Source organism: Solea solea, chromosome 2 (assembly GCF_958295425.1).
Source record: "Solea solea chromosome 2, fSolSol10.1, whole genome shotgun sequence".
Taxonomy (NCBI): Eukaryota; Metazoa; Chordata; class Actinopteri; order Pleuronectiformes; family Soleidae; genus Solea; species Solea solea.
In genome coordinates this window covers 23,268,016-23,412,194 of record NC_081135.1, presented here as the reverse complement: position 1 = coordinate 23,412,194, position 144,179 = coordinate 23,268,016, and the positions used below count along the sequence as shown (strand labels likewise).

The 144,179-nt window shown below is 39.5% G+C and overlaps 8 protein-coding genes and 1 long non-coding RNA gene across 9 annotated transcripts in view; 3 read left to right on the top strand and 6 right to left on the bottom strand.

The window, feature by feature from the left end:
- hoxd3a (homeobox D3a) overlaps nucleotides 1-13,010 on the bottom strand; it is a 19,359-nt gene extending 6,349 nt beyond the window's left edge. Inside the window, exon 1 of the mRNA XM_058616418.1 lies at nucleotides 12,607-13,010. The gene's annotated coding sequence lies outside the window, so the exon portion shown is untranslated. The remainder of the gene's footprint in view (nucleotides 1-12,606) is intronic.
- Nucleotides 3,724-7,217, bottom strand: hoxd4a (homeobox D4a). Its single transcript, XM_058616419.1, has 2 exons — nucleotides 5,205-7,217; nucleotides 3,724-4,763 (listed from the first exon to the last, which is right to left on the bottom strand). Exons 1-2 carry the CDS (start codon nucleotides 5,671-5,673, stop codon nucleotides 4,465-4,467), a joined length of 768 nt encoding a protein of 255 aa, XP_058472402.1. The 5' UTR covers nucleotides 5,674-7,217; the 3' UTR covers nucleotides 3,724-4,464.
- Nucleotides 13,011-19,173: 6,163 nt separating the features above from the next.
- Nucleotides 19,174-20,940, bottom strand: hoxd9a (homeobox D9a). Its single transcript, XM_058623053.1, has 2 exons — nucleotides 20,236-20,940; nucleotides 19,174-19,746 (listed from the first exon to the last, which is right to left on the bottom strand). The coding sequence occupies exons 1-2, from the start codon at nucleotides 20,807-20,809 to the stop codon at nucleotides 19,499-19,501; spliced, it is 822 nt and encodes a 273-aa protein (XP_058479036.1). The 5' UTR covers nucleotides 20,810-20,940; the 3' UTR covers nucleotides 19,174-19,498.
- Nucleotides 20,941-22,423: 1,483 nt separating this feature from the next.
- hoxd10a (homeobox D10a) lies at nucleotides 22,424-25,653 on the bottom strand. Its single transcript, XM_058617522.1, is given in 3 exon segments — nucleotides 22,424-23,247; nucleotides 24,115-24,889; nucleotides 24,891-25,653. Coding segments are annotated over 3 exon segments (1,146 nt in total). The 5' UTR covers nucleotides 24,987-25,653; the 3' UTR covers nucleotides 22,424-22,972.
- Nucleotides 25,654-26,049: 396 nt separating this feature from the next.
- Nucleotides 26,050-30,806, bottom strand: hoxd11a (homeobox D11a). Its single transcript, XM_058617547.1, has 2 exons — nucleotides 29,998-30,806; nucleotides 26,050-29,340 (listed from the first exon to the last, which is right to left on the bottom strand). Exons 1-2 carry the CDS (start codon nucleotides 30,632-30,634, stop codon nucleotides 29,105-29,107), a joined length of 873 nt encoding a protein of 290 aa, XP_058473530.1. The 5' UTR covers nucleotides 30,635-30,806; the 3' UTR covers nucleotides 26,050-29,104.
- A 3,863-nt stretch (nucleotides 30,807-34,669) lies between these two features.
- On the bottom strand, nucleotides 34,670-37,284 carry hoxd12a (homeobox D12a). The gene is made up of 2 exons (XM_058617535.1): nucleotides 36,665-37,284; nucleotides 34,670-36,091 (listed from the first exon to the last, which is right to left on the bottom strand). Exons 1-2 carry the CDS (start codon nucleotides 37,233-37,235, stop codon nucleotides 35,853-35,855), a joined length of 810 nt encoding a protein of 269 aa, XP_058473518.1. The 5' UTR covers nucleotides 37,236-37,284; the 3' UTR covers nucleotides 34,670-35,852.
- A 10,206-nt stretch (nucleotides 37,285-47,490) lies between these two features.
- Nucleotides 47,491-51,881, top strand: evx2 (even-skipped homeobox 2). Its single transcript, XM_058622375.1, has 3 exons — nucleotides 47,491-48,497; nucleotides 48,833-49,074; nucleotides 49,590-51,881. Exons 1-3 carry the CDS (start codon nucleotides 48,101-48,103, stop codon nucleotides 50,202-50,204), a joined length of 1,254 nt encoding a protein of 417 aa, XP_058478358.1. The 5' UTR covers nucleotides 47,491-48,100; the 3' UTR covers nucleotides 50,205-51,881.
- Nucleotides 51,882-60,862: 8,981 nt separating this feature from the next.
- lnpa (limb and neural patterns a) lies at nucleotides 60,863-70,726 on the top strand. The gene is made up of 13 exons (XM_058622982.1): nucleotides 60,863-61,002; nucleotides 62,211-62,296; nucleotides 62,633-62,674; nucleotides 64,267-64,454; nucleotides 64,542-64,600; nucleotides 64,687-64,727; nucleotides 66,438-66,521; nucleotides 66,615-66,666; nucleotides 66,754-66,975; nucleotides 68,036-68,141; nucleotides 68,362-68,432; nucleotides 69,508-69,669; nucleotides 69,774-70,726. The coding sequence occupies exons 2-13, from the start codon at nucleotides 62,270-62,272 to the stop codon at nucleotides 69,944-69,946; spliced, it is 1,227 nt and encodes a 408-aa protein (XP_058478965.1). The 5' UTR covers nucleotides 60,863-61,002; nucleotides 62,211-62,269; the 3' UTR covers nucleotides 69,947-70,726.
- Nucleotides 70,727-75,377: 4,651 nt separating this feature from the next.
- On the top strand, nucleotides 75,378-138,820 carry LOC131455386 (uncharacterized). Its single transcript, XR_009239799.1, has 4 exons — nucleotides 75,378-75,706; nucleotides 75,788-75,866; nucleotides 94,939-95,012; nucleotides 138,687-138,820. It is a non-coding gene; the product is annotated as an uncharacterized LOC131455386 (long non-coding RNA).
- The last annotated feature ends 5,359 nt before the right edge of the window (nucleotides 138,821-144,179 follow it).

Sequence of the window (144,179 nt, the reverse complement as noted above, 5' to 3'; positions counted from 1 at the left end):
TAAAAGTGAAAGATTTACAGTTTTCGCCCGGCCCCCCAACAGCCTCGCACCCTTTCAGGAATTACTGAGAATGATTTACAAGGAGGGAGAAACTGTCAGGCTGCCTAAACCTCCACTGCCTCCAAGAAATCAGAATCAGATCATTCCATCTAACAATAAAAACAAGCAGAAACAGACTGTCCCACAAAGCTTTAAAGGGAAGATAAATAAGCAGTTATTTGTCCGATATGAGAGGGGGAAAATCCACTATTCACCCAAGGTATGTTCACATATATTCAGCCAACAAGACAAGAGCGTGTTTAATTCAAACAGCTTCTGGTTATTGTAAAAAATACAATAATACAATATTATTTAGCTCCTTCTGTAAAAAAAATAAAAATAAAAAAAGTAGTTTAAATTGTCTCAAACCTGAATTAAATAATAGGTGAATAAAAAAATAACGATCACTGAGTCCGAGGTAGCATTTATACAGAGTGAGCCTCCATAAATACACGTCAGTGTCTCTTCATTTGCACGATATATCACATCAATCCCTTTGGAGACAAATGCGCAAAGAGCAAACTCAAAAAAATAAAAAAATAAAAAAAATAATCAGCTTTAAAAATATCACAAAATGAATGTTTGTTTGTTTGTTTTTTTTCCCCCCAAAGAAAACAAAGACAGAGATGCATGCACACACAACGACGAGAACCACAGGCTGCACAATTCTGCTCAGAGCGCACACATCAAAGGGAGCAATCTATCAAATATCACGACATTTGATATCGTCATTTAGCAGCTCGGGCAACATGAAAAATGCTGAAATATTTACCTACCCAAGCATCCATCGGTTCGGGCGTGTTGCTAAAGTGCGGGGCTACGGTGGCGCCGGGAATCGGATATTATTTTCTTGGGGGATCTCTTCAGTTTTCAAGTCTGATAGAGTCCTTGCGATTAATGACGACGCCGTGTTTCTAGGGGGACGTGCTGCATTAATTATTTAGACAATCACGTGGTCGCGAATGGAGAGCGGAGTGGTATAGTCTCTGGATTATATCTGTGAATGCAGACAGCGCACTTTCATATATCTTAGGGGGTTGGAGTCTGTCTGGCTCAGAGAAGCTTCTGCGAAACCAGCTGGAAATCAAATATGGCCGGATGGAGAGCAACGACGTTGTATTCCTGCACTGGGTGCAGTGTCATTGAAAATGGCACTGCCTTTGGCTCCCATTTATTGCTGTTCACACATGTAGGTCAGTGTGGCTACACACTGCACAGTGTAATAGGCTATTCTGACCTGAGATCAGCTGAGGGGGGAGAAACTGCGTTATGATATATTTATTTCTCAGTTAATGATGTTATCAAGAGTTCAAAGCAGGATGCTTTTAGATATATATACAGTAGATATATATAAAATGGCTTTTAAATAATAAATGGTAAACAAAGCTGAGTGCTTATGTTCAAAGACTGTGCAGCAAATGTATATAAGGTATAGGTTAGTTGTCCAAATGTCAGCACCCCCCCCCCCCCCCCCCCCCTCCTCTCCCTCTCCTCCCCCTCTCATCCTCTCTTCAGCATCTATGCACAGATCATTGATGGCAGCGTGGTGGATTGGTGGCATCACTTTGTCTCAGCTTCTCTCTGACTCTATGTGACACACGCTCGAGACATGTGAGCGCCTATAGTGTCCGCAAATGGTCAGTGGGGATCAGACAGTGGTCACTGGGGATGAAAACACTGGGAGAGTGCATGTGTCTGTTTATGGTCGTTTTTTGTTTGGATCAGAAGTGATCCTGCTCTGTGGAGGGTGGGAGGTCAGTGTTGCTGTGGGTCATCTCCAATAAAGATGAGACAATATCAGGGCCAGTGCGTGGACTATATCATGTGTGGCTGTGTGTTGATCGGGTCGATAAAAGTGTTGAAATCTGGTTTTGGAGTGAGATAAATATCCCTAAAAAGTGTTTTTTGTCACTTTGAGAGTCAGGGAGTCAATGAACTGTTGGGTTATGTGTGCTTGTTCCATACATGTTGTGTTTGTGTGGAAATAAACTTTTAACTACAGAATTGTGTCAAAGTATTTTGTGCAATTCGTCAACGTGGTTTTCATAGTAACACAATCTCATTGGAAAAATCCAATGAGCGTTTTCATATTAACGAGGATGTTTTTACGCACAGCATGTGCTGCCTTTCATAAGAAACGACGGGTGGAAATTAGGGCAGAGCTCCAGAAAAACTAAAAGTTTATAGTTTTGAAAGTTCTATTTCTCCGATTCTTTAATTGAGGCACATTTGTGTTTTTACTTTTCCTACTTGATGCTGGGACGAGGCCGGACTTTGCCCGGGCAGCGCACATTTGGTGCGTTTAGGGAGCGAGAGCTCCATATGGCTCCACATTCATGTGGCGATTTCACACCAAGAGTTCCAAAAGGCGCAAAGCAAATACAACTCGATAATAATTTATGGTAAAATGATTCTAAAATCCTTTTTTGGGGCAGGTTGATTAAATATTTAATCCAGTTGGTTGGATAAATAATATAAAATAATTGAATTTAAATAATTTCGCAGAGTTAAAGAACGATCACGATCACGACAAACTGCGTTTCGCAAACAATTAAATGCATAATCAGTAGAAATCTTTATTTCTTTCCAATATACTTCTCACATCTCAAAATGCACAATACAAAGTAGAAAGCATGTACAAAAATAAAACCAAGAACATGAGCAGACAAATGCACAAATGCAGAACCTTTTTGGGGGGTCGTGTTTGATATAAATACTGTTTTTACAAAAACAACGCGTGTTTCCACGCACGGACTCTTACTTTGCGTTTTTGCGAGATTTTTAAAGTGTAGGAAGAAGAAGAAGAAGAAGAAGAAGAAGAATTCTCCAAAAAAAAGAAGAAGAAAAGGCGCCTGGGAGAGAAAATGCTGCCTGTCCGGCGGGTCAGGGGGTGCTGGGGTCAGTCCTTGCGGCTGAAACGTGTCCTCTGCATGAACCTGCCACTGCTGCTTTGTCGACCTTCGGTTGAAATACCTTTTCAACTGTCTCATGGTGAAGACTTAACAGAGAAGACCTCCTCGTATCTGGGAGAGCTTCTGGGCCTTTTTTTTGTTTTGTGTCCGAAGACAATAACAGTGTAAAACAAGAAATATCTGTCTTGCAACGTGACGTGAAAGCACCCCCCACACTTTGCCTGGCGTTTAATGAAAAACTATATTATCCAGCCCCCCCCCCCCCCCCCCCTCCTCTTCCACACACATTAACTAAGACTAAAACTTTTGCATAAAGCCATGCTAATAATGCTCAAGAGTTCAAACATATTTGTAGATTAATTAAAGTTTAACGAATGCTCTTATAATTAAATTGCATGTCTGCTATATGAATTTTAAAAAATAATGTACACGTTCGTTTTTTAAATAAATAAATGGCGTGGAACTCATTTCAAGAAGTAAAAAAAAAATACAATTATAATCCTAAATATTCCGGATTTGATTATTTCCGAGGAGAAACATCCAAATATCAAGTAGATGCCATGCAGGAACAAAACGATCTTTCGTGAAAGAGTTTGAAATGGCACGAGAGAGAGAGAGAGAGAGGGAGAGAAAGAAAGAAAGAGAGAGAGAGCCTCTGAAAATGTACACTGTTTACAGAGATGTCAGGAGAGATTTATAAGGGCACTCAGAATAGTATGCACACAGGAATGTCTCGCTTTCGGGAATCATATTTAGGCTAAGAAAAAAATAATAATTTTCTTCAAGGCTTTATTGTACAAAATAAGTTAAAAACATATACAAGTCACAAAGACACGTAGGACTGAAATATTCAGCGGGAATTTTGCAGTTTACGAAAAAGTAGGTTGTGTTTGGCGTGCTTTTATGCAAATAATGCTTCAAGTATATATATTCACATATATATATATATATATATCGATCTATATATGTTTGTGTTTATTTATTGATTGTGCGTTTGATAATAAGTTTCACCAGGGTAAAGAAAAACAACTGAAACAATAGATGTGTGTGAGTGTGTGTGTGTGTGTGTGAGTGTGTGTAATTTGAAAGAAGGGCTTCCCTGTTCTGACTACAGATGTTCCAGTCTGTAAATCACCGTGAATCCACGTTGGAGGACTTTGTTTAAATCCATGAAATCAGCCGAGGTTGATGATTAAATGTCCTCAAAGGTGAAGCGTCCAGAGGACAAAGAAAAAATTAAAAAAATAAAAATGGAAGAAAAAAAAAGTTTGGATGTATTTGTGTCTCTGATGAAATAACAATAATAATAATAAAAAAATATCAAAGAAGAGGCTTGAAGACTGATTGATTTTTCTGACTCTTGAGTCACACTGCTGGGGTCTTTTTTTTTGTTAAATTAAAAAAATATATAAAGAGATGAAAAAAACCGACATCAGTCCATGCAAAAGTCAGGCAACCGTTGTCTTTTTTTTATGTACAGTTAATTTGTAAAGATGGGACACCCTCCCCTCTCTTATAATGCTGTGATATCAGTCTGGTTATCCTTCTGGATGCTTTGCAGATGGCTGGGAGCTGGTGCAGATCTGCCCTTGGTGTTGGGTAGCTTGTGATCTTTCTTCCATTTCATCCGTCTGTTCTGAAACCAGATTTTAATCTGCCTCTCGGAGAGACAGAGCGTGTGGGCAATCTCAATCCGCCGCCGCCTGGTTAGATACCTGTTAAAATGAAACTCCTTCTCCAGCTCCAAAACCTGCTGCCGGGTATAAGCTGTTCTGGACCGTTTGGGCTCCGACCCTGTGTAATCTGGGTTCACTGTGGAGAAAGAAAACAAACAAACAAACAAAACAAAACAAAAAAAGAAAGAAAGAAAGGAAGAAAGAAGGGTCACCAAATGTGGCCAGTGAAGCATGCAGGCAAAAACAAAAGTAGAGCAGTCCTCTTTTATTTATTATTTACCCGGGACGCTCAAACTTTTTAAAGACACATGGAAGCAGTGCCGCACATAATCACTGATTTGAAGTGCATTTTAACAGATTTAACTTCGCGATATTACAAGCGGTCAATAGGTGTTTCCAGGAGCTCTCAGGCGCTCACCTCGCGGCCTGTTTCCTCAGCTATAAAAATTTATGACTTGTGTAATTGGCGAGGCCTTTCAAAGACTCCCATAAATATTACACTGAATGATTTCTAAACTACTGCTCTCTGTTGCTCCATAAGAGGAGGAGTAGAAGAAGAAGAAGAAGAGGATCTTACTATTAGTTACGTGGACTTTCTTCATCCAGGGATAAACTACTGCAGGCTGCTTGGCTTGTATCCCATTTTGGCTCTTTGTGTTTTGCTGCTGTCCACAAGTCCGGGGTCCGGACACTGGGACCGGCGGACTCTGCTCAGTCTGTGCGCTAAAAGGACTCGCGTGGCCGGATCTCTCCTCCACATGACCCCGTGGCTGCACTGTGGAGTCCTGCACGGTGTTGCAGCTGAAGGGCTGCTCCGTGTAGTTTGGCCGTGGGTAGATCCCTGGATGCTGAAAGTCTGTGTCCTGCGAGGGACTGAAGTAGTCCGAGCCCTGCTCAGGTATGTAGCTATTTTGTGAATATTCCTCGCAGGGAGGAAATTTCGGGTCCACATACTTAGAGTTCACCATATACGAACTCATGGCCATTAATTTCTGAAGGTAGAAAATACTAATTTTTCTCGAGTTGTCTTTTTTTCCTCCCTCCATAAAGCCCTCCTACTTGGTGTCAACTGAATAAAGTTAGCGAACCATGTGACCAGATCGGCCAATGGAGGTGATGCTGGTCCATACGCGAGTAAACATACAACTAAGAGCAATATTATCTGACTTAAGATGCATCCAGGGATTAATGTCACGTTATATAATATTACAGTGAAATGCCAGTGTTTTAAGTTTGGAAAGAAAAACAAAACAAGCTGGAAAAACAAATATTACAACACAATTCAGTGTTTTATTTCAATTAAAAGGTGTACAAATGTATAGAATTAAAAATTAAAGTCCGTGGTCATGATGCTGTATTATGTAAACAGATTTAAACACATCTTCTTCTTTTTTAAAGTGTAACTTGAAGGCGCAGTGTTCAACAGAGAAACCAACAAAAGACAAAAAGCCCCTTGGCATAGAAGCAGCGAATAATGACTGAGGACAATTGATGGACACTGTCTTTGTCAAGAAGGGGTCATCCAAAAGTTACACCAATCTCATCACTTCATCTTCTCTCATCCCTTTGACCAAAAAAAACCGTCTCAGGAGCCTATTGGCCAAAAGCAGCAGCAGCAGCAGCAGCAGCAGCCTCTGGGAATCAATAATGTAGAGACAGAAACGAGCCACAGGAGAGAAAAGCTACAGCTGGAGTGGACTCAGGCTTAGTTTCTATTACCAAATCATTTCCTTTCCAACATATAAACACAACCGCAGCCTGTAATTCCTAATCACGGCCATTTCCACGTGAAACACTTTGTATCAGATTCCCGCAAAGACGATAGAGTTTCAACTGCGCCCTGAGCCTTTTCCTTATGAAGTATGTGCTGCTGTCAGATTGACTCTCCTTCACACAGCGGCGCTGTCACTGCAGCCTCCGACCGCACATCGCGCTCAAAAGGACCGATCAAAGTCAATAAACACATCGAAGTTTTTTCATCGACCATATACTCCCCTAGAATCGAATCTGTGACTGGGGTTTCATCACACAAATTCGGTTCTACAGGGTATATATAGACGACGGGTAACAACACAGCTCACTCTCAGTTCCTCCTCACCACCACCACCACCACCACCAAAAAAAAAACCACTGCACTTTATTTTTAGGCCTTTACACTTTCAGCCAAACATCACTAAACCTCACAGCCAACACAAACCATCACAGGAACATATTAGAAGAGGTGTCCATCACATCCAGACTGCACTGAAAACCACTTATTACAATGTAATTAGATACATTTTTTTCCTCATTAAAACAACTTTATCTTTCTTTTTCATGATTTTTCTTGAATTCATAAGCTTTTGGTTTCGCTTCACTTTTCAATCTTTTATTGTCAAACAGCAGCTTCAGACGTCACGTCAGCTGCAGCTTCTCAAAGTGTTTGACAGCCAGTCATTAAAGCAGCATCTTCTCTCCTTTTGGTGTCTTTTTAAAAAGTGACAATTTTTGTTGTCGGTGCAGAAATGGTCACACAGCAGCTTCTTGAGTCATGTCAGCTGCCTCTTCTCAAAGTGCATGGGCCCCCACATGATAGTGCTGCCTGGGGCATCCTTGTCAATTTGTCCCCTGGAGCCAGTGAACTCAGATCAACCCAGATCCAAGTTGAATTATTCTTAGAAAGAATATAAGTCAATGTTCAGCTCTAATATAAGAATGGGCGACAAACTGCAGGCCAGTTACTGCGAAGACTTAACCAACCAGAGGATGAGGCCAGAGGCCACACAGGTCAAACCAAATCATTTACAAACTTATCAAAAAAATTCCATTATTTTTGCTCTCGTTGACAGCTCAATGGGTGCAAAAGTTTACCAATTCCTCGTCTGCCATTAACTAAAGCAGCATGGCGAACACTGCAAATTCTTTCTGTCATTGGTTTTTTACAAATGGATCAAAGCTGAGAATATTTAAAATAAATAAATATATTGCATTCCTTTTTAAAATGACACAAAAATCTGTAGTTTAGTCATGGAAAACTCCCAACACATGCAGAGGCTTTATCAAATAAAACTAGAGATATTAGGACATAATTAGTGTTGTGTAATTTCCTATAAGGCTTTGAGTTACTAACAATTACATTCAAATAATTTGATTACGATGTCAGGATGAATTTGTCATGATGACAAAATATTGCACGTGGGCTAAAAATCACCATTTTATGGGGAAACGTTTGAATTTAATTTGGGCCAAACATACAAATACAGCTTTAAATAAGAAGAAATAAACGAAATGTGTATGTGTGATTGTTTTCAGGATGATGAGCAAAATGTGTTCAGTCTGACACAAGGTTTAAAAACCCAGGTTTGATATTTATTAACTTTAAAATCTAAACTATATGTCAAATTGAGAGTTATTAAAAGTGTTTAAGAGTGAAAAATAAAACAAACTTGACCTTTTTATGTTTCTTTTTGTTTTTTGCTGCATCTTTTACATTGGCATACACCAGGTTCAGCCTGCGATTATCAATTTGAGTGAGATTAAAAATAATTCGTTTCCAACACAGTTTTGTGACACAAAATACAAAGTTGTAATAAATTCGTTCTTGCCCTTCACATTTCAATATTAGTGAGACAGCCTGACCTGTCTTTCACCTTCCCCCGCGAGCCCTTCAGACGGGTCAAAGCCGAGATACGCAACAAAAGAAAGATAAAGTCAGCGTTTCCTGGCAGCTTGACTTCAACTAAAAGGCTAAATGCTTCGGCTGGACTGTTTTCCCATTTCAATTACGGGTTTCTTTTCTACTTATGGAATACCTTTCTCGTTGTGTTGGAGCGCCAGAAAAAACACGAGGCCTATTTGATCTAATTTTAGGAGCAAAGTGGCACTAATAATGGAGATGGTTTTCCTCTCACTGTCAACAATAATCACAATAATAACAAAAAATACATGTTAGACACTTTAAATAAGCTTGTTAAAATAAATAAATAACTAAATACATTAATGTAGTGAAACTCGAACAGGAAAAATGAATTTCAAGGCCTTTAAAGTAAAAGCACTGGGCCCATAAAAGTGACGTAGTGACCAAACCCTTTTATTGAGGCAAAGCATGGACTGATTTTCTATGTTGTTGTTTATTTACATTTAACAATGTGAAACTAACACACAAACTAATTGTACATCGATAAAATAATAATGCAATTGCATATTACGCATGGATGTAATTAATTCTTGGAGAGGCCTATAATTCAGCAACATATAGAAAAACAAAAAAAAAGCCACTTGTGATTTGATTCCAAGCAAACAAGTGAAGTGCAGCCCAGTAATATGAAGCGACTAAATCATACAGCGGTGCCAACAACAACATCCAAACAAAAACAAGCTCACAAACAAGCTCAAGCTCAGTGTGGCAAGAGAAAGACGAAGCAGCTTCCAAAGCCAGCAGCCAGCACTCGTCTTATCTCTGCGACTATCACGCACTGTTGCACCATTGACAGTATATAGCATCGAGCGCTATGCGTATGACATCACACGCCCATGCATACCACGAGCATAATGATAAAACTCAGCTTACCACAGAGACTGCAACACATGGCACCGCGCGCAACAAACACATCCATGCTGATGGGAGAAAAAAAGTCTCTGCCCGCCACTGCTGCCTGCCAAATGAAGCTCTATTCCAACCCATCTGGACGCTCTTACTAATACACAATGAGAATTATATTTTGGCTTGTCAAGTCTCAGGCCATAAAACAAACTTTAATGGCGTCACGTGTTTCCTCACAGCCATTCACAACGGCGCGCTGGCCCATAAATAACCCTCAAAGTTGCACTTACTCAATAACGCCTATTACGCTGATGTGCCCTGAGTAAAGTCGCAGGAAATAAGGAAGCTGGGGGGCTGCAACTGCATGGCACACATGGGAAACAGCATTACACAGATAACATACTCTACTTTTTTTTTGTAGTTTTAGTAATAGTTTAACGTGTAGTAATCAGCTCATATGAATAAAAGTGTGCACTGGCTCTGATAAATATAAATGAACCCATTTCATTTGAGTTTAAACTTCTTCAAATAAAAATACTTTCAATGTATTTTCCTTCTCACAGCACAAGCATGATTGTGAGCGTTTACTGGAGCAATTCCACCTCCAAAGTGTGAGCATAAACATCGACCATGCGTCACTGAATGCTGCTAAAATTCATTTCTCTCCCCAGTGAACCTGCCACAATAAGACTGATGTCATTCAGGCTTCCGGGCCAATCCCAGGGAGCAGAGAGACAGTTCGCCCCTCCCCTCTCTTCCTGCCCAAACTGAAGAGAGAGAGAAAGAGAAAAAAAGAGGGAGAGCTGATGATGGTTGTGTGTGTGTTCATGTTTGGATGGCTGCCTCTGTGGAGCAGGTATATAGTGTGATAAATGATGAGGGGGTAAAATGAAATCAGAGGCTTGTCAATTTGCAAATGCACGTGCTCATGAAAACGTATTTCCCTGATGTTTCCAGAGTTAAAAAAAAGCCTTCTGGGTATATTTTACAAACATCTGCACTCACACAAACAGCCCCTGCTATTAATAGATGATGTTTATGTAGTTTGTCTGAGATTTAATGTGTTTTTTTGGGTTGTTTTCTTTGCAATGTAATGGTAAAATGTAATTACTTTAACATCATTGTCACAATATCATCCTCTTTGAATGTCAGACTCACAGTGAATGTGTCACAGTGTATATGAATTGTATATATAATATATAATAAACAGTTGCTGTCACTGTGTGCAACAGTGCACCACTGATAACAGTTACAGTTAAACTGATAATAAACTGTCTAGGGATCTGTCTGCATAAATATTAATGTATAGGCATCGATTAAACAATAACTAGCTGTTTAATTCCCCTTTCCACTGGAGCAGTGGGCCCTTTTTCCCCCCACATCAGCCATTTTGACATGTCACAGGAGGAAAGGCACATGTATGATGGCTGCGTTCCATTTAGCTTCCTCACAATCATACTGCATGCTTGTTGTTTCCTGACCTACATAAACACAACAGAGCCATAGGTAATGTGACAAATAACCACTTGTTCTCCCCTGGTGAAACATAAATAGGCCATTGTGATCCAACATGCATGTTCTTAAACAGCACAGATATGCAACTGCGACAGTTTATCATCATCACCATGCCTGAGGTTCATCACACAGCTGCTGCAGTCTGAAGCAAATTCACACAAACTCCACAAAACCCACCTAATAACATAAAAGCCGTCACGTGACCCGGTGCGTCAGCCAATCACTGCGCCCAGGAAGCTGCCGCTCAAAGCGTGTTGACTGGAGGCAGAGAGGCCGAGTGTTGGGCAACAGCGCCTTCTGCTGGAATTTTAACGACTTCCCGACTATTGTCCACTGTAAAAAATATCAGTCTAAGCAAAACAAGCTTCCTCAAAGAATCTTACATTTCATTAGATTATCGACGCACGTGAGCAAAGAGGAAGAAGACGTTGCGTTTTAAAATGGGAAATAGTTGAGTCCAATATTTGATCATTTAAGTTCAGGTCTCTAAAACCCCAGTGTCTTCTTAATACTTGATTTAAATGTTGTTTAAATTACTTATTGCAGCGAATTAAAGTGTAGCTGATACTAAATAATCGTCTCCTATCATTTTTTGGAAAGACCTTCGTGATTTCTGAAACTGAAGTAAATTGAATACATCATTGTTTCCCAAGATAAAGGTGAGTATAATTGAAAATACGGATGCTCATAAAAACCAGCAAATTCAGCAGATACAGAAAATGGAAAAGTTGGCCATGAAAGAGGGCGATAATGTGAGAAAAAAACACTTGACTGGGAAAATGAAGAAAAATAAAATAAATACAATGCGAAAAGCTATTTAATCTACAAGGTTTCCAATGTCTGTGTATATGTATTTTAAAAAAGTGACGTTTGCAAAACCTCTCTGTCACACAATAATCCAAAAGAGACTAAAACATGACCAGAGGAAATAAGGGGATTTAATAAGGGTGGGGATGAAACCACATCCTCTTAAGAAAACTCATATCTGTATAAAATGCGTTCATGGCCTGTGGCCAGACATTTGCTCTTCTTCTTAAACACTAACAATGTCACACAGGAGAGGAAATATAAAATCTACGTGCACTGACAAATTAAACAAAACAGCCTCCTCCAGAGTGCTGTCTTATTTCCTCAGGTTTTCAGTGTTGCCTCTTTTCCAGGGTCCATTTTGTCGCATTGCAGTGAGGCTGTAAATACTTTCGCAGCTGCCTGTCAGCCAGCAGTGAAATACTGTCTTTGTTCACTTGGCCCCATCTCCAGGCAGCTGAACACTGCTATGAAAACTGAGCCTGTTTTGCCATGCAGACGTGCATGTGTGGGAATACAGCAACGCGGATTTGTTCTGTGTCGATGGATAGTGCAGCATTTTTCTTTTCTTTTTTTGGCAAGTGTGCGCAGATATGGCGGGGGCTCAGCGTGCAGATGTTCTAGTGCAGCTGCACAAAAAAACCCGCATAAAATCACACAAGTCTGAGCTGAATGTCAGCCGTGAGAAGGCGAGGGGAAACGAAAAAGTCAATTCAAATCGAAATCTCTAACGGGAAACGTTGGATAAAAAACGAGAAGCTTGAAAAACACTGCACTCAAAACCTCACACATCACCGAGCCACAATAAGTGCAAATATCAACATTCAAAAACAACTCCATATAATTATTTTAAAAACATTTGTCGTTTATTCTTGGAGCATAATTCTCTGTCAGACATGTTTAATCATCACTAAAATAACCACCAGCATTTAAATGGCATGCGTAAAAACAATAAAAACAAATAACAAAAATAACAAACACTGTTCCGTTGCAGCTTGAAACGCGTAATTTCTCCAAAAATTACCTGAGAGCTGCGAGGCTTCAGCTCATTTACATGCCTAATGAAACAGGAAGCTGTCAAACTTCACATGCAGACGTGAATAAAGGCTGCGAACATCAGAGTGAAAGTGCATACCTGTAGCCGGGATGTAATCCATGTTCATTTTCTGAGGTTTACCTAGGCGCCGCATCTAGATGAGTGCTTGTGCTGCGGTGTGCATGTCGAGGTCAGACACTGACAAAGTTGAAACGCACCCCTCTTGTCATCCAGGAGAGCGAGAGCAGAGCTGTTCCGCCAAAAAAAAAAAGATACGCACAGTTTCGCACGTTTATGGAACGACTGACAGAATTCAGAATTTTTTTTTTTTTTTAAGAAAGCGGACCGTGGCGCATCGGTTTGAGCAGCATAGACGCAGAATGCAGTGGGAAAAAAATCGCCTGGGAAATCAGGAAAAGAGCCATGAAGACGTTTGCCTCTCACACATGACCAGTGGCATCCAATGACAGGCGATGGAGGCACATAAAAAGGTCTATTACCAAGTTGTAAATTTTCCTCTCACAAAAAGAAATTTCGACTGCAGCAATTCTCCCCATCTTTGCGCATAATAGCAGAAGCCCCTCCGTGTCCTTTAGGAGAGAGAGAGCGAGAAAGAGAGAAGAAAAACACTCTTGTCCTCCCTCTTTGCCATTTTCCGTTGCGGTTGCTCGACCACCAAATATTTTTAAGGAACACATTCTAGTCTTAAATGTTTTCATTTGCAACAAAAATGTTTGTAAAGAAATAACGTCCGATTTTATTTTACTTTTTTTGTGTTTATCTCCTTTTGTTGGCTGCATCGTGAAAATGAGGTGTGTGTTAAAGGCCAAACTATTTATATGTTAACATTTGAATTACAAAAACTATATCACAATTCTTAAGATATTACTTTTCACATCGAATATAAGTATTTTTGGATAAACGGGAAACGACCAGATTGGGCGTTTTTCTTTTTTGTTTTTTTTTTCCCCCTAGAAACAGGCCTATGCAGGAAAAAGTCACGTGATGAAAACCAGTGGTAAAATGAACATATAGTTATAGCTGATTTTGAGTTCGTGTGTTTAACAACAGGGAAATAATCAAATCAAAACAGTTTGTTTTCGAAATCTGTCTCATATTGTGACACTGGCCTCCTCTGTACTGATGCACAGTAAATATACTATTATTACTCTATTAACGGCCCACCATCGTCCTCGAGGCAGAACTTGATTAGATTATTAGTATTTGCTTATTTTTCACCGGCAAAACATTGACGTGCAGAAGAAAATGGAGGGATTGTTACATTTTGTGCAGTAAAGAGAAATTAGTTTCATTCCAGTCTCGTTTATCTGGTTACACACATGCCAGAGTCAGCGTGTGCGATTTATAGTCCTGTCTCTGGTTTCCTGTGTGTGTGTGTGTGTGTGTGTGTGTGTGTGCGCGCGCGTGTGTGTGTGTAGGCTGTGAGCAAAAGGTTTGACTCAAACCTATCTTTGTGAGGACATTGTCACTGGTCCTCACAACAAAGGACTCGTTTAGGGTTGAGACTTGGTTTTAGGACTAGAGTTAGAACTGGGTTTAGTTTGGGATTAGAGTTAGGGTTAAATTTATCTGCGGTGGTTAACATTACATTATGGTTAGGGTTTAGCATCTATGAGTGTCTATGAGCGAATGCTGTTCAAGGATGTGCGTGTGTGTGTGTTGTAAGACATCAGCATGTATTGCATTACATCACTATGGCAGTATTGTAAATCTATACTCCGGTGTAATCTGGTGGGATTACGTGGCTCTATTGTGGTTGGGAAAGAAATCCGGATTGTCGTCCCCTTAGACTTGCAAAGATTCGTCTGTTCGTCCTTCTGTGTGTTTGTTTGTAAGGCTTCCGCCTTTTATTTGGGATCACTGATGGAGGGGTGACGGAGAGAAGGAGGGAGAGGGAGAGAGACAGACAGACAGACAGACAGAGAGAGAGACAGAGAGAGAGAGAGAGAGAGGCGCCACGTTGCACTAGAAGATCAACATTAACTCTCGTGTGATGTGATGCTGCTGGGCAAGTCCACATTAAATTAATGATAGGGAGGCAAAGACTATTGGGAAATAAATAAATAATATCACAAATTAATTGTGTGTGTGTGTGTGTGTGTGTGTGTGTGTGTTTCTTTCAGAATTCACAATGGGCCTAATGCCATTTAAAAATAACTAACTAACTAAATAAATAAGTTGATCCTTCATATGATATGAATGCATTTGTGTGCGTGTGTGTGTTGGGGTGTGTGGGGTGTTGCTTTGTCTCCTCAGTAGTGATACTGCGCACAGCTGCAACTGTGTTAGTCCACTAATAAAATGTGTGCGTGCTGACAAACAGCAGCTCTGCACGTCTCACTGCGGAGGCTCCAAGTTCTCCTTTAAATTCATGACTTCTGTTTTTTTTTTCCCCTCCTGTTATTAAAGGTTTAACATAACAGGCCAAATTATGTTCATTTAGCCTAACACCCAAAGTTTGTTTTGAGTTTTAAACACTCCTCAAATTCAAGTTTTAATTTAGTTTTAATAAATGTAAAGCCAAATGTAACTAACACGTGCTAAAAGGTGGGAGTCAAACAGTCCTACAGGAAATAATAGGTTGTGGTCATGTGTAAAAATGTACTCGTGGCTCACATGTTCTGGTTTGACTCTCATCACAAAGATCCTACTGTACGTAGTGCGGCCTGATTCCTCTGAAGTTTACACAGAGAACATGTATCGATAATGATTACGCGTTTTCCTTTTCCACGTCACGTTAGTTGCAGTGAGGCAGAACATGTCATTTTACTGTGTGTGTGAGTGAGTGAGTGAGTGAGTGAATGTGCTGGTTTGATGTCAGAGTCTCCCGAAATAAAAACACCATTGTTGTGTTTTAAAAAGAAAGAGTGTAAACGAATCATCTGAAGTTAATTGTGAGAATTTCACAGGATTTAAACGACAATAAAGCCGAACTGATGGATGTTTCCCCCTCTCTCTCTCTCTCTCGCTCTCTCTCCCTCTCGCCTGCATGTGGAAAAAATGAAACATCAGCAGAGTCGCACAATCTTTCATTGTTTTCTATCACTTCTCACATCTCGCGCTTTCTTTTGATGCTTCATCCACAAAACCACAACATTAGACGCGCGTCTTTATCCCAACAGGTCGCTCCTGTAACCACACAGCAGCTACATTACAGTATATACTGAGGAATATAGAGTCGAATAATACATTAGAATATTGCATATTGGCTTGTTAAAGGTCGAGTGTGTGTAATTTCGGCGAAATTGTTTTTATTTGGCAGAAATTTCAAATAAAACATTTCTATTTATTTTTGTGATGGGTTGCGGGGACTGTTTTTCATGATCTTCATGATATTTATATTAGGACCTGAGGCTGCCACCATGTTTTACAATAGCGCACAATGGACAAACTTAATATCTTATGAGTTTTAACGCAAACTGAAGGCGACATAGTCTCCCAAACACACTTGGAAGGGACATGAGAGCTATTCAGCTGCAACATGCTACTTCTCTGAGAAATACACGAAATTAACAACCAACAAGGCCGAGCTATCATCACAAACATGCACGATCATGGCACGTTCTTTGCATTTCCATATGTAATATAACATGTAATACTGTTTTAATGGGGGAGTATTTTGGGATTGAGCCCCTGTCCGTGACGCTCAGCTCATCACACCATGGCCTACATGCAGCCTTGACAGAAATAACACTGGGGAAGGAGGGGAGAGAAAAAAGGCCAGTGGACGTGCGTGGATCACCAAACAGAGTGTAACACGAACACAGCTGATGGTGAGAGTGAAATAGCTGACCCCATTCGTGCGAACCTGCAATGGTAGACACATGACGGAGCGCGAAGGCGCGGCGACGATGACGCACGGACATCTGCACATGCTTATATGCGCGCCGGTTACGTGCATTTCCCTCATTATCAATCAAAGAATTGATGCCGTTATTGTGCGCGCGTGAACTGTGCGTGTAATCGTGTCGGTGACGCAGAACGTCGTCGCTGCGAGGTCAAGTTTCCAACAGTATGTCAGTGACGTCATATAGCCTACTGGATGTATACTCATCACACATGTGTCGTCTTCACATATGTCAGAACAATGTGGAAACAATCAATTAAGCGTCTTCTCCAAATCTCTTTAATATTGTTGTTCGTCTTTCTCACTTTTAGGACACTTTTAACCACATGGCGACGACTTAAATATAAACAGTGTGTGTGCGTGTGTGTGTGTGTGTGTGTGTGTGTGTGTGTGTAGAGAGAGAGAGAGAGAGATATGGGGATCCAAATAAATAAACAATAAACAATATGGAGCCGTGTGGTTTTTAATGTCTTTTTTAAAATCAGAAAATGTTCCTTTGCATTGATGATGACACGGGGCGGTTGTTTGAGTGTATATAGTCTATACATTTGTGTCTAAATCCTGTAAAAACGTAAATACTGGTGTCTCTATGTTTGACATATTTTACACGCACGACACAACAATAATAAAAAGCATCAATCAATGTATCCTCTTCTTATCCTTTTTCAGTAGTGTATATGTTGGGCCTCATTATGAAGTTTGACTCTGTCAGACACGACACATCAGGAGATTAAATTGGCCCTAAATGCGCTTGAGTTCATGAATTTTGGATTATCAGACACATTAAACCGAAACTATTGGATTGTTCTTTTTTAACGATTTCTCTTTCGCTTTTGTACGGTGCTTGTAAACTGGAGTAGGCAGCACCATTTGGAACACGGGACAAATCATAATAATACTAATAATACGGGTTCTTTCCTTCCCAAATGGCCAATAAAGCGCCACCTCTGTGCTCATCATTGCTTTATTTAAAATAAATAAATCCAGAGTGTTGTGCGGTCTTAAGAAAAAGCAGAGGCTGCAGAGAGTCGCTGTCCTAAGTTTACATGAAATATAAGCCTGTCATCAGGTATTTTCATTAGGGCCTGTGTAGAGTCTTTACTACATGGACAACAGCAGCCACTGTGCTGTGCAGACTTTTACATTTACATTAAATCTGTTGGATTAAGTTCACAAGAGGTTGAAGGGGAGATTAAAAGAATTAATCAGTGACAGGTTAATCTTCTTTTGTTAGTGATAAACTGGACTAATCCTGTACTTGTTCTTTTCTTTTTTTGTACAGGTTAAAATGGACTGCAATTTAACATATTAAAAATGAGACGTAGGGAAATTATCACAAAAAAATCCAATCTGCATTTTACAACATAACAACCTTTACTGCAAAAAGACAGAACAACAAATGAGAGGTTTGTAGGTTTTCTGTTGTCAAAGGTTCTAGTTTTTGTTTGCAGCCTCACCAAATGAACTCTGGTCTTTTTTTTGTTTTGTTTTTTGTTAAAGGGATCTACAATGTTCATACACTATATTTTTCTTAATAAAGATCAATGAAAGCACGAGTACATGACTCTGGTGGGATCCATGTGTTGTCTGCATGTTCCTCCAGCTGTGAATCAACTGCTGTGACCGAGACTAAAAGGACAACATCGCCCTCTAGCGCTCCCATTACTTTCCCCCCCACCAGTGCTGCAACAAGCAGATTGTATATAGGCTATATTTAAAACTGCAATTATTTATCCTCTAAGTTATGATCAAACTGCTGCATTTAAACATGTCCTCGCTGTAATTAATAGGTCCAATATTTGAGAAATGTAATTCCAGCCTGTGTGAGGGAAAAGTTGCTTTCAAATTGGCAAAGTTAAGACTGCATCAGTCAAAGTTAAGTTTTTTTTTTCTGTGTTTTCTTCCCATCGGTGGGAAATGGAGTTGATGAATAAACGTGACCATTATGGTGGTGGGGGTGATTTCCTCTGACACAATCCATTGAGCAGACACCCGGTGGAAAAAAAAAGTGTCCACATTCTGTTTGTCAGCAACAGACGCAAACGCCCAAAGAAAGAAGGGATTTCAAAGGAAAGTGTAATTGCTGGCCGGGCTCATAAACTCATTTAGCCCAGACGTCTAGCCATTTCTATAGCTTTATTGGCCCACGTTCCTTCCTGCTTTAAAGTAATTATTCGTACAAGTTGAACAATAAATTGGAAATCCGCAGCGACACCTCTCCCAGTCGTAAACACTTTATTACTTGTTTTTTTTATTCTACCTTTTCCAAAGTAATTTTTCAGAAGAGTGAAATTCAACAACAGTATTTAACTAACCTCTGATTGGATTAAAAATGAGAAATCTACCAGTGTGGGACTGACTTTTTTTTGTGTGTGTGTATTATTTTGCCTGCAGGACACAGTGCTGGAGTCAAGCAGTGTTTGTGTAAACAAGGCCTCGGGAAATAAATTTTGATGTGAGAATATCTAATAAAACAGCCGAAACATTAGAGCAGCAGCGCGCAGGGAGAGTGTAAATGGGGTTGTTTTGTGTGTTTTAAAGGGGAAATAATTAAATTACTTAAGTGTTGATGTTAAACAATCCATTCGCAATAACAGTCACATAATTATTTAACCTGATGGTCAAAAGTCTGCACTGACGCAGCATTTTTGCGCGCGCGTGTGTGTGTGTGTGGTGACACAACAGCGTTCAAAGTAGTTGTAGCTGTGAAGGTGTTTATATATTTATATATACACACACACACACACACACTCGCACACAAATCCCATTTCGTAACAACTGTAAAAGCAAAACACAACATTTTTTTTTTCCTTTTTTCTTTTTTTAACAAAGCTGGAACTCCGTGAACATCCCAGTTTGTGACGGTGTAAACTTGTAAAACAAAACAAAAAAGGAAAAATCCAACGTATCCTTTGTGCACCAGAGTCACTCCCTGCACAATGGCCATCAAAATTACGCAATGTTTACGTTTTTAAGACGCCTAAGAGATGGTTACTGGGGCTCCTGTAGGAAAAAATAATAATAATAATTATTGTGAAATGTTCACATCATGGCTTTGCTGGTAGAAACGTCAAGAATGTATGAAAATGGCAGAAGCAGCAGCAGCAGCAGCAGTCCGTGTGCTTATAGCTGCTCCCTGCCGCCGCTCCTCTCCCTGTTCATCTTCTTCATTTTCATCCTTCTGTTCTGGAACCAGATCTTCACTTGTCTCTCGGTCAGGCTGAGAATGCGGGCCACCTCGAAGCGTCGGTCTCTGGTCAGATACATGTTGAAGAGGAACTCCTTCTCCAGCTCGAGAGTCTGATATTTGGTGTACGGGCACCGCTTCTTCCTCGTGGAGCGCGCGTGAATCCAGTTCGCTGCTGGGTTGCCTGGGGGAAATAAATAACAGTAAATAAAATAAATAAACAAACAAACAAATAAATAAATTGCATGGGTATGGAGCCACTGGGAATTAAATTTAATGAGTGGTTTCTGGAGCATGAAAAGGACACTGTTGTGGTTGCAGGGAATCAAAAGCAAAAAAAACAGTCAGTGCGTAAAGATGACTTTTTACACATGTTCCCATTTTTTCCCGATAAAAACAAGAACGTGAATGTTCCCTAACTCCAGCCTGCAGGTAAAGATCGTATCAACATGGAGCATTGTGTATCTATTTGGAGTGTCCCGTGACATGAAAGAGTTTAGGATCCCCTGTAAAAACCCTAGTAGGGTTGGAGGAGTTTTTTTTCTCTCTCCCCTTCCCGAGCCGCGCTATAGCTCGAGACACTTTTATAGGTTAGTAAAACCTCCAGTTTTACACACCCAGCTCATACAGTTCTTAGGGTTGTAAATCATTACCGGCTATTTCGTTTACTTACTTGGGTCAAGTTGTTGTTGTTTCTCCTCTTTGGACTCGCTGTGGCTCGAATGCTCACTTCCACTGTGCTCTTTGCTCGCCTTCTCCGCGCACTCCGATGCTCCTCCGCACGTGAACTCCGGCCGAGCTTCTGCCTCCAATGCGTCGCATTCGGCGGCTTTCGGCGGCTGCAGCGCCTCGGGCTTTGTCCCATACGAGCTACGACTACTGGCGTGGAATCCGGCGAAGGAAACGTGGTTAGAGATGGGCTCCATCCAGGAGCGGACCCCGACATATCTGCCGTCCGAAGCGGGCAAATGTGACTGGTGGTGGTGGTGGTGGTGCACGTACGGATGATAGATCCCCTGCGGATGAACCGAGGACCATGACGACGAGAAAACGGTGGACTTTGGTGCAAAATTGCAAGAGGAGAAGTCTGCGTTGTCCCCGGCACCTGGCGGCCTCGGGGTCACCGTGTGCGGAGCCTGAAGGAAGCGAGCACCGTACACATCCTCCGGCTCTTGCCCCATGACCGCGTCCACATAGCAGTTGCTGAGAGTGCCACTGGAAGACATTTTTGATCTCTTCCTACTCATAAAATAAGGGTTGCACTGTTACGGGAAGCTTCCCTCTATGAACAATCATGGTATTTTTGCTGGCCTGCATCTACAGGGATTGGTTACATGGATCACGTGGTCATATTTACCAATACAGCAAGTAAATCAATCCTGCCCTTGCTCTCGCTCTCTCTCCCTCCCTCCCTCTCTCTTTTTTCATCCGCCAGGTTTAATTTCGCTTTTCATTTCACAAGTAATAATAATAATAATAAAAGTCTCACACATGTGACTGCAGGGCGAAAAGAATCGCTCAAATAAATGCAAATGATTTTTTTTTCTCTGCTTCTCGTGAGCCTGTGGCTGCAGGATGTTGCAACAAAAAAGGAATAGGACACCCCCTCCGCCTACACACACACACAGACACACACAGACACACACACACTGCAAGACGGATTTCCCTGCATCTTAATGTTTGAGAAAAGTCTTATAATACCGTCCTGATACCCTCCATGCCAGTAAAATGCTTTATAGACTGACGGAATCCTCGTAAAAATAGATGTAATAACATGCTGTAAAATAACAGACGCCATTTCCCTTCACAATGCGGCCAGTCCATTGTTAACATTCGTCGAGGAAACATATTTTCTGGCTCTGTTTAATTTTTAAAGTTGAACAGGAAGTGGCAGTTGTGAAAATGATTGTGTTAATTCAAAGAAGGGCCATCATGCCTTTATGCATCAATAAATGTTTTATGAGGTGCGTGTGATTATACACGCCGTCAATAAAAGAAGAGAAAGACTTGGAGAAGCAGAGTGCATCTGTCTGTTGCTGTATGAAAGATGGGATTCTAATGTAATAATGTCACTTTATTGTGTTACTTTTATTAGTTTAGTGAATGTCAGTGCATGAAAGGAACAAATGTATCAGGAAAAAAAGAAAAAGTCTGCAAATTATGGATCTACACTTGCTATGTCACTTTATCACACATACGGATTTCCAAAAAAATATATAAAATATTCTGCACAATGAAGAGAAAGAGTGTCTGCAGAGGCCTGTGCAGCTGAGAGAGGAAGAGTTGATTCCTGTCTGTGAATTTGTGCTTGTACAAAACAGCCCATTATTCTATAGTCTATATAGTCTATAGTCAATAATGAACAGGCCTGAAAACAAAAATTAAACAGCAGCATTTTTATTTTTTCGTCTTATTTGGACTATTTTTGACACTATTTTGCTCTTAATTCCAATATGTTGTTTTCATGTTACCTCTGTGAAAGAAAACATTAACGGCTTTATACTAAACATAAACAAACGCACTTGTACTGGCAGCCCACAGTAATAATAATATTATTATTATAATAATAATAATAATACATAAAGGAAATAAATAATAATGATGGACGATAGAAGACGTGAAGTTAAAGAGCACAGTTTCAAATGTTCACTGAAATTAGAAACACGTTAGGAAACAGTTTCGGATTGGACTAAACTTCCACAAGCTCGTTAAGGAAATGCTCCTTTCTTGATTAATTCCTTATGTTGCGCACACGAAAAGGCAAATAATACCACGGAATTCAACATTTGGCCACCAATTATAGACGAGGGAGACACGTGTACAACAACAACAGCAACAGCAACAAAAAAAAGCAAACAAACTTATTTGACAATCATATTTATTGCAAGATATACATGCCACAAACATGCAGTAAAATTCACAGATCAACACCGTTTTTCCGCCACTTTAAAAGGCCCACATAGAAACACTTCACCATAGAGCAAATGTCTGGCACTCACTGTAAAACAAACGCTGCACTATACGACAATAAATGTGCTTTCATGACTCAAATAAAGCAACATCTTTCAACAAAGCGAACTCACCACCCTGACACAATAGAATAGAATCCATGTCCACGGACAGAGGAGGAGGATGAGGAGGAGAAGGGGGGAGAGACGAAGTCTACTTCTCCAATAATTTAAGAACAAAACGTGTTACCCTGATGTGACAAAACCCAAAATCAAACATATATAGGCCACGAGACGCCACACAAAGTACTAAAATGGCATATATATATATATATATATATAGTCACAGTTTCGCTGAAATTAAAGATGAACGTCCAATGCCACCAAACGCATCAAACTGAATACAAGAGACATACAAATAAACAGAGGAAAAAAAGGAAAACAAAAGAAACAAATGCGAGCTCACGAAAAGGTGAGGTTTGAGGTCAGTTCACGGATGCGGTTCTCCCTGTTCATTTTCTTCAGTTTCATCCTGCGGTTCTGAAACCAGATCTTGACCTGCCTGTCGGTGAGGTTGACGCCCCTGCTGATCTCTAGGCGGCGCTCTCGGGTCAGATACATATTGAAGAGAAACTCCTTCTCCAACTCCAGGGTCTGGTGCTTGGTGTAGGGGCATCTTTTCTTTCTGCCACTCTTGGCTGTTAACCAGTTGCTCGTCGGCGTGTCACTCTTGCAGTCTGTGGAAGAAAGAAAAGCGAGAGAAAGAGAGAGAGAGAGAGAGACACGCACACACATGCGTGTATTTTTAGTCTGTTTGTCTCTGCAGTGGGATTTCAACTTCAAGCACATCTCACCTGCTGCTGCACATTTCACCTCTGGGAAATAACACACAATATAAACGCCTTCCCAGAATAATTAACATCCAGGGGATGGTATTAGTCACGAGCATGCCACCACTAATAAAAGAGAAATGAAATGAAAGCCCAGCTGATCAAACCGCACATGCACCGGGAATACACCTTCATACACAGCCTGAGACATGAGGACAAAAAAAAAACACAACCCCACTAATTTCATTAAATATTAAAAGCATCAACGTGTAATTAATGCCGTCTATGATTAAGCAGTTAGCAGCTCCAGATTCAATCTCAAATAGTGTGGTTTTAGTTGTATTTCTGCAGATGTGCACTGAACTGAGCAGCAGCACATCTGGAGCTGCAAGTGCACCATTTTTGCAGGCAGAATTTGGAATTTATAACAGCAAACATGTGAACTATTAGCAGTGCAGCTTACGAGTCTTTGTAGGTGCTGAAAACACGTGCCACACTTCTAAATATAAAGCTATCGAAAGTGGACTTAGTCTCCTTTTTTCTCCTTTTTTTTAAGCAAGAATACATTCTTTTTTTTTGTTTAGAAAAAATGCCTCATGCATGCAGCCTGGTTAAAAAAAAATCTCTGCTGCCTATGACTGCAACCTGAGAAAGACTCTCATTAAACATTACGACTTTCGGGGTTGTTTGTGTTTTATACTTGGTTTTATGATGCTACAGCCTTCTCAACACTGCAGCGCCACAAGATAAAAGCTTTCATTGAAGCCAACCCACCTTTCCCTTCCTGCTGCTGCTGCTGCAGCTCAGGGCTGGACACAGGCGCGTCCATGGTGCAGCTTTTCTCCTCACAGCCGGACTTTGGGTCCGGACTTTCCGCGGGGACCGGAGTCCTCGAGGTCTCGGAATCCTGCGGCTGGACGTCTTCACTTTTCTTTTCCACCTCTGCAAAATTAGAGGACGATGAAGAGGAGGAGGAAGCGGACTGCGGCTTCGGGGTGAGCCGACTGAGCTGCATCAATGTTGGGTTCGGACTCGGCGGCTGATGGCAGTAGTTTTCCTGATGCTTCCCATTCGCATAAGTTTGGCTCAGTCTGAAATATCCCGGTACCGGGATCTCCGGGCCGTCTGCGGGACAGGACTCGGGGACCACATTAGAGTAAGCGGGCACTTCTGTCACGCTGACTTTCTGCACTCTCTTGTCGGAGTACATGCAGCAGTTACTCTCTTCCTTTATGCTCTGTGAAAATGAACAGTTTGTCATCTGCGTGGACGGCTCTATTCTGCAGGCTCTGCTCGGGTCAGTCCAGTTATCTAGCTGAGGTATGTACGAGTGGACATTCATGCCCATATTTTGGTGGCTGACCTCCCCTCTTTTGCCGAAAGACGGCAGGAGTCCACAGGTTTGCATTCCGTAAGTTCCCATTTCTGAGCCGGACGGCATGTACATGTTGCTGCTGGAGTAAAAGCTGTCCGTCCTGCACGCGCCAATGAGCGAGTCCACTAGAAAGGTGTTTGCCGCAGGAGAGCTAGTGGGGAAGGACATTTTGGGGGGTAAAGTTCTTTGGAGGAGAGAGATGTCCTTTGTAGGCTGACATATCTATAGGAAAAACCATCTCCGTGTAAGTCAGGATGCCTCCCGACCACATGACAAGCCCACCAATGAGATTTGAAAATGGCCTTGAGACGCAGCCTCCTCTCCGCTGCACACGCTCTCGTGCACTGCGGATGCAGACGTGGTCAACAGCGACACCTACAACACGGACTTGAAATTGGTTTGCGGGCTCGTGCAGACTCACGGGGCCATCGCTGGACTTTTGCACATAGGCTGTTCAATAAAAAAAAAATAAATAAATAAATAAATGTATAAATAAACCGAGGCAATTATCGCAGTAGAAATAAACAAAATTGAATTTGAATCAGAAGCAGTGCGTGTTTTCAATTGGGTGTCTCCTGTTCAACGACCCCAGTGCTCTGTGACGTGTTTTCAAAAACGCCAAAAGGACATTTGTCTCTTTGTGTGAGAGACTGAAGATGTACGTGTGTGTGTGTGTGTGTGTGTATGTATGTGTATGTGTCTGTGTGTGTGTGTGTGTGTGTGTGGGTGAGCGAGTGCGCATGCTTCCTACATGGCGCATATAGGCAACAACTGCAGACTATGTCAATGAAACAAACCTCAACTGTATGTTTATATTTCATTCCACCAACGACAGTTTACATTACCTTAATTAACTTCACACACACACAGGCTATATATACACACACATGGTTATATGTGTTTAAGTTAATGAAGGTAACGTAAACTGTATATATATGTATATATATATATATATATATATATATATATATATATATATATATATATACACATTAATAAAATGTACACATACACAAATGTATATAATATATACTGTATTAATGTGGAAAAAGGAATAAAGTGAGCCATAATGATATGACGTAATATATTATCTTAATTAATCCAAAAGAGTGTGTTTATTTTGTTAACTTGTGCCAAATTCAATCGAAATGTCAAAAGAGAAATGTCCTCTTTGCTTTTTCTTTTCATTTTCTGCAAGATGTTAGAATTCCACTAAAGAGCCTGTGCAGGGAAATGTCAATCCACCATTTCCAAACTTAAATCAGCCATTTGAAGGTCTCGTCTGCATGAAGGTCAACATTAGAGCTTTACAGCCATGAAATAAATCCACTTAATCCAGATAGAAATGTGTCTTTTATTATTACACACATTATTAACGGCAATGTCGTTGTTTGCATTTTGTCACAAGTGTATTTTTTTTGACGTTAGAATACAAAGTTAAGGGTTTTTCAAAAAAAAAGAAAAAAAAAAGAATGTGGTGGTCACGTGAATATATTTGCTTAGGGTTCCATTGATTTTGTCTTCAAGGAGGACAAATGTGTACAAGATAAAGACTGAGGAAAATAAAAGTAAAATCAACTTGTGCTGGAAAAATAAACCGACCAACAATCTATTAGTCTTTATGTCCTAACAGTAATAATGAAAATAATAAAAACATGCAATGGGTTTTGAAATAAAATTATCTTTGGTATCGATGCGACAAGTTCAAACAAAACAAACGTCACAAAGTGTTAGAAATGTGTAAACACTGTTTTATGCAAACCAACAACATTGCGGGATTCACACAACAAAAACACAGGCCTGTTTATTATCCCCCCGTTTTATTACGAAATAACTTTGGAGATTCCATTAACCACAGCCCATCATATTTATTATTATTTTTAAACTGGTCAATAAAGAAAAGAACTGAGATCTTTGACTGAAACTGAGACAGTTAACCGAGACAATTGACAACACGAACATCCGTTTTGCTTTAATTATTATTATTATTTTTCTTTTTTCCTTCGACAGTCACTCAGAGATAACATTTTTTTTACATCAGGCGCACTAAAACTATTTAATATGGAAGTATATTATTCATGTATACGCAATATAATATTATTATAATAATTATAAAATGGCAATAGCCATATGGATGATTAAAATATAAGGATACAAAAAAATAAGATTGGAAGTTTAAAAAAAGGGGGGGACACGGACATTGAAAAGAGAAATTGGGAAACTAAAACAAGGCCTTTAGTGAGGGAGCTCAGCTCAAATATTTTACAGTAAGTAGAAAGAAATACAGAAGCGGACACACTGTAATAACAACGACTCCAAACTCAAATGATATTTAAAAAGAAAAACAAAGGGTATTTATATCTATAATCAGCACGATGCCTTATGTGGAGCCTATATCAGTGGCCTATAACTCTGTGTGGCCTTCAGGTACACATCGAGGTCTATAAAGTTCACAAGACAAAAAAGACACAGGAGGAATTATATTTTCTTTTGTTTTCCTTGCACTTTTAAAACCCTTGAACGTGACTTACGCGTGTAATTGCTGTGGGAACGACACCACGCAGCATTCGCTTCATGTAAACACAGCAACGAGTGAAATAAAAATGTAATTAAAAAAAATGATCATGTGTTACATTCAATAATACTTTCGCTAGACCTTCAGAGAAAATACAGCTTTTTAATTGTTTGGTTTCAAACCAGGCAGGAAATATTCCCTTTTATAAACCAATAATAACTTTGATGAAAACAGCACATTTATAGCGACTGAGTGCAGTTGAAATCAAAATAAAAACCTTTATATATATATAAAAAAACTGTATAGAACGGAGTTTCCTTTACTGGCTAATTTTCGTGCAGGGTGAAGCTGCATGGGTGTCAATTTGGCTGAACTCTGCATTTCCAACCTCGAGCCCAAGTAGCAAGTCTGCCCTCATGTGGATACACCGAGAAACAGAGTGAAACACTCAACACAGTTGGTCATGTAATTTCACTGTAGGACATGATGACAACCCAATTAAACGCTTAATGAAACCTCAGTTTTCTAACAGCCATTGTGGGGAAGTATACCGAATGAAATAAGCATTAATCCCGCTCTAATGTTTTCTTGAAGGTCGCTGAAAACAGGAGGAGCGAGGCCTAATTGTTGCTGCAGACACTTGAAGCGAAAAATGAAAACACACACACATATGTGTACATATGTATATATATATATATATATATACACACACACACACACACACACACACATATATATATATATATATATATATACACTTGTATCAAAGGGATTAGATGTGGAATTAATGCATGTATTTTGTTGAGCCATTACAAAAATAAGAATAATAGCCAAGTGCTGCTGTGATGTGTGAAGTGAAGGCTTTACTTCTTGCATATCCAACTCTCACCTGCAATAATTAAAGAGCAAAATCCGTTTTTTTCCACCTCTGCCTCCCTTGTTATATTTAGAAACCATCTTCCTCTGCAGCAGATCCAAAGCCACATTACGCCCATTATTAATTCTACGCGAGCACATAAACTTGAAAGATTACTTATCTTTTCAAACGGCGGTCCTCATCAAAATATATTCCATTGTTCCCCACGTTAACCCTGCAACAGTTCAGTTGCAGGGAGGCTAAATATAGACGAATTCTCTTGGATTCTCCTCACATTTGTAGCCTGACGTGAAACTATACTGTGAGTCAAGAAAATAAAAAGTCTTGTTGTCTTCTTGTGGTCTGGGGGGCTGGGACACCAAAGTCCAATAGCCCCCTATTTAGACATTTACAGCTACGTTTATTGTACTGTCTAGACGGTTCAAGGTTTAGTAAACACCACAGTGTTAGAAAGAAAAGGAAATAACGGGAGCATTAGGCCTGCAATCAGCAAACCCTCTGCAAACCCTCTGCACTCTGTGTAGAAAAATCCCCACATGAACGTTTTCACACCACTTGGTTCATGTGACACGTTTTGTGACTAAAATACTTATTGTTTTTTTTGTTTTGTTTTGTTTCGTGTCTACTTAATTTCACACCACAACGTACATTACATGCGTCTTTATAAATGCACATTACAGTACACAGTTAAGGAAGAAGGCTACACATAGTTAATATAAATAATTTGCAAAAACGCAGCACGCGCATTGGGGAAATATGTGTTGCCACTTACGCGGAAATATAGGAACACAGAATAAATAAATGCAAGAAAAGAGAGGGTGGCACCTTGTTTGTTTTTTAAAATGCCATATGTCTGTGAAATCAACAGTTTGGAGAGAATGGGACAAATATACAGAGTCTTTACGTGTGTGTATGTGTGTGTGTGTGTGTGTGTGTGTGTGTGTGTGTGTGTGTGTGTGTGTGTGTGTGTGTGTGTGTGTGTTGCCATGTCAGAATATCAGAATAAAGGATTCCCGGTGAAATACTGTAGGCGGTCGCGGTTCAGCTTTTTCTCCTTCATTCGTCTGTTCTGGAACCAAATCTTCACCTGGCGGTCAGACAGGTTTAACATCCTGGACAACTGCAGCCGCTTCTCTTTGTTAATGTACACGTTGAAGAAAAACTCTCGTTCAAGTTCTCGGATCTGGTATTTGGAGTAAGGACACCTCTTCTTCCTGGACTTGGTTGATGAACCTGCACCAGGAGCAGAAACACACGTGAACAAAAAATGAAGGCACGAGTGAAGAGAATTCCACAGAAGTCCAGTGAATGTGTTTACATATACATTATATGTATATTTATTCTTTCCAGCACAAAGGCCCCCCCCCCCCTCTCTCTTCTCACACACACACACACACACACACACACACACACCACGACCACCAAAGGAATTTGCATTAAAATGAACTTTACTGCACTGAATGTTAAGCACACTTCCAGTTACAAAATTCACACCGAAGCATATATAATATATATACATATATATATATATATATATATATATATATATAACGAACCTATACATATTTTGTTATCTGAACAACATGCAACATTAACTTCAATAAAAATGCGTAAATTTAATCAATTTCCTCTCATTGCAAATCAATTCCAGCTACGTTACTAGACGCCAGGTAACCTTTAAACTACGCTTACTTGACTCCTTCCATTGTAAATACCTTTACAAGCGTAAAGTAAATCTTATTGGGATATAAAAGCTTTTGCATGCTTATAAAGCGACACATAACCCGGGACAGCGACAGTGCTGGGGCACATGAGTGCAGTCTGCACTCTCCATTGTCTAAAAGGTAGCACATTATATCCAAGACAAAGGGGATAAAAAATGATACCCACTCTGTTGGTTGTTCTTGTCGCCGCAGTTGGAGGATGAGTCCTCGTCCACGCTCGCGCTCGGATCCGCTTTGTGCTGCTGCTGCTGCTGCTGCTGCTGCTCCTGCTGCTCCACTTTGGTTAAAGGCTCCTCGTTTTCTGTAGCATCTCCCGGAGCAGCACAGTCTGTCTTTTGTTTGAGGAGCTCCGCGCTGAGCTTGTCCGGGTTAGGGGGGTCAAAAAACTGGTCGAAGCCCTGGGGGAGAACCCCGTTTCGACCGACACCGGTGAAGAAATTGCACGGCGAGCTGGTACCTCCGTGGTGGCCGTACAAGGACTCGTTTTTGAAAATCACTTCCGCCCTGCTGCTGCTGGAGGACTGGATCAAGTCCCGGTGCATTATCTCGTCCGCCGAGTAGTAAGACGCGTAATTGCCCCTGTAGTGCCATTTGCTGGGGTGGTCCAGTCCATAATCCCTGAAAGCGACTTCTCGAACAGGTTGGACCTGGGCTAGGTTGGGAGAATAGGGGAAATTAACCTGGCACGAAGTGGTCTGCGGTAAAAACGAGGACACTGATGTGAAATCGGGCGTCGAAACGTAATAAGTACAGCTCGGTAAATACATATTTGACGCACAGCTGCGATCATCGTACTCCGTCATATCTCTTCTTCCCTTTCCCTCTTTGCATGGGAGGAGAGGAATTGGCAGCGCGACTGTGTTAAACTTTGTCCATCTGTAGCACCACGGGCGCGTGGAAAGACCCCGCCAGGGAGAAAAAATCGGAAACGTAGGCAGACCTGCAATACATCTTGATCGATTCTTGAGGTAATTGCGTCATGTGATCCAGCTAAGAAATTACCATACATAATATCAGTCATTAAAACCTGTCCGGAGAAACTCATGTGAGCGCGTGCAAGAGACTTCATTGGCTCCCCGAGTGCAGAGGAAACTCCTCTCCAGCCTTCTTACCCTATAGCTCACGCAAAAAAAAAAAAAGAAAGAGAAAAAAAAAAGAAATTTGTGAACCACCGATGGAATATTTGATTTAAAGCATTCCGGCAGCGCAAACCTCGTCGTGTAATGATATGTAATGACAACCGCAAAGGCTCATTCCTCAATCTGCACACGTTTGGAGGAGGAGGCTTGCATGTATGTAGCAGCAATAGGCTGGAAACGTTGGAGTTGACCTCCATAGGCTTATTCTGCAAAGCATGGGGAATAATGGCACCAAGGCCATGGAAGCGCAGTATCTGCACCACCGCTGCTGCTGCTGCTGCTTCATGGTGCAGACATGAAGGCTGCAGAATTGTCTGTGATTCACGAGCGACTCATTAACTGGGTTTTTTATGCAAATACATTTTAAGGTTCATTGCATATAACACACACAGAGCGCCATGACGGTTGGAGGACAGTTAAATACACACACAAACAGACACTAGCAGTGGGAAATGTTTAAAATTCAGAGTCAGAGTGCGTGCAAAAAAAGCGTATGCACCACAAAAGAACAACAAAACTGCTGTGGTGCCATAAATATCAAATATAAATAAATTCTATTGCAGAGCCCAGGTGTGCACCAGCTTTAAAACCTGTTTGCAGCAGATTGTTGAAACATTTGTTGCCTTGTTTTTCATTGTTGAGTTGAACGCATTTCCAAACAGCCAAATCAAACAGGCCACGACAGTTTAGATACTGCAAATACAAAAAAAGTTGATTTGGGGTCTGGAAAAAAACAGAAACAAACACCAACCAAGTCGACAGCAAACATGAATCACCGAATCACCGCATTGCCAAGTCCAAAAAATGTAGCTCTGACCGTCTGTGGTCTAGGTGATGTCCAACAAGAATTCACCAACAAGCCTCTGCACCCAATTCCTTTTATTGCACCAAAGCAGCCATAGCTGCAGTGTTTAGGCCTCCCTCCTTCTCTGTTGTGGGATAAACGGAGTTAAAACTCTGCTGAACGGATAACCCCCACATCTCCAAGCCTCGACCTAATATTTTCACTTATGTGAGTATCATTTTTATGCCATTTTTCTCTCGCCACAACTAGAACAGTTTATTACTAATGTGTATTAATTGAAATAATAATAATAAAAAAAAACGCTAGATATTTTTTTGGTTCCACACATCGACCCCAAAAGTTAAATGTAAATTAAGGGTCTCCAGTAGAAACACTGTTCTTTTGGTCAGACGAACAGATTCCTCACAGCTTTAAGTTTGAAGGTCACACACAATGTGGAAGAAGCTCAAAGGCGACTGGGTTTATTGTTATTGGGGGTAAAATCTGCTTTGTGGTCGGCTCCTCTCTCCTCAGTCCTTCACTATACTTCCCGTTAAAAGCCCTCGACTACGGCTAACGGTCAAAAATCCACACAAAAACACTATGTTCTACTAATCTACAAATTAAAAAGGCGATAATTTGAACCTTTCTACAATCGCATAAGAGCGAATTGTTTTCATTTAAGAGACAAAAAAGTGAATGCGACCTGTTGCTCGTCAGTTTGTCTAAAACTTTGTAAGTGTCGGCCTTTGTGTTTTATTTATTTTATTTTTGTATTTGACAAATTGTCATTTGTATTGTGTTTACCATATCACTATATTTATTGTACATTTTATTATAATTATTGTTTAAGATTATCACTTTCTCTTTTGGGCATGATATAAAAAAGTTACATACACAGGTTGCAGATATAGAACAGTTCAACAATACAAATAATATGGAATTATTCACTTGTTCACAATAATTTATATTTAAAATGGCACAAAACCCAGTGTTTTGGTGTTTATGTAAAGGCTTAAATATTTGTTGCTGCAGAGCCATGTTTTCTGTGCGTAAAACTGACACTCATTATAAAAATATGGAGAAGATATAAATATATATTTCACTTTACAGAAATTGCATGTGTATAGTATCACAGAAGTAACTTTGTGCTCATGTTATGGGAAGTATCAATGCGCATCCTACTAACTTGACCTTAACTTTGTTTTGGCGCCCCCACTATCTTTAGGAGCCTGCTACATGACGCAGTCTGTCTGCGTTTGGCTGTAAAGCAATAAAGCAACAAACACTAAAGGGTAAAGAACGTTGTATTGCTCACCGAGAAAAGTCTGTGTGGCTGTACAGAATAGTCTGAGCAATAAAGGCTGGAAGTAGGTGAAAGAAGGTGGTGTGGTGGAGGATTTTAAGAGTGACAGAGAAGCAGCAAGCTGGAAAACAACCGGCCTGTACGTGAAGCACTTGAGATGAGCGCTCACGACTTATAATATTCAAGACTCTGAAGATCAAAAGGGACAATTATCCTTTGAGGCTTTCACACACACACACACACACACACACATGCTATTGCAGATAAATGGATAAAACAGATCTATGAGAAGCATCGCTTCATGATTCGCTACAAATTTGAGTGACTTAAATGAAAATATAATAACACTGCAGTGTTACAGGACGACAGTAGCTGCTGTAATGATGTGATGATGACGAGATGATGATGATATAATGGGAGGAGCTTTTATTAGATTCAGTCTCCTGTAAGGTTCCATGGGTAGTATTCTGCTGGCGGTTGAATCTTAAATCATTAAGATTAAACATTGTCGCACCTCTAAAACAAGGTGGAAAATAAGCATTTTTCATAGACGCCACTGAAAAAAACAGCCAAATGTTTACTTGTTTATACTGCATATAGCGAGGCTATTGTCGTCTATCTCGTTTTGATTTGTTTCTTGCACATATTTAATAGTCTTTATTTTTTTTTCTTGTTGGCTAATGTGACACAAATTGCTCCATGTGGGACGAATAAAGGATTAACTTATCTTATAGTAAAAAAGAGGCAAATATAGACATACGTAGCACACGTCACCAAAATATCTTCCATTACGCACACAGAAAAAAAAGAAAAAACTGTTTTTTTTGCGCATAAGCCAGATTCAAAATACACGTAATGTGTAACACAGTGGAATCAGCATTTGTATGTTTTAATTGTGAGTAAAACCAGATCCATTTGGTCACACTGGCATGTGAAGGTCTTTGACTGTGACTGGAAGCTGCTGCTGCTGTGTAGTGTTTTTACTGTGATGAGGAATCAGACATCTGCCATGCGCTCAGGACGAAAGCTAAGAGCACATACAAAAACCTAAGAAAATACACACATATACATAGGAGTTGTAACAAAGAGTAGTTTGAAGCATTTGTATATTAAAATAGATTTAAGATTGTGGATTCATATGGCATCATGTTGCTAAAGCGGCCTGTTGTGTTGTGTCATATGTGACTATGCGTCTCCCCTGTCTGTTTGAATAGATGAGGACAGGTATTTTAAGAGCTGCAGACTGTTGAGCGTTTATTTTATTTTTATTTTTTTTAAATGGGAGATATCAGCGTTTATTTGTTTGATATGGATCAAACACTTTACGCTCGGGCACAAAAAACTGAATTTAAAAATGTATAATAGTATTCGGTTCATATCCAAGCACCAATGCGCATTAGTCCTTATCCACCGCCGCAGACTGTAACCATCGAGGTTTCCTGGATGAATCCTCCTCAATTTAAAAAATCATTCTAAACATTTGGGGGGATATGACTGCTGTGAGAGTTTAAAATTAACATACATATATATATGAATTTAACAGATACAAATGAGTAACTAGTGAGCGACTGACATAATCATGCTGAAACAATACCCGCTGTACAGTTGGCGCATAGATACAGATTTTATTTAAAAAATATAAAACGACTCACATAATGCACAATAACTTGTCCTTTATATCATTTAACATCCTCTTTATTTATAAATGTGTTCAGTCATAGATTGCGTCTACTTTACAATATCTCTAATCCGTGCGTAAAGACAACGCAGCATTGGCGCTTCCACGTATTTAGGTTTATCAATAACATGCTTTCTAGAATATTTTTTTTTTCCGAAAACAAAAGTCAAATGTTAAGATTAAATCCTTGTATTAAATATTAATCGAGTATAATTATAAAGGATAGAGTTTCATAGCAAGGGTGGTTTCAATGCAGATGAGTCTTAGGTATGACCGTACATTCATGTTTGTAGCAACACAAGACAAAGTGGGACAATAAAAGAAAAGAAATCCAAGCTTAATTCACTACAGTTACAACGTTACTTTACGTAACACAACAAACATTACACGTCCACAGTCTCACTTTGTTTCACAGACATTTGCAGTAAACACTTTCTACCAATAAATGCGCCACATTTTTTTTCTCCTCCACAGACCGACCTTGAATGTGGACGCGGCCACATGTAGAACAAAATGTGACATTATCTTTAACAGACTTACAATACATCGGGGGGAAATAAGACATGCAGATATAATATATTTGTAATATTTATTTTTTAAATGTATTCGTTTGTATTCGTCAGTAAACATGAACTTGACTGTTGCTTCCACATAAAGGGCCTACACTACATGCGCAGGCAATCATACAAAATACACAAAAACAGACACAACTATGATCCTGTTAAAAATGACCTGATATTTGTGTTGGAAGAGAAATAATTCATCTTTTGAGGTTTATTTTAACCGCGCCACGGCCCAACTGCAGTCAAGGCCTCTGTGCGCATTTGGACAACCTCAGAGGACAAAAATGACCAAATGCGTAAAATGTCTTTCTGTATTGTATAGTTATTAACATTACTAGAATCTATCTGAACTCGGTGTGCCTTGATACAACTGTAGCCTATTGCGTGACTGTAAAATAGCCATTTTGCACGTATTTGTAAAAACACGTCAATGCCACAAACCGAGATGACACGTGATGCGCTGCAGTAGCAGGAGCAGGAGCAGCAGGAGCATCCATACTACAACACAACATATTCTGTGCGCTGCTGGTCACGATCAAGTCCAAAGGTCATCAGTATGCGGAGAAAGCCTGGTCGCGCATCATGAGTCGTTTCTTCTTCATCCTCCGGTTCTGAAACCATATTTTCACCTGTTGGTCGCTGAGGTCCAGTCTGTCTGACAGCTCCTTTCGTTTCTGTCTGTTGATAAATTCATTCATCATAAATTCATTCTCAAGTTCAGCCAGCTGTGGCTTCGTGTAAGGCTTCCTCTTCTTTCTGATTCTCACTTGTGAGGAGCACCAGGGGCCACCTGGAGGGAGCAGAGGTGGAGACGAGCTTTTATACTTTTGAAATCAACACCAACATTTACTTTCTCTGAAGGGAAATCACTGCTCACACAATAGCACTGCCAATGCTACTGCTCATACCTTACGAACATATGGTTAGATGGAGTAAATATAACATGGTACACCTAATGTAGGGATGAGTATAGAATAGAACTATTATTTTTTCCCATGAACGGTACCATATGTCAGGGCAAAGTAGAAATAATAAAACAACATTTATATTAGAGGAGATAAACTAACTATTAACAGTCTAAGACAGTCATACGATATCACATATAAACTACTAGATCTTAATATCTCTATGTAACAATATCATACCAATAAGAATTCCTAAGGCTTTTAATAACGATATCGCCTTATAGGAGATATAAACAGTTTGCCTACTGACATAAAACAAGACATTAACCACTCGTGAGCATATACATCAAATACACAAGGTGCTGCTCTGATATTAGATCATTATTAAGCGCAGAAATACTTTGTGGTAAAATAAACAATAATAATAATAATCATTATCATCATAAGGGCTACTTAACCTTCTGCATAACTCGTTCTGGAGCATGTGTTACTCGGTGGTGGCTGAAGTGGATTGTGCTCCTGTTTGGTGCCGTTCACATGTAGCGGGCCTGCTGACTCCGGATCCGTCTGGGCCGCAGAACCGTGAGACCGGCTGTGTAGATTTGAGTATCCGCCGTCACTGATGCTCCCATGCTCCCCGGCGTAAACTTCATCTGGTCTGCCAGGCGCTTCCGCCTTGGTCTCCGCGTCCTGGAAGCACCGAGCAGGCTCCTCCACATGCGCCCTAATGTGGCCGCTGGAGGAGCTGCTGTTCACAGACACCGAGTTGGACAGAAACGGCGGACAGTAGCCTCCAAAGGCGCGGCTCTGTGGTGCTGGTGGTGCTGGTGTGGGTCTGGACGTGCACGAATTTGAGGAAGTCCACGGGAGCGTGCACACCTCTCTCCTGTTGTAGGGGATCTGGTGCAGCCCGGGTATGTGGGCTCCATTACCGCGCAAGTTGGAGAAATATAGCGAATCAGGTGGCGCAAAATTCAACAGAGAACCAACATAGCCGGGATTTAAAGGATTCCGCTCACACATTTCCATGGAGCTTCCCTCAAACGCTTCTTGCAAGCCTTTTAGCAACTCCTGAAGAATAAAGGGAAGGTAATTGTTGATTTGTTAATACGGCGTCACGTGATATGCAAAGTATGTTGTTCCGCTCCACCCTTGCTCCAAGTACTGCAAAGCCAAATACTCCATGAGGAAATATTTTGGTATTGGGTGGGTGGAGGATTCAGTTAAATTGTAACCACGCGTGCAGTGGTCTATATTTACACTGAAAAAGGTTTGAAATATGTGAACAAGATTTGGCTTGTGTCGCCCTCAGTGTCCTTATTTGAAAGCACGCGAGCGCTGATTTTATTTTGGTGCTGTGACATGAACAATAACAATGTGGCTGTATGTGGGCTGACCCACAAAGACAAGAAATAGTCCAGAGGCAATAATCGCCTCATCAGTAAACACCGAAATCATAATTCTTATGAAGATTCCAAATGAATCAAAAATAGTTTTCTTGAAACGAGAGAAACACTTCATCAAAACATTTCTATTATATATTTACTAACCACTTTACAAGGTATTACTCAGAGTCATAAAAATTCCCCTTTCTCACATTAGATTTTCACAGATTGAAGACCCATTACTTTATTACAAAGTACACTGTGGCCCTGGAGGTGTGCACTCTTCATGCACATCCTTCCTTGTAAACAATGCGCTCTTTATTCGACTTTGCCTCGAGGCGAACATTTCATCATCTGTGTTGTACAGTCCGTACAACACATATGATGAAATGTTCGAAATTCACACTGACTTTTTAAAAAGGAGGGAGAATAAAAAAAAACTCCCACAGTATGAAGCTCTCCAGGATAAACATCATTCAACTCGCTAACGAATACCTTGAGTCATTTTTGAAAATCATTTTTTCTTAACCACTTGTTTTACACAAGCCACATTCACTCGAATGTTATCCTCATATAATTTAATCCTCACCTCCTGACGCATTTAGGGCTGATTTATACAATGCAATAAGGGAAAATTGCTGTTTTCCAGAGAGAAGAAAAGGACAATTTCCCACAGTCCGACGAATACTAAACATACACAAACATTGAATCTCGAGTCAGACGAGCGTATAAATATAACCTGTAGGAATAGAGGTATAAGAATAACGTGCAAAACATGATTACACCACTTTATTAATTTAAATAAACTACAAATGCGCAGAGGACTCGTGCAGACTCATGCAGGCGCCATTTAACATTGTATAGCTTGTTAACAAATATATGCCACACACACACACACACACACACACACACACTACTCTTACTCCTACTACTATTGGGTTTTAACAAGGGACAAGGTCAAGTGTTTATTATCAGTCATAATCACAATAAATATTGACATTTTCATTTACATATACTGCGTCTGATAATCTACTCAAACATGTACGAATTGTTATTAGCCCCACAGTATTATAATTGTTACTAGGTATAAGTAAGAGATGTGTGTGTGTGTGTGTGTGTGTGTGTGTGTGTGTGTGTGTGTGTGTGTGTGTGTGTGTGTTTCATTGGGCCTTTAACCACATTGTTATTCAGATTACTGTTCTCATTTCACTGTCACCACAGACATTATGGCTCGACTGTCAAAGATGCTTTTAATACCGGCTCCATCGTGTTTGACCAGGTTTAAAAAGGTTTGTTGTATTTTTTTCTAAGACGAACAAACATCAGCTCTCACAGATAGACGACAGTCATTCAAATTAAACTAATAGTTCAGGTTTAAACCAGACAGAGAGACAACAACTAATAAATCAATACTATGCGACAATAAGCAGCCATTTGAGCTGTTGCGGCTGTTCTCCAATAGGTGGTAGTATACGTTCACCCTTGGCCTCCACTCTGCCATGTTGCCCTTGTTAGACATTGTTTATCAGAGGCTTAATTCTGAAATTAAACATCATCAGCGGTTTGAGCGACGACTCGATCAGTGGAGATTTACTGCGTAAACTAAACGTGTGTGCGTCAGAGTGAGGATCACTGTCCATGTGTGATACAACATCAACACACACAGACACACACAAGGTTAAGACAAGGAGCCTGCGTAGAACACACACACACACACACACACACACACACACACTAACACATTAACACACACACTCCACATTTGAGGCAAATTCTAGAATGTGTTAAAAATTAACAGCAGCTTCACATGTGACACTCATTTAAGCGATGGAAAGACGAAATGTTAACTCATAATCTAAATCTGAAATATTTGAAATGTATTTCTGCTGTAGAGAACTCGAAACTAACACCTGTATTTGATAAAAAACAAAGACAACGACGATTTTCTGTCGAATTAATGAGAGAAAAGAGGTGCGCCATAACAACGTTTGTCGTACGAATATTTGGATCTACTAATGTGGTGTTGTATAGACAGCAGGTTTGCTTAAAAAATCCCACAGTTAGTATTTCTATGTGTAATTATATATATATATATAAATATTTATACATATATATGTGTGTGTGTATTTATATTATTGTTCAAGCATTAATTCACATTTACATATAAAAACAAGTGCAAGTTTCAACATGTGCCATCACGCAACGTCCGCCGCCATCAAGTAACAAGCTCCAAAATTGCCTCACGTTTGTTATATCAATTTTAAACGTTCATGTTTATAAGAAACTATAAGACAAAATACCACTGATAAAGAGTGATGCGTTATCAACCAACTGTGCACGGCTCTTACAGCACCAATCCCGCCGAATATCTATAAAAACACTTTCTGTTTGAAAGAAAGGTCAATTGAATCAAATAAAATAGTGGAAATGTTTCCTTCTTCTTCTTCAGCCTCCAAGAGCAGACACAGACTCTCACAATTAGAAAATGACAAGTTTTAGTGTAGGCTTTTAGTGTCTTTTACTGCTCTTCGTCCTTCACGTTTAGTGCGTCATGCAGGAGCCAAATTGAGGAGCTCCTCCGTCTGACTGTTTTCCCAGGCCCTTTGAAGGAAGCTATCCGCCGTCTATTGTCCTTGGTAATAAACTTGCTGCTTCCCTCGTTCAAGTTCTTTGGGCTGAGAAGAAGAAAAAAAAATGTAGCGTCGAACCCTCCCAAGTGTTGAAATCTCCACAGATTATCGAGCCGATGGAAACCAAAGGTGTGTTTTTCACACAGGATAAAGGCTCACGACGGATTTCTGCTCTCCGAGGTGTTTAGTGCAGACAGTAGACAGGAGGCAAATCACACTCATATGTTTGAGTGGGAGATACATATCAGATGGGTTTCTGCCTTCATATTTATGTCCTCCATGCGCAAAAGGAACATCTGTGGTCCTGGATGTCTTTCACGCAGATCCATTCACAGGTAACAAGCTACACAACTGTTTCCATGACTGATTTTTTTATAAAGAACATACAGTTTGTTTCAACTGTATTGTTTGTTTATTCATTTCTCAGCGGAATTTTCATTTGAAACCGCGACATTGAAGCTGCGTTTGCTCTACGGAATCTGACCAGTTAACGACGGCATCGAAACTGTATGATTTTAAATTACAAAGATGAGGTTTAGACAAAAATGTTATGTTTTCAACCAGAGGGGAGAAAAATCAAAAACAGGCGAATGTGAAGCCTCAAACTTGCAAATTAAATGTCGAGGCGGAGGCCCATGGCTTTGATTAGGGTTTGTTTTTTTTCTCGAGTATGGAGACACAGTTTGGGGGGAAGAAACAGATTAAAGACGATATGTAGTTTTACAGATTAAACAGCAACGTGGTGATTTTCTATTCACTGTATGAGACATCACAGGTTTTTTGTAAAAAAAACAAACAAAAATTGTAAATACAATATAAACAAATCTAGGAACACTCTACTAACGCCACGTGGTTGCAAAGACGTATCCCATTTTTCATGATACAGTTATCATTATAAAACAAGCTCATGTTGAACAAAAACCATCCCAGTGCCACTTTATCGAAATAAAGCATTCATTATTCATTAGTAGAAGTGGAATTTGAATAGAGTGTGTTTGGAAAGAATAGGGTTTTGCTACGTAATCCTGTTGAACGCTGAAGCAGCTGCAGGAGAAACAAATATATTCAAAGAAACTGGACTTTAATCGCTTATCATATTCATTTTCATCCTTGATTAAAATGGAGTGAACAGAATACTTATAATGGAAATGATCCTTTCGTTTTCCTCTCAGTCTGTTTAATGTGCCTTTATTATATAAAGCACTCTGTGCTACCGTGTTTATGCGTGATTGAAAAATGCTATATAAATAAAGTCTGCTACCCTCATGTGGAGGATAAAGCTGTAGAAAATTGATGGATAATTGATTGATTGATTGAATGATTGGATAAAAAGCATCTTATAATTCCAAACTGCCATGCGACAGTGTTTTTCACTGCTAACATGTTATTACTTCTTCTTCTTCTTCTTCAGTGACAGATCAGAGTAAAAAAAAGTTTAACACAGTTAAAGGAACCCCAATATTGGCCGATTTGGCAGAAATGATTTTTTTTTTTTTAAAAACCAACAACTATAAACTGGACTATTCCATTTAACACTTTGATTGCGTGATCATAACGAGCAGCATGTAACCACAAGTTCCAACTATAACTAATGTCTCTGCGACTTGGAGCTATGTTTTAAGCCACTGACTTTTGGACATGAAATGTATTTTCTTTAACCAGCAGCATGTCAAACTAAACACTTCTGCATTCAACTGTTTGACTCAGTGTAGAGCAGCTGATATTTTTTTTCTTCTTCTCGTTTCAAACATGGTGACTGAAAGCAGATGTGCTGGTCCCTGTCCTGTGGTTCAATTGGTTGCATTTACAAAATGCTGCCACTAGATGGCTGTCTTAGTTAAGGAAACAAGTGTACAGCTGAAAAAGGCCTGACTGTGCACTGACAGGAGACAGAGACTGGTCTGAAGTAACAGCTAATATCACAACTCAACAGTTTGTTCGTCTCTTCTTGGATCAGAAGTGACGAAGAAGCAACTGGACTCACTAAATACAACTTCAGCAAATTGGATTTATTTCTTAGCAGGAAGCAGGAGGAGTGTAATTATTAATTGATCTGTTGATTATTTTCTCGATTGGTCGCTAAAAAATATCACAAAACTGGAGGAGAATCTCAGCTGTTTTTTTTCTTAACGAAAAATGTTGTCCTCAATTGACAACAAAGCCAGATAATGCCCACATTTAAAAAATAAATAAATAAATACTAAAACCGAATAGTTGATTATGCAAAGAGCTGTTGATTAATAACCATGAATGAATTGATAAAACTGATACAGATAACGATTCAGAAGAACATTCCTCAGAGTTACCACATGTTACATGTGCTGTGTGCTTTATTTCTCACTGTGCCACAAAAGGAACTGCTCCATCTAATTTATTTTAATTACTTTTCTTTTAAACATTTTTTTTAATAACCTGACTCCTAAGTTTTTAGGAGGGTGGAGTGAGTCAAGAGATCAAAGTGTTTGAGCACAAAGCACTGATGCAGTTGGACAGAGGTGAAAGCAGATGGTCATTGTGACTGGTTTATGCAACCTAGACGGTTCAACAATGGCATCTCAGACGGACCTTATGATCACATGTCATGTGTGTATGCATGGTTTACTAAAATAAGATAATCCCATGCCAAAAAACGAATTTCCTTTTTGCTGTGACTAATTTCTCTTCTTCATCTTTGATCTTTTTTCCCCCAGATTCCAGAGATTATCACTGCAGGACTCACTCCAGCATGTTGTTGATGGGAGCTCATACTAAATCCACAACAACAACAACAACAACAACAACAACAACAGCAACAGGTAGTCAGATATCCACTCTTTAACAACTCCCTCCAGAGCATCTCACAATGATCAAAAGGAGACTTTCAGGTGATGGAGGACAACAACAGACGACAGACCAGACCAGACCAGACAGGTGGGGGTGAAGTGGACACAGACTCATGAACACTGGCCAAATTGGACTTAAACATAACCCACATATCAGCTACAGTTATCATGGAGCCAGCCTGTCATGTACGGCTGTTGGTGCAGCCTGATAATGAGTCATGGTTTGAGCACCTCAGTCTTACTGTTGTCACTGACCATCTTCACCTCTTACTGTTGCCACAGTTTACTCATCTTCTCATGACAAATATCCAGCAGATTAATAATGCTAAACATTATATCAAACAGGTTTCATAAACATGAGATCAGTGACCTTAAGTGATTTCCACAGTCAAATGTATCTAAATGTAGGAAACAGCAGAGGTGCTGTCACATAATTATGTCAGCCTGCAGGTATTTTTTCTACTGCTCTTGCATTGCATGTCACAAAGATGTGATAGTATTTCTGAGAGCAAGGGGAAACACTTACATACTGAAGTACTACAGTGACGGAAATTGCCATAATACAAAAATTCAGCATTGTTTGTACGCTTTGCAAAGTTTAGATTGTAGGTGTCCCAATAACCTACAACTTCAAAACTCAAGTAACACATGAGTGTGGGTATAGGGTTGATATTGTCCCATATCCTTAAACGTATATGAGTGATTGAGATACAGGACTTTTACAGTCCAGTATCTTAAGAGTTTTTTTTTAATATTAATAATGCCTTTAATTCAAGGTCACCTTACAGTACATCAATAAAAATAAATTAAAAAACAAGCAGAAAAAAATGCAACATTCAAAGCAAAACTAAAGATTTAAAACAATGAGAAAGCTAAAAAGAATCAGGGAGGTAATTGTGGGTCAGAGGTAGAAGGCAATTTTGAAAATGTGTGGTCTTGAGTCTGGATTTAAAGGTCTGAAGGGAGTCAATGTAGCGGATGTCGCGTGGGAGAGAGTTCCTGGGGCGGGTGGGGGTTCTGAAAGCCCTGGACCCCATGGTAACAAGACAGGCAGAGGGTTTTTGGACAATAAACTCACTTTGAAGCATTTAGGATTCATTCTTCTTCTGGAGCTGGAGTCATGATAACAAGATTACAAGATTAAGCATCAGCAACCATATGCTTTGTAAATGTAACTGGGCCAGGGTCTGGACCAGAGACTCATATAATTATTGATATTGTGTCAGTTTAAAAAGAAATGTTTGTTTGACAGCGAGTTCAAGTCTGTGGTGGTTGCTGCTTGTTTGTCCAACCTCAGCTGACGTTACCCAACAGTGGACGTTACTATAATGTTATTACATCAGTGTTTTGGTGCTTTCTGCAGACATGTGCACAATATCGAGGATGGTGTCGTTTTTGGGGCTCTTACTGCCCTGAGTATTGTTTTTCTTAACCTGTCACTTAATCATTTTTGACAATATTGCTAAGGATTCTGGGAAATTAGCTGAATCATTGCAAAACATTTACACATGAATATGAATGCTGAATACTGCTGCTCACTAATTAGAGGGTCAGTGGTTCTAATTTGCTTGTTAATGTTCACTCTTACTGCTCCTGTATATAATCTGCCCATGCTGTACATATGGACTAAATATTGTTTATATTGTATTTTTATTACTTCTAATATTTCTCAATATTTTTATACATCCTGATGTGTATAACACATGTTTACTTTTATCATCATAATTGTTAACTATGTGTGCTACTGTATCATTGCAAGTTTGAGGGACTAATAAAGGAATATCTTATCTTAATGTGTCCTGTGACAAGACACCGAGCATTGGACTATTCCTGAAAGCTGTGGCAGCGGTGGCGTGTGATTGATGTGTGACAGAAAGAATAAGTTACATATACAGTAGATTCACTATGATCATGCTTCGAGTTGTCATGAAGACAAGTGAAATAAAGACTATTTACCAAATATGTATGAAATTAAGACATTTAACAGAAAATGCAAGAAACATCTATACATTTTATGGTTTTATTGTATTTTTACAGTTTTGTTGAGTTAAAGTTATGACTCATTTTATATCACATTTTTAGTAGTGATATTAAGTAGCAATAATTGTGCAGAAGTCACAAAATGGACGGTTTTGCTTCTCTGTTTGCTCATAAAAACGAGCAAGTGAACTTGAAACTGTGACCTATTTCCAAATTTCACAAATTCAACCTGATGTTAAACATTAGTAGTAGAGTACTTTTTGCTCAGGTGTGTTTATATAGTTGGTGAAAATGAAATATCTTTTTCATCAGATTGCCTAGGTTGTGCTGAAAAAAGGACATAAGACACTCTATGTTGCACATTCTTATAGCCTGTATATACGGTAGGTTTAAACATAGTAATGGAAAAAAGCAGCAGATGTGCTCTGTATTCTAAGAGTTAATAGGCTAGAATGTTTGTTAATTCATTAACCTCTCACCTGGAAGAAACTACAACTATACCACAGGGAAATGTGGTAATTGTGACATATAACAAATGTGACTTCTACCCCTGCATTTTAACAATATGTAGACTTTATAAGCCAACAGAGTGAGGAGACATTTAAAAAATAACCCCTAGAATTCATTGGCCCTAACCAGCAGGTAAAAATATTTGCAAGCCTGAACTGTTCCGACCTAATATATTGTGTCTCAGTTTAAGAGAACATTTCATCTGAAGAGCTTACAACGAATCCACGGCAAAATTCAGCCTGTGAAGAATGCTGAGGGTCTCTGTATGAGAAGAGAGCGTGTTAAGACGGCAGCTCTAATATGGTGTAGGAGGAATGGGCTGTGGGGATTTGAGTTTCTCTAACAAGTATCCTTCTTCTGACACTGAAAGCCTTTTCCTACATCGCACTATTATTTTTCTTTTCTTTTACCCGTCACAACCACAGGTGTGACTTCAAACATTATTCAAGTGTCCCAATAAGACAGAAGAGTGTGACAGTGAGTCAGAATACACAAAAAAGTAGGGACGTTCAACTCAAATACTTGTGTATAATAATTGTGCTGTATGGCACTGACAACGTACTTCAGAATAATGAAATCAAGTCAGACAGAATTCCAAAAACTCTACAACTCAAGAATCTGCTATGCAAAATTATTCCTTGAGATTAATCATATGCAAATGTAATCCAGCACCTGTATGTATGTATGTGTACAGAAAAGCTCTAACTAAAGAAAGCATCTTTTTCAATAACAAACTCATGGATGCATTTAACATAAACATTGTATTAATAGGTATTTTCCTTTTTTCAAACGGTATGAAGTGAATCTCCTTAGAAACAAATACATTCATTTTAAAACAACAAAGTGAGCTGAAGTATAGTAAACTGAGTTTCATACAGTGTATGTTAGCTGTTAGTATGTGAGCTTTACAACCAAACAGCTGCTCTAAAACTTTATTAAACTATTTCCATCATGTATTTCTTAATAGGTATTCGTGAGATGAACAGTGCTCAGGTCAGATACAAGTACATCAACACCCCATTCAACAGCCACTATCACTGACCATGACAACAATTCATATTTTAGCCTGCAGGAGGCGCCAGAGGACGCACAGAGGATCATCTGATAGTCACTTCACAGACAGAAAAAACAGGAGTTCATGCATGGCTGTTATGTCTTTACACATCCGAGTCTCTGGTACAATTAACCGGCTGCAGAAACGTGAACTAGTTATTTCCGATAACGAGACTCGTTACTTAAATTATCACGTGTGACACAGAGAGTGACTGAGGCCGAGGTAACGTTTGGTTTTGTAGGAATATTTTTTAAATTGACAAAAAATATTATTAATAAATGTAAGCTGCTAAATTTGAGTGACCTTATTCGTTTTAATTAAAAGGTCAATCAGAAAAAAAGGCAGAGAAGATACGTGTATATAAATACCTAAAAATGATATAGACCGATTGTTGTTTTTTATTTAAAAAACAAAACAAAAAAACCACTTTACTGACCTATAGTTGCTTTAACACGTGGCTATTTCCATACCCATTAAAAATACAAACGTGTGCTGTCGCCTGGAAGTGTGTAATAATGCTCGCATTATCACCACATCACAATGTGATTTTGACGAATAAAGCCCAGAGTGGAGGAAAATAGAAAAACAAACTGGACAAAAAAGAAAGAAAAAACATCAACATAGAAAAAAGAAAATCTCCGGGAAATCTTATTTAATATTTTTACTCCAAACTTACACTTTAACAGTTTACTGAATAAATCGCGAAAATAAGAAGAAATGTGAAATAAGGGGAATAAATAAAAGACGAAAAGATTAGGGAAGAGGGAGGGTGAACAGAGGGGAGGGAAAACAATAGAGAATCAAAGGCATAATAATATTCCTAAATGAAGAGGGAAATGTTGCTGCGCTCATTTTATTAATCAGACTGTCAATTTCACCCAAGAGGCCAAACCCAAAGAGCAATCTAAAACAGAGTCAGATCAGCCCAGGGACAAGCTCCTCACTCCTCACACCTCTCCTCCTCTCCTCCTCTCACTCCTCTCCTCACTCCTCTCCTCTCCACTTGGATATTATTCGTCTGACCGAAGGCCGCCTCCATCATCAAGTGACAGCCCTCTCCTATTTATTTGCTTATAAACCTGTTACAATAAATGATCATTGGAGCAACGTCAGCCGAGCATTTTAACAACGAACAGCAACCACTTTTGATGAATGACAGTTTGCTGCTGCTGCTGCTGCTGCTGCTGCATGTGCCGGGGAGGATGCGCGTCTCATCCTGAGCAGCAGTCGCTCGTCGATTGCATTCAGATTCTTTCATTCTGGCGTCTTGCTTATAAAAAGCTTTAGAGGCAGTTATTTAGAGACAGTTGCTGAGTTGCATGCGGATTTAAGCTCCGATACAACTCATTGCTGCTCCAGCCTCCTGGACAAGTGTTGTGGGTGTGGGTGTGTTGTGGTGTGGAGTGGTGTGTTGTGGGTGTGCTTGCGTGTGTGTGGTGTGTGTGTGCGTGTGTGTGGTGTGTGGGAGAGTGTGTGTGTGGGTTTTCTTCCCCTCCTTGTCTTGCACAGCTTAATGATGGAGAGGATAAGAAAAGAGATGATATTGATGGAGAGAAGTCTGCACAGTCCCGTCGCAGGGAAGAGGCTCACAGACACGCCAGGAAACTCAGTGCTAGAGGCCCTGGAAAACTCTCAGCACAGCGGACGCCTAAGCCCGAGAATAACTTCGGCTTCTCTCCATGGAAATCTTGGGGACATCCCGACCAAGGGCAAGTTTGAAATTGACAGTCTTTTCGGCACGCAGCACCACAGCAGCGACAACAACTCGTCGGCGGAAATTTCCTCGTCAGAGAGCAGGAAGAAAATGAGCCTTTACTCCGAAGTTTCGCAAGAATCAGATATTAACAGTGATGTGGAGGTGGGATGCCCCGGTCACCGCTCCCCGAGTCAGCACAAGGAAAACAACAAAGGTCGGTTGGATTATTTCACTCCATATTTTCTTTCTTTATTTTTATTATCATTTATGTGATCTATATGGTATTTTTTAGCGGATAATATTAGCATCTTTACGCCACTCATTCCCACCATCTTAATATAGAAATAAAGCGTATTATTGTTGTGATTGGTATTATAATTAATAGTATAATATTATAGCTGAAAAATACTGATTAGAATTATACTGAATTGCATTCGTTTTATTATTATTTTTGACCGTGAAATACAGGCCGACTCCCGTATTTTATTTCGATATTTTCCATTTCAATAACGATCTTTTCTTTTTGCTTTATTTTGTTTTTATTCCTAGGTTTTTCAGACAGTAATTCAGCCACGTCCAACACGAGCTCAAACTCCCTCTCGAACATGAACGGTAATTCAACGGGAGGATCGAACAATTCAAATAGCGACCAGGTCAGACGCTATCGGACTGCTTTCACTCGGGAACAAATCGGACGCCTGGAGAAAGAGTTTTACAGGGAAAATTACGTCTCCAGACCACGACGATGTGAATTAGCGGCAGCGCTGAATCTGCCCGAAACTACAATTAAGGTATGAGCTGCAGATTAATCTTCATTATTGCTGCCCACTGATGTGTCCATGGTGTGCATGTGCAGAGAGAGAAAAAGGGGAAAAAAATAGAATAATCACACTCTGTGGGGAAAAGAAATCTACTCAAGAAATGTTTGATTTATTTTTGCGCACATAATGGTACTTTAAATGTTGGGCCAATTTACTAGATAGTAATAAATTAATTTGTTATGTAGAGGCTGCAATTTATTCACTGACATGGATGGTTATTTAAAGTAAATTATATATATATATATATATATATATATATATGTGTATATACAGAAAAGCGTCAAACATTGCTGACTGAAGTTGTGTATTTGTGCTCCAGCAGCACGTGAGGACAGGTGGTTTTCATGTATTTGTAAAACATGTTTAATAACAGTGCAGGGTGAAGAGTGTGTGTGAGCAGACGCTCTCTTCTCAGGTTTAAATGTAGGGCTTGGAAACAACATGGCAGCTTCAATATGGGCCTTGTTTTGACTGTGTGTGTGCAGGTGTGGTTCCAGAACAGGCGCATGAAGGACAAAAGGCAGCGTTTGGCGATGTCTTGGCCTCATCCCGCAGACCCCAGCTTCTACACTTACATGATGACGCACGCGGCGGCAACAGGAAGTCTTCCTTACCCTTTTCATTCGCACATGCCTCTACATTACTACCCGCACGTCGGTGTCACCGCAGCAGCGGCCGCCGCCGCCGCCAGCGGCGCCGCCTCGTCGCCTTTCGCCACCTCCATCCGTCCCTTAGACACCTTCCGTGCTCTCTCCCATCCTTACTCGCGGCCGGAGCTCCTCTGCGGCTTCAGGCACCCGGGACTCTACCAGTCGCCCGCAGGCCTGAACAGCTCCGCGGCGGCATCGGCGGCGGCGGCAGCCGCGGCAGCGGCAGCGGCGGTGAGCGCGCCGTCCGCCACCGGGCCTTGCTCCTGCCTCAGCTGCCACAGCAGCCAGGCGGCGAGCGCGCTGGGCGCGAGGAGCACCAGCGCTGACTTTACCTGCACAGCTTCAGGCCAAAGATCCGAGAGTGGATTTTTGCCGTATTCTGCTGCTGTTCTCAGCAAGACTTCAGTGCCGTCACCAGACCAACGAGAAGAGACTTCACTGAACAGATAACTCATCACGCAGCCAACGCCACACTTTCTTATTGTGCTCTGTATAGCCCTACTTTATAGGGGAACTAAGCCTGTACTTTAAATGTCACACCTGGGTGAAGCATTCCGCACACACAAACACGGAAATGTATTTCTTTTAAAATCTGATTCCAGTTCAAAATAACTCTTTATAATATAAAAAAAGGACAAGAATAGCTAATCACCTACATTTTTTGCAGCCCATTAAGACTTTTCTAAAGGCTTGTGCCGTTGTGTTTGTGCCAGTGAACCAATTTTTAAATGGACTGTGCTGGATGCGTATTTGAAAGTAAAAAAAATAACAGTGTACTCATACAGTCCCCATGCCTCGATCAAGATTGCAAGTGGATGTTATTTGTTTTGGCCGTTTCTACACACATTTAACTTTAAATGGACAGAGACTGGGTCACATTCTATATCATTTCTGCGGCTCAAATCCAGCCCTGGCTACATACCTTCACTTCTCTTGTTTAAAAGACACAAACGTGGGTAATTATACTGTCTAAATATAGATAGCACAAGGTCCTGCTTGTGTGCCCAGCAGCATATCTTTCTTCACTATAAGGCCTAATAGACTGTGATTTTGGCAGCAATAGCTTCTCCAACACCCTGCCTCTGCTCTGTGGGGACACTCCTAATCAGCTGGAAGGCGCATATAATTTTGCACCGCGTCTTTCGTTGTCAATTTTTATGTTAATAATGAGAGGATCATGACAAAAATTGCCAATCATGTACCTAGATGGAGCTCCTTTGAATACATGACTGGAAGAAAGTTCCTCGTTTTGAGACCCGCTGTCAAGTGCTAACAACCCGCGGAGGGAAGTCATTAGACATACAAAAGACCTGGAACAAGGCGACAGTCCTGGTACACACAAATGCACTGTATAAAGATAATATCTGACACATGGAAGGCTAAAATATATCATATACGCAGCAGCCTATAAAGGCTGCCTCAAAATGTTCTCTCTCTGGTAATGGGAAAGTCTATGATACATTGACCATCCTCTTTATTTACATGGCTGAGGCTCATTATATCAAACCCAGTATTTTCATATGTGTAATCCCTGTAGGAGCTTTTTCACTCAGCACGGTGACGGGACTGAGCAGCCAGCAAAGCGAAAGTTCAGATACAATAGTCTGGCTTTACAATCTGTCTGCGCCATGCTGTAAAAACAAAAAATGGCTGCGTGCTATTTTATTCGTTCCTGTTGGGACATCACCAATATGTTAATTATAAAACTGTAAATTGTGAGATATTTTGCAATTGCCATGGATATTCCTACTGATTATAAAAAGAGTACAAAAACTAAATTATTGATCCCTGAACTGTGGATGGTAGGCTATTTTTGAACACTTTTATTATTGTTTGTTTATTTATTTATTTATTTCGTGTGACTTGCTGAATGTTTTTTGTTTTTTTAATTATTATTTTTATTATTGTTGTTGTTGTTGTTCAAAAACACTGTGGATGTACACTGTAACAGCCTACGAATTGGCCTGTAAAATCACCACTGGTCCAAATTCACGATTTGTATTTCGTAGAGGGGGGGTATTAAGACTGAATTATGGAGATGGAGAACATTTGTTTATACTGTCCACTCAAAAGAGGCTTTAAAAAGGGCTGATGAATGAGCACTGAAATTAAATGATGGAAACAGTATTGGCCTTATGTCCCTCGAGTCTCTCTTATAACTCTATATCTCTGTATTTAAATGACTGTATGAATTTAAATATTTTAACTTGGAAAAAAAATGTGCAATATGAAATGTAAATCATGTTATTTATTGATCGTGTTTGTTGTTGGAAAATAAAAAAAAATGTTTACACATTTTGGGCTTTTTACATTTATATTATATTGCCTTTTTTCCAACGACAATGGGAACACCTGCTCAGTTAGTGCACTGACACCATTTCCAGAGAAAACACTGAGTCTAACATTAATTTAATAATAATAAAAAAGAAAAGAAAATGTGCAAAGCTACGGGGAATATGAGGCCTGCCATCACGGGTCATTCCGGCCCTATAATTTACCATTATTTTTACATTACCTCTAAATGATACAAGCTGATACTGTCGTTAATTGCACTTGGTTAAAATATAGCCTACACCAGAGTGGCCCCGAGAGACTTCAAGATAAGTTGCTTTTTTGAACGTCCCCATTATAGAAATAGGATTAGGGCAGCAAATATGGGCGTGATATATCGCCATGTTTCCTTGCTCTTTACAAAAGTGAGGGTTGCAACCCATACAACAAAGGCGGCGAGATAGATGGAGGTGCGAAGAGGAAAAGACAAGAGGCCAGAAAAACACTGCCCACAATAACAAGATTAGTTTTGTATCCAATGTGCAAGACTGAAAAAAGAATTCATCATAATGCAGAGGACTGTCTGTCACCTTCACTGAATGGTTTTTGACAAGAAAATAAATCTTTGGGTTGTTTAATATATTTTATATTTTCTTTATTTCGGTGCTAATAGAAAAACCAAATTAAATGTCCACCAGCGAGATAGAAATGCAAAGATCGATGATCCTGCCCCTACTGTCCAATCACCCCTACTTAATTGACTGTATTTTCAGGGTAATTGAACTGCTTGTTGTAAATTGAGGATTTTATAGAAACGACATGAAAACTACATTTACTGACATTCATCGCATCTTTGACATTGATTATCTGATCAGCGCTGTGTCACGCTAACCTCCAATTCTTCATTACACACTGTTTATGAGCTGTTACAGAACAACTTGCTTGTTCCAGAGTGATTGATTGCCTTATTAACGCGTGTTCTTGTAAGTGTGACCGGACTGATTACGATGCATATGTTTAGAATAATGTTTCATTTAGCTGACTGCGAGTAATGCGGGGTGACAGCTGCTGTGGGAGGACAAAAAAACCTAAACTACAGGGAGCAAGCGGGGCCAAAATGCATTTAAGGTGGAACTCGCAGACATCACGCGCGCACACACACGCACATACACCGACGGACAAATGCAGCCACTCAGCTGCACATGAAGGACTGGCAGCCAGTGAGCCGGCCACGAAACAAGCAACGAAAAATCACCACACAGAGCCTAAAATGTGCATGACCTCCATTCCACAACTGTGAGATGTAGGACCGGAACATGGCTCAGTTCAAAAACATATTGTCCTCCACATTTGAATCTCGTGCAGCCATGTTTACAACTGACACACCAGCTGTTCCATCAACGCATTGACTCGCTCAATCAAAATGCAACCCGACGCCACCACAGACCACAGCATTTCACTTCGCTCAAAACCTTTTCTTAAAAAAAGAAAGAGAGAACAAGCGACATCAACTGCAGTCTGAGGAGATTTATGCCGCCATTATGCTTCTAAAGTAGTCACTGCTCGGTTTGTCTCAAATCATTGCCTCCGTTCAAATGTTACTTTCATATATTACATGACATTAATTCAACTATAGCTCATTAAGACAGAATGAAATGGTTAAATTAACTTATCAACTCATAATGATGATGAATGGGGTATTAATTCAGATACAAGCTGGGCAATTTGCAATTTTGCGCGTTTTGATGGTTCTCAAATAACATTTAATATAACGGGTCATCCCCTCAATCAATTACATGAGCATATGAGGCGGTGGCATGGAAAATCCTTTTTTCATGCATATGTATTGAAACGTGTTCTCAATTATCTTTGGAAATTGCTTTTATTGGCTTAAAGACTCGTTCTTTGCAGGGTTCTTAGCTGCGGATATGGTTAAGGTGGCACTATAGATTGTTTATTCCTCTACAGTTTCTGAAACACATCCTGGGATACCAATATTATTCATTTTATAATATTATTATCAAATGTATTGCCACGTCTTTATTTGTTTTCAATTACTAATAGGGAATTCCACAAAAGAAATTCCAGAATTTCAAAAGAAAAATCGTGTACATTATTATATATTATTTCCCCCATTCATTTAACTTTTAACAATAAAACTAAAAATAGTTTTATTGTTAAAAGTTAATGTAAATTAAATATATGCAAATTACTAAAGATTTAAAAGCATAGATATATTTTTTTAAGTTGTTTTTTAAAATGCATACTAATTTCAGGATTTTGCGCAGTACGTTTTATTGTGAGAGAGCATTTAAATATTTTTCAATAATTTTCAATTCTGCAGTGTTATGAGCTGCAGTCAATAGGTTGTGAAGCTTTCCCAAGTGTATTGTTTTAATGAGGCTGGGTTCCAAGTGATTTCTTATGTAAGCAAAATATTAATTTAAAGACTATGTAAGCAACCCATAAGACAATGTATCTATCAACAGACAATCACAAATGTGTTATATCAATAATGTAGAGATTTAAACACATACATGCATTAGCTTGTGCTCTGAGAATAGATCTCTCCTGTGTCCAGTTCAATTTTGTTTTTAATCGGACAATGTTTAAGTCAAAATGGAGTCAGTGCTTAAAAATGACACATCCATCTAAGCATGTAAATGCACATTTATGACCCGTAAATGCACCTGACCTTTCCTTGGATTTATTAACGAGTGCAGAAATAAAAATACAATAATGCCATTATAATGGCTGTTTAAATGAGAGTGGAAAGGCTTTGACCTTTATGTTTGTATACGATACAAAATTAAATCTTGTATTATTACGTTGTGCTTCAGATTTGCTCTTTTCAAACTCAGTTTAATATAAATGTGTTGAAAAAATATTTTCAAATCAATTGTCCAGTCACACACATACAGATTTATCCTCTATATGCTTAAAACAAAAAATAAAAAAGAAGCTGAATATATTTATATTTATGATTAGCATACAGCATTTCTGGCTGTACCCACCATTAATTCATTTCAATTGTTGTAAATACCATCAAGTGGTGATTTGTCAGAAATAGGCAAAGGTGTAAAAAATGTCCCTGCTGCAAAATATGACTAAACACAATGTCGAAGGAGCTTCACGGAGGGTGATAATGTTTCCTTATTAACCATTGCTAATGGTGATGTAGCAACATCAGCCATTTCACTGGTACACCATTGATGTCCAAACTGAGACATATCATATGAAATAGTTGTTGTTCAGATACTTTGTTGAACCCCAACATTTTCACTACCACCAATAAAATATCAATGTTAGTTTTTAAATCAGCTTCAGTTATATTTTGTGTTCTGGATATGTTAGCATGTCAACACACCAGATTAAGTGAACATGGTTAATGCACAACCATGTTGTGAGCATATTGTCACTCTGATGTTTACACACAACAACACACAACACAACAAAGCACCACTTTGTAAAAAGTGGTCACAGAGAAACAGTGGACGTGGATTCTTAGTGTTTTTGAAAATGGTCCCATAGAAAAACAAATTTACAGTTGTGCAGTTTTGAAAAGGGAACACGATTTGTGTACACATGTTTAAGTGTATTTTGTTATTTTAGTTTTTAAAAGTTACAAATCTACAAAACTGTGGAACACTAAAAATGAGTGCACTGATCCTGATTGATCCTTTCTCTTTTTTTGGGTGGGGGGTCACTAAAATTTCAAGGTATTGGCACTCACAGACAGAAACATGTCACAAGTATGTTTTATGACAACATAACTCTGAACAATACCATTATATAAGCACCATATTGTAGTCTTCTCAGTAAAACTCAGTAAAACTCAGTAAAGTGGTTTGTGGATACACCAAGGCCATATTTACGATGTTTGAGAAGCGGATAAAAGCTTAGATGTTATTTGATTCACTATACACTTTAATCATGTTTTTTTTTTCATATACACTCTCAAACTTTTGTGTTTATCAAAACAAAAGGAAACATCTTATTCTTCTACTGCACTATCCCAAAACTATAGGGGTGAACTATTGTTAAGTCATCATAGTGTGAGAGAGTTTATGGATAAACGCATCAGGTGTATGATATTAAATGTCTAAATACATGGCCAATTGATGTCATATCACCACATATTCCAAAACGGTTGTCAGTCATCAGCTACCGCTTTATCCTCCACCAGAGGGTCGCGGGGTGTGCTGTGCCAATCTCAGCTACATCGGGCGATAGGCGGGGTACACCCTGGACAGTTCACCAGTCCATCACAGGGCCACACACAGATAGAGACAAACAACCATTCAATCTCACACTCACACCTATGGTCAATTTAGAGTGTCCAATTTACCTAATCCCCACATTGCATGTTTTTGGACTGTGGGAGGAAGCCGGAGAACCCGGAGAGAACCCACACACACACGGGGAGAACATGCAAACTCCATGCAGAAAGGCGAACCCGGGTCTTCTCGCTGCAAGGCGAGAGTGCTAACCACTACACCACCGTGTGGCCCCAAAACAGTTGAAAAAAAGGAAATACATTTGAAACATTGCCCAGAATGCTCTGATGAAAATCCTCACAAATTGGGGATATAAATCTGATTACAGTCAATGGCTAAACTCAGTGTCAAATGCTGTATAATTGTAATTTACTGTATATAGAGAAAATATTACGCAACAAAGGCCACTAGCCATGCAAACCAGGGGTATTGAAGACAATTCTGCAGAATTGTTGTGATACAGGTGCGTCAACATGGAGAGATATAATACACATTATAGCATATTTAACAATAGTCCTATAGGAGGTCATTCAGGGAATATCTTTGTTTGAGAGAATGCCACATTGATAACAATTTTTGCTAAAATTGTACCAGGTTTATGAAGAATGTATCTATAAAATCTCATTTCATTATAATGCCAATGTTCATTTCTACCTGTGACTTTGCCACTGGTCATATATTACTCAACAGTTAGTACTTTCACACAAATATCCAGCAAAAATGTTGTCTTTTTCTAAATTAACACAAAGATCAGGACTACGTAAAAGCAACAATAAACATAAAACATTATTATTTTGTGTGGTACAACAGGTGGACAGAATACATAAATACAAAAAATACAAAAAAGGAAAAGGAAGACTGCGTTTCTATGCCATGACAGACTTTGAACTGAATTTTGACTAGTTATGACTCCAACACATTAAGAGGAATGCTGTTGCTTTTTGTGTACTCACATGGTGCTGCCGTTTTAGACTGGGGTGCATTCATTTACACATCATCTTTCCTTGATGTCTCGTAGTGAATCCTCATAGGAAAGCAGAAAAATCTTCTCTTCATTTTGTGTGGATGAAAACATGGATTCCTGAACATGAACACAAAAGAATATGGTATTAGCATAGCAGCAGATGTCAGCAAGACAGTGGAACAACAAACACATTTTTGACAATAGATTTGATTGTTGCTTTAGTTGTAGGATGTGACTATTGCTATGGCTAACAGTAACACTGAAAGGACAAGCCAAGCTGACCATTTAAAAGTGCACCTCTTCATACCCTTTTCATGGACTTGATGTTACATGCATTACAATGAGTGCCACAGGTTTGATAATCACATCAGCCACAGCCAGTCAAAGCAGTTCCATTAAAGCAATAAACACAGCAACAACCACAGACAAAACTACAACAGTGGTTATAAACATCATCACTTTAACACAACATAGTCCAACAACCATAGCAGCAGCCATAACATTAATCTACACAGGTTGATTAAGTGGAGGGGACAACCAAGGCTACACTGGCTAGGTTAGCATTAGCTGCAGTGCAATGTTTGAGTTCTTTGTTTGAGTTACATGGTAGAGGTTTACACAAACAAAGGCTGAATTGCTTCATCTCTGCAAGTGAAATACCTTTATTGTTAACTTTGTATCACAACTGAACTTTAAAAACAATTCTAATACACATTACCTGCAGTGAAACAAGCTAGACAGTGACAAAAGCCACAACCATGCACAGCTAACCATATTAGAAGGTGAACATTCAAACTTTGGCTACAGCAAGTGGCTAAAGCGACGGGGGTGGTTGCTCACTTTAAATTGAAAATAGAGCAAAATAGATGTTCAACATCTATGTTTCAACAATTACATTTAGAAAGGGTAAAGTAATGACTGAGACAAACATGTGGATCAACACTGGCTACATTAAAACTTTGTGTTTAAAAAAACAACAACAAAAAAACACAATTGTGCTCTCCCCCTGCTTTTCAAACATGGTAGAACCAGGAAATTTAAATGGACTTTTAAGCCTCTGTATATTATTTTACCTGACAGAAAACAGGTGAGTAACAAGGAGAGGTGTTGCCATGGTGTTGGCATTACTAACCTTACCATTAAAAGTACACTTGTGACTGCTTATGTGTGTCTTTCATACTCTGTGTATTAATGAAATACAAGGTTGCCACAAACTGTAACAATGAATGTTCCTATAAACACAGACAAACACATAACATAGAGTAAAACCATACATTTTGTATGATAGTAGTGTTTGAATCAAGTAATTTGTTTAAAATGTTTGAAATAATACTGAGCTTGTTGCCATCCACCACCACAACCACCCCTGCTCAAACACCACCTACACCACCTTAGTTTGTTACCTGCTTCATAATTTACTATTGCACTAATTTTTCATGCATTTAATATATAACCATGGAGTCATCATGTTGTAATAAGCTGGACTTTGGCCTTGCAGTTACAAACCAAGGTGTTGCTGAGATTATGTAAGGTTATACTGTATACTGTGGATCAGCTGAGATAAAAACAAACCTGACATTGATATTCAAACTACACACTGAGGTGTAAGCCAATACATAAATACAGTGTACATTTGTTGTGTTTGTTTGTGTTTTTTTATTTCTTTAGATTACATTTTTTACCCAATACCATGGGCCAGCATATACCTTCCTTAAGCATCCCCCGCTTTAAATGTCCAAATACTTTGGCTTCAGATAATATATAGTGATAATAATACTATCAATTTTCTTAATTTTGTACAAGAGTGGACTACAGTACGTGTGCTTCTTGGTAGTGGGTGATGGGCATACAGTTCTTAGAATGCAGGCATAAGTTAAAGGCCAAAGGGTAAAGTTTGCTGTTGCATGTGTGCATGTGAATGCATTTGTTTAGAAATTGTGTCAGAAAGATAATAAATTCCTTTTTAAATTGTGACAGCTGTGTCATAAATGTTCAATGTAGGTCAGCTATCTATTTGTGCCAGGGTGAAGCACTGGAGCCCATCTTGGAACTCATCTCAGAGTCAACCGTGATGACTTTGGAACACTGGGGACACAACTCAAATGGCACTGAGGGAAACTTTAAATTTTCTCTATTTCTATTTTAATTTTTTTCAGTGTGCATGAGCTACTCACTGTCTGAGTCTTTACGTTATAAAGCATTGTGTGAACACATTTCATTGTTTGAATGTAAAGGATATTTGTTTATATTTCAAAGTTATGTGCGAAAATGTATCTATAAGTCCTATTCTCACTACAATATTCAATATTGTTGTATTTTGCATGTTTTCTTCATGTTCTGCAGCCCTATACAGCCTATTTCCATCCCAGATGATACCTCGAGTGAATTAAGGGCGTGACCTCTGCAATATTCTGTTGCTGAAGCAGAAACAGCTTTTCCATGGTAACTGGATGAGAATCACAAAGACCAATTGTGAAAGAAAACATGTGGGAACAGGCAGGACAACCTGAAGAAGTGACCTCAGCTAATGTACACTACCACATTTAACCACTTTATTAACTCCATCTCTACAGACAGTGAAGCTATAAACAATCTGATAAGCTTCCAGGCGTATCAGTATTTACATAGCAAGGTCAGTCGATTTTGCTAAAGGAGGTGGAACACAACCTTATTTATTTAAGGCAAATATTGAGCCATGTGCGAGCCTTATGGTGCTTTTCCACTATGCAATTCTAGCTCGACTCTACTCGGTTTGGTATCAGACACCTAATTTTCCATATAGTACCTCCTCAACATAGGTGGGGTCACCGTAGCATGGCTGCATGGAACTGCTGTGACATTGTTTTATATGCGTCACACACAAACTAGTGACAGGCAAAGCAGTTGATTTAAAAGATTAGTTCAGTACTTCCTGCATGATGGGAGCCCAGACTCCATCTGACACAGTCATTGAACTAAAATACATCAGAACAGTTTGTGATTCCGCTAACGATCGCCAGTGCTGGAGCTAAATACACCAGACTCCTCTGTTAGATACTAAAATTTTATACATTTCCTTGCTATAGGAAATGGAGATTGGAGATTAACATGTTTTCATGATTTTTAAGTCCTTTTTACTGATCTACAGTTCAGCATTGTTCAGTTTGATTCCTGTGTCGGATGTTGCACTCATGACTCTTCCAGTAACAACACTCTCCCCCAATCAGTGGTCGGCAGTCTGTCATTTTAGTTTTGGCTCAGCTCGCTTGGAACCTCACCAGAGCAGGTACTGTTCCTAAAGGAAAAGCAAAAAAAAGCTAGATGTGCTAGAACTGTATAGTGGAAAAGCGCCATTAGTGTCCCACATCATCAAGCCTGGGTTTCAGTTTGTAGATACAAACTTCAGGATGCTCATGCATTGCAGGAACAGCATGATCCTGCAGCCAAGCAGCTGCCACCTCAGCTGACACTGTGGTTTGCCACTGGAGATAAGTAGCTTACCCTACTAATGTTTCCGCTTCTGCTTGTAAAGTTCCACCCAAAAACATTACACCAGTTGTGCCTCCAGGAAACAAGGTGAATAGTATGTGGCGCACTTCAGTCAGAAACCAAGGCCCTACAGCACTCAAACACGTCCCTGCTGTTAAATGACACTCCCCCATTTTGCCACACACACCCTCTGTGTAAAGCCAGGAGCAGAACTTTCCGTTCTCCTGCCACAGGCGTAACAAATCTCCACACTTCAGCTGTACAAGAGGTACACGACTGTATTTACTATGACTTGAGTGTCATTCTTTTAGTTGTCTGTTTAGCTCTTTGCAAACGTTAACTAATTTGTGTAACTAACTTGAGTTAGCAGTGGCTGCTGGTTTGTGATGTGCTCTGCTACAAGCTAGCTGTTAGCTAGCCAGTGTTAGCTTGTATTAGTACGGTGCTAAAAACTTGTTTACTGTCTGTTAATGCAGAAAGGTAAAAGTTGTTTAGGACATGTGGTTGTTGCAAACAGGTACGTGAAGACGTCACCTCAGCCAGCGTCGTTTGGCAATGTCATTTGCCTAGACTAAAGTTTAGTTTGCTAAATTAAGTCAGCGAATGTTTACCTCTGCCTAGTTACTGATGACACATAGTCTGTTTTAAGTTTAACTTGTAATAGTACATGTAGCCGTAGTTGTGTGTTTTCTAATGTATTTCTGTGTTGGTTTCAGTGGGTTCACATGTAACTACAGATAAAGCGAGCCTGCATCTAATTTGAAGCTATAACATGGAAATCTTTATTAAAATTATTTGGTGCAGGGTTAAACATGACAGTAAGTTTGGAAGCAAGAGTCTGCAGTCCAGCCAATGCTGTGGCATTGTTAATGACTTCATGTTGAAAATATGTATAGGACACGTCATTGAGCAAACTCCTTTCATACATGGCTGCTAGAATATATCAGAAAAGTTAAAATGGTAGAATGTAACTAACACAACTTGAAAGAAAATCTGCATATTATGAGGTGAGATTTGTTGTTGTTGTTGATGATTATCTTTAGAAATTAGGGTAGCCATTGGTTGATAGGTTTTTCTTTATCTAATGCTGCAATAATATAAACTGATATTGATGATTTTGAACTGAAATTGCTTTGCTAAAACATTTATTGACCAACACTTATGGTCTTTCTCTTCAGTCTGCACTGCAGTGCATTTGTATAGTTTAAAGTATGTTATACATTAAATGGTTAATTGAAAAATGTACTTTGTCAAACTTTGGGATCAAAAATTAAGTTTTAATGCACTTGGGAATATTTATTATGTTTCTAAAAACAAAACATTGTTAAAGTTCATAAATAAGTAATAATCATTGGCTCTTTCCAATTACCAGAAATGGCTCAAATCAACCAGATTACGTCTACCACTAATCTTCTGTAAGAATCAGTTGTAGCTGTATCCACCTCACACATTGGATTCTAACTCTGTTTTCAACAGGTGGAGAGAAAATCAGAGGAACCTCCCAGTAACTGGAAAACCTTGACTCCCTCATCAACATGGGGGCCGTTGTCTCACGGTGGAGGGTTTGTATTTTGATCTATATTTATGTCTTATGTTAATTATAAATTGTAAATCCTTACACACTGAGTTTCTGAATTCGATTCCACCAAATCTGCAAATGGTCACAATTCAGATGTTTATGTCACCACTCCTGCTGGTATCACCATGCTTTGGTAAAATGACATGCACAGCCCATCTAGCTCATATCACAGCAGCAGAAGAACACACACACAACACAAAATGTGCAATTGTGTGATGATGAAAGAGGAACTTTCAGATCCTCTTAAGAAGTTGCATGCACAAGCAGAACTGTTGTTATCGCAAACATCATGATAATTTTCCAAATATTTGTTTTGCAGGCTAAACCCTCCACTGTAGAGCTTCTGGAAGGAATTGATAAGGTATGTTTAATCTGAAAAAGTTTCCTCTCAGACTTGTCAAATATCTGAACACACTATTTTCATTCTTTGTTTTTCATAGTATGGTGTAATGTGATTTTTCGCTCTTATCTTTGCATTGGGTGTAAGATGACATGCTATAAAACGACCAAAGCATAAAGCCCAACAAATCCATGTGCTAAATATTTTGTAGTATTTACTGCCTAACCTGCTCAGTGGGCCTTGTGTGCAATAAAGCAAGCCATTAAGTGTGTCATTAGAGGGATAGATGGACAAAGCCCTCATGAACAAGAAACATTTTCACAAACATTACCAAAAAGCAATTGGTGTACTTAGAAGAATGTTACTTTACAAACTTCTTTAAAATTACAGACATTTATTTTACCTTCCAGACGAAAGACAATAAACTTAGTGATTTTTTTTCATGGGTAAAGATAATAAAGCACAGCTTATTACCGTTGTGAGGTGGGGAAATGCCTCAGATAAGAACTTCAACAATAAATTCTGTCTTTATTCTTTTATGTGATGTTTAGATTCAAACAAATGGTGTGCTTTACAACAAATCCCACGAGGTTGCTATAGACACTTGCAGTCAGTCAATGAGAGCAGCCAAATGAAACATTATCAGTAAAACTGACCAAAGGCATCTGTCAGCATAATGATGCTCAATGATGTTTATAAAGACCACTCGATCCACAGACACCCACTCCTCCGTCTTCCTTTAATTATACATATTTTATATCACATACTGCTGTATGGTTCTGCATGTATTTTGTTCTTAGAACTTGTCAAAGTCTGTTTAAAAAAATGCATGGGTGTAAATTTTGCTGTGATCATACAGTAAACTGTTTTTAAACACTCCTGTGGGGGTTCTTTAAGCGTGTACCATCGTTTGACCATGAGCAAAAGCCGATGCATCCGTGAATGCCAAATCCTCATTTGCTGACTGATGGGGGCTTTAGTTTTCTTCTGCAGTCAAGCAAGTGTGAGGGCTATTTTAGGCACCTGCCCTTGAAGCAACAAACACTTCACGTACACACTGAAGAGGTCAGGTGACACTGAAGTTGTGAAGAGATGGGTGTTTTATTTTCTTTAAGAAATCAAATAGAAACCTGTTGCCTCTTTTGGCAAGAGCTTTTATGTGACCTAATTTTACATATGCATGTTTATGCCAGGTACACAACATGTGCATGATATACTGCAGTGCTAAATGGGAGATCTGTTTATCCACAGCTTAGAGTGACAGAGACACATGTTAGAGTAGAACCATAGTGTCCAAGAGTGGGTCCTGTTCTGTCCACCAACTATTTTTGGACTAGTCTTCCTGCACTTGCAGCAGTGGTGTAATATTTCAATAAGAAAAAAAAATCCAAAGGTGAGTCATTTGTTAAGTACATAAACATGATTAAACAAAAAGATGTTGCCAAACGTTTATTAACATTCTGTATTCTTACTTTTTAATTTCTTCACTGAATTTGCATCATGAAATACAGAGCTGAAAGTTTGCACATTAATGAATAAAATGGCTATTAACTTCATCTGTTTACAGTTGCTGTATTTTTGTATTCATTTGTTGTTGTTTACTTTGTCCACAGGATATACAGGTTCTCGAGGAATACAGTGAAAAGTATCAAAGGCAATTGAAGATATGGGTCGGACGACTGCTTCTCTACTCGTCGCTTCTCTTCTTGATCACGTGTATAGTCGTGTATTTCTGGTACCTACCTGAGCAGTTGATGGGACGACTCATATTGTCGCTTCCCTTTGTATTCTTTCCCTTATTGTAAGTATGTACGGTCAAAAACACGTCAAAACATGTTCGCTATGCTGGAAAATTAACATACCTCCATAATTTTCTTTTACTTTGCAGAGTTTGGTTACTTCGGAAAATGCTTATATTTATATTTTCTCGGAGAACTGAAAGAAATAGTAAGGCTCTTTTAGCTAAACCTTTATTATCTGTTTTTTTTTATTGTCATACTGGTGTTAAACTTTCTTAATTGTGTTTTTTCTAGATGAAAAATTAGAAGACCTTAGAGCACAAAAAAGAAAAATAGTAAGTGATTTTCATATTCATATATTTGTCCACTTTCACTCCTGTTGGTTTTCTTTTTCATTTGCATAGCTTTCCTTTAGTTTCCCATGGAAAAATCTTGCTCCAGGAGTACTGACAATAACTGGCATTTTGATTTAAAACTGAGGATCAAATATATACATTTTTAATGTTTCAATATGTTATTTTATTCAGAGAGGCTGACATTTTTTTAAAGCATCTCTTAACACATCAGTTTACATGATTACTATGACATTTCATGAGACGGTTAAGGAGATGTCATATTTTCCCAAATAAGCTTTCCCAGTTTTAGTATACTGTCATCAATCCTGAACAATTTACTCGCATTTTATCTACACAATGCCATCAACTACATACCTAAAAACATATTAGAAATGTGCCAAACAGACCGTAGATCATTTCAAATGTAACAGTCACTTTAAGTAATAAGAATATACTTCATTTTCTCCCATAACATATTTCTTAGCAGAGATGAAATGAAACTGTTGCTCAGCTTTAGTTGTTGCTGGATGTTTTTAGAAACAAAAGTTAGTAAAAAAGTAGGTCATATTCCCATTTATGTTTACCTGTTCAATATAGCAGCAGTTATTCATAAAACAGAAACATCAAAAATTTGCATTGTCTTTCAACTTAAAATTTCAGTTGCCCTCAAATTAGTCTTGAGCTTGCACGTGCTCGATCTAATTTGTATCACAATTAACATTTACAGCAGGTATGAAACGTACAGAACTACAGCACCATCCATATAGCCGTTTGTTGTTTGTTTTCCTGTGACGTAAAGGTCAACAGGAAACGGATTTAATACGCATTAGCTTAAAGAGAGATACAGCACCACCTACCGAGGCGGACTCAGACATACACGGCCACTAAATAATGTTTCTCCTCCGCATGTATACTCAGCTGTCTGTCTTTAGTCAGACATCGTCCTTAGCTCGGTTATTTATTATTATATAAAGTTGGCTGCCATCTCGCATTACTAGAATAGCTATAGTTCTCCTTCCTTCCTTTCATCACTCGTGATGCAAAATGCATCACTCTGTCACCACAGAGACGAAAAACAAAGCACTGCTGTATTGAGGAACATAGAGAGAGTTGTGTGGAGCTGATAGGCTTAATCAGCTTTGTGTGAACTAATTTCACAGTGGTGTGAATAAATACTGAATTAAATATTAATTCTGCAATTTATGTTGGAAAACTCTCAGTATTGCTGTGTTGATCCTGTCAACATTTTTGCATTGAGATACTTTAAAGTCAAATATTGCTGATCCAGATGCATGTGATTGGTACAGTGACTCAATCCTGTAAACCACTACGCTAATGACACTTTAATTAATAGCATTTAGTGCAGCAAAGAAATACATCTGAGAAATTGCTTGTCACCCTCCGTCAAGTCTAATAACTTTCAATAATTAGGGCTGATGGATTTTCACACTCTCCATTATCGAAGTAGTGAATGTAATTATTCTTCATATCATATGTAAACATTTAGAAATGTTTGGATGCTAATGGTAAATGAAGATGTACAATTTGGTGAAGTTTACGATAGCCTTTTTATTAGTCATGTTTAGTTGTTAGATATTACTGTGTTAAAATATAACATCAGATGATCATTAACTAATTACTTTGTTATAGAGCTTATATTATAGAAAACAAAGCTTATACTAATGCGTTTCATATGTTTTGTCTTTGCAGCTTGAAGAAGTTATGGAAACCGAGACATACAAAAATGCTAAAATGATTCTGGAGAGATTTGATCCTGAATCCAAGAAAAATATGGTAAGTTTTTTGTTAATCCATTTGTCTCCGTTTGTTAGATTTGTCATCTGTTTTTAAATAATTGCCCTGCACTCTTTTGTTATCTGTGCAAAGGAACTGGAATCTACCCCAGTCGGACCTCAGATTACTCCAAAACCAGGACAAGGTATTAATGCACTATGAAGGAGAAACCATTAATTTCCCTACTGTCTGCTGGCCTTCCATACCAACCTGCATTGTTATCTTTTGTTAGAGCTACGCCATCGCAGTGTTATGCCAAAGACCCCCCCGGTGATGATGAAATCTGCGAGTAGTGCAGCTCCTCGCCCTCCTCTTGCCTCTGGGCCCACCTATCCTGGACGATCTGCCCACACTGCTCCAGGTGGACCCCCAGAGAGGAGCCTGTCGGCTATCGCTGCTCAGCAGAGCTTGATGAGGAGGCCTGTGACCCCTGGAACACCTGTTCCAGGAGTTGGTGAGTTATCTGCACACAGGGGGACCACATCATAATGTGGTAGATTAAGGTGTGATTTACTCTTCCTTGGCTCTGTGTCCCCAGTTGCTCAAGGCTCTGTGGTGTGGGGTGGTATCTTATACTTAAGTTGTAATGGTTAATTATATGAATGTAGTTTTAAAATATCTTATTAAATGGTTCAACCTTTTTTTGTGTATAATTGTGAAGTCAAATTTATAATATGAAATTCTTATATAGTCAGAATATGTACCATGACAATTTAATGCTTTGTTGCATCTTTTAGTTGCTTTTAAAGATTTCTAAAGCCAGCCAGCAAACACAATTAAAAACTTCCCATAGAGCAGTTGTGTGGAGTGTAAAGGTGTTGAATATTCAATACAATTTATTTCTGGACTATGAACACTCAATAGAAGATGCAAATAAGTGCAAACAGTCAAGGCAGTGTGTTCCTAGAGGAAGCTGCATGCTGTAATTGCAATGTGGAATGCCAACTGTGAGGTATGCACGAGGCAGGATTACATTAACTGTGATTAATTAGCCAGGCCTGCGTTTGTTCTCTGGGCAATGGTGTTGGAATCTCACTAAATGTCTTTTAATGCTTGGTGAAATTGCCTTTGGCATTGGGAACACCTCACAAATGGTTTACATGACTTGATGTTATCACCTGCTTCTGTCGAAAATTGAAAGTGAAAAGCAATTTGATACAAAGAGTCACCACAGAGTTTCCATATGTTGGTAAATTAATAACCAGCAGGATACTGAGACTCTGCCAAGTCTCACAGAAATGACCAGTCATCTTCCTATGATTGCTCTTGATGTTAGATTATATTAATTACTGCGCACCGACACAGTGGGGATTCTGGACGTGCTTTGCAAGTGAGGTAAGTCTAAAAGAAAAAACGCTTGTTTTCTAAAATTTATCATGGTTTGCGCACTAAACTGTGAATCTCAGGCACATTTTTTTTCAAGGAGATTTACTGTAAGCAGGACCCGTTTATTGCAGTTTTTTTCTCCAGACTGCAGACTTTGTCTAATGGCCATTGGTGTTGTACTTGAACAGGCATGCATCCTCCTGGTCCGCCCCTGGCCAGACCTGTGCTCCCAAGGGAAAGAGGAGCTATGGACAGAGTCATTGAGTATCTTGTCGGAGATGGCCCTCAGAACAGGTACACAACTTTGACACAATGCTCTTATATGAAATATGTATAGTTTCTAGAGTCATTTTATACATAAATGGCATAACACTTGAAATTAATAGTAGCAGTGATTTAATGTTGCTGGTGCTTCATTGTTTTTTTTTTATCAATAATAAAATTTGAATTGTTTATGGAATCTAATTCCAGTACTGTATGTGGTCTTTACTGGGTTGTCTCTCCTCACTCACAGATATGCTCTCGTATGTCAGCAGTGTCTGTCCCACAACGGAATGGCATTGAAAGAAGAATTTGAATATATTGGTAAGACTTTGACACATAAAATCATACTTATATTTATTTGTATGATGTCAAATCACATTAGGGTACTTAAGAGATTAATGTTAAAGACCTTCTACAATTGGAGAAAAAAAAACGGGGAACATCAAGCTTGGATGGATTGGATGGAGGATGGGTGGTCATCTGCCTTGACCAATTGGGTTGTAAGGAGACGAGGAGAGAGGATAAATCACTTCGTTCACTGTAGCCATTTTCAGAGATGAACTTTGGAGAATGTCCATGTGCCTTGTTTTTTTGTTTGGCGTTTTGTGTTCACATATGATGATATTATGAGCACTGTGGAAGATTATCTGGGTATGGTGCGTTCACAACAGCAGCAGGATCTCTGGAGAAACCATGCAAGGGGCTTGTGTCTGTCTTGATCATATGATCATAAGATCTACCTCATAACTTCTCCTGATCTCAAAAGAGCTCACTTGGACATTATCCATAGATTTGACTTCTTCTTCAGACACTGGTATTCTAGACCCGCCAGACAATATGTAATGCTGTTGTTAATGATGTCACTTTAGTGCATGTCTGAAAGCAGCTATTGATATTAATATTCAGATTTTAACCTGATTAAGACAAGGTCATACTCAACACACAGTCTGATAAAAACTTATTCTGTTTACATTTTGTAGACCACGTACATATCCCAATCAGATTATAACATTCTTTAACACAACGGTGGATGTATTGTAAAAAAAAAAAAAAAAAAAAGGCATAGTCAATCTATGCTCTGTAACATATAAACATGTTAATCTAAATAATTTTCTTAATCAGAATAAGGTCAGTAGTCCGATTTATTGGTGTCTGTGTATACACAGTCAGTCAACACTGTGCACTCCAGTGTTTGGCAGTGCAGTATATCATATGGTCTTAAATGCCTCTGCCCCTGTCGTCCATGGTAAGCAAAATCAGCTGAAGATTGAATATGCAAACTAGTCCTACACATCAGTCCTGGGTGTTTATGCATCTCAGGTCTTATTTTCATGTATATTTATCTTAGTGGAGCGCTTATAATAGCGAGATGACATAAACTCTTGTGTTTTTTCAGCGTTCCGTTGTGCATATTGTTATTTCTTGAACCCCGCGAGGAAGACCCGGCCCCAGGCACCCAGTCTCCCCGTGGTCACTGGTGAATTGAAGATGTCACCTGAGGAACATTTCCCACCACCTGGTGCTGGTGCTGGTGCAGACGACGGCCAATCGGGTTCAGGTAGTAATTTACACTCCTTGCCTCTAAATTGCAGTGCTCCTTTCTTTGTTTTTTTGTTTCTAATCTATGCACATCCAAACTGAAACACTATCTGTAATTATTAGGGAAATCCAAGCTTGTTGATACGTCTGCTGAAGTGAACACCCAAGAACCAGACACACCAACAACCACGGAGTCTGATTCTATGTCCGACGATCAAAACATGCCGGAGTCACAAGACCTGCCCTCTGAGAAATCTGAGGGAGAGCAAGATTTGTCTGCCATGGAAGTGGAGTAAAAACGGCAGAGCAGTGATTTCAATAGAAGTCAGGCTGGATCTTTCTGTTAACTGTAAGAAAATGCCGTAAGTTGGAATAACGCAGCAACAAGCAAGCAGCTGTTGTGATTTTCAGCTTACAGTACACAATGTCCTTCTTTTTTTGAAAATTGTTTTTATAGTTCTAGCAATTGTAATGAATTAAGTATTAAATCACATAGCACTATGATTTGGTAGCAACTGCATCTTTCTCGTGATGATTTCATGTCTAGTCCACTTGTGTGTGATGTCTTACTGAGAGCAAATAGTGTGATGCTAAGTTGAGTTGTTTTTGGTATTTTCGTTTTGCGTATTTTATTAGTTTTTGACTGAATTCTAACATTTTGCTCTCTGGGTTTACAGGAAATGGTGGAAACAAAGCAAGTATTTTGTGGGAAAATACATTTTTATTTATGGGAAACTATTTATAAATATTTTTCTACAATACAGTGCCTGTGATGACCATGTTAACTTTGGTAGCACAGTGGCGCTAACAAACTGTTTACACATCCATGGTACTATAATAGGAATGCACATACAATATGTATTTATTGCTGAAAGGAAGAGATTTATGTCGGTACTGTGTGCCTGCTTTAAGTGCCTTGTATATTTTAAGTCTCTGCCTCAGAGTATTGTCGACCTATTTACATACGGAAAATAAAGCGATATAACCGTTTTCAGACTTAAGTGACAAGATCTATTTTCTGAATTGTCTGTATTCATGTTCTGTATAAATAATGCTAAATAAACATTTGAGGACAACTGTGTTCATGTGTGCTTATCAGGACACATTCGTCCCAATTGATAAACACTGCTGAATTTCGCTGGAGGTCGAGTGACGTTTAATTAACATCAAAACATAAATGGATCAACATCTAAACAGCCTTGCTAAACACATCTCACATGTGATACATGTGTATATTTAAAAGTGACAGCCCATTCTTGGTCCTTTTTCTCATCACAGTGCATGTTTTAAATAGTCCATTTTCATTAGCTGGCCAATCTTGGCTTGTGATCATTTTATTTTTGCTCATTGATCATTTCAGACGGTGTAAGATAATGGTGCTGACGCAGAGCCTGACCAGTCTTGATTGCTTGACCCTCTTCATTTGCAACAAGAAAGTCATTGTGGATACACGCTTGCTCTCTACCGTTCCATATCCCATCTCCCCTGAAGATGCACCATAAACTATCGGTGAGGTCAACACCCCACATCTTCTATGGCTCTTGATAATGTATGTTTACAGAGACATGACCTCCTGGGCCTTGTAATGCATCAATGTGACATCGACAGTAACGCCTGATTCCACCGCATGCTGTTTGAGGTTGACCTCTGACAAGAGCCAAACAGGGAGAAAAAAATGGGACATCAATAGGACAACGTTTGGATGTTTTCACACCATTGGGAGGTTGTTCAGTATACACAAACTGCACATATGTGCATCATCATAAGTAATACATCACAAAGGATCTCTGGGCTGTGTGGTCTGACAATGTATGTCTGAGTAATATTTCTGATTCTGCAGCACTGAATCATTTCTTGACAGTTGGCAAGTAGAATTATTATTTGTGTGTGAGGTTTTCAACTCTAAAAACATTCAGGCTTTTTTTTTCTCCATAGTGCTTGAAGAATTTCAGAAAGATAAGAAATTTGTGAGTTGCTCATGAAAAAGGCCATATACGCTTTCTCTACAGTTAGAATTTGAAGGCATATTTAGGCACACTGACTATTTAGGACGGTCCCGCCACTCTCCAGAGTGTTTATACCGCCTTCATAAAGTCTGCACTAAATTGGGCGTGATCTCAACCTATTGTGAAAAATTCAAAGAAATACAGTTTACATGATGTGAATACAAAGGATATACTCCGCCTTTTGAGTCCAATTGTCCACACGCTGAAAAGAAGACATCTGGATTGCCATCATGGAAACACTAATTGATTTTCAAGGATAACAAATGACATACACAGCCCCTGTGCCAAAGTAATTTTGAGCAAGCGAAGACAATGTACAGTGGGCCTGCCCCAAGGTTCATAGTTCTTTTCACTCTCATCTCTCACATGTGCATTGGAAGCCACTTGACTGAAATTTATACTGATCTTTTATTTATACCCAGAAAAAATGGCAGATAAGAAACATAAGTGTTCTTGATATTGTGTTTTGTCATATCTAGCAGCCTAAGATTGAAATCCTGCGAAACAATTTTCTGAAGAAATGAAAGAGCGTGCCCTCCTGAACCCTGGAGGAAAATAACCCCTCGGTGCGAAGCAGAATATGAAACAGAGGCACAGAATAAGTAAAATAGACAAGTGCACCATGCTTGTCACTTTTCCATTTGCTGCCCCTGAGTGCGAGCACTTCAAAATTCTCCTCATCTCAGTGAAGATCTTCATCGTTATGCTCTATCTACTGTACTGAATATGAAAAAAGTACCATATCAGACCGACTCTTGGTAATAAAGGAGGGGTTCGTAAAGATTTACGGCATTTCTGTCAATCATGAAGCTCAATGTAACAGGAAGAACAACAAAGTCATGAAGCATTCAGCGTGAGCCATTGTGTATTGGAGACGATGTGGAAAATGCTGAGATGAGTGTCACAGAAGCAGTTAACATGGTTGTGATATTAGACGTCCCCTCTGGTTCTTGACAACAGCATCATTACACAGTAATAAGAGCACAATCTTCTTCAGAGAAGCATTAAAATCAAATTAGATTATACAAGAGCTTGGCTTGATGAGCTGTGAGGGGCGATGCTTCCCGAGCATTGGATCTCTGGCTATTACTGTAAAACTCTTCAGCTGTTTGGACTCGAATTGCCACTTGACAAAGTTGAGCAGCTCCATACAAAAGGTCATCAGCTTCCGAGAAATTAGTTTTTAAAATTCAAGTCATTTGAAACCTACACGCTCAGATGGATGGGCCTCCATTTTTGTTCACCCCCACGTTCTATCTGTCAAATCACAAATGAATGCTGCTGAATGCATGATGCCGGCAATAAAGCACTGCGCTGTAGTTTATACCGCAGTGACATTCAGGGATCAGAAAGCATTGTCATTCTCTGTCCTTTGCTGAACTCATTACACCGCAGACTGTTGACATCTGTTTGAGCACAATACGACAATTATTACAGCAAACAATCCACTGGTGTGCCTTGATTATATGCAGAAGTACAAGTGCTTTTAGAAGGACAACACAAGCATGAAAATATCTACAGCATAATATTAAAAAACTTAGAAGCACTGGGTTAGATCACAGTCACTGAATTTATTTTGGCCCTTTGTGCTATTAATGTTCCTGTGCATGCATAATTTTTGTGCTTGACAATTGATATATTGATTAATTTTATATAGTGCTGGGATGGAACAGAATGAATAACATAAAAACAAGACCTGTTTTATTGCAGCATAATAATTCAATTACAGGGCAGACTCGGGGCATAAGCGGTGACACTTTCTCTCCGTTTTCTTGCTGTTTTAGTGGAGTATTACATACATCTATGGCAAAAAAAACTGAATAGAAAAATAGAGTATAGTAGAAAAGAAGAAATAAAAAGCTGTGATGACGCACCCCTGCCACTACCTCATGTGGAAATCATACAAAGCATCCTGCAGGCAGCAGGTTCATTTTATAGCTTCATCTATTACAACACTGTCATTGTTAATTGTGTTCTTTTTACCTCTGCAGGATTCTCCAAATTGGTCCTATCGAATGTGACAGGAGGAAGAGCATTAAGCATCTGACAAGATGATATCTAAGTTCAATTTCCTACTCCTCACCTGATTTATACCTGCAGCAGATCATTTTCCTTTCTGTCATAAAGACCTCTATAAATCAGTGGTGCTTATGGAAGCACTACAGAACAGGTTCCCTGGATTTGTATCCCCTGTGTTTGCTATTAGGAAGCCATTACAGCCACATTTTCCTCCTTCAAACAAAAATGATCAAATCTAATACTGGCAAGATTAGAGAGATAAAGAGAGAAAGCGCTGGCAGAGCCGTTCAGCACAGTCCCCTATCTAAACAATATGCTCCAAACTCAATAAAAAAACAGGGCTTTTTGCTGGTGACACCATTATCCATCTGTTTGGACAAAATTGCTGTATCATGGTATAAATCTGTGATACAAGTGACATATCCGCTAAAATAAAAGGGAACATTAACTGCTCTATCTTCTAGAGGCCATGGGACTAGCTGGCTATAAGCTCAGTCAAGTGTGATGGCAGTTATACTGTGTTTTACTAGACTGCAGACAATTATACTTTGCTCCTCTCCCCTAAGAAGACAAACTGCCATGGCTTCAGCTGAAATGATTTCAAATAGATTTTCCAAAATGTCTGTTGCCAGATTGCTTCCATACATTATTTCACTTAAATGGATAGAAAAAAAGAAGGAGCAAATCCACAAATCAATCACAACAGCCTACTTTACCAGATGGAAAGACGGCAGCTTTCAGTGTGTGCATGCGCATGTGTGCGTGTGTTGAGGACCAGCAGGAAAGGACAGTTATTGGATGTGCACAGTCCTGTCTCTGCAGTGTGTCTCACTCGTCTTGAAGATGGCATAGTGTATGTACCTCCAGTGGTGACCTGGCTGTGCAACTGTAAGAGAGGAATAATGTGTAATGAACTGACTCACTGACTTCTGACTCATCCAAAAACTCGCTCATTCAACTAATGAGTCCATTAAAGGAAGAACTTTGCTACACACAGACAACACACACACATATGACGTGGCACTGAATGTGTTGCCTACTGACAATGTTTTGCAACATGGGATGTTGTATCAGTAAGATAATATTGCTCAATCACCAAGTAATGTATGACAACATCTACTTTAACACATTGTTAGCAGTAGAGTGTTTTACTGCATTTATGTACAACTTTGGCGAACTTTCACATTTGTATTTTATTTCTTTGCCACATTGTCACATTTTTCTGACGTTATCTACTCGGCCAATAAAGATTTCACACAAAACAATATTAACTCAAAAAAAATTAAAACTAACTAACTGTTCTTCTTCTTAAATAGCTACCCATCATTTAATTGGTCTGTCTTTTCTATAGTCTCTATTATCATTTATAGCTTAATAATTGTATTTTTTTTTGTAATTCTGACATATGGATTGTTGATCAGACAAAAAACTTTTTAGAACTTGGTGTTCCTTGGTTTTCTGAGAAATTAGGATTTCAACAAACAATAATTATCTTAATTGATAACAAGCTGCATCCCAACTACAACAATAAAGTGTTTCTAATATACACATATACACATTTGCTGTACTCTTACTTTTGATACTTTGTGTATTTTTCCTAATAATACTTTTACTTCAAAATCATACATTTATTTTTTGCTACCGTATCCATAAGCATTTATCCTTGCAGCACCGTAGCATCTGCTAACTATGCAACAATAATTAATAGCCAACAGGAAGCTACATTTCCAGTCAAGTTCAGTCAATACACAGAAGTGCTAATGATAAGTCGTTTAGTGGACAGTGGGAGAGGTAGCACATCTGTGTAGCTGAGGTAAAGCTGTGTTAACTATAAACTATAATTTCAAAAATGACAGTTAAGCGTTTCAGGTGAGAAAATACCGTGATTCCCGTGTTGTTTCTGAACAAACTAGCTAGTGCGTAGTTGCTAATGCTAACGACGCAAAGACAAGCTAGCTAGTGAGTAGTCGCTAATGCTAACGGCGCAAAGAGTGATGCTGAGGTGTGTTTCACATGAAAAAACCTTAAATGGTAAGTGAACTGAACAATGCTTCACATTCAGCTGTCTGTAGCTGAATTTACCTGTAATGTTCATTATTTACAATCATACAGAAGCCAAAGGGAGCAACAGAAGACTCAACTTAACTTCTGAGTGTCAGTCCAACACAGAGAAGGGGCTGAATTAAAACAGGTAAATGTTATTTTATCAAAAAGTAGAAAGATTAAACCGTTTTGCATTTTTTAATAATCAACATTGGTTGCTAATAATCTGCTGATCCTTATTTATTCATTCATTATTCAAGTTTACTAAATTTTGTCATAGAAACTTGATGCTTTATAAAAACATAACCTGCCATAAAGAATTTCAGGTAAGCAAAGAAGTGCATTTTTCATTATTAGTAAATATTGTATTTAATCACGTGGCAGGGAAAAATAGCCAAGAACATTTGCCGCCCCAATTTTGTTTGGTGTTGGAAGTCTGGGCAGCAAAAGCCCACATGAAATTAAATTAAACCACATTTGGAAGTGGCTTTTGCATCACAACAGCACAGAACATTGCAGTACTTTCCATTCTCCCCCATTGTTGAGTGTCCTGTAACGTGACTGGGCAATTGTTTTGAGAGCAAGCTGATGCTTCATTACCTCCATTTTTCCTGTATTAGTGTTTCAAACCCATGTTGCAAATGTGAGTACACTTTAGTTGTTACCAAAACAACCCATGCAGATATTATAGGTCTCATATGTCTGGACAAATAAATCCAATTTGATCACTTGCAAGTAATAGTGCATACAGGCTGCCTAGATCTGATCTGATTTGAGGGGGGGAAAAATCTGATTTGTTTGCAATCTGAACATAGCCTCAGACTGTGGACCTTTGAGGTTATGTTTCATTAATACTGCATGAAAAAAGCAGCACCTCATTCATTGCAATAGGACCACTCGTAAGTTGCTGCATTTGCTAATCAAATTCATGCCTGGCCCACAACCCCTGTGTCTATAATCCCTCTCTATAGAGGAGGATTTTTTTTCTCACTGGTACCGGAAGGACCAGAGCCACAATATTTAGTAAATAGAACAATTAAATGAATACCAAATAAAGTTAAGTTTAGTTTGTTTGTTTCCGCTGTCTTGCTTGTGTGCTCACTTTGCTACATTATATTCATTTAAATTCAAAACTTTATCCGTCCCATGGGTAGCAATTTGAGGCAAGCTGGTTGCAATCCTTAAAACAAGACTAATCAATTCAATCAGACACATGAAAAATAATGCATGAATAAAATTTTATCATTTATTCTTGCAATGATAAAAGCATTATAACAGCAGAATTATTCCATATAGGGTTGAAAGGAGGGACCGATTCTGTGTCCAGTATTACATTGATAGGAAAAAAAGAAAACATATTAAATCATATAGAGTATGGAAGTGTATAATTATACATTTGTGTCTATTGTAGTTTGCAATTATACATTGCAGAAGTTAAAATAAAGAGGCTCCTCACTGCAGGAAGATTAGGACAATAGTCTTACATGTGACATAACAGTTCCACAGACTGTTCCTCAAATTAAGAAATAAAGAAAAAACGAATTTCAGTGGATTAATCTCATATTTAAAACATTATTATGATTGTTATTATTATTATTATTATTATTATTATTATTATTATTCGTATTATTATTTTTTAAAGGCAGTTTGATTAATTTGTCATCACACACATATTTGGTCAAGCCCTACATGATTTTTAGTATTATAGTATGATATGAGGCAGACTGATGGTGGCCTCCTGCCCCCAGTGAAGAAAATGCATGCATGAAGAAAATGATACAATGAAAAAATGTCCCAAAGGACATGTTGCCTATTGAGTTTGTGTGCCGTTGCACTATTCAATACAGAAAGAGAAAAGAAATTATAGGTTTTGAATAAACAAATGTGTGTTTGTCACATCCAAAATCTTCAGTGCACACAATGAATTGTCTAATGACTGACTAACAGTTCAAATTCTCAAAAGACACGCACCAAGCTCTCACAACAAGCAACTTTAGACCTAATTAAAAGACATGCATAAATCCAGGTGTGTCTTTTAGCCCATAAGGAAACAGTCGTACATATTATGACACTGCTGCAATTCAGCATTATAGTCATGCACATTTATAATGTTTGTTCTGGATTGATCAAACATCCATGCATGACTCAATCTATCTCTGTTTTGTGCAGATGTGTGTGAGATTAATATATAAAAAAAACCCAGACACAAATGTGCAAAGATTTGTGCTGAATTGAAACAACAGATAAATTAAAGATCTGCTTCGCTGATCTCCATTTTCTAAATGAAAGAATGATTGCCTTTCATGGTTCTTTATCATAATTTTGACTTCCTTTGTGTTTCTTCTGCGGTGTGTCTGTGTGTCTATTTTATTGTGATTCCTGAATGAAGTTGCACAATAATCTACCATAATTTTAACCAATCTGTGTTTGACCCATAGTTCAAGATACTACAACTGAAATAATATATATATATGTATATATATATATATATACATACATAGCTATTGCTATTACTTTCAGTCCAAATACATTGGCATTTAGACTGAAAGTAATAGCTGTCAATGAATGTATGTAATGCATAATGTAGGTCATGTCTTGACTAAATCTGGCATAGTACACATTTATTTTTCACAGCAGGTATTTTTGACATGAAATAATAGGAAGAACACAGGTTTTACACTGAATACTTTAACCTGAAGAAGCAGTGTTTCTACTTGGAAAATATATTATTATTTTTAAACTGCACGTTTCCCATATTTGGATGCATTCCAATAAAGTGACTGAGAAATAATTATACTGTATAAACATTAAAGTCAAATCAAATAATGGGCTAAGACATGGGCACAATACTGTTTATTAGTGTGAAATGCTGTAATAATATTATATTAATATATATATTAATATTAAAATAAGGTCATTCAAAACAAAACAGAAAACAACAAAAATAGTAAACAAGGAAGTTATGTTTCATTTTTGACTTTTACTTTTCTCCACTTGCTTCTGAACAACATTTGTGTATTTGTAATATTTGTAGATTTTGTTTCCATTCAGAAATGAACTTACCAAATGCTCATTGCTCTTGCTACATTAACTTGCTTTTAAACTAATATTATTATTTCAAACCAGAATATCTTGTTTTATCAAAAAATATCAAATAAGAATATACAGTAATATGTATATGCATATGTATATGTATATATATCTATATATATATATAAACTATTCTGGACACATGGAACTATGCAATGAAAGAATGTTGAGATAGATATTTAGGTATTCAGCATTTTCAAGCTCTACAGTACAAGTAAACAGACCCTGCCAGTTTCACTCCAGCCGGCCGTCGCTACTTCATGTCTCCTCCCAGCGGCGCTGCTCAAATAAATGAGGGAAACTTGAGCGGAAGTTACCTGACTAAAGAAGGGGGAGTTTACAGCGGGGTAATAGTGGAGAAAGCTACGTTAAGCGATGCCCCATCTACGTTCAATACATAGACTTGCACTTTGTTCTCTATGTTGTGAATTAATAGAGAAATCCTCCACTTTTAACTTTTCACGGACGTTTTGTTTTCTTCAATGAGACAGATATCGTCATTTTATCGCTATATGTGATATACGTGAGAATCAATATATTGTCTTGCAATACAGTATATTGATTATCACGTATCGTATCGTATCGTATCATGAGCTACCCTGCGATTCCCACCCCTATAAAACATTATAAAATCTGCAATAGTTCTCTTTCTATACTTAACAATAAATATATAGTCATTGCCTAAAATAAAAGAGGTAGATGTAATGGCTTGAGGTCAAATGTCTGCAGGGGTACGGCACTGTAGAAAGTTTGGGAACCACTGATATATACTCTGTTCATTTTTAAGCTTTAAATAATATTTGGGTATTTTGCATTGAAAAACAAAACAAAAAAGTTATCTGTGGGGATAGAGTGTGCAGGAAATGACAGTTCAAAACAGTATTTAAGAAATTTCAGAACAGTTTTTCAGTGTTTATTACATCACCAACAGTATGACAGCCTGCTGACAACATTCATGAAAGTAATTATCTAAAGAAAGCTGAGGTACAAAAACAATCCAGTGCTTCTTCTTTGTGGACATTAGCCTGTTGGCACTGCTGTGCTGTGACTGTGTGCCAGATAGTCCTTTACAGGGATATTCCCTGTTGCCAACCATAATTAATTGCTTTACAGTCTTCGAGGCCATAATGCTCATCAGTTATTAATTAGAAATTCATTTCACTGAATAAATAATGCTCATGATTGATGATGAAACTTGTAATTAGGTTCTTGGAGTAATGCACAGGGGAGAAAGCCTTTACTCTTGAATCCAGGCTATTAAATACTGCTGTTTAAAGGGACTGCTATTCCTCTTGTCATAAAGCTGGGCTGCCACAGTAGCATCTGGATTCAGGGAGCAGGATCATAAGTTGTAATTCACAAACTGTAGGTTATGTTAGGCTACTGACTTCAACAACAAGTCATGATCCTTCAGGCTGCTGAACCATTTGCTCCAGAAAACAAAACCATTCATTCCCAAAGTGTCAGAGTACAGAGCAACAATAACCTGCGATCAAGCTCAAAACATCAGTGTACAGTGTTTTCACCAAAATTAAAACAGATCAGGGTGCTATATGTTACAAAAATCTCATGGGTCTCTCCAGGCGTCATATAACCTAGAGTCTTTTTAAATGACGAGAGAGAACTGTGAAAACTCAAGCCTTCTTATGGTTCACTATTGATTTTACACAGAAGACCCAACCGTTGTTGATAGTCTTTTTGATATATTTTCTTGCAACCACCAGTCCCTTTGGAGTTCCAAACCAGTCAATATACACCTATTAGGATTTCTCGATCTGAGCCCATAAACCTATGGTGTAGAGTGTTTCCAATGCTCATTGCATCATAATAGCAGGCAGACCAAAAGCTATTACTTTTAGTGGATGAACCATCAACAATTAAATGGCTTTTTTTTTGTAATTCTCCTGGCCAATTAACATGATTGACCAGCAGTTGAGAGGAATGTGCACAATGATGCTCCACAACAAAGAGACTGGAGAAAAAAAACAACAACACAGCAGCTGATGATGGCGTAGCCTCATCATGCAGGAATACTGTTACTGGTGCTTTTCACTTGTCATCGCGGGTGGGGGGTGAGCAATGGTTACCCACCACTCCTCCTCCCTTTCACTAACCAGTATCTGCCGTATTAGCAATTTATAATGGAGATCAAGAAGTAGTCAGTGGAGAATGAAGACAACTGTCTGCGCCCATTCCTAATTGGCTTTGTGTTCTCTTTCTGATAAATGGCTCACAACTACTAGAGAGTCCTGTGGATTTTCTTGCCCTAATAGGACTCAGTAACTGGATTTACTAACAGATAGTGGGTCAAAAAGGACATAGCGAGCAAAAATGTTAATTAATATCAATAATGGCCAATTATTAGTTTGACAGAGGGATCTAAGCTAGCTGTGTGCTCTAATGACTCTGAGCTAACTTGAAGGGAAACACTGGCAAATTAGCATAACTGTGTATGCACACTCCATGGAGGTGCCCAGCAAACATCTGTTATGTTAGAAATTCAAATAGAATTCCTATTAGTAACCCTGGCTGTGGTTGCATAATCAGTCATTCTTCTCTGGCCATTTTGGAGGCACTAACAATGCCCCTGTGACTGGTGGAACTCCTCCCTTTGGGCTTTCCAATCAAATTTGGCCCCATGTGGACCAGGTCCTAACAACAGACGATGCAATGTGGACTTCTGAGGAGAGCTTTGTGCTCTGACAGGAGCTCAATCTATCCACCCATGACACATGAGTGAAGAAAAGAAAAAAAGTTATTATTATTATTATTTTTTTTTTTTTAATGAATCAATTTGAATATACGAGTTAAGGAACTAGTGTTAAAATCTATCTCTCCAACCTACTGGGATAGAGCCACTTATTTTGTGTGTGTGCCTTTACCCAGTGTCATTGAACTGTTTTCAAGTTGTACTTATGCCATTAATTTTGCTTCAGTACTGAATAAATACATAGTCTGAAAGAAGATGGCTAACAGGGATTTATATTGAGGTTATCTGAAGGCAGTGACTCCTTTAGGATATTGAAAACAAAAAATATTTTGCTAAGGAATTGATTTTCTATTTGAAGCAAATAATGCTAGTTCTCGCTGCCTTATGGGAATTACTGCTACTACTACGGCTGTATAGTGTATAGATGCTAGTGGGTACATATTGCATTGGTTGTTGAACTAGTGTTTCTTTTTTGATCAATGGCTGTTGTTATACTGAAAAGATCCACCACGACAAGAATCGCCAATATCATGTCTTCATACATTAGCTATGAAATACAAATGAAATCTTCTGTTTTTTCTGGACAATGTTGAGGTATTGTTTAGTTGCTCTGTTTAGCCTAAACTTTTACAGTGGTACAGGAAAAAGATGTGAGGATGAGGCTTGATTACTTTCATGGGCGTTATTTTATCTATATCTGCCATCTCAGCGATACATTTCCTTAAAACACTGATGAATTTGTATGAATTTCATATTTTGATAGTATCTAGTATCTTCTGGGGTTAGTGTGTATACTACAGTTATCATGACTCTTACCATTTCCTATAATCCCATAATTAGCATTAGTCCTAATTATTTTATTGTCAGGCCAGGTGTTACTTAATAAAGTTTACCCTTTTCTTCTCAGAAAATTGATAAATACTGCTTAGTGCTTTAAATCTTTAAATCTAATTTAACAAGATTAAGTGTTTGATGACCTGATTCATTTGTGTAATATTTAGTTTAAACATGATTTTTATTTAAAAACATTCTGATTCTGATTGGAGAGACAGACCATTAAGTGTTGGTCAATAAATATTTTATTTGTTTATTATTAAATGGTTATTTTATTATTAGAAGTAGAAAAATAAAGGTAATTGACGAAACATATCGTCCCAAACAAATTGGCATCATATATCAGCCATCGACTGATTTCTAAAGATTGGCATCTGTGTCTGGAGAAACCCATATCAGTCGACCTCTACCACTAATCCCCTTCTCCCATATTAACGAGACAAAAACCAAAACTATTTCTTCACCAAGTTCTGTAGACTTCATACAAAAAGACAGTTTAATTCGACTCTATCACCCACCATGGCAGGTCCATGTGTAATACTTTCATGTATCAGTCCTTAATTTGAACTCCGGAGTCATTTCCATCTAACCTTAAATCCCCAGCCTGCTGAACAAGGGTCAGAAACTTGTGCCCAGTTTAATGTCACTGCATTAATTCTTTAAGTAATATTACCCCTTGCTATCTGTGAAATATTATGACTCTGCTGTCATGACAACTCGATGTGACCTTCTCTATTAAAATCTGAGCATGTTGTTCCCTCCAGTGTAATGTCATGTTTGATCATGGGGGCTACGAGTGTCCTGATCCCAGCCGTGCACAGTAGGAGGTGTGGTGAGTGAATGGACAACCAGAGGTTCCCCTTAAGGGCAAAACTGACATTGTCTGCATATTCCAGCCTTGTGGGACAATTTAATATATTCAGAATGAATCATTCTGGATCCATCATCATAGATTGTACGTGTGGTGTGATAATTTGCCTGATGATATGACTTCAATTTACACAAACAAGGAGGTTACACAGGAACAATTGTAAATATATATTTTAAATATCTGGCATTAAAGTTTTGCAAACATCAGATATTTTGAGGATTTTTCAAATTTACTTATGTTGTTATAACGGTATAATTTGTAAGATTTAGCAAAAATGTATTGGTGAAATCACATGTTGCGGGATATCACCTCACTCTTCCCTTCCTATGGTAGCCTTCAGTTATCATTAAAACTCCAAAGATGTTTAGTTTGTCCAATCAAAAACATAGTGGTCCAACAAAATAAAGTAAATAAAGGGCTCATGCTATGGTAATGAAAACAATACCTTCAGGTGATTGTGTGATTGGACATTCAAAATAATAATACAAAAAATCAGTTTAATTATTATTTTAGATGCTATTTTTTTTGCCTAAATTAAAAACAATTCTACTGGAATCTTACACACTGGACCTTAAAATTGTTAAAAGTCTTATTGAAATGAACACATGCATCCTGAATGAATATCTGTTAGTTAATAATAGTAAAAAAACAACAACATATGTTTGGTGCACAGTGCTGCATCCGACAGATTTGGGTACAGTATACATGAGTGGGCGACTTCATGGCTGTATATATGGAGTAGCTTCAGCTTTACGCTCCTCTCCATTCTAGGGCCTCCGGTGTATAAATTTAGTTGATGGCGTGTGTTTCTCTTTCTTAATTCATTGCAGTCGGATTCCTCTTTGATGCAGTTCTGTTGTCCCCCAAACAATTGAAGTGGAGACAATGGAGGCATAATGATAGATCCGTGTACCCACCATCTGTAAGAGCAGCTGCTCCCTTGCATCTGTACAATATGCTAGAGCGGGGAGCCTCAGTAATCTGCATAATAAGGAGAGGGCTTATCTCAGTCTAGTTAATAATCACAAGCAATCGATGCACTTCATTCCCTCACTTCTGAGTGATGGAAAAAAAACGCTGCAAAGTTTTGGTATGTCTGGTGCGTCGTCAAGATAAGCAGGGGTCACGCTGTAATGCCAAGCTGTTGATTTTGCCTAGAGCTACAGATTTAGTCTGCACCCAATTTCATCTTTTCATGAATACCATAATTACAGCAGGACACTCTGAGTTATCTTAGTGCCTTTCCCCACCTCACTCCCTTATAGAGTTTATGGCCTCTATAGCAATACTGCACCTCATATCAGAATTGGGCATATGGCTCAAAGTCTGTGATAAACACATAGCTCGACGTGTAGTGTTGATAATAGAGTTGCACCTTATAAGAAATACTCTCACATGGCCAGAAGATTGGCCCCGTAAAACACACACACACACAAAAAAAACCCATTGGAAATATAACCTCCTGGTTGAACTGCCTTCTTAGACACTGCAATGTCTGCATGTGGCCATAACATAGTTGAAGTTGTTCTCATCACATTTCAGCTCAAGGAAACATTTATATTTTGAGGTGATCATTTTTTTTTGTCCACAAACTTAGTAATTTATCTGGTAGGTAGTAGGCTTAATACTCATCACACACAAACCCAAGTGTATACTTGGGTTGGGGGCAGAAAATGACTTGATTGAAATTTTAACATTTTCACTGGAATAAGTGCTTTATAAAGAGCTGATTTGATGTTAAACATTTCTGATACTTCATCTCACATTTGGTAAATAGTCATTTAAATTCATCTGGAGGGTTTTAAACTCAGTGTTTGGGCTTAATAGTTGTTGACAGTGTGAGAGTGCACAGTTGCGCCATTGAATGGGCTTTTTGTGTTTTGTCCATATATGACATCGAACATTTCTCAGTGCAATTTAATAGATGCCTCTGGGTTTTGAGAATCAGTGCATTATTATTTTCTTTTACGGAGCCGTATTCATTACACTTGGTAATGGCTGCTAAGCAGGCACTAAATTGATTGGATATAAAATATACAATAATATTGATCAACAAAGTCTCTCCTTGGTGTTCTCCTGTTAAATAAGCTCATTAAATCATGTTTATTTAGTACTCCGCAGTGTGAAAGTAAAACACTCCAAAAATTAATTTGCTTTGATTTCTCATGTTCTTTTTTTTGCATTTAAAATTGTGCTTTTTGATAAATGGATGTGTGATATATATTACTATTTATTACTTTTTTTTAATATTAAATCTTCTTTATTTATACTTAACTTGCATAAATAAAACCCTTGCATACCCTTTTGCTGTGTGCATAAATGCAATAATAGACATGAATATAAACTGTGCATTAAAAAATGCCAGCCAATTCCCCTGGTTCGTGATCCTCCTAATTAAGCATGCATGATGTTTCTCTCCCAGCTGCTATGCTGCTGAAATACACCAGACAGGTGTATTGAGCCCCCAGTGAGGCCCGAGAATGAGAACTGTATACGAACAAGTGCAGGTGTGACATGTTAGGAGGAGTCCAGGTGCTTATTGAGTTATCAGAGGCAGCGGCTTCATGTTTGATTTATCATCTGGGGTTTAGCATTGCCCCGTCTGAGCGACAATATATCAGGCAACAAAATAAAACGTTCAGAAAATTACCTGCTGCATCGCTGCAGTCGTGATAACTTACATCGAGCGCGCCATCAGACGTAGTGTGGCACCCACTGACACTTCATGTGAAAAACTGACAGTGCTTATTGAACCTGTATAGTGACAACACGCACTTAATCATCAATGCAAAACCTTTGGCCAAGCCAAAGAATCACCTTGAATTCACCCTTTAAGTGTCATGATGTGTCACTGATATGTGGTTTATAGTTTGTTTGTCTGGAATCGAATCAAATGGCAAAGTTATGGCAGTGCTACACTGGGACACAGGTTTTTACTGAAGCTACATAAGGGCAGTTAGAGTATGTTTGGACATTTAATAAAGCTATTAGTCTATTAGAAGTCATTTTCAGATACATGCACTATTAAATGCCATGCTTACCTTTTGCATTCTTAAGAACCTTAAACTCAGAACGAGCTAGCTAGTCTCCATGAGCACATAAAAGGTACCCAGATTTATGGGCAGGTTTTTATCCTAGACTCAGGCACCATGTGATAAACAAGCACTTTTTGCTTGAGGCTAAATAATACTCTTTGAGGTCCTGATTTACAATGCTGTGAAGGATCCATTTGTGGTTCAGCTCTGAGGCGCGCACCTCTGTGATTGGTCATCCGTAAGCTCAAAATTTGGGCTCAGATCTACAACTCACGAGCTTGAGGATTTCTAAATGGACAAATGCATAAATGATGGTGGGGTTTTATTCAGAGTTAATAGATGAAGAGAAATGAACTTTTCAGAGATGTAAAAGGCTTTTAGATTTAACAAAATTCTCCCCTGTTCCCTCTGATTGAGGCTAAAGCTGAGGCACCGTGCAGCCAATCTAATATTCTTGGCTTTTTAAAAGGGAACTCATTGGGGTATTGGTCCACAGCATGGATTCCTAGGAGATCTGATTAAAGGGAAATCCCTCAATGTTTTGCCCTCACCTTCTCCTTTATAAATGAGATGCACATTGCAACTGCTTAAATGTATCTAACATGGCTTTGCTTGATGTAGAAAATAACAAATTGTTTTCAGTGGAAGGCATAGATGCTCAAAAATACTAATTGTACCTTTCCCAAAGTCACAAAAAAAATCAAATTTTCTATAATCAGAAATTTAATAAGTTTTACAGATTTTATTTTCATTTCTGTAGTTGTATTTTTCATTATTATTATTTTTTGTCATTTTAATACAATATCTTTTAACATGGTGTGATCACAAGTCACACCAAGTCTAAAGGTCACATTGTGCATCTACCAAGTCCTAAATAAAAGATAGTGAAGTATGACAACTTAAACGATAAAAAAGGATATCATGTCAATGCTACTGTGATTAAAGTTAAAGTAAAGCTGCGAGCAGATGTGAAAAGAACAAGCTAGTTATCTACAGCTGCCACAAACGGCGTCATATAATTTCAGACAGAAAGTCAACTGTAAATGAACTGTGAAAAATAGCATCAAATTTTATTCAATTTAATAAAATCACACTGTTCACCTCATAAGGATTCCTTGTTAAGAAGCACAGAAGAGGATCATATCTGACCATTCACTGTTTTTTAAACATGTGTTAAATGTAACCCTTTTGACAGCAAAGTTCAGAGTTTGTTGTTAAAATATTTTGTGGATTGTAATAAGCCCTGTAGTGAATCGTAAAAGAGCCGAGACCAGCCTGTATTTATCACAATCCTCTCGGGTTGCAGCCTATACATCAGACTTTCAGTTTACAGACCTTAACTAACGCTGCACCTCTCTAAGATATATTTATCCTCATATCAAATGTCACTAACATTTCTTTTCCCCTTTATCTGTCTCGTTTAGCTGCAGTTGTTAAACTTCAACACCTGAGCAAAAGTAATTACAGCCCAAAAAATTTGCATTCAATTTTTTTTTGGGTGGTTCATTGAAATGAAACGTTGTCATTGCAGTTGAGGTAAATCTGTTTTAAGCCTTGTCCTTTTTGTTTGATGTTTATGGGGTTGTGAGAAGGCCATGACATTGTTGGGTCATATTTTGACACATTAATTGGACTAAGGGCTTTTCATCACAGCTGTTGGGAAATTAGGAGGAGATTGAAAGCCCCTGATATCTTGTAATTACTGATTCATGTTGTGTAGGCTCACTTGTGAACAGCAGCTCTTGCTGATAAATGGGCAGTAAAAGCAATAATAGCCCAACCACCACACAAAAGAGTTAAGAGGGACGGACATGGCCTCTCTCTTTTTTTTTTTTTACACGAAAACTTGAGGTTGAGGGGAGGAGTCAGATGCAAATTAATACAAATTCAGTTGTAGTAAAGCCACAATAGAAATAAATGGTTAACTCTGGTGTGACCACAATCAAGTATAAGCACAATTAACCTCACAAATGTGACAGTGTTACAGGGTGCGTAGCAAAGGAAATGTTCCGCCCAGTGTGTTTTAGGCCATGTTCCAGGGAGAAGGAGGGGCTGCATTCAAAACAAACCGCTGTCCCTGATATCAGCTGGTTAATCCTCTCCTTTTAGTGGCTTTATTGGTTCATTCAAGAGGGTCTGTTGACATTCCCCCTGCCCTGTTAAAAGGCAACTGCATCTCAAGTGAAATCTGGAGTGTTCTTTACACAGGCGGGAGCCCCATGTGGCTCCTGCCTCCCTGTGGGCCTGTGATTTTCCTGCTTTAAGTGTCTACTGTCAACACTAATTTGTCCTACTCCTCCTCCGCCCCCCTCTGGAGGGGGACAGTCTCCTAAAGTTTTAATAAAAGATCAGCTATAACTCCTTGTTTTCTGGGGCTGAGACAAAAGCTTTAAAAGCCACAGAGGCAATAAGATGCCAGGTAATGATTACAAGGCTTGAACAGAAGCAGTTACCAATACCACATACTGTTTTTACACAGCACACTGCAAGTGTGTGCTGTGGCTAAAGGCTCCTCTCCTTTACAGCAGCCATCCACACAGCAGATATGTAGCCTTAAATTAGTGAAAAGCAATGTTTTTTTTTTTTAATAAGCTTATTATACTGCACACACAAATTAAACGGACTAAAAGGTTAATACAGTTTGAAATCGCAAAAATTCTGTAGTTGTTTTATGTTTGTTCGGGATGCCAGGGAATGCAGGGGAATGATTATGCCTCATTTTCTGGCTCACTTGTAATGACAATTTAAACTGATTTGGTTTCAAAAACTTTGTTCGAAAGTTATGGGTTAATTATTTTCACATTATTTACTCACGTTGTTGCCCAGTGAAGCCCTGTGTGTGTTTTCATTCCTCCACTTTTCTTCGGGATTAATAAGAGCAACATGATTGCAAATAATAGTTTCTGACATGTTTGGCTTGAACACCATTTCAGAGCTCGACAAAGTAAATTGCTCCATTTCATTTATCTGCCTTTGATGTCTAAAGGAAAATCAATGAAAAAGTAATTTCTCTCCCGCCATTTAACCAAATTCCCATCTAGCTGAATGATAGGTCCCTGGGAAAGCAGTAAGGAGACTTTCTTTTCAATTATCCCTGACTTGTTTACATAGTGTTTTGTTGACTGGACTAGATGCTAACATACAAATCTCATATGGGTTCTGCCGTTATTGGGGAAGCTTAATGCAATTTCTCTTCTAAGGTAGGCAAGAACCATGTAGGAAATTGTTCAATATCTCAGTTGAAGCCCAATTTTCACTGCATTGTTTTGTCGCACAGTGTATTGTAGGGTTATGGTAATGTAATATGCATAATTCATACACCTTGGGCCCCCTCCTAATTTTTGATTCTGCTGTCCTGCCTGTTCATCTGAAGCTGAATTAATGCTACATTGTCCATTAGGCGGCCATAACACAAGACAATACTGTCACACACTGTGGTTGAACTGAAATTCCCTGGAGGCAAATGGTATTCCTCACTTTTCCATTTTTCTGTACAGGCTCTGCAAGAATTGCTTGGCAATACAGCACATTTCTCATTTTGGGTCGAGCCTTATGTGTTATAGACCCATGTTGAAGTAATAATTCTAATTGGAAATGGCATTTTCATGAGGAACTGAGAATATGTTTTCCTTATTATCCAGAGTACGAGTTTGGCTTTGCTTTTGTGTGTTTTAGCTGGCACGATTCTCAGGTGGATCAGAGGCTGTGAGAGCACAAAGAGGGAGCGTTAGATGGCTTGTTATCCTCTCCAGGGTTCACTTAGAGAGCCCCAGACTGCTGCAGTTGTGACCTTCATAAGGCACTGTCTCCCTGCTGGGAACACATAGACACACACACTCACACACACAAAGTACATCCACTCCACAGCCAGCACTCATTGGGTCATGATGGGGCTAAGCAGCCCCATTAAAGCTTGCTCATCTAGGCTTGGATCACGTGCACAAAGCGTAGAGATGGACTCCAGCCAAAAGGTCTTGGGCCTGTGGTTTCTGACTCCAAATGTACTGGACTTTTATAGTTGCGAGATACAGTAAATTGACGCTCTTTTTTTGTGTGCGGTGTATCCATGTCATCCTTTCCTCTGGATACCAGTCTAGTGACGTTGCTGCCTGCACTCACTGTGTATTATAAATCCATTTTTGGACATGCTGTGGTCAGTTTAATGATCATTATGTGGCTCAGATGGAAAAACAAGGGAATAAGGTAAATCAATGATCGATTTTACAATGTGACTTGATTCATGGGTCGCTCCGTGATAAATGGCCATCTTATCAAGCTGTTGTGGAGTAAAAAAAATTGTATGTTGCGAGAGAGAGAGAGAGGGCCTCTTTTTGGCTTGGCTTTTTAGTGTTTCATCGGTCAATCTTAAAAACACCAGAACATCCCATGGAGCTCTCTGCTCAAGAGAATATACTGTGCAAGCTAATGAGTACAGATAATACAGGAACTATTTTAACTATGATTCATTAATTTATTTATTTTGCAACTGCTGCTGCAGCTGTACCCTCCAGATCCAGATTTTAAATCCCCAAACACTACACCACCCAGTGTTATTTTTTCTTCCCCTTTTCATTAATTAGTCAGATGAGATACAAAAATTGCCTTTTTCAGTGTGTTATGTAGCTTCTGTGCCATCTTCGTAAGAACACTGGCATGTAAAAATATCAAGCAGAGGATCTGTCTTTGATTCTGGTTGATGGAGGGGGGGCTGCACCTAAAGGTACTGAAGCAAAGAAATAATGGTATACTACACTGCTTGTGAAAAGCAATAGGAGAACGGAGGGGGGTTCACATTAAAAGTGTCTCTCTAGGTAGCTGACATGACGCGACTAGTCAGACGTAAATAATGACAGACGGAAACTATCATGAGGTCTGTGAAGCATCCGCATGCTGCCATCATTTTCTGTCTAACCTTGCATTGCCAGCAGCTCACCAGCTCTGGAGATCATTTAAAAAGCAGACTAACGATGCTGCCAGACCTCACACCAGTCACAAGGATTTGCCTTGAGTTTAGATTAGCTGAATAGATTTTTACTACAGCTTTAAGTAATTTTGTTCCTACACGGTGATTTTTGCATTGATTTGCCGTCATTTAAATTTATACATATTTCACAATAATTCATGCAAAAATTGTTTTTAATCGGATATTTTTTTTTACACAGTTTTGGATGTAAGGCTGTGTTGTTGCTGCGTTGCTTTTTTCCTTCATGTACTCTGTGTTTGCAAAACCACTGCTGATGAGGAAAATAGGGGTCGTTTTTCTCTTTAAGTGGATATGTCACTTTTTGAGTGAGGGTAAAATGATGATACAAGAGGACTAAAAGTTAATATCAATTCATTGAATGACCTGGTGCTCCCGTGTGTTTGCTTCTTAATTATATTCTGTTCGCATGACGTACAGTTGCTCTCGTACCTGTAAATCAAATTTAAATCCTGTACCACGAAGGGTTCAATTGAGAAAGATGGGCATAATTCTAAAATGTTTATTTCTACATTGCATTGCAAGAGATGTTTTTTTTCACACTGATGCACCAACCTAGGATATGTCTAAAATAACATTCCTGTAATTGCTCTATGGCTGTAATATGTTTATAGTGTTTTTATATGCCTGATGAGGTCATTCATTACTAACTTTCCACCGTATGCACGTGACCATATTTCATGTGGAGAATATGTATAAGATATGTTGCACTTAAGTGATGTGAGAAATAATTTGAATATCTGCATAGACTCTAATTTATAGTCCCGGCTCACCGCTTCTTTACTAGAGGACAATAACAATGCAAAACAAGAGCCCACTCTACTATATAATTAAAATCATCTTTGGGGACATGTTTTGCTCTGCACACAGAATTTGAAACTTAAAAAATGGCATGGTAATGTATTTGCATAATATAACAATGAGTCCCACTCAACAAATTTATTAGTCTAGATTCTGAAAAAGCCATGGCAAAGCAACTTGCATACTGTAATTGGCATCTTGTGGTTTGCTTTCCTGAGGAGAAAGTGAATTTTATATGCTTTTATAATAAATAGCATATTTAAGCACCCAGGAAATCACGGCAAGACATCCATCCTACATCGTTCCATTTATTCTGGTGTGTTTAATTAAAGCCAGGAAACTACATTCAATTTGTGTCTGAACAGTGTCTAATGTCTGAGACTGGTTATTAGATATTAAATTGATGCATAATTCAGGCAATTAAGAAAGTAATCACACAAAGTAATGTAATGGAAGTTAATTATTACTGCATAAGCAAACAGTTCATCAATGCTAGTTAACGCTGTGACTGCATCCCTAATATGTTCACCAAGCACGGAAATTCCTCTCCCTCAATGTTTTGATGTGCTGATTAAACAGTGTGGAGGCAGATTAGTGAAGAAAGAAAGCGGGGCCCTCTCACCTCCTCTGCTGTTCCTGAGTGACACGGTTTTAGTGTGTTGTTGCAGCGGGGGCGGTGTGTGTGTGTGTGTGTGTGTGTGTCATAGGTCATTAGACTTAATGTATTTGAATCTATCTATATTTTGTTTTATATTTTATATAAATATTTATTAATCTCCTTAGGGAAATTCTATCTATCTATCTATCTATCTATCTATCTATCTAATGTCTATTTCTCTATCTCTTTGTCTTTTCATGGCCTGAGGAATATGCAATGTGACTCTGTTTACCAGTCGATTTATCTGTGCGAAAAACAGTTGGCTCAGCTCAGTGACAACACAGCTCTTTCCACAAAATCACGTAAAAACCAACAAGCGGACAGCCAAACACTCTCTCTCTCTCTCTCTTTCTCTCCCTCCCTCTCGCTCTCTTTTGAAGACATCTGATAAAACAAGACCTTCCAGCCTTGGGTTGTTTTCCTGGGTAAACATGCGTGTCACAGTTGACCTTTCTTGGGGTCAGCTGCTTTTATATTGGCTGACATGTTTCCAAGTTAATAGAACTGTTTAGCGGAGATCCCCTGGGCCCCTATATTTATTAAGCTGCAATGAGTTGCATCTGTCTGGTTGAATCAAGAGGACCAATCAGCTGGGGTCAGAGACACAGTAACAGAAATATAGACATGTAGCTACACATAAACACATGCTTTATATGGATGCACAAACATATAAAGATGCAGATGCTGGCAGGTTTACTGCATGCACACTCATAGAGGCAGTTCGGTTTTCCAATTTATAGCCAATTATGTTAGCAAATTTCATCGTCATAAATTAGCACTGTCACAATTTTCCCTGCTTTTGGTGTCAGCCAGTGTTTAGCATAGATTGGTATATGTTGTAGTGCAGAGTGAGCATGTGAGAGGCTGTTTAAGGCAGTGCCGCATGTGGTCCAGTGTGACGCTCTTTGTCTTGTTTCCTAAGCAGTTTTCTGAGGTTTATTGATTTATCTTTGTTCAGCCATTGTACAACAACCCATAATGCTGGTAATTTTCTTAGACTGATTTTAAGCCCCTGTCTGGTAATCAGGGATAATTGTCAATTATCACAAGGAACCATCAGATCAATTACTGCAAAATCAATGCAGCCACTTGGCTTGCACTGCCTCTTTTCTCTCACCTGGAGTGGTAAAGCTGTCTGTAAATCTAAAGATGCATATAAAAGACCTCACATATTACATTTTTAGGGTTGTTTGGCGGTGCTGGAGAATGATTGCGGGGTGTTGTTTTACAGTCATGTTTCTGAAATAGCGAGGCACCAGATGCACCTCTCGTTGCTGTTGTTTTATAACATCTAATGGAGACAAAACTATTGTTACCTCTTAAACTGAAGGCTGTGTATTATATCTTTTCCTTTTTATGAGTGAGCTGCAGAGAGCCCCTATTCCTGGTGGGTGAGATGACTTTTGTGATGAAACTTAATGTCAGGCAGTCCTGATGTCCTTATTTTCCTCTCAGAGGCAAGATTGTGCTTTCACCTCATGAAGGAAAGACGCCATTCGCTGAATGGGTTCCTGCGTGTATGGAAACAAATGTGCTGCTGTAATGGAATAGCCTGGTCAGCAGCCCAATGTATTATCTCCTCCTCAATGTATTTATTTACACTCAGCTACTCCACATATTGCCTTGTCATCTTAATGGGTGTGGATTAATCTGTTGCCATGTAGGCTTAGGTGAATGAAAGAGACTGACCTTTTACAAACTTTGTTTGTGTCCCTTAAGGGTGAGTTAATGCTCAAAGCGTGGTGCCTTGAGGTGCTATAGAGACTAGGGCTGCAGCTAACGATTATTTCAGTAATCTATTAATCTGTCCATTATATTTTTTGGTTAAATTGACTAGTTGTGTGGTCCATGAAATGTCATCGGTGTTTTCCAAACCTTGAAATGATGATGTTCTCAAATACCTTTTTTGTCCATAAACCAAAAATGTCTTTGTTATATGAAGCAGAAACCAGAAAAGACTCACTTTTTAGAAGCTGAAAAATACAAGAGCATGTTTTAATTATTAACATTAACCACTCAAACTTACTGATTAATTTAGTCATTGATTCATCGATTTATCAATAAATCAATGCTACCCTAGTAGAGACTAGAGAAATTAGGGGCTTTTAATTGAATACAGGTACATCAGATTGAGTTTATCATAAATAGGTTTTGCATATATTACATTTCTATTAAAACAATAATAACTGAAAGACTTGCAGTGACTTTATGTGCTGTTTTTACTGTTTTCTTCATTATAGTCATTGAGTGTTTGGTTCAAGGACAAACTGTGCATTTCACCATGGAGGAAGGACAAGCTTTATCAAGACAAATGGTAAGGTCATCATTCTATTGCACAGTCTGTAATGTTTACTACAGAGCATATTGTGTCTACATATTAGATATTGAATCCTTGTTTAACATGGGTCTCAGAATCATGTTGTCCATTTCGATATATGTCAGATGTGCTGTAATCATTTTCAGTGAATCTAGCAGAGATTGTCATTTACCCAGTGTCCAAACTGCTCATATTTCATCCCCACCTGAAAGAGGCTGCCATTGAATATAATCACATACACACCTACTGCATCAGGCCAAGAGAAAACAGAGTGTGCACTTTGTGCACAGCTATTTATATCAATAAGTCCCGTGCTGAGAGGCACAAAATGAGCATTTAAGCTGCAGGGCCTAGAGAGCTCAGTAGCAGGTGGGCAGGCTGCTTTGAGGCGCCTGGGCGGAGGGGGTATTCACTCTTTTACAGGTGTTGCCCATCTCACTGTGCATCCTTGGCTCTGGGAAGGTTTGGCTTTGGGAGGGAGTGGGACAGCTGGAGCAGCAGGCATCGGGCAAACGGAGAAAGAGCCTCTTCTTACTGCCGGGGCCTCCGCAGGTCAGTGCCTCTACCCAAAGGGACGGCGGAGCGAAACGCCATCAATTCACAAACAAAGGAGCCACTTCACCCGCCACAAAGGAAACATATGTGATAGAGCTGACTCCCGAGCCGCAGCTCACTTTAACATGTCAGCCTCTCCTAATTAGCTTTGTTAAGTCCCTCTGCTGTCTGCCCAACTGAGGCCTCTCCCAGTCACATGTGGGCTTTGTGTTAACAAGGGCAAATGCTTGGACTCTCTCCCTAAACAGACATTTTGCTTTAAGTTGCTATGGTTTGTTTAATCAGTCCTAAAATGAGAATCATCTCTACTTGAATACCACCTCCCCTCCCAAAAAAACACCCTGTTATAGATAGATTCCATTGACATGCTATTGTATGTATTGATTACTGTAGTGCAAGCAACCAGAACCTTACAGTCCTCCTGAAGAGTTTTACATTGCATGTGCTTGTGTGTCAGAGCCGAGCTGTATTAGATGAAAACAGCCGTCCCTTCAATCTTTATCGGGATGTTTTAGAGTCATTACTGGGCAGCCTTCAGACTGTGGTCTACCATGCGTTACATGTTGCAGTCCACACTGAGCCTCATGTGACCCCTGCTGCTTACCCACTGGCAGTGCAATTTAACCAGGCTGATGACATGCAGCATGACATCCCTTGGAGAAGCGTCTTAACTTGCAGCCTCATTGTGGGGGTTTGGTCAGTGAGGGATGCGTGAGCTGACCTCTCTGGAGCACAAATCAGACGGGGTCTGTGATTCAGAAAGAATGGATTTGCTTTGTCTATTTTCAATAACATTAAAGTGGTAGCAATAGCATTACATGCTTAGTGCATGAAGGCAGGAAAGGAAGTAAACCAGAAACCTCCTGAATTTAGTCAAATGCAGAAGGTGTCCTGTAAACGTGTGGCAAATCATGCTCTGAACGAATCTCATTATTGTAGGTCAACCCTTAGAATTCAGCTGTAACTAGACGTTTACTAGGTGAGTCTGACAACTGATATGACTTAAATATTTATAGCTATCTTGATGTGTACAATTTCTTTTTTTTTGTATCTGATAAAAAAAAAATAGCAAACACTACAGCAAGAGTACCTAGTGTATTGGTACTCTGTTGTACAGTAAGTGGATTCCACTGGTCTAACATCTAACTAATGCTTGTGAAATTCAGCTTCTGGCCCTGTTGGCTGCCAGACAGTCCAGCACTTGAGAAGCTCCTGGCCCAGAGCTGTGTGACTAGAGCTGACTGAGTGTCATGATCCCAAGATCTCTGCCTTCTCTTTGACAGCGGGTTTGAAATTCCTGGGTTAAAAGTTCTCAGAGATTATATCTCAGAAGGCATTTGTGATGATGGTTCATGACAGGTATTGCTTTCAAGTGGGTGAAGGAATTCCTCTGAATGTGTCAGCTGCAGAGAACTTCAGAGGATGGCGTCAAAGAAACATATAAACAGGCAGATTAACAATAAATAGATATTTCATCATTTGTCACTGGTTTGTACACAGTCTGATTGGTTTCACTGATTGATTAAAACTGAGGTTTATTTTAAACTGTTTCCAGACTGGACTCGATAAAATCTACTCTCACATTACAGTATCAATAAATGTCAGGACATTCAAAATGCATTTGCTGTCTCTGAAATAATGATTGTCTTGCTCTTTAGGGATGACTCAGTCAGTTATTATCCTGACTATATTCATCTTAGGCCATTAATATAAAGGTATTTATTTATGTAGATGCAGAGATATGAATAAATATGGCATTACCAAAGATACTAATGTATTATCAAAATAAATAATAATTCCAATGATTTAGAGTTGATTTAAAATAAACAGATAAGTGTATACTTAGTTTCTCTGCAGTCCACCAAGAAGAATATCAATAGGAATATTTATCCAGCAAATGTGTATCAAAATATGGCATTATTCTCTGATAGGTGAAGCATACTTACTTTGACATGCCTCAGCAACTCAGTGTATTCTACACACTCACTGCCAGCCATGACAGCACACTCCTTTTTGCTCTTTTTCCCCTCTTTCCTGAAGACTTAGAATGAAAATCACATATACTGTTGCGGAGGAATATCAAGGTAACAGTCTGGAGATGTCTGGCCAAAAGGGATTTGTCCCTCTAGGTACAAGGTAGGCAATGGTGTGCCCTGCTATTTTGCATTTCTGCATTGCTTTGCTGCCCAAGCATGCTCTGTGTGGGCCCAACTCTTTTGAGTGTGTCATAGCATTGTATGACCGCTGTATGGGAGGCTTGCTGTTGGACTCTACCCAGCAAATATGGATTATGTTAAAGTGGACTCTGAATTGACGAGGATATGCTAATATGTCCCAGATGGGTATGCAGGAGGCGGACGGCAGGGACATGCAGACAGTATATGGCAGAAGCAGTGTTTGGCAGGTCCATCATTCCGTCATTAAAGGCCACATTATTACTTACAACAAGGCTTGCATGACAATTGCTGGAATAAATGCAGTCCCTCTGAGAGTAGCCTCCTGTGTCCTTCAGTTTCCCTTTGCTTTTCCCTTTTTTTGTTTTCCTCATCCTTGCAAATTTCTTTTCTCAGCTACTGATACTGTGGATCTCAGTAAGAGTGTGTAAGGAGGTCTGTGCGTGTTCAAACATCAATAAGACCGACTATTACTAGCTGAGGTCATTCATTAATATAATGAGATGGTTTTGCTTTAATTGATAACAGATCAGTGTTGATGAGACATTATGCACTTGTGGATACGACATTTTGCTGCATTTTTCCTGAAGTTAAACTGAGGCACCTGCATATTTGTTTTCAAGAGGCAGGACTCCTCCAGAGCCATTATTCTGTTGTACCGCTGGGCTACCAATGAGCTGTCCCCTCTGCATTATTATTGAACAAAGGTATTAGATTTTCAGCTGCACAAGCAAAAAGATAATGGTGGCTTATGTCTAAGTGTGCATTTGGGACAACCTTTGTCCTTTTGATCTAAACAGCCATGCAAATGACAGGATTAAAGAAAAAGGCTAACTGGTGCAAACATGTAAAGTGAATTTCACATTTGCAGAGATTGTCTCAGTGTGTAATAATGAGAGTGTGATCAGGTGATGTAACTTTTATCAGTTTAATAATGTGGTTAAATGGCAGCCATTTAAACAAAATGCCAACATAGAGCTCAACAATTGTAAATCTATTGGCAGTATATTAATCTGCAACGTTTCTTTTCAGTCAATTCATTGTTTCCTAAAGAACATTTGACACAACAATCACTTTCACATTAGAAATGCTGATATTTGTTTAAAATGGTTGACGACAAGTTATTGTCATCGGACAAAAGCAAGTAAATTATTGACTAAACATAGTGCAGAGATTTACTTTCATTGATAGTCTTTGTTGCACCACATCCCTGTGTAGAGATGTACTTTGTTGTGGAGCAAATGACTATTGACACCACATCCAAGCACATCAAGGATTATCATCACAAAAATGACAGAATTAAAGATGTCAGGATTGGCTTTGAACCGCTCTCTGGAGATATAGCTGAGTGAATAGAGAGTGAGGGGGCGGGGAAGGGTGTTCACATTTGTTATAGACTTCAGAACGCTGTATTTGCTGGGGGCATTGTTAGCACACACACCGCCTCCAGCCCAGGATTTGGGCAGGCCCCCAGCAGATGTATACTGCCTTGTACACACACACACACACACGAACAGACACACAGACATGCTCCCTTACAAGTACTGACCCACCCCAGTAAGGGGAGGAATAGATGCCCTAGGGCAATTCTGCTAGTGTGGATCAGTTCAGATGAGGCACATTAAGTGGCTGGTGATAAATTTGGCATGACAATTGCAAACACCATCGCTTTTGTCTGTAATTAATTCCAGTGGTGCCTGAGGCCTTTCCCGTGTTGCTACTGGTGTGGGCCAGCAGTGCTTTCCTAACGAGGCCACATTACAGACAGGATTATAGCCCAGATAAAGGCGCTCTTAGAGGGAGGTTAGTGAGATGTATTTCTGTGGCGCTGGGGTGGGTAAAGATGTGGAAGTAATTTTTAGAACTTCTGATGCACACCAACACCAAACTAGCCTCTAACTGCAGTAGTTTTTAATTCAACTGTTTAGATTATTTCCTATAAAGTTCACACACACCATCCTGAGTATCTTAAAGGCAGCCTTGCAGAAATTATGTTCACTGCCACTATACATAATAATGAGTGGTAAACAAATACAGTAATTTAAAACCTTGCCGAAGACAGCATGCCTCTAATCAGGGATGATGTGTAATATAGTAAACAAGTTTCAAAATACTGATTTAAAATTAAGTGCAAGGAGTATCTCGGGGGCTCACATGATAAACTGGCACCAAGCAGTGGAAATTATGAGCCCACAGATTGCACCTTTAATATTTGGTCCAATGGGTCCTACAACTCAGTTATTCTCATTCAGTGGTAATGTGGAGGCATTAATTAACGGCTTGTACTTCTGAGTAGTTTTATTACGGCTAATGTCCCTCATTAAGTGAAATATAGTTACTCAAGGACATAAAAGAATCCCTCAGCAGCACAATTAATCTTGATTTCACTTGTGAGAGTGCTTGAATATCTTCTGTAACTTGCTCTGTAATGTGGTATCTGTGGCTCTTTGCTCCAGCAGTCTCAAGTGTTTACTACCTCTTCTGTAGCCTCCAGCAGGGAGAAGCTGAACACACCACCAATCTGTGTCATTACTCTGTCATTGCATCAAATCACATGATTAGCTTCATGGGGCAGTGGAGGAGGCCTGTTTGGTGCGGCTGGCCGTTGCAGTCCCCAGGTAATGGTCCAGTAGCACTGTGATGGAGGGTTGTGTGCTGTCCTCCATACAGGGCCAAGGATGCACCATCATTCAGCCTGCTGGAGATGGCCTCAGGGTGAATCGTGTTCTTTACTGTTCAGCCCTTTCACTCATGTTAAGCGCATTGCACTGCAGTTTCCTTCTAGAAATGATTGCTTATTGGTAACACTTCTTTTCCTTGAAATGCTATCATAAACATGGGAAGTGACTTGATTGGAAATAGGCTGAGTCATTTCCCCCATATCAAGCAGAGCTGTCACATATAGGAAAGTGTGCAGAAAGACAGGGATCTTTACAGAGGATGTTAAAAAAAAATTATGAAACCATTAAGTGGGATAAGGAGTAGCCTATGCAGGAGTACCTAACAGGGCTGCGTGCCTCTGTGGAAGGCCAATCCGACAGTTTGTCGATGCAGCCTTTTATAATGCAAAGCCTTATAATTATCTCACGCTCGTTCATTTCACACTGACATATCGCTTTCCTAAATGTCAGTAGGAACAGCCAGTGCACTTCTCTTCCCCCAGCTCCAGAGAGCCCTCTCTGCACCCTGCACACAGCCATGATGATGGCAGTACTTTAGCCCTGAACGTGTAGCCCCCCGCCGGGGAATAGCGGTTCAGGCATCACCGATCGTTGACCTGGCTATTGTTGTTTGTGATACTTACTGGTAAACTTTTGCAATCAATACAACATCAGCCAGCAGAGCCCCTGGGAATGAAAACCTGAAACAGCGCACTTAATCTTGGAGCCAGCCCCTGCTCCCTGCTCTGCCGCTAAACTAGGTAGTTGGCCTACTTGATGCGGCATTATTGCCGCAGAGGTCAGATGTGAGCTGTCTTGCACAGCGCTTGATGAATGGCTGTTTTTGATAAAGCGCCTCTCCCATCCAACAAGAGACATTTAATAATGATGGACCATAACTGCACACAAAAAAATCCTTGTAGAAGAAAGAAAAAAAATCCCTCCCTCCTGCCTTTCCCTATCTCAGACAGTGAGCAGCTAGCAATACCCAGTGCACATCAAGGGTTTCATACACTGGAAACATAGCAGAGTGGGGTTTTTTATTTCCTGGTTTAGTTTAGTGGGGAAAAAAATAATACAACTAGAATGAGATGTTCTGCATATAATAAAATGCTTCATTTTTGATCCACACCATTTTGCTGAATATTAAGTCCTAAATTTGAAAATGTGACTGTGCCTGTGTACTTTTTACACTGGAAATGATTCACAAAGGTAACAGTGTTAAATGGTAGCATTATGTACACAGTAATGCAATTTAGCATCTACTCAGACTGCAGATTCCTTCTCTCAACACCCACCTCTGGAGGTGCCAAAAAGATAATTGAATGTCTTTGCGGATGATGATTTAACTAGCTCAATGGTCAAGGCAACAGACAGCAATTTTGCAGTCTGCCATTGTGATGAGCAATCAAATCAGCACGTATTTAGTTTAAGTGGCTCCAAATAAAATGCACACCTTTTAAATAGGTATAGTTATGCAAGTACACAGTGAAATTAAATGCCATTCTCCAGGAAACAAAGCCAAAACCGTGGTGACAGTTCTGACATAGACAATGCCTGTAGTGACAGGGATAACAAATTAATTGGAACCATAACACATCCTCTCTAAAGGTGAGGTAAACACACCTGACTGTATATTTTTCACCATCAGTTAAATCTCAATTGGATCTAAAAATACACCCCAAGGCATTGAACAGTTTAATGGATTTTGACATCTCTGCATTATGCTGTCACTCCAGTATAAATGAATCATAACTTTGTTCTGCGCCAAGGAATTACCATGCATTTTGAGAAAATGCATTGTGCGCCAAGCTGTGAATTATGATGCGAGATCAAAATAAATGTGTAATGACTTTGGAGATGCCCAGAATAATTTATTGGGTGGAGATAGTTCCATATTGAAAAGAGAGCCTAAGTGGGATACAGAAGCTCTGTGCACTGACACTGCCCTGAATGTGTTTGAATTCTAAAATGTCAGCGATAGATAGGCAAAGAAATCCGGGCTGTTTACTGAAGCTTGGTAAATGAGGGCTTCATTTGGGATGCAGCAGTATTCAATTATATGGTTATTTATTGATCGGAAACAATATATGCCTGTCTGCTGCATGTAAAGATGAATTCAGAGGATAAAAAAGAAACTGTCAGGGAAATTGGCTGATGAAGGATTGCATTTGATCTGGGTGGGAATTCAAGAAAGGAGACAGAATACCCCAGTGTTTAAAAAAAAATGGGCCAGGGGTGTCTTTGCAATTAAAGTTTTCTGCAAAGAATTGTAAAGCGGGATTTAAAATGAGAAGGATGAAAAACATAACAATAAGAAAATAAAGCAGTGGGGAAAAAGTTTGCGGAATAAATGCGAAACCCTTGGAGTCCACGTTCGTTTAATCAATATTATAAATAATGATAATAAAAAAACAAACATATTATGCTACACATAGTACAACTAGTAATGGCGCTAACACTGTTTGTTTTGACATTTTGTTTTCACAAAATATACACAATTAATTAAAACTAATGAAACGAACTGAAGCTATTTGTTTCACACAGTTTTTAAATCAAGAGAAAACAAATCAACTGCATTGAAAAGTCAGCAAAGTGATATAATGATGAATAATAATAACAATAACAATAATAATAATAATAATAATCGTGATAATGATGATAATAATAATATGCTTGACTTTTTAATCTTCATCGCACACTGTCTTTGCCACTATAGGCAGTCCCAGAGCTTTTTGGAGAATAAAGTGTGAAACTTTACATCTCCTGCTCCTCTGTTAGCTCATTTACAGGGCTCAGCTGAAGTGTGCTGGGGTGTGTGATGCTCCAGCGCACTCACTTTACATCCCCACTGTAAACATTGTCTATTATATTATTCACAACAGTGTCCTCCAGAGAGATGCATCCCGGCGAGGCCCCTCTGAATATGGAACACCAGCTATTGTGCTTACCTGCTGCCCCATATCAGTGTGGCCTTTAGGTGGTTCTCGTTCAGATCTCTTTAGCTGGGCTGGAGGGTAATCCCTGGGCAGCCGGGGCTTCTCTGTTGTCTCTTGGTTGTTTTCTGTGTAGTTCATAAATTATAGATGGGCCATGTCGAGGGCCATCATGCTGCCTGATCCCTGTCTGTGCTGACAGCTGTATGATGCGCACTGAGTGCAGCAGATTGGGAGCTCAGAGTTTCATCAATAAATATCACTCTGACCCTCACACTTGGCCTCGTGTCAGCGGTCAAGGTAATGGCTTTTTATTATCGTGAAGGGCATCCCAGCGTGGGGTAGTCTTAAGGTTGCTCGTCCATCTCAGGTCTGGAGACGCTAAGACAGACAGAGAGGGAGAGCAAGAGAGAGAGAGACAGAGAGAGAGAGAGAGAGAGCTAAGAGAGTGAGAGAGTAGAGCTGGACTGAAGTTTAAATGGACTGGGCTGTTATTATGTGAAGCCAGAGGATGAGTGTGGATGTGTTGTGTGTTTGACAGTCAACAGCAGGGAGCTTTTGTGTGGAGGAAGTAGTGATTTTCATGGGCACATTATTGGATTAAATTAACCTTATTAACCAGCTGTGATGAATTGTATTGAGCTCACTGCCTCACACAGACCTGCAAAGAAAGTCATTGTGTGTGGAGGGAAGCGTTTGTGTCTGATTTGGTTGTGGTTGTGTGTGTGTGTGTGTGTGTGTGTGTATACATTTTGTTATCTCTTTTGGACCCTTTCTGTTATAAACACTGACCTTGTCAGTGTTTATAACAGAAAGGGGTCCAGAGGTCCTCACAGGGACCAAAGCCTGGTCCTAATGAGGCAGAACCTCATTTCTGTGGCTGTGGTTAAAGTTAGAGGTAATATTTACATTGTGATTTGGTCAGAGCATAAATTTTAAGTTTAAATTTAGGGATAATGCTTTGGTTATAATGAATGTAAAGCACATACAGTGTCCTAGCAAGAATAGCAAATCGTGTTTGTGTGTGTGTGTGTGTGTGTGTGTATGTGTGTGTGTGTGTGTGCGCGCGCGTGTGTGTCTGATGGTTAGCTCTAACTGCCTGGCTCATAGATGACAGGGCTTGAAATGCCATGATTGTGTACTGAAAGCTCAGGCAGCTGTACATGCTGCATGATGTCTTCAGAATACAGGTTTTTAGACAAAACAATATAGAACAGAACAGCATTTTGTCTAAAGTTCATTCATCAAAAAGCTGCATATCTTTGAAAAGGGTAAAAGCCCCACACAACCCTGTCAGGGAAGCACAAAGGCTAGATACTATAGATTACTTTAATCCCCTGCCAGATATAAAAAGGATAATTACATATTTGTGGTGGAGGCTGTGTGGTGAAAAAATCAATACAACCTTTTTTGTATGACACTTCATTAGTGTGAAAAAATCTTGCAGCTGAGAAGAACTGCACTGCAATTAAATGGTTCTGCTACCTTAGACTTTGTAATGGCTCTATATTATTATCCAGTTTATTTGAAATAGTGGTTGCACTTGTGGAGTAATTGGAAACCATTGATTATGTACTTTTATGTCTACACTCTTGCACATCATTATGGAGAGAAGCAATAGTTAGTTAGCCTCTCTAATGAAGCACTAATTGCACTAAGTAGGTTAAGATGTTAGTCAAACTGCACTCAACTGCACAAAGACTCCCAATTAATCTGCATACACTGACTAGCAGATGTTGTTGTGGACTGCATATTTTGCAGATTTTATTTGTTTTCTGCTGCGTAAATAGAAATTGTGTTTTGGATCAGTCCATTGGCAGCAGATGAAATTGATTAGCAATAGTGAAAATAAGAGTCGCCAGGAGTGCAAAAAAAAAAAAAAAAAAAAACCAAGGTGATGGAATATAAAGTGGCCACTTTGCCGCTGCTTTCAAAAGGAGGACCATTTGTAATGTAGGTTTCCTCCTGATAATGTCAGCGATGTAACACTGGCTGGTAATTGTACAGGAATGTCGGTTAACTCATGCCACTGTGTTAACATTTATTTAAAGATGTGAGGACCTTCCACTTAGGTTAGCCCTTGACAGATCTCCACTGTGTCCAGCTGTGTGGTACTGTATATAATCCAATATAGAAACTGAGATATCATCACTTTTGTCAGTTTTTCATATAATTTATAGGGAAGTGAGGTTAGAGAGAAGAGAGGGATGACACACAACACAGTATCAGAAAGCACATGGTATAAAGCACCATAGTTTTGACTACTGAGGCCTGCGATTGCTTTTTATTTTAAGTCATTCGCTGTTAACATCCTTGAGCTATTTCAAATGTTGTGGTGATTATAAATGGTGTATTGTGGTTTTAACTTAACTAATCATGCAGATTAAATTAATCATGTTAACGTCTCTACAGCTTTTTTTATTTATAATAATTCAGTGGACGCTGTGTGACGATATCTCTTGCATTTTTTGTTATCCAAAACAACGTCCTCTGCCAATCAGCTATTAACTTACATGATATTTGGAGTTAAACTGTACAACCTTTTGATGTGTAGTTTATTAATTTTTTACCAGTTTTGGACAACAGAACAAACACACCAGTCATATATTCACATTAGAGCAAGGAAAAAAATGGGGTTTGTAACAGAAAGCACACAAATCAACAGGTAATTATAAATTTAATTCTACAAAACATTTAAGTAACATTTTTGTGACATTTACCATATTTTCTAGAAAAGCTCCTGTCAATTTGTTTTAACTTCTCCAGGTTAGGACTGAACAATTAATCGAAATTTTAACAAAATCGCAACACTACTGCCTACAGCAAATTTCAACCTACTGCAAATTTCAAATTGCAGGAGGCGCAATATTAGTCAGCCAGAATGTGTGTCAAAATATAATTGTAGATGAATTATTGTCTTATTCCACAGACTGAGGGAAACATCTTTGTTTCTCACAGATCTGCACAAATATCACACAGTAATCCTTTTAAATGAAATGAAAATGAGAATAATGATGTAAAAAATTACCATTCCCTCTGATATCGCAAATCATATTGCAATTGCAATTCCTGTCAAATTCCTGTTCAATTTGATATTATTCAAAATCGTTAAGCTCTACTCCAAGTGTAACACGTGGCCTAATTCCTTAACTCCTTGAACAACATGTCAGATGTGGGATGTTTTCCAGACTTTCAGAGGACCTTCAAACATTTCTGTGAATGTGATATAAAGTGAAGCAGTCGTGCTCAGGAAATGCATTAAAGTGGCATCTTACCATTTGCAGTCTACTATCACTTAGAAAAATTGCTGTGTATTCCTGTTGATGTCTTTTTTTGAAAATACACACAATTATTTTGCAGGAATTTATTGAAACTAAATCCAATTTATTGTCTGCACAAACGTGATGGATTGTCCATTTGTGGAAATAAATTACCCTGTCTCGATATTAGTGTAGCACATTACCCACTGAGGTCATTATAGGAGATACAGGCTGCCACTGTTTCTCTGCAGAGCTGATGGTATTGGTGTGGGGGTCCACACACTGTCCCCATCCTGGTCCTCTGTGGAAAGAGTGATGCTGACAGTACACTCCTGGCAATCAGTCAGCTCGCCACCCACCACTATGCACCATCCGAGATGTGGAGAACAGGCTATGTGCTGGTTACAACCTAAACCCAGCAGCAGATTTTTTTTTTTTTTTTTTGAAAGCGCTCAAATTCTCACGGTATTGTACGCTTGAGAGACACTTCAGCTTTCACTACCCAGGAGGGAAAAAAAATTTAAAAGTGCTGTCCGTTTGTTACAGATACAGAGTGATTAAAAGTAAAAGTGTAAATGGAATTAAAATTCACAATATTGTTGATTGATGTAACAAGAGCCATCTGTTGGAAATGTTGAGCAGGGTTAGTTGGCATAAACTGGGGTATTAAATGTGGGGTGGAGACCTCCATCAGGACCTCTTATTAACAGAAGCTTGTTCTTGGTGGGATCTTAAGAAATCTTCTGGCTTTATATGGCTGTCTGGGGAGAGGGTGAAACCCTGTAAGCTGTCATTGCACATGAAAGGATTAATGTCATCTTATAAGAAGGGGGGAAAGCCGTCTTATAGTTATTTATTCTGTTTCATTCACATTCTGCTGGCTCTGTAAAAGAAAAAGGCTAATGTCGGGTCTAATTTGTAGCCCTTTAAATTCCAGACAGAGATTCTTTACATATCTCTGGAGCTCATGGCTCCTCTCGGTGCAGCCCCTCTCCTCCACTCCTTCTGGGATTCCGCCTAAACCCGACCAATTTACTATCTGAGGCAAAGTGAAGATTTACATGAGTTTGTACTTGAATGGCTCCAACTCTAGCCTCATGCACTAAACACTCCTACTGTAATTACCATTCGTGGATCCTGCTACCTCTCTCTCTCACTCTGTCTACTCTGCACCTAGGCCAATTGAAGGGGAGAGGAAAGGAAAATACTTATTCCCCAATGCTGATTCTTAGTGCTCCTTGTTCAGGATCTGTAATTGGATCTGTGTTTTCAACTCCCTGCTAATAAGCAGCTTACTTTGGCTCCCTCTAGACTTGACCCACCACATTTTTGTTTTATGAATTTTACAAGAGGATTTTAATAGATGCTTTAGGCTATGCAAAACATAGGCTGAAGGGGAGGCATAATGTGGGAGCCTTGACACAGAGTACGCCTGAGTGGCTGCTTATCATTGCGGACAGGTCTCATAACTTTCATTAAGATTGATGTAGGACAAAAGGGAATGTGTGAGAAGAGGGACATGAGAGAATATTAACCTGTGCTCCTGTAACTAACTATAATTGTTTTGCATTCAGTCTCTTCTCAGGCAGCCACCCTCATTATCTTTACCCGTACATGACGGCACAGCTGATTTTTAGTAGCCGGGCTTGTTAGAGGAGATTGGAGGTCAGGGAAAAGTGTAATCTGCCTTCGGTTATTTTTATGGTAGAATGTGACGGCCAGGGGCTGAAGTGGTGTATCGGTGTATTTTGCAAACATAACACCTCATTTCCTTTCATTTTACATCTGTATAATTGTTTTTGAAGTTCACCGCTCTTAGCTGTTGGAAGTTCGAGAAGGTTAAGAATCTATTATCTTAAAATTACGATTGTTTTCTCTTAGTTTTTTGTGGTTTTTGGTGGATTTTTTTGCATTTATTCCGCTTGAAATGAATGGAAAGTTACATATTAAAATAAATTTCCCTTTCGAAAGGAAAGTTGAGCAGCTGGATTTTCTATCTCCATACTCCATCTCGCTTTCTCTAATGTAGACTCTGGTGTTAGTCCGGTGCTCATTTAAAATTGGCAGAATGACAGAGTCGCCCATACTGGGTCACTGAAATGAGAGTGAGGGGAAAAAATGTAAAGACACGTGCTGACCCATAGCCTACCCACAGTTTCTTCAATCATTAAAATACTTCCAGAAACCGTGGATGATTCCATAATTCATTATGGCTTATAGTATCTAAGTGATTTTTACCATGCCTGTCTACATCCCTACATTAAACCACTTCATTTGTCTTGAAAAGAAAGAGAAATTAAAGAACATTTCCAACATTTCTCCACATGAGAGAGGCAGGTGCAGTCATATAGGTGAATATTTAGTCAAGTTGGAGCTTTCCTCAAAGGTACTAACTAAGACACTCTGTTGGGTATAGGAACACTAATGACCAACGCAATCACCTATCTTGACATGAATACCAAAGATAACAAGATGAGGTGAGAATAGGTGCAATGCTCATGCTTTCATCTTATCGCAACCTGTTCTTCTCTCTCTCTCCTTCTCTCTCTCTCTGTATGAGAATCTACCAAGCACACTTTACTTCATCACAAAGCTAACGTGCCATAGAACTTTTAAAACGCGCCTCAGCTTTTGTATCCTCCCCCTACCTCTCTTTTCTTTTTCTCTCTTTCTCTCTCGCTCTCTCTCTTCTGGTTGGTAATTCTCCCATCTGGAGGATGTTTGAGAGAAACAAAGAAACAATAAGAGGAAGTTGGGAGAGGGGGTGTCAGGCTGTCAGTAATCTGACAGCTATGGTAACTACCCTCTAATCCAGACGGCTCCAGCCACGCTCCGGCCTGACACCCGCGCCTCTGACTGACAGCTGAAGACCGGGCACATTCCACAGGCAGAAGTGACATCCAGTCTATTAAGGCAGACAAGCACAAAGCAGAGATTTGCCCTGACTGCCTGGTACTGAAGCCTACTATGGGGGTGATTGGAGAGGTCCTGGAGAAGGTGTCAGACTCAAGCTCAGATGATAACCATATTGTAATGATGCTGCTGGACAATGAAGTGCCATGATTGCCCATGCTGACAGCAGAAGTTTATGTCTGGATATATCTAGCCCTGTCTGCATTCGCAGGCAGCTCACAACACACAACACACACACACACACACACACACACACACACAGTCTCCAGGTCCCAACTGCCAGTCAAAAGCTTGGCCGTAAACGGGTGCACTTCTTATTCCAGCACAAGAGTGCACCAAACAGTGATCTCTAATGGACTGACCCGAAGCATGCTGTGCTGACAGGGAGAGCAGTATAATTGTTGTTTATCTTCTTCTTCTTTAGATAGCTCTTGGAGCATAAAGAGACTTCTCAGTGTTCATTTGTTGCTACAGAATAGCCCAGAATCCTCCACTTTGTTTCTTTATCACCAAAACATTCCTGGAGAAAGCCATACATGATTTCTTTTGGAGGCTTTTTGCGATGGCAGGAAAGTATGTAATTGGTTTCACTTAAGGTTAATTATTTGCACTGGCAGGATGCGTTGTTGTAAGCCATTCATTAGAATGCACATCCAACACACGGAGCAAATGAGACGAGCTGGCTGTGCTTTATTGTAGGTTTGCTTTAAAAAGAGTCCCAAAAAATAAGCCCAACCTTAATGATACTCTCAGCAGCCTATATAATGGAACAAGTTTGCATAAATTAGACCGCAGAGCTGCAGTGGCATCAGACAGGCTAGGCTGTTTGTATTTGAATACTTTGGCTAATTAGAAGCACCAAAAAAAGTGAACTGGAAATAAATGGTCTGCTTTGAATTCAGCCCTGAATCTGCGCTGCATACATAAAACATTTTCCCCCTCACTTTGCTGTATCAAATGCCTATGGTTCTAACTTTAGTTTTGTATGAAGCTTGATGGTTTAAGACATAGATGATTTGATTTCCTCCGCTTGCCGTGTAGTTTGCAATGCCAATGCATGGAAGGAGATTTAAAAAGGGAAAAGATGAGCTGGCATAGGGATTTTCCTGTGAATGCTTCAAGTATGAACTAAATCCCCCCAAACAGCCAAAACCCAACATTTCTACAATAGAAATTATATTAACTGGGTGAAAGACACACGCTGTGTATCCTCTCACCCTTAGCACAACATTCAAATAAGTCTGAGAGATTTGGGTCCCAGGCGAGTTCACCAAAGGTGGCATTTCCCGTCTTCCTTTCAGCCAAAGCCTGCTTGTCTTCCATCTTACTTAGCTCGTCTTGATGGGGACTCAGGGTGCATGCCTTTCTAAGTGACAGGGAGTTAAGTATACATTCACACCATCTTGGGCAGCTAGTTAAGTTGACAGAGAGGTTCGGCAACCAGTCAGGCAACAGGAAGCTCATTCACGCTCCAATCAGACCAATGATACAGAATAGAGCTGCTTCAGGATTTCATTTGGAGTTTTGTGTGATGTCTTTCATTCTTTTACAACAATTTTGCTTTAATGTTCTCACATATGTCAGATATCAGCAGAATTATTTGTTGCCTTTACCACATTTATATATCCTTCCCTGGCTACAAAAAAAAATCAGTTTAATGTAAACATAAACATGAGGGGGAAAAAAATCCCTGGGATTTTTTCCTGATCTTCTTTGCTCTTTGTACATGCAGGCCAACATATCCATAATGAGACAGATAATTGAGGGTGTTTTTTATTCAGTGGGTAGTTAATTGGTTGCCACCAGTGTCCAGGAAAGGTTGAATTTATGGCTGTATGTCACCAATTACAATCCCAGCTGGCATTGTTCATCGTGAAATCTTGAAATATTTACATTTAAGTCAATGTTTTGATGACAAATGACAGGTTGGACGTGAACACATTGCAGAACTATGAGCCGCATGTTGCATTCTCTCACAGTGTGGATCGTGCATAATCCTTCCCTTTTTTTCTCTCTGCACCCCCCCCCCCCCTTTTTTTTAAAGTGTCGAATCAATGTGTGCATAATCAAATTCATATTGACAGCACTCATATCCTTCTCCCTGTGGCAGAAAAGAAGATTTTGAAGTGGGGAAGGATGAATGCATTAACATCCTTTCAGTCAGTCTAGCAGATACAAAGCTCCTTGCCTCAGTGTTAACACTGCAGATTAGGTCAAGTTTTTTTTACCCCTCTGAGTTTCTCTCCTGTAAATGACGAGTTTTGATGTGAAACAAGCAACATGTCAAGGCGAGTTGAAAGATGTAGGCATTTTCTGCCATGTCACAATGACAGGCCTCTGAATATTTGGGCCATTAGGGGCTTATTAGTGAATAAATGACCAGATGGTTCAGTGATGCACAGAGATGGACAGAACTGGATGCTACTAATCAGCAGTGTCTGTAGCTCGGTGTCAAATCACACGACACGGTAACCAATGGCAACGGAATAAAAGTTAACATTAGCAAGTCAATTTGAGATCTGGGTGCTGTAAACAGGGTTTCAAATAGCTCTGCTTTGCTCGCTTGAAAGAAAAGAACGTCTATGTTTCCAGAGAGCAAATTCAAATTGAAACAGCTGGGATGTATGTTTTATGCACGCATTTTCTCCTTCACGTGCTTCTACTGTTCAGTTAAAAATGTATTTTAATATATGTTTTTACATCTTATAGAGAACTCACATTATATGCACATTATAAAGAAAACTGTTTTCCACTAATCTACAAAATTAGTGGTAAAGGTTTATTTATTTATTTTATTTAGTGTTGATTTTTTATTTTATTGAATTTTTTCAGACAAATGGACGGATGTTTGTTTGTTTTTTTTGTTGTTTTTTTTTGCTTTGTTACCCAAATTTACAACACACATTTAAGATACAAAGACTGTCAGACTCACGCTTGTTTGTTTCGAGCACCTTACTTTTGTGTTTGTCAATATTATATCATTCAGTTTCTACTTTTGAGGTGCTTTGATTAGTTTGATTCCGAGATGCCCCACCATCTTCTTTACAGGCGGTAACCAACGAATTTTAAAAACGTCCGTGTTTGTGCTTCAGTTTAATTGGTGATGGGTTGTTTTGTGACAGATGTGAAAATAAAAAATAAATAAAAATAGTGTGGGCTGCTTTGCACAAAACACAATGCAAGATGCTCCACATTGGAGCTGCATATGAATGTGTGTGTGTGTGTGTGTGTGTGTGTGAACATGCGGGGTCTCTTTAATTGTATGGTTTTCTTCCAGACCCACAGCTGACACAAACAGGCAGCCTGTTAAATGGATGAGAAGCGGCGTTTGAAGACGGTCTGTCACTTCCGAATGCTTTGCCTCTGTTCTACAGTATAATTGATCACTTGTCTACTAATAGCCCTCAATTTAACTGGAGTTCTTGTTGTAATTAACCTTAATAGATCAATTCTAAATTCAGGTTATAGGAAAAAGTGTGAGGAAAGCTGCATTATTCATGCATTCAGCCCATATGCTTTATTTAAGGGGATGTGCAGATGACGATGCTTATCACTGATGCAGATCGGTTCTGAGCTTAACAGCATTAGTTCACAATGTTCTCATAATGTTCTCCGATAAACATAAAACAAACTCTAGCTCTCAGAAATATATTATTTATTTACGTATGTTGTTACTGAGTATGATTAAACTAGTTAGGCTTTGTGCAGATTAAGCACTTTGACTTATTGATGCATTGTAATTGTGATATTTCTCGATAAACACATTAATTTGAATAATTTATGCACACATACTACATCCCACTCCATTATACCTTTGAACAACAGCGTGGGCAATAAAACATAGATATTGTGAGCTTTATGTAGGGCTGAAACAGTGGGAATCCGTGTTATTATCCTACCCCCCATTACATCGAATGGGAGTGCATTGTTATTATTTGTCATCATATGCTAATTACACATCATTAATGTTAGACCTTAATGGCCCCAAGAGTGGGTAATAGGCTGTAAGGCTGAGCTGGCTGCTTGCAAGGAATCAGAGTCTGGGGGGAGAGAACACATGCTAATGAAGCTGAGACCTTTTATCTTTGCAGATTAAAAGGGAAAAGATCACAACCCTCAAAATAAGTGTTTTGACATCTGTAATTGGAAGAGACAACAAGCTTTTGTTCTATTATAGAGAGCAGGAGGCATCAGGCTGTGTGTATAAATCTGTCCTACGAGCTTTACTCCCTCAGTGCCTTCAGTCAGTTGGCCAAATGAAATCTCACTGTTGCTTTCATGCTTTTAGCTGCAGTTAGACAGAAGATGGAGCGCTGCTCCTTCCAAAAGCAGCGCTGGGTCTGTGATCTGAGTGCATACATGGGTGAGCATGGTAGATTAGCGTTTTCAAATTGACGGGTACTCTTGTAGGCTGAATGGGAGCACATAACAGCGACCCGCCAATTACTAGGGAATATGAAAGAAAGTGGATGTTGGAAGTGGTTTTGGTGCTGGTGTTTAGCAATGGGCTAGTGCGATACTCCAAAATCCCTGAATCCAATATCAGAATAAGAAAAAGTAAAATTCGATGTGATCTGTAAACCGTAATTATGGCATAAATGCTTCACTAAACACAGACGTGTGCTTTAAAGAGAGATGTCTGCCACCACCAGGTGTGACCAGGATGTAAGTGAGAGCTGCAAATGTCTGTCATGCTGTTGGAGCAATCATTTTTGAAATGGCTGGTTATAGCAAGGTAGTAAATGTATAAGCACAAGTTGTTTAAAAGAGGGAAAAGATAATGATGAACTGATATTTCGATCTGTCGCAAAGGTTGTGATATTGGTATTGTATCAGCCAAAGAAAAGTGGTACTGAACCGTCCCGACTGTTGTGCGTAGAGCTAAACTTCTACTTTTGTATTCTAAAGGTACAGTATGTACACTTTAGCAACTTTTTTTGGTGAAGTTGCATATCCAAGAGATCCTGTGTCAGCTATCGTCATTATTATTTCTTTACTATGACCACAACTTACTTTACGGCAATTATATTGTCCAAGTAATGCAGAAGCTCTGAGGTCATATAGTGAGACCCATGTTGAGGTGAGCCACAGAAGAGTGACTGAGCGTGCGCATCTGGCCCTCTCCTGCTGGCCTGGCTCAGAGCTGGGGCGAACAGCAAAGCGACAGCTGGTCCAACACGGCTCCGTGTTTGACCCCCAGCACCATGTGTAGTCTTGGGCAGCCAGCGGCACTCCATACCCTGAAGACATGTATGCCATCCTGAACACCTGGTGGGAAGGAGCCCACCTTAGAGCCTAGGGTCTAGCTGTGTTTACACCGGGTTAGGAATAGTGTTGCAGTGTGCGAGGCTAGATTTCAGGGTCCGTGACCCTCTCAGCCCCTGACACCTCTGCGATGCAAAAGGCTCAGAAAGCAGGGGGCCTGCTGACTGCCCATTTGCTCTGTCTCTGAGGTCCAAGCCCAGAGGTCCTGTCATCACAAAGCTGCTCAGCTGGAGGCCATAGGTGTAATGACCTACATACATCCATATAGAACAATATGTATGGCATGATCAGTCTGTTTATCAGGCTTGACCTCTACCAACTGCACTTGCATTTTATAGCAGGACTCTTCACTCTGCTGCTTATGCAAATATCCACAAGAGTCCGTATGATGTTCGTAAAAAGTCTTGATTTACCAACACAAGGTGCTGAGTGACATCACAGCTGCAACGATGGTGTGGAGAAATTCTCTTTCTTTAAATTTATGAAATCCTGACTTTCATAGTCTCCATTACTTTCCTCCTCGTCTCTGCTTATGATGAATGTTTTATGCATGAAAGCATAAAATGTTGATCAGGGAAATTGTATGGAATTTGTCTCTATTATGCATGCTTATCATAATTACAGCAAGATTATGCAGCAACAAAACAGCAATGGTAATACAATAAGTCTCCTTGATAATGCAAATGAACTAAGATGGGATGATGGAATACTTGGGAAGTCTTATCGTCACATAACCTCGGGATTTGTCACAGTTTCCCTCTCAGATAAACTCACTCACAGATACAGCTTTTATCCTAAATCTGCAGTGCAATGTCAAAAGTACCGAAATAATAGGAAAATGGTGGTGCTTAAATGTCAGTTTGTTTAATTATTGCTAGTTATCACATTTACCTTCTCTTTGACTTCCCCATGTATGTAATAAGAATGTTCCTGAGTGCCTCAGAGAAATGTGAAAGGTCAGGTGTCAGTTTTAATATGACTAGAGCACCTCTAATGAAACACTGTTGCAATATGTGTTGAATACGAATGCATTAATTTCTTAAATGTCTTTCATATTTGCCGGCGTTTCAGCCTTTTTAACTGGGATAATTTGACAGCAGCCCCCTGCCTTTCCTCTGACAGCTCTGAGGAGCCGGGGCGCTGCACCTGCGTCCACCCAAGCATTAAACCTCAGATCCTGAACTCTCCTCACAAATGAACTGTCAGATCATTACTGCGTGTGATGCAATATAATCTGTCTCAGAATTAGCATTTGGCCAAGTCCACACAGGTTTTTTTCCTCTCCTCTCCTGTCTCTCTCTCTCCCTCTCTCTCTCTCTCCCTCGCATACATCTAGCCCCCTCAGAAGGCAGTGGTTTGAATATGCATCTCTTCACATTTCCATGAGGGACCCACGGGGAGAACAGGCAGAGAGCAGCTTTCAGCATTAGCATGTCAGGAGGGAAGGGTCCTTTCCGTTCAGGGTCCCTCTGCAGATGCTCTGCCTCACTTGTTCATTACAATTGCATTTCATCAGCTTGATGATGTCCACATGTCAATTGAGTGTGAGGATTTTGCACACAAAGGAGCCTCTGGGAAAAGGACTTCGCTGGCTAATCAGCTGATTATCATACTTCAAATGGGGCTGGAGTGCTCTGTTACAAATGGCAGCCGGAGAGAACGAGGTGCAGGAGACAGACATAGGACAGGCTAGTCCACATAGGAAGGCAGCAGGCAGAGCTGATTAAACAAACTCTCTTATGGATGCACATAGGAATGCAAAATAAGCTAACAAAATGCAGCTCAAGCAGGAGAGAGAAGAGACCATCAGAATATTTATGGCTATCACATTGTTTCATTTTCATGGCCTAGGGTTTTTTTAAGTGTGACCATGCTATTTGCACGTTTATTTTGATAAAATTAAAATAGTTCAGCACACAGCACAGCAGAACTTGTGGTTATCTGTGTATTTCCATGGGCCAAAAAAACAGGTTAATAAAAATGCCTTTTAATCAACAACGGGAAAGTGGGGCATACATGACCACAGTGGTATACCTATACCACTGTGGTCATGTATGCCCCATATACCTTGAAAAGACACCACATGGGGACACAGCTGCACATCTCATGTGAGTAACTGTGGAGAAACTAAGAGAGATGTGAGTAGGAGAAAGTGCCTGCATGAGCTGAAATGTTGAGATCAGTGTGTCATCGCTATGATTATTTAGATATTTATTAACCAGAAACAATGGATCATAAAATTACTGACACACAGTATGATGTTACGATTATTGTTAATATTAATACCATATTATTATTATTAGTAGCAGTAGTAGTGGTGCAGTGTTGTTGTTGTTTTGTACCTGGTGCTAGAATAATTACTGATGATTGACTTTGTTGTCTTAGCATCTGATCCGTTGCCATATGTCACCTGGTAAAGAGAGGAGTGGAGCTGTCAACTTCTTATGGCGGGTGGAGAGTTGGATTAGCTGATGGGGGATGGTACCGAGCAGACGTGCCAAACCCAAACTGGCAGTGAGAATGAACTGGAAACATCTGGCTGAGTCCTCTATCTGAGAAGTGTTCATCTCCCACCTGTGGATTAATTAGGAAATATGGAATTTGAATTACCCTCATTCAAAGTCTTTATTGAGCAGACAGCTCCACTGAGTTGTGGACAGAAGGTTGTCAGTGTCTGTCATGGTGGCACCATTAGAACCAGCAGCTCTAAAGATGAAGAAGATAAACCTATGGGTGGTACTGGCTACTGATAATAATTCATTTTGTGCACACATCAATTAGTGATAGTGAATTTGTCCTCCACATTTAACCCATCCTTATTACACACCAGTAGTAAACACACACAAGCTGGGTGCAGGAGCAGTGATCTGTACCCAAGGGGATTTGGTGCCTTGCTCAGGGACAGGATTGAACCAGCAACCTTCCAGTTACAAGCCCAAAGCCTTTCTTCTTGGCCATGGGCTGAAGACATAAGCTGATGTGAGAGAGTTACGAGCTGCAGAGAACAACTTTTTAGACATACCCAATAATCAGAAGTTTCAGCTTTTTGAAGATATTATTGTTGTTGTTGTTGTGGGGGGTGTTTAGTCACAACTATGCTGCTATATCTGAAGATGTTATCTCTGGATTGATCCAGTGGCAGTTTCAATTTCCAAAATGAATGTTTCAAATATCATGCGTTCCTTTGCATAAGTAAGATTAAGATGGATTTAGTAATTGACAGGCTGTGGAGTGTTGGCAGGGATTCAGATATTGTACAATCGTGTAAAAAAAAAAAAAGGGCCTGCAACCCACAAGCCAATTTGATGCAGCATGTGAGACAAAAGAATCAACTCAAAAATGAAACAAAATCAAGACAGTAACTATTTTGTGATACTAAAAAAATAAGATCAAATGTAGATTATGGGGCTGATTGGTATACTTACATACCGCCAGGAGTGTCCGGCATGAACAGGGTGTGGAGTTGGAGCGGGTGCTGAGCAGCTTCATGTTGCATCTTCATGTTGGGCTACTTTTACACTCCACAACTCCCATTTTATTTGTTGTTTTGTTGTTACTGTCACAATAGTAATACTTATAAATACATGATTTCTTATTCTATATTTGTTAAAATCTTGTTTCCTGTCTTAAGAAATTACCTTGACTTCCATTCACACGGACAGCCTGAACAAAGTGCTGTTGCTAACTGTACCAGTTAATGGCTACACCTAACCTTAACCTAACCTCAATTCAAACGTTACACCTAAATTTAACCACACTCATTGTCTACTGCTTTATCCTCCATAATCCAAGCCAATCCCAACTGACATAGGCGGGGTTCACCCTTGACAGGTCACCAGTCCATCGCAGGGCCAGCATACAGAGATGAAAAACCATTCACTCACACCCTCAATGTCCAATTAACATAATCACCAAACTGCATGTTTTTGGACTGTGGGAGGGAACTGGATTACCCAGAGAGAACCCATGCACACACAGGGAGAACATTTCAAACTCCACACAGAAAAGCTCTTGGTCGACTGGGCTTTGATTCAATGATCTTGTTGCTTTGAGTGAACAATGCTAGCCACTGCCTGTGTGTGGCTCTAAAATGTTCCTCAAAAATGAGTTCCTGCCTTAGTAGGACTGGGTTTTAGTCTCCATGATGACTACTGGTCCTGACCTAATCATTGCTTATGCTAGATGTGTGAATTGGTTTCTGTTTTAAGACGTTTTTGTAATTTTCTGTCCATGAAAACATTTAAAACCACAATTTACTGCTTTGTTTTCAACTTTCAAAAATCAGTCTCTCATCATCTGACATTTATCATGATAATTGTTGATGTCTACTGTTTTGAAAACGTTTTGTCATGATCATATTTTTGGCCATACTGTCCAGTCCTAGTAGTAATAAGAAGAACTCCAAGAGTCTTAGATCCAATCCAGTGTTTTCGCCTCATTGTTTTTATCATATTTATTCTGTAGCCCCACAGTATGCAATTTTTACATGATTTTCATAATCCATGTACATCCTCCCCATTCCTTCAGCTCAGCAGGCAGGAATGCCTTTTTCTTATAGGCTTCTTTTGTTTGAACGGAGATTGCCTGCCACACATAGTGGAAGTGAAGTCGCAAGTGACCTGAAAGCCCAATTATAAAGTCTGCAATCTGCATTGTTCTTGGAGCGAAAAAGAATCAATGTGCTGAAGGCATATCCCCATCAGAAGACCTAATGATGTCTTTCTGGACCACAGCCTTGCACACTGCATAGTAATCTTCTGCTAATTAGGTTTATAATGCCTAGGCAGGCCTCTGCATCAGCACTATTCCAGGGAGAACACTGAAGTTATTTATTTATCTCACAGTTGTTCATTGTTATGGTGGTTATAATTAAAGCAATATTATTTAGATAGGAAAAAGGATTTATTGGAATTAGTGCATTGTGAGTGTGTACTCTTCAACTGTGTCTTCAATCATGAGGTCACATTAATTCAAATGGTTTGTTCTGTTAACAAGAGAGATTAAAAAAAACAGTTGATCTCTTCAACTCTGCTTGAATCATAACAAATGTGGAGTGTAATCAAAATATCTAAGTGGCTACAATGACTTACTCATGGCTCATCCTGCTCATGTTGAAGGCTCAGTTACACTTGTCTTCTATAACCACTTATAAATGCGCATTGATACGTATCACCTTTTTTTTTTGACAGACATTAATGAAATTGTTTCTGCAAATAAAAAGTCATGACTATCGTTTTCATTAAAAACACTAAATAATATAATCTTTAATCAAAATATAATGAAAATTAGGTTTTTCTTATGGTTGATGCTTATACTGATCTTTAAATCATGGCCGATAGCTGAAATATGATATTTTGTGCCCGATATGTTGGGTTAATTTTTGTTTTCCCTCTGTCTGATAAAATATAGTTAAATAATAACAAATGACACACACAATTATGTAACTTAAATAACGTTAACACAATCGGAATTTGTGTCGGCAAGGCAGTGTGCTTAAATATTTAAAATAAGTATAATGTATAAAATCATTTTTATTACATGTAACAGATAAACAGAATAAACAGTTTCCCAGACTTTGCAGCAATCTTAAGTGTCTGTAAACAAAAAATATGTACATTTACATAAACAGGTAATATTTTTTGATAATTGACAAAAATGTTAATCAGGCCAACCAATCATTACTTCTATAATGACATCTATATTGAATTGGACACAGTATACATGTTAACCAACTACATTTATTTTCATTTTCTTGTCTCTAAAATAGCACTAACTGAAATCAAAACGATGCTGTTGTTTTTTTGTCCTTATTACTAAGATAAGGTAATCATAAATAATGTGAGAAAACTAAACAACTTCCCATGTTCCCATGATATATTTAAAATATACCTTGTTTTGGGGTTTTGGCTAAATAATTCTTAGGGGATTAATGGACCAATTATTTCAATAAAAGAATGAGAGAGGCAGAGAGAGAGAGAGAGAGAGAGAGAGAGAGAGAGAGAGAGAGACTTCTTCTTTATACATGAGGTCACTGTTAAGCTCTTGAGGGACTACTTCAGATGGACGTTATAGATGCTGAAGGAAACCTACCTGTGCACTCCAGATAAAAAGTGCTGTTTAGCACCTTTAAGGGTTGTTGAGCTTGTCCCAGGAGAACTTGTTTACTGCAGGTGCAACATCAAACTTTTTTCACAGTCAGCAAATATTTTTTTTCCCCCTACTCAATGCATATAGAGATGAGATTACACTTCCAATACTAATATGACCATAAACATCCAGATTTGTATCATTCTCTAGCTGATGACTTTTCTCCAACTTGTTAATATGTAAATGGATTTTAACAAGTGTGAGAGAAAGGACACAGACAGCATCTTTAAAAACTTTATTCATAAAGATAGATTTTATTATGTCAAAAAAATGTCACTGATTAACACAATATTGAAACAATAATAATATTAATGAATGAATAAATCTGCAGCCATCACAGTTTTATTTATTTATTTTTTGTCAAAAACCTACTTTATATTGTTAAAATATAAATGACCTTGACTAAACGTTTTTGTGTCATGGCAGACCTGTTGCTGCATCATCAATTAACACGATTGCTCCTGCTGTTGAACTGTCCCTGCCTTCTTTTTCTCATTTAAACATCACACTAATAGGCTTGAAATGAACCCTTTGTCTGTATTTTTTTTAATCTCTTTTCATGACTTTCCCTTTTACCTGTCGGATGTCAAGCATTCGATAAATGTTTAACTGTTCCCAACAACCATCGACATCGTTTTTTCGTGATTTAGTCAAAAATGTGCAAAACCAGTTATTAATACAAGCTGGTGAACTGTTGCACTTTTGTCCAAACCACAGTTTGTGTGAGATAAAACTGACCTGAGGTCCACATTTAATGTTGAATCTCATTCTATTCATGAGTACTAAAAACAGTCAGTTGAACCACGTAGGCAGTCACTACCTCAAAGACCTTTAATTGTCAAATATAATTGACATAGGTGATGACTTCTTTTGTGCTGTTTGATTGTCCTTGGAGTTCTGACATCAAGAATAAGACTTACTTGTAATTATCAGGCTTACAAGTAGCATGTCCTGAGAAACACTAAATACGACGGAGCTGTTGAAGTGTAGAAACTGCTCCAAGAATTATAATATTTTAATTATTACACACATACTCATATGAGTACACGTATTTTACTTAAAGCATATTTTAGTGGTGACTGCCTTCTCATCATCATCAAGTTAAAACTGTATAAATTTCATACATAAAACAGATTCCCACCATGTTCTTTCTCCATAAAACACTTTAAAACAAATTGTATTTCATCCTGGTTTCACCTCTTAACAATGCTGGTAATTTCACTCAGGGAACTTTAAACTTTCTTTTTTATGGCTCAAAAACTTATTGCTGGTCTTTGTCTTTTTCTCCAGGAGGTTAGAAGCTGTCCACCTTTTTATGGCAGACTGTTAACTGACAAGCTTCGAGCATTTGGCAAGATGTTATCCTGCTGCAGAGCTCATCTACAGCTCTGACAGCCCACAGCACCTGCCAAAGGAACTCCTTACCTTCACTATCTGCTGTGAGTGAGCAATGCTCAACGCTGAGGGAACTGTTTCACTCTCCCTCATGCTGGAATTTTTCAGCTTGGTCCTGTGTTTCCTTTCTCTTTGATTAGACAGAGGAAGCCGAGGAGATACTTTCATGGATAATGAGACACTGGACAGAGGTTTTATTTGTTTCCCAGCTTAAGGTCTCCATTGGTCTGTTGGCAGATGGGCTGAATCTAGAAAGGCAAACACACTGTTATTATCTTGCCAATAAATATAGACCGATCAGTGTTGTGGAGAATAATCAGAACATCAAGACTTACGTCTGCATTACGAGGTGCTGTAGTTTTATCCTCAAGTGTACTTTTTTTTTTTTAGAGTGATGCAATCTGGTCACAGCTGAGGAGGTAGATGAGAAGAATTTAATTTGCTCCCCTTTCTACTTCAGTGCCAGAAAACCTAAGGTCTTGTGTCTAATGCAGTCGTGACCATGATAAATAAGCCAGCATAAGTCGACAAAGCCAGCTTCAGTGTGTGTGAGATTAGCACATCTTCTCCTTCTGGAACTTCAGCAGCAGCGGGGACGACCCTGGCCTTGGTGACAGGACAGCTGGTCGTAAAAGTCTTTGAGAACCCAGGCAGTTCCTCACAAGACTATGTGCCATAATTAGAGCCATAATGGCATCTGAATGCAGTGCAGGTTAATGAAACTCTGTCTCTGTGAGGGAACCAGGGGCTTTTGGGTAAAGAAAACAGCAGGGTTCTGCCAGGAGCTCGATGATAGCAATTTGCAGAGTGAGTTATGTCCTATAACCACGAAGCAGCCAGTGCTTTGAACATGTTTTGTTCTTAAATGGGGTATAGTTTTCCATTTCCCATCCATTAATATGCATAGAACAGCTAATGAGGCTGAACCAACTAAGATAATAAGATTCTGAGGCAGCAGCACCACTGACTGCATTAATGGTGTATGACTTTGCGGTGAAGCATTTGTCTCGGGATGCTTTTGGACATAAGTGCAAAATGAAAACTGAGAGAAAGTGTGTGTTAAATGGCACACAGATACAGTGAGGTTTTGATCTGCACTTTGTAGTTATTGCCCTGTTGAAATGCTTCTGAACAGATGGCATTTATCCATTGAGACTAAGGAGTATTATTTCATTAGCTCAGTTCCATTTTGATATGTACAATGCTCATAATCTGTACAAACTGTAATCACCAATTAAATATATGTTCCACAATATACTGTGAACTGTGACATTTAAAAATCTAGCCTCAAACACATTATCTTCCCCTTTAATTTGACAATAAAACTGTGACGTAGTTTCAGTTGAGAAACGTTTGTATTTTGTGCCACTTTGAAAAAAGCATTTTAATTTCATGTTATACAAAATGAGATGACAACACTACTATACACATACTGTAAAAACTTGGAAATACATAATTGATTACATCTCAGTTTAACACCTTAAGCCAGCAGCGAGAGCAACAGTGGAGGTTGTCTAGAGGTGTATTGGCATATCGTTGGATGTTATTAAGCATAACTATAAATAAAATATAAGTGTAACGTCCTCAAGCTGGGAAAACCTATGATTTTTGCCCTCTTCCTGTCAGCAGTTTTCTGCAGCAGTGTATTAGTGTTGTCTCCTCTCGGTAAATAATGTGTCCTCATTCAGTCACAGTGAAGAGAAAGAGCATTTGACTACAATGGGGCTATTATTGGCTATAATAGGGATGAAGCAGACTCTCAGGAGAGACTGGGAGACTTGTGAACTGGAAATGTCTGCTGTTCATCACAGCATTTTACAGCCAACGTTTTCTCTGCAAGAGCAGCATCAATGCCCCAGGATAACTTACACTGATGCCTCACTTCATTTACACAGTGCACTTTTGCTTCTGCTTGAGCAGAAACGGCTGTTAGGTGTTGGAAACTCCAGACAACTAGACCACTATGCCAGCCCCCCCAGTATAGATCCATATATACAGTGAACCTGAAATCCCTCTTTCCATCCACCCAAATTTCAAGCATCCATCTTCGTGAGTGGATCCTCATCTCTCTCCCTCTCACCGACTGGACCTTCCTTTTTTTGTCTGTACAACTTAACCCATAAACTGTTTTCCTCATGTCTCATCTTCTTTTTTAGTAAACCACCCTGTAAAATCACATCCCCACTACAGTTTTATACTTATATATACAGTATAATTAGCTTTGGCTCCGATTGGCATGCGTGGGAATGCTGGACTTGGACGATGCTAATTTCTTCTTTCTTCACTGCCTCATTTCTAGCAGCGACGCAAATGCATGCGTCCTTTCTAGCGCAGCACTACAACGAGCATTCATCAGCCTAGCCGTTAGCTACAAACATTTGTCGGAACTTTACTTTTTCTAACTTGGGACAGGGCTCAATCTTTCTTATTTCATCATTAAGATACAACGTAGTAACCACCGTAACAGTCACTGAGCTGGTGTTGCTTGTTTCTTCCTCTGGCTGGTTTTATTTCAAAGTTAATGCCAGGGTTGACAAAGACCAGTGTGACCTACTTCTTTGGCCTGAGCATCAGAAGACACGCTTAAAGTGCCCGCCGCACTTAACATGCGACTTAGACATGCGTGGAAAAAAAAGCACATGGCGATGGATGAACATCACGACCAACTCTCTTTCACTGGAGTGAGCTGATGACGCACAGCTCCATAGAAAATAATGTATTTATGTGTGCAAAAGATGCTGCACATGAACCAACACTTAATTGCCTTTTCTTAGTGAGGTCACCCAGGTTCATAAATTGCAGAAAGTTAGCATCACCCGCTTTATCAACCTTGTTTCTTTTCTGTCTCTCCTCTTTCATCATTGCTACAGTTAACAGAGCCTTTCCCCACTCAAAGGAAACACAATCCTACCTACCATTGTGCCCTCTTAAGCTATGTCTCATCCCTGCCTGCGTTTGAAGCCCCCCCCCCCCTCACCCTGCCCTCCTTTCTCTCCACCCTCCCCCCACACGCTGACCCTCCTCTCTCCTCCCCCCTGGCTGGACCCCTCTCTCTGGTGCGGGGCCTGGCTGTCAGGCCCTCTCCTGTGAATGCGGCTGCTGTGATTTCCTCTGGGCCATCAGGTGGGCTGCTGCTAACTAGCCAAGCCTGAGACAGGGTGACCTCAAGCCTCAACATGATGGGTCTGAATCAACAATGTGTTCGCCTAAACAGGGAGGGAGAGACCAAACAACTTAGAGGGCTGGCTGCCAGTGAGTAAACCAACGATGCTGCATTGCAAAGTTATCTACCTGTGGAAATCTCACAGTGCAAGTAAGCATTTAATTCCTTTCCCTAAAAGTGCCTATTGAGTCCAACTCATGGTATTTTAATCTGTACTAAACTGTTATAGCTTGGGCGTGTTTGCTGCAGTGTATGCCGCAGTGGTGCCTCACAGTAGGTGTATTGTAAATCAACTGGGTGCTGCGTGAACTGTCATTAAAGTGATCATTAACACTCGTGATATCATCAGCGCATGGCAGATACTTAATTATTGGATCCCTTCTTCTGTTTCAGAGGCCCCGATGTATTTTTCTCTTTCAGAACAATTTCTGATGTCTGAAAAATCCATATAAGCCTGTCTGATTAGAACAAGCTCAGTTTAATGAGTTTTTCCTGTGCCACCGTTTCAGATGGATCTCATTAAGGGTAATCATACTGTAGTCTGAGTTCTGAGGAGGACTTCATACACACAAGACAAGGCTGTGTAAATTGATTTTCCCTGTCAGTATCGAATATTTAAGAGGTGAGATTATGTTGGTCAGAAGAAAAATGTCACTCTGCTTATCAGATATAGCGAATGATCAAGTAAATGTTTCCAGCAAACTCCACTGTGCTGTGACTGTACAGAACATTTAGGTGATAATCAAATTTAATGATGGCATTACTGAGTAGCTGAGGCTTGCCGCAAACAATGTTTTCTCTCCCGGGTCTTCCTCTGCTCCTCAAAATGTTTCAAACTTTTTCTCTTCCACAATTCCCTTGAGTGAGCCTCCCATCATATCTGAAATGTGCTTACAGCAGTGGCCGTCTTTTGCTTGAGAGCTCTTTGCCTTATGCTTCCATCAGAGGAGACTGAGTCTCACAGATGCACTGCTTAACAATGCCATCCCCTGCTCCCATCAGAGGGGGGAAGGTTGCGGAGCTGCGCCCCGCAGAATAAGGGGGGCAGGTCCCCTGTGATTGGCGAGAGCTGAACATCGATGCCAGCTTCCATCTGTCATGATAGCCTATCTCTGAACCTTCAATCTGTCAAAAGCTTGCTGCCTAGCTGAAGGCTCCAGGAGATTTGGCGTGCTAAACAGATTTGACAACAGGCATTATCACTGTGAGGGGCCCAGCGAAAATCGCCATCAACGTGTTAATTGTGGCTGGAGATGTAAACTGTCACTTCTCATCTCATTTAACACTTGCTTAGCCAATTTCTCTCACCCCGCTTTCGTCTCTGTTGAAAACATATGGAAATGTTTAGGCTAACACTCTAATCCCTGAATAGCAGTACCCGCTTTGTGGTGTTCGCTTCATTCCTACAAGCGATAAGTCCTCAGAACTATGGACCGGTTTGTCTTTAGTTATGCTTAAATGCCAAGAGACATTTAGATGAGTGACTTAATGTAAAAAAAAAATGCTGCAGTATAACTGAGTAAACATCATAAACATTCAAGTAGTGCATCAACTTTGGCTTCATGTAGCCTTTAAAAGCAGTTTTACCAAGCAATGACTAGTATATAACCATTAAGCTGAGGTGTTTATGATGAAACCAAGCAAGTGTTCAGTTTTATTGATTGTGACACAGCGTGCAGACACTTTTGAACATCTTCTATTTAAAGACACATTCAATTATTTGTTGTCTAATATCACAGTCTGTAAAATACATTTGACAAATAACAACAAAGAAAGTTTAGAAAAAATTAAATGTTACATTTTATTTGAGCCCCCCCCCCCTCACTAAAATAGTTACAACTGCAGTCTAAATCCTCATTTCCTCTTAAGTTCTTTGTTGTTGTCTTCCATCTCAGAAATGTCAAGCCTCTTCCTATTATCACTAATTGATTATCCTCTATCAAAGCACCTTATTATTTGTGAGTTGTAGCGATCAGCCCTATTATTTGTGGGCTTTCCCCTGACAGGCCTTTAATGGTGATGGTTGGTTTAACCCCCGGGCCTTTGCTAATAGGATTTAGCAGCAGGTGACTGGTAACACAGACACACACACCACTCTAACCCTTTCACCCCCAGGAATATCAGACCCTCCCACTGCCTGTTCACTGAAAAAAAGGCACACAACCACTAATTCAGCCTCATCATTCCCCCTGAGCTAAACGTATGTGGGTATACGGTCGTAAGGCAGCACTGCAGCAGTGTCACTCTTGCCTCCCCATTTGTTTTGATTCTGTGGAGGAAGGATAACTGCTGCATGAAAACAGATACAAAAGCCAATGCAAATAAAGCCAAGGCAGACAGCGCCATCTTGGAGATGACAGACGATGGCCAGACAAAAAAGGCCACGGCCCCCACACTCTGGTTGTCGCAAGTCAGCACAAAACACAATGTTGTTGTGATGCAAATTTATATATTTATTTAACTTACAGACTTGTAGACTAGACCTGGAAACATATTTTTACCATGTGAGATTACAACAAATGCTATCAAAGGCTATTAGCAGTGTCATTAGCTGGGTGGCATCAGTTGTAGAGTGCTTGTCTAAAGGATTCCCCCCTGTGTATATGGCTAACCGGCCTGTCAGAACTGCTAGTTTATCCAGGTGAGGCCTGTGTGTCATTATAGTGCCCCTGTCTATCAAGATCAGAGCGGCTAACAGAGGCAGGGCCATTCTCTCAGCTTTTATCACTTTATTTGCTGTCCATCCTTCCACTGTCTGCAGACACCAGCAGAGGCAATCCATTTCTACCACGACACTGATGGGGAGGAGACACTCCGTAAGCCTTGGTGGCAGCGACGTAAGCTGAGGGGGGGGGGGAAGTAATGCGAGAAGAACAGGATCATGAAGAGCAGGGAGGGGAAGGGTTTGTTATCCTGGTAATTAAGGACAGAGTGGCTTCCATGCCGGGTGTATGGACAGGATGTGGCAAATTACTGGAGTCTTTGTGAGGAAAAGCTGCTCCCTCTCTGCTCTGTCCATTCTCTGGGGACCTCATCATCTTCTCTAACAGTCAGAATGGGATTTTGTACCCTCTATTCCCTCACCTTCTCCTTCCTTCTTTCTGTCTCTTTGTTCATTTCCTTTCACTTCCCTCTGTCACCTTCCTCCTGAAAGACATCTCTGAGTCTAAAGTGCATTTGCAGATTTGAAATTGTAGATGAGTATCCTTACAGTGGACGAAGGAAACTTTCGGCAGCTATTTGTGTAAATCTTTTTTGTTTTTTTTGATTAAATATGTTTTTATGTTTACATATTGAGAAAGATTTCAATTTGCCACTTTCTCTGCCATCATTAGGCTGATTTTGATAATTAAGTGTTTGTGCATTTCACTATAATTCCCCTGACATGCAGAGAGGGACAGAGAAACAGACAGACCGTAAATGGTAATTTATGTGCACATTTCACTTCTATGAGATGTTACAAGCGACAGCTCACCAAACACCACCGAGACCAGAGGAAGAGTGTTTTGTTACACTAACATCACTGCATAATTTCTTGAAAAGAGGATATCATGCCTTGTTTTCTGTTGCTTGGACATTTTTCCCTGGGATCCTTAAGCCGTGGTTCTCAGGTGGGGCTGTAGGAAACGTCGGCCCTTACAACAACACATGGTGGTGGTAGCAGCAGCAGCAGCAGCAGCAGCCGCATGGCAAGACAGCAAGAGAACACTCTGGGGTTTAAAAGTACCCAAAGCATCCTGGGTAATTAGCCATTACGGTGCTGTCACAGAGGGTTCTGCAGTCAATACAGAGATAATTTGGGCAATGGTGAATGACAGTGCTGTCCAGGCTTTTGGGATGATCAAGGACAGATCCAGCTGCACCAGGCATCTGTCAGGCCCATGAATCACTCCTCCAGCCAGCAGCTGGGTGAGTGGAGCAGAGAGAGAATCGCTGGAGAGGCATGTGCAGACACACAAATAAACATGTTCCCCCTCTCTCCCCTTGCCACACCGGGAAATGGCTATTAAAGGTCTGCCGTTACAGAGCACCAAGTGGAAAAGGCTTGTTACCTTCAGTGGCAAATGAATGACATTGGGAATGAGGTGAGGAATAAAAGTCAGACCAAGGGAACATTTCTCACAGTTGTTTCAGCTGCATACCTGAAACTGAAGAATGCAGTTAGCATGCAAAATGGCATCAACCAACTTTAAAAGCAATATATAACGGGTTGATTTTCATGCAAAAAACATCAAAAATTGTGCCTTTCTGTTTTGGTGGTACAGTTTTAGAAATTAAATAAATGTCCACCTCGTATCACATAGGTGTGATTGAGAGCAAAAAGCGAGCTACAATGCACAGACCAGGAGTTGTGTGATATAATAGATGCACATAGGTTTTTACTTCTACATCTGATATTCCTTTCAGGTTTTGTTTTGTTTTATTTCAAGACTCATCTTGCACCTTTGACATGTTTTGGCCACATAATAAAAAAACCATGACAGTAGAGACAGTAGAGGTAGAGGCGGTGTGGTCAGAAACCTGATTACATTTGAAATATTTCACAGAAAATGTTTGGTGCCGTTATGGACTGCATCTACTTTGATGCCACAAGAGCTGTATAGAGTAATTAGGACATTAGAGATCACATACTCTTTGATTATATATTAGAGGGAGGGATTATTTGGCTTATACAGATGCTCAAGGTTTGTGTCTCTCTGAGCTATAGGTCCTAAGTTGGTGCAGTGTGTTTAATCATAGCTGTAGAGGCTCTGCTCTGGGACTGGAGCTTCTTCTTATCATACTTAAATCAATATCTCTCTTTCTATGTTAACACAAAGCACTTCTCTCAACGCCGTAGTAGTGTAGAGTCCTGTGCTTTGGCTGATGTGTGCAAGAATTGTTATTATTCATCATATTTTGTGACCCCTGTAAATGCAAAATAACTTCATTTGTATATATTTCTTTCAGTTAGGAAAGAGCTAGTTTGCAGTAAGCATTTCAACGTTAAGCCTTTTTACATTCGTCTTCTTGATACACAGGATGTCTTTAATTTCACCTCTTATGATTTCCACAGTGTGGTTGCGTTAAAAAATGCGGCAACCTATAATAGAAAAGGGAACAAGTCGCCTTCCTTCAACATAATCACTGCCATTCATCTAAGAATGGAATTAACTTTATGATAGACAGTGAAAAGTACCTATCCATCTCCGATACAGTGGATTCAAAGATACACTGACAGTCAATTAAAAATGAAAGATAATCTACTCCCTGCTTTTAGTGGAATCATCATATTCAGTTTCACATATGCACCATAAATACCTGATATTATTTTACATCAGATTTGCCATTTATCTTTCTTTTGTTTTATTATTTTCTAAAATGGAAAACCGTAACTGAATCTGAATATTTACCTGCATTTTAGCAGTGCTGCTAGCTTCTTGGTGACTGTTGTATGACCACATTTTAGTATTCCTCCGGGATCCATTCCCGTATATGTGTCTATAAAGGGAATTTGCTGAGAGCAAAGTGAACATGTTATGTCGGTCATTTGCTGTGCAAGGATATTTTCTCCAAACTGCATTTTAAATGCCGTGTTTCTCCCCATTACTCTGCACTGAGAAACATCTAAATGCCCTTTAATTAGTGTGTCCTTCCTCTCTATCGATAGGCCACTGGTAATCACTCAGAGGACTAATGACTCCTAATTGAATTTCTTTAAAGTGAAACACAATAGGTCCTATCATCAGTACCCAAACAGCAACATTTGGGAGCAGATCCAAAACACAGGTCATTTTGCTCAGTATTTCACTAATCGAAGCTGCATATTTTCACAGTTGCTGACAGAAGCCTGATGTTACTGTGGTGATGTCAGATCATGCTCTCTCAATAGAGCCTGGGGAGAGCACACCAGGTGGGGGGTGGCTTGTGGATCATCAAAATCTCAGTAGATATTGATTTGATCTTTTCATATTGTCAAGGAGAAATCTAATCATAATAGAGCAACATAGCATGATATCTCCCTCAAACGCCTTTTAATGGCTATTGCGGCTCATTATCCAGTTTGCCTGCACCAGACCTTCTGGTAGAGTGCGAAATACTCCAGAGCAGTACAGACCTGTCAGGGTGTCCTTTTCATTCACATCTTGTCCTAACAATCGAACACTGCAACTTTACAATACTGCTGGATTAGCAGAGTTACTGAAAGTGGACAGTCATGTGAAAGGACAAGAAGTATTCGTGTCAGTTTCATATGCACTGGCCACTTTATTAGGTACAAAAGACGCCTAATTAGGTGTCAGGAGTGGCATCCAGTGTGGTCTCCGTCTGTAGTCCTTCTGCTTCAAGGTTTGAGGTGTTGTGGCGATGACAAAGAATTTATTTACCCGGAGAACTGCATATGCAAACTGGATATGTATTTTTTCTGACCAATATTGTCTGTGCATACAAATCCCAGCAGATTAGCAGTTTCTGAAATACTCAGCCTGTCTGGGACTAACAAACATGCCACCTTCAAAGTCCCTAAAATGACTTTCTCCCCCATTCCGATGCTCAGTTTAAACTTCTTCAGGTCATCTACATGATGGAATATTGATGTTAGCAGGCAGTTGAACAGGTGTACCTAATTAAGTGGCCAGTGAGTTTATGTTGTGATGACTCTCTAAAACAGACATACTTTCACTCTCGATCTCTGCCTGTTGCTACAATGAGAAAAGTAACCTGTCTGCGTAATGTGTGTAAGTGCAGCTTCTTATAGCCATATTTTCTGAAAATGCGGCAACAATGCCCCTGCAGTGCAACTTTTTCCAAATGATCAAGGTCACTGTTGTATATATATATTACAAATATCCCATTTAATGCATATACAACAGGTAGTTATAAAGATAAACAGCTTTTAAACAGATATCTCTGACCAACACAAACCACCTTTTTGCCACCTAACTGTGATTTGCCACCCTTGCACAATCAAGACATGACATGTAACACAACATTGCCGATCCAGCTCTGGAACAGCCTCTGGTATCACTTTAGAGGCGGAACAACAACAACGCCCCTCCCTCTCTCTCTGTGCTTGTATGTGTTCTGTGGCAAAGTGGATTAAAGGCACAACACAAACGCCTTGAACAGGCGGTGTGACGAGGGCTACATTTAAAGAGGCTGCATTGTGACAGAAGTAAGGGCTGCGTCATAAATTAAACAGAGCTCAGTCGGCTGAAATGAAAAGTTGGAATGAAAAGGATGAAGAGGATGAGCAATGTTATATAGATACACAGTACAGAGATTTTATATAGAACTTAATGATCCTATTTCCTGTAGAGTGTCATTGGCATCGCAGAAACTTTCTGTCCTAATTATCCATTTCAGCCTGTCTGTTTCACATCTCTGCAGTCCCTCATTATCCCCACAGCCACCTCACAGTCTGCTCAGTGTTACATTAGTAAAATAGAGCCTTTGATTTGTCCTCAACAGCACAGATGTTTGAAAAACAGAGGAGGGGATGAGAGTGAAAAAGTGAAACAAAGAAAGAGAAGAGGGGAGAAAAAGTCTTCTTTATTAGCCTGGTCGGAGCCTTGCGTGTTGAATATATTGACTGTGTCACCCTGCAGTTTTTGGGGAGGAACTAAACTCAAGGCCACAACAGGGATTTGATGCATCACAGACATAATAGGGGATATTTTGGTTTGCTCTCTGAAGTATGAGAAACATATTTTTTTTTTCTCTCTCCTCTGATACAGGGAGTGTGAACTGCCAGAGGGCATTTGTAAAACAAAATACTTTGACTGTGGAAACAATGAGTGCCCACACCCCCTGTGGTTGTAATGATGCAGTAAAAAAAAAACAAACAATTTAACTGATCTTAAAACAAAACTGCTCTCATTCAAAAAAGCCTCACCCTCTCTTTTAACCACTGTTCCCGTACCCGAGACGCGCTGCACAAAAATATAAGCCAGCTACATCCACAGTGCATTAGCGTATTCTCGTATTCCCTCGACGTGACATTACGTCGCTCTTATTAAAGCTCTGCAAGTTTTTTTTACTGGCCATATTTCAGCGCCAAAGTGACAGCAATAAGAACCTGATCATGTTGGGTCACTCTGTTTGAAAGCAGCCCCTGCCTCAGCTTCCCTTAATTAAACCCACACAGCACTCCTTCATCTTTGCATATTCCTTGGTTGGGACATTGATACTCATTATTTCTTAAGTCTAAACACCAAGACTGTGTCAAGAAAGCATCCATCACGGGCTGGCTGCTCGGAGTCAGCAGAAAATTTCCTCTCTGTCAGCAAATTTGGCACTTTACCATTTTCTTGCTGGGGTTTCCGACACATATTTATCGCAGGAGATGACTTTCAAATGCAGAGATCATGATGACGGTGGCTTGTTAGTCCTCTCTCCTGGCCCATGCTCTAATGACAGTAATTACCAGGGCCACATTAGTGAGCCACCTCAGGAAGCACCTGACTGTTCATTTGCATGGCGTTAATACAGGAGGACTGCGTGCTGTGCGAGGCTTACCGTTAAGTGCAGCCGTGCAGCTCGGCCTGTTTGTCTGTCCTGTTCTTAACAGCGCCGCGGCCCATTCTCCCATTCATTATTTGCCTAAAGCTTGAGTTATCCTCTCCTTGGTAGGGGGATGAATGTTATTAAAGGCACAGCGTCTGACACAACTCTAATGAAAAATAGGATGTTTCTGAAGGTTATGTTGCCAGCTAGCGCAGAAATGCCTGCTTCATTTTCCCCACCCTAGCACAGGGCAACATAATTCCCACCTCTTGATAGATCTTTTTTCTTAAGTTTTCTGTGCCTCTGTGTGCAGGAGCCTCATCATAAAGAGACCTTTATTATCCACGCTTCTTCCTCTGTTGATGCTCAACAAAGGGCGAGACTGGACTTTTTGGCAGATCATACAATTGTGAAAAACTACATCCGTGTGTCCTGAAGTGGTGGCTGCTGCTGTGTGGGTTTAATTGAGAGGCGTTGTCGTGGGTTTTCATGCAGACGGAGAATTTTTTTCATTTTTTTACTTTGATTCATTCAAAAATCCAGAATGTTGTATTTACAATTCTATTCTATTTTATTTTATTTAATCAAATAAAAGTTTTAGCATAAGAAGTATAGTATATTTAGGGAAATATTACAGTAAGTGCTGTCCATTTAGAAGATGCAGGCTTGTGTCTGTGAGGCACGACTGCTCAGCGTTAGGGTCATACTGTGCTTTTCAGAGCTCCATCAGAGGTGACAGGTCACACTTAAAATGACCCGCTCCGCCCACACTGACAGATCCCAGCTCTGTCCTTAAGTATAAACCCTCCCCTGCCCCTCAATCCCTGCCCCGGTTTGGCCTCGCCAGCCTCTAACAGCACAATCAGAGCCACATGGGAAGTCTGTGACAGACACACAAGAGGTTATTCCAATTTAGCCCTGCATTTAAATAAAAGAGTCTCCCAAAAAGTCCCCCATGTCAGCGTCTTTCGTGAGTTCATGACTGTTGATAGTGTCTTGAGCTAACATTACACTGAATAATCTTAAAAAACTTAAATTGCACCCCAGGATATGTGTTGTCCTGCTGTATTGATTCCTTACTGATGATAATTCAGTCCCACATAATATTAGCATATATAATAACATGATAATTTTGTAGCTTTTTGATGGTGAATAACTGAGATTAGGTCTCCAAAAGATATATTAATCTTAAGGGACTTCCTGGTTCAATAAAAGTAAAGAAAAAATAAGAAAAAATATTTTGGTTGCCTGCCCAATAAACAACCAACCTAAGCCATACTCTGGTTTATTAAAAAGAAAAGAAATGGTATACTTGTTGTTTTCAATGTGTGAATATGATCAAATATCAAAACTAAATTAAACCTTGGACAAAAAGAGAAGCAATACAAAGCTGATAATGTAATTGAAAAGTTGCACCGTATTCTTTTGAGAGGAAGACCTGAATTTACAAGTAATTTGGTTTTCGTTCATGAATATAAACATAAACTGGATTAAACCAATCTTTGTCATAGAGACTCACAAACTATCAGCAGTTTTGTGTGTAGCAGAAACAGTTGTGTCTGTTTTTATATTATTTGGTTTTATTTATTTTATTAATTAATTAAATAAATTAGCATACACCTACATTTAAGTATATATATATATATATATATATATATATATATATATATATTTTTTTTTTTTTTTTTTAAATCCCATTTATTATTTCAGTGTAGAATTTGGCTGCCATGGTTGCATCAGTACTAGGAATAATGTTAACATCATAAATGTGATCACATGTTAAAAACATAACCAGGTGAAATTTGGCATCTGACCAAATTGAAGAATGTCATTAAAAAAAATGTATGCTTTCATGACAAAATCATTCCATAAATGGAAATGGAAATTTAAACAAACCTAAAAATATTAAACATAAATAGTTTCTGCCATTCAGAATTTCTGATTCTGCTTTAAAACTTGGGTTGTGTCATCCTCTTAGCTGCCTTGTCTGCTGTGTCATCGGCGACAGTACCCTAAACACAGATGTTTGGGGGTCAGCCAGCAAGACCTCTGACAATTGGTCACCACCTCTCAGTGCATGTAAATCAAAGTCAACGTCAGCAACCCCAAAAAAAAACACGAGCATGTGTGTGTTTCTCTTACCAAAAAAAAAAGAAAAAGAAAAAAACACAAGTTGTGAGCTCAAAGTAGTGCCATGTCACTTCAATGCTTAATCTTCCAAACCTGAAATTTTGGGGTTGTGACCTGTGTCACCTTTTTTTGTATTCATTTATTTATTGGTAACTACTGAAGTGTGAACTGAAAGCTGCCTGTCTTGAACTATACAGTATTTGGTGTAAACCTGTTCACTATTATTTTTTTTGTTACAGAGATATATATGATTAATTTCATTTGTTGATTCGCGGCTGGCTCTATCACCTGTGGAGCGTTTAAAAACATGCAACCGTCGTCGCTGTTGTCGGGCATCGTGGTTTGTTAGGGATGTTTTTGAAGCGGCGTCTCGCCGTGTCAGATTATGCCACATATCCATTTGACTTTCATAAGCTGTTTACGCTTCAGAAAATGTGGCAATGGCTTCTCTCTTGTGCAAAGGCTTTTACATATGTTGTGTCTGAGAAATACTGCCTCAGTTATAGTTATCATCCTTAAAAAAAGATAAAAAAAAAGAAAAGAAAGAAACACACCACCATCACAAGGTAACATGTGGCTTGTCATTTTCAGTTTCCCTTTGTTATTTGTGTTCTGTTTGGTCTTTGAATAAAACATGGAGGTATAATTTCACTGCTACAAGAAGACAGGAACAAAAATAACAATGAAATCGTGCATCGTTCAAGCCATAAAACAAACTAATTGTGCTGGCTGCTTTGATTTATTTGAACTTTATCACCATTAACCTAATAGCAACTCCATTATTTCCCCATTCTTTGGGGGGAAATCACGGTCTTCCACTTTTTAAAGGGCAATTTTTGTGAAAGTATTTATGGCTTATGTTTTACATAAAGCCTGGTAATAATGTGTTTAATGTGGGCAATATTGCTTACACATGGGCTCTTATTAGCGAGTGGTAGTCTGCTCTCAGGATCAGTGGCAGTATCCTTTAGGGATGGCCTTTCTTGGGGGAGAGATGAAGCAAGTACATGTGAAAAAAACCCAGTGTGAGTCCTGTTCAAAGGCACAGACGAGTTCTGACTGGATTAACATTTATTGACCGTTCAGGCTTTATTTTCTTTTTCCTTTTTTTTTTTTGCTCCAGGACAAAGATTCAAACGTAATTGCAGTGGCTGTTCCACCAACTGATCACCAATGTGCCAACAAAAGCCTCACTAATAGGTGCTTCATTAAGGATTAGAAACTCTCTATTACAAAACAAATTAAGCATGCTCTGATCTTAACCTATAGGTCGAACGGCATTACAGCAAAGTTTAAGCTGTTAGATGGCTGAAAAACTTATTACGGGTTAGCGCTGAGATAGCAGTTTGGTATTGATTTTACGATAGCTAGGTATGATGATTTATGGAGTGCTTGTGTCAGTATAACAAGCTGAAGGACACACAATATCATCTCCAACATCATTAAAATTCAGAGGTCTCCAGAGCTTGCTCATCAAGTAGTGTTCACCACCTTGGAATTTCAGACACACACACGCACACACACACATACACGCACACACAAATACATATAGTCAGGAATATCAGGATAGAGAAAAGGTGAGCGTTCACTCCGACTTTTAGCTTTTCTGCTGTTATCTGATGCGGCGCTTCACTGTGAGTACACTTGTGTTTGCTTTTAACTATTTTTAGCCTGTTTTGCATTTAATTTGCACTGTTACTGGATGCTTCCGTTCTGATTTGTGTATAAGCTTGGTTAATGTTTATATCAATTGTACAGCGCGCCAGTTCAAAAGGTCTACCCTCAACACAATCAGTGCCCTGGTCTCTCAGCAGCAGCTCACAGACGCACAGGGCAGCAGAATTGTGTGGTACACTAGAGCCCCCTGTGGGCACATGAAAGTAATGCCGGCTGCTGGTAATGAGCCCCTCTGTAGTAATTTATAATTGGATGAGGATTTGTTGTTGAGAATTTGTCCCAGTGATGATGATGATGAACATTATCTGATTTCAGTGGTGTGTTTTTTTTCTTTCTTTTTTTCTTTTATTGTTTCTAAGTAGTTGTCAAGAATAATTTGCTACAATTCGGCATCAACCTCCGTTTTAACATAAAACTAATTGCCACATTTAAAAGATGGATATACACGTAATCTTGTTTTCTTTGTGCGCTTGTAGTGACTTACTCTGCCAACGCTGCAAAAATTCTCTAAACAGACATTAAGCACACGCTGGTTCTTCTCAAACTTTATGCAGTCACACTCCAAAGGTCTAAATCACTTGCTTTGCTCTACGAACACATTTCATTGAGTACTTTTATAAAGTAAGTGGCATTTTAAACAATATTGATGAAGATTTTTGAGAAAGCTAAATCAATTTAAAGCTAATGTGCTTAAAAGATGTTTGTACAATTCACTGTGCGGTAAACAAACAATACAGCACACAGCACATCATTTAGCTGTCATTTTCAAAGAAACACCGCTCCTACTTCTCCCCCCAAAGAACCCTAACAAGGAGACTTCAGACTACCATATCAGGACGGGCTGAATGAGGATCGGCCTGTGGGATGGAGGTAAGCTTCTGAGCTTCTGTCTGCCTTTCTCTTGTCTCTCAGATTCCTCTGGATCCACCCCCCTCCAGGATCCCAGATTCTCTCCATCATCTCCTCCAACCGTGAGGTCTAACCGGCAGGGCAGGGGCGTGTGGGCGGACATGCTGGGCGCTGGCAGCGTGCTCCGTCTGCTAGTGAATAATGTGAGTACAGAGGCGACCCCCTCCACCCTCACCACCCAAACACACACACACACACACACACACACACACACACACACACACATCTCAAACTCCTAGAAAGACATTGGCCATAGATGGAGAGGCAGGCGCTCCTGCTGTGACTTGGCGCACCCCACTGGACAGCTGGAGACTTAGGGAAAGGAGACAGTGCCAAACATGTCGGACAGAGCAGGGGAGTGCTTGAGGTGCGAGGCTGGGTGAGGCCTGAGGTGGCTCCCATACCTGCAGCTGATCACCCTCCCATCATCTGTAATTATCTGCACTTATATACCAGAGCGATGAGAGGAGGGGACGGTGGACACACACACACACACACACACACACACACAAGCAGATAATGTATGTGTATAACAGCAATTTTGTCAAACTCAGTCATTTCTGAACTCAGGCAACAATAAAATGTGTCTCAATTTAGTCGTATTAATGTGAAAGTGTTGATTTATGGCTGCAACTAATGATTAATAACTTACTTTTCTTATACAGTATTTTGCCAGGAAAGTGAAAGAAAACACAGAAAACTGTAAAAAACTGCCATGTCTCCCGGAGCCTATTGTGACATCCACAAATTGCTTGTTCTATCTAACAGAAACAAAAACAAAGAAAACAATTATGTCACAATCTGATATCACACAGAAACACAGCAGTTTCTTTCACTGGAAAAGCTGAAAACCAGAGAAAGTGCTTTTCTTGACTGATGTTCTGTAACATGGCCATCATTTTCATAAAATGTAAATCTCTTAAAGAAAATACCTGAGGACTTACAGTATGTTCCACTAAGCCGGCAAATCATAAATTGTCCTCCTCCAGGTCAAACAGCTGCACTAGATGCAGATTAGAGGAAAGTGTTGTAATCTACAGCGAGTCTCTTCATCATGATGCTGTCGAGCCGGACCTGTTTTACAAATATAGCCTCTAATGCACAATAGATTCCTCCCTGTAAGGAATAAAACTACTTTAAAGCTATGAATATCAAGCTGAGCCCCCTGCAACGTGGCCGTGTCCCATTTTCAGCTCCTTCATTCTCAATCTCTCTGCTTAATCTTGATTCATCAGTTACCACAGCTTATTATGGAGACCTGACAGCATGCTGGGCTTCTTGATAAATGACACTGCTCAGGCCAGATTCAGAACATGAGGCTCAAGTGCCAATTATCTATGCAGACCTGGTTAATAAGGGGATCTCTTGTTAACTATCTGATCTCAGCGTGAGCATCATTTGTCATGAAGGCCCTTGTTTACCTCTGAGACAGGAGTTCCCAGGACCTCCCTGCCTAACATATGTAAAACCTGGATCTTTGTTCCTTTAATAACCTTTTATTAACAGCCTGACATCATGATTAAGTTTAGGCCAAACACGCACACAATGAGGTTTACAATTTCCCCCACCCACTCGCAGAACTGCAGCATATCAGAGTCAGAGTGAATAATGAATATTGAGCCGGCGTTTGATCCATTCTACATCGAAAGCCCAATTTGCTCGAGCACCTGGAGCTGTGCCATCGCATGCAGTTTTTTTGAGGTGATGATAGATACTCATGGGAGCTTATTTCCATGTGCACATCTTCTCCTGATTTGTAAAGATGATAAGTGCTTTGACCTTTACTCATCATTTCAGCTCATTAAAGCTTTTGTTTGTTTCACCTTGGAAGGAGAAGAAGAAGCAGAAGTTGATTTGAATCAGCTTGTCGAAAACAATTAAGTAGTATATGCTCTGTGCCTGTGTTTTGGTTTTCATTTAGCAACTTCTCCAAGGTCTCAAGGTCTCAGATTAATAAACACTCGCTGTGGTCAGAAGTGCGGCACAGCAGAGGGAGGTGAGATGCCCCCTATCCTACACTGCCATCCTGTCAGCCACGTCTTGATGTCTGGCTCACAGGCTTGCTGCTTGCTCTTAGTACGTTTTCGCTTCCTGTGAAAGAAGCAAATAAAATATTTCTGCAGGTCTGCACAGTCAAGAGACTTTGTCTTCCATCACGGAACACCTCGAGCTCGTAAGTGTAGAAGTTGTAAAATACTTCCAGACGGCACTTGGAACATTCTTTTTAACCTTACTTGTCCAGCGTGGAATATCGAGAAGGGAAAAAAAAACAACAACAACCAGATTCTTTGAAATAAATAAATAATCAGTGTGTTTTCTATTATTGCTTGGATATGGAGTCAGTTGGAAGCCAGGTGGAGCGATCAGATCTTCACAGCATCCTCACTTCCTGTCCCCCACAGAACGCTAGACTGTCTAGGCAGCATCTGCTGAGGAAAATAAAGCCTCTTTTCCTTCTCATGTAGAGAAGATCATTTGCATAATATCCCCCTCTGTAAGGTGAAAACAGAATAATAATTGGTTTGCCCTTTTCTCTCTGTGTGTTGTAAAACAGTTAGGAATTAATTTGAGGATAACTGTGCAATTAATTCTAAATGCTAAAGATGGTGTGTGTGTGTGTGTGGGGGGGGGGGGGGGGGGGGGCTCTGATTCAAAGGAAGGGAAAGGATATACAGACTGAGGTCATTGAACAAAGACTTTGTGTTCCTGCTGCTGCTAGAACTTAACTCCACTGTGTTTACAGAGTGCATGTGGGGGTTTGGGGGTTATTTTTCCAGAAAAAAGAAACCGGGCCAAGTGTTCGCTCATTTACCCCTTTATGTTTATTATTACTCTGCCAGTTAAGTCTCAGCTACTGCATATCCTCAGCTGCGTTGTTTAAATGTTTTTGTCTTAATGATGAATAATAGTGCTGCAGGAAAAAAGGGGTTGCATAAACACCTCGTTACGCAATGCTTTAAATTCACCGTGCGCAGATTATAGCTAATGAGTAGCACTGTAATCAATGCTTAACTGCATGTTTTTTGTTTGTTTTGCTGTGTTTATGGTCGAGCACCATGCCAATATCACATCATCAAATAGGGTAGACAGGGTTGGTCGAACAGTAGAGTTGAAGAGATCTGACACTTGCATATGTCTATTGAGCTTCCATATAGGTGTGATATAAGGACATGGGTTTATTGCCGTAGCAGTGGCCTGGACATGTCTCCCTTTTGTAGCTTGTCCTATTACAAGCAGCAGCTTCATTCCCTGATCCTTCCACAGTAGAAAAAGAACACGCCTCACCATGAGTCCCAATTACACCTAATGATGGCAAAAGGATGGAGCACATGCAGATTGTGCCGCAGTTCCTTTGTCACGCTGAGGCGTGATCATTTATCACACCAGTCATATCCTGCACTCCTCCCTGAGCACAGACAATGAATCCCAGCACATCATCCATGCTGTTATTTGTGTTTAACTACCAGGAAAAGGAAAATAAAAGCCCAGTTACAAGACATTGCAAGAACACGGCTGAGTCCTGTGAGCTAATGTTAGTCTTAACCTTCAGGGAGGAAATTTTGTCATTCTCCAGTCCTCGAAATAGATCTGAAAAAGTCTGCACACACACACACGACGAGCTGCCTTTACTCCTTGTGTTTGCATGATTTAGTTTACAATCAATTTGGTCTTTGAAATCCAAATGAGATGACTTTAAGGTCTGTGTGTTACATGTGAAGAGGTGGAGAAGAGCTTAGTGTGAGATTTGGGAGGTGCTGTGTGAACGCGCGTGCTGCTGCAGCAGAGAGGCGGCTCGGTGCTTGTCAGTGGCTTTCTCCTAATCCTGGTCTGATCTTTGTGTTTGATCCGCAGCATGGTCCTGAGACAGCATGAGAAGCAGCTATTGCTGTAATTTAAAGTCAATATTGTACTCATGATCCCTCTCCCTGGGCTAACCGAACAATCTCTCACGGCGATGGAAAAAGTCATCTCTGCTTCTTAGAGGGAATCCTTGGCTTGAGTGGTTCTCTCTTCTCTAAGAGACCTGGTTGGTGGGTTGTGTTTGGTCCAGCAAAAAAAGAAAGATGTGGGATTATAGTTGCTGTTTTCCTCTTCTCTGAGTGCTGACATGCCATCTCGACCTTATGCTTTGCAATGACCAAACGTCACATGTTTCTTAAAGGTCCAGTGTGTAAAATTTTGGTGAAATCATTTCCATAAGGTAGAAATTGTTTTCATTACCCCAAATGAGCCGTTTGTATTTGGATCAAGAGCTGCCATTTTGAACTCCCGTGTTTTTACAAAAGCCCACAATGGACAAATTGAAAATCTTTTAGGTTTTGATGCTAATTGAAGGCTACACTTAGAAGAGAAGGGCGGGTTGAGAGAAATTAAACTACAACATGCACATTTCACCAATAAATGTAGCAAAAAATTCCCACTGTACCTTTAATCTTCAAGAAGTCAAATGTAAATACAAATGGCATATTGTCACTTACTCTATATATACATACATTTCAATAGATGGTCCATAAAATGATGGTGTTTGTGACCATTCCTACAAACCCCATCAGAAATTGTTATTGACTCGACGATCTAGCTAACAAGCCCACAGTGACATCGATAGCTTTCATGATTCATGCAGAGGCACTTTAATAGATCTAAGATTAGAAATGGAGGTCTCATCCACAAATCTCCTCCTGTGTTATTACACCAAGAAGTAAGATATTTATCCTGTGTGAAAGACAGCAGATACATGAGCGTGGCTCAAGGGCCCATTAAATCCATACATGTCATGATCTGCAGCGTGTTACACTAAAACTTTCGGCAAAATGTGCCGCTGACAAACACTTTGATTGCGGCCGTATAGAGCTGTAAATTTTAAAGCCAGGGTCAGTGAACTCTGTAGATAGAGGTGAAATGTCAGAAATTGATTCCTGTTGTGGCCACAATTTGTGTTGATAAAGTGTGAACCTTTTAGTGTTAGTATCCTACCACTTAGTGCTGGGGTTTGGCATCAGGGTTTTTGTTTTAACCAGGCAGCTGCTGACTTTACTGAGAAGAGGAAATGACCAATTATTTTTTATATTTGTGGCAGTTTACATTCATTTTAGAAGGTTAAATGGCCCTTTCTTGCAGGAATACACTGATTTGTGGGGAAATTGGTCAGTTTATGAAACAATCCATGCATTATTGTGCCTTGCATTTCAGCATACAAGTGTTGTGAGTGACCAGCAGTCCCTCTAAGTATTGTAAAATTATTCTCAATTCTCTTTTTATGACATTGATTTTTCTGTTGGTGGGATGGCACTTTTTTGCTTGTTCCCCAATATTTTGTTTCATGAATTTAAAACAAAAATGACAGCTTAGAGAGAGTCTTTTGAATAGGTTTAGGGGTCAATCTAATGGCGTAATAATAAAAATGTAATGGCAGATTAAGAGAACAGTTTTCTTTACACAGGGTACTGCAAAAGTCATGACCTATAATTGGATGCCATGGGCTTGTAACTGGAGGGT

Bases quoted from the DNA above. Each gene is read 5' to 3' on its own strand.
- hoxd4a (XM_058616419.1), bottom strand. From the start codon at position 5,673: ATGGAGGGAGGAAAAAAAGACAACTCGAGAAAAATTAGTATTTTCTAC. The intron at 4,764-5,204 runs GTAAGATCCTCT...CTTTCTCCACAG, and splicing joins GAAAGTCCACGTAACTAATA to TGAACCCAGATTACACAGGG.
- hoxd11a (XM_058617547.1), bottom strand. From the start codon at position 30,634: ATGACGGAGTACGATGATCGCAGCTGTGCGTCAAATATGTATTTACCG. The intron at 29,341-29,997 runs GTGGGTATCATT...CTCCTGGTGCAG, and splicing joins CGACAAGAACAACCAACAGA to GTTCATCAACCAAGTCCAGG.
- lnpa (XM_058622982.1), top strand. From the start codon at position 62,270: ATGGGGGCCGTTGTCTCACGGTGGAGG. The intron at 66,522-66,614 runs GTAAGTTTTTTG...ATCTGTGCAAAG, and splicing joins CTGAATCCAAGAAAAATATG to GAACTGGAATCTACCCCAGT. The intron at 69,670-69,773 runs GTAGTAATTTAC...TGTAATTATTAG, and splicing joins CGACGGCCAATCGGGTTCAG to GGAAATCCAAGCTTGTTGAT.
- evx2 (XM_058622375.1), top strand. From the start codon at position 48,101: ATGATGGAGAGGATAAGAAAAGAGATGATATTGATGGAGAGAAGTCTG. The intron at 48,498-48,832 runs GTCGGTTGGATT...TTTTATTCCTAG, and splicing joins GCACAAGGAAAACAACAAAG to GTTTTTCAGACAGTAATTCA. The intron at 49,075-49,589 runs GTATGAGCTGCA...GTGTGTGTGCAG, and splicing joins TGCCCGAAACTACAATTAAG to GTGTGGTTCCAGAACAGGCG.
- hoxd9a (XM_058623053.1), bottom strand. From the start codon at position 20,809: ATGAGTAGGAAGAGATCAAAAATGTCTTCCAGTGGCACTCTCAGCAAC. The intron at 19,747-20,235 runs GTAAGTAAACGA...TATTTCCCCCAG, and splicing joins ACAACAACAACTTGACCCAA to GCAACCCAGCAGCGAACTGG.
- hoxd12a (XM_058617535.1), bottom strand. From the start codon at position 37,235: ATGGAAATGTGTGAGCGGAATCCTTTAAATCCCGGCTATGTTGGTTCT. The intron at 36,092-36,664 runs GTTAAGTAGCCC...TGCTCCCTCCAG, and splicing joins CAGAACGAGTTATGCAGAAG to GTGGCCCCTGGTGCTCCTCA.